Here is a 121,655-nt window from a genome sequence, read left to right on the forward strand (position 1 = left end):
AAAGATTCTGGTTGCAGATGAGGTGTTGAAGTTTTTAATTAGTTGCCAACATTTATGTTTTAAGTGCTCCCACCAAGAATCTACCCACCAGTCCAAATATTTTTTAAAGTCAAGAAATGTCTTGGAAAAGTAGGAACTGGCAGTATTGGCCTGAGTTTCTGCTCAGCAAAACCTGCCAGAGCTGTTTTGTTTACTATAATCAAGTCCACTGCCAATTGTCCCTAAGTCTAGCAGGTGCTAATATTGCTTGATAGGAGAAAGTGACTTTTTGGGGGGAGTGGGGGGACCATTGAGCTGCATCCCCAGCTTTCTTGATTTTTCATTTTAAGACAAAGTCTCAAAGTTGTTGAAGCTGGCCTCAAACTTGGAATCTTCCTGCCTCAGCCTCCCAAGGAGCTGGGATTACAGGCATGTACCACTGCACTCAGCTCTTACTAGATTATCTGTCTAAAACATCTACTTCCTGTGGAAATCCAAGGCCTGGTTTATGTGTTGCTTCTTCAGGACATTTCCAGACTGGCAGAGTGTTTGCCTAGTATGCAGAAGACCCTGAGTTTGATCCCCAGCATTGGTGCAGGGAGGGATTTCCAATACATTTTTCTGGAAGTAATCAGGGATTTGGTTTTAAGAGACAACTGGACTCCAAATCTTTCTGAGCCTAGGTTCCATCTTTATACTATTATACCATGTTGCCTCTCATCTGGTAAATGAAAATCTTAGCCAGGTGTGGTGCATGTCTGTAATGCTAGCCACTTGGAAGGCTTAAGGCAGGAGTATCTCAAGTTCCAGTAGATTCTGGGTAATAGAGAAAGATGCCCTGCCCCCTGCCTTGAGAGGAAAAAAAAATGTATCTTGGTACTGCCTAAAAATTGGAGGTCTGGCAAAACATTGCCCTAAATCTCTCTGGGTCTTTGAAGAAATTTTTTTTTTGGGGGGGGGGCGGTATTGAGGGTTGAACCCAGGGGTGCTCAACCACTGAGCCACATCCCCAATCCTTTTAAAAATAGTTTATAAAAGACAGGGTCCCGCTGAGTTGCTAAGGGTCTCAATAAGTTTCTGAGATTGTCTTTGAATTTGCAATCCTCCTGCCTCAGCCTCCCGAGCTGGGATTACAGGAGAGCGCTACCACACCTGGCCTGAGGAAAATATTTTTGAGTCCTAAAACAATGTTCAATCGTCACAGCTTACAACATACTCTACACCCAGCCTGGTGCTAAGCTCTGGGACTAAAGCCCTTAGCCACAATTCTTGCAAAGTTCACTGACTTGTAAGTAAACAGTGATTCCAACACCACTGCTGATGCTGTAATAGAGCTCTACACAGAGCTCGGGAGCCAAGGAGAGATCGCAGAGCACTGGGAAGGCTCTGCAGTGACCTTGAGCTAGGCCTCAAAAGAGTGTCCCAAAGGCATTTTGGAAGAACATCTGCAAAAACCTGAGACATTCTGGAAACTGTGAAAGTTGGTGCAAAAAGGACAGGGGAGAGAACTGAAGCCAAACCATTTGAATTCAAATTCCAGGTGCAGGACTTTTGGGCTTTACTACTATCTACAGGCAGTGAGAATAAAGAATTGATCTTTCTTGGGAGGAACTTCTGGCCTTTCTCAACTGTAGTCTACAGTGAGCCAAAGAAAAGGCTCATGAATCTACTTGAGGCCAAAATGCCCCTGCAAGGACCCCTTCCTAAGTGACAGACTGCCAAGCCGGTGATGGAGAGACAGGAAAAAAATAGCCTGCTTTTACAAGTTACCTGAACTTTGCTTCAGAGAAAGCCTTCCATGGTGGTCATTTCTTCTGTGTAAAAGGCAGAATAGCGAGTAAAGATGGGTGCCCGACTTCCTGGTTTGAATCCCTGCTTTGGTCACTCAATATTGATGTGGTCTTGGACAAGTCATGTAGCTCTTGTCTTACTGTCGTCCCCACATTACAGAACAAATGTTATTTATCTCAAGTAATTATGAGGATGGAGCTACTGGATACTAGGAGAGCACACTGCTATTCTCGAGCCTCCAACGGAGTAAGGGAAAGAAAAAGAATGCCCACAGCAAATTAGTGGTTTACAGTGGGATACAGATCTGATTCCCAGCGCGCACCTCTCCCTCAAGTTCACAGATTTCCTGGATAGAGTCATAAATACGTGTGGCCAAGGAGGAAGGGTTGGAGGCGTGCAGAAAACAAAGGCCAGGCGAGAGGGTTTGGGGTCCGGATCACAGCATCTGCGTGACAGAGAGGAGGCCGACGTGGGTATCCGCGGAGAATGACTGGCGCCTTTCAGACTTCCAGGGTTATCCGACTCCCGGGACGAAAGCCCCTTCTATTGCATCTTGGGAGCTGTGGCTAGCCCCGATGCATGGAGGGACAGGTAGTCCTTTCCCTCCCCCGCCTCCGCTACTCTCCCGCCTCAAAGGCCGCCTTCATCCATCTTTCCCAGAAAGCTCCGCGCCAGCGCAGGCCGCTGATTGGCTGCGGTGGGGCAGAGCAGACGGCCTGCCGGCAGCGGTTACCCAGGGTTTCCGGTGCTAGGCCAGAGAGGGGGACGCTGTCGGACGTCGGCGGTGAGGTGAGTACAGCCCCGGCCGGTAGGACGAGACTGTCAGAGGGCCTGTGAGCCAGGACACATCGGCGAATGGGGGAATCGCGCCAGTTACGCGCGTGGGCTGTGGCGAGGCGGGCGTTTTGCGCATGTGCGGGCGCGCGGCGCGGCTGGAGGGCGCGCGGGGCGTGGGTGGTTGTACGCGCGCGCGCGCGGGGACCCACGTGGGGCCTTGGGGGCGGGGGAGGGATCTTGACTCAAGCGTCCCGCCACGTCAGTCTGCGGCCCGGAGCCAATCCTGCGCTCGGCTTGCGGTGAGGGGGCCGTGTTCGTGCCGGGAAGTGGCTCTGGGAGAAAAGAGGCCTCTTTCCTCACCCTCTTCAGGAGCAGCGCCCCGACAGCCTGCCAGTGCCCGCTAGGGCCCTCTCGCTGGCCAGAGATCGAGTATCATTGACTCCCTCCGGCGAAGTACGGCCAGTTTGTTTTTTTCGAAGAAGCTTTGTGTGCCTGGTGTTGGAATTTCAGATCCAGGCTACGAAGAATTTCGAAGTCTGGAAAATAGCAATTGTGTGTTTCTAAAGGCTCTGCCTCTAACCTAGCATTACAAATCACAATGAAGAACCAAGACAAAAAGAATGGGGCTGCCAAACAGTCCAACCCCAAAAGCAGCCCGGGGCAACCGGAAACAGGACCAGAGGGAGCCCAGGGACGGCCCGGCCAGTCGGCACCTGCGACAGAAGCTGAAGGTTCCACCAGCCAGGCGCCTGGGAAGACGGAGGGTGTGTTCCAGCTCTGCTTTTCCATGGGCAGGGGGAGGAGTTTATGGTGCCCGCCTCGCTCCAGGAGTTAGAGGTTGAGGCCACTGTTTACCCAGGAAGGAGGAAATTCAGAGTGGGAGGAGATAGTGCCCCTTCTGTGTGAGCCCCACATCTCCTGGGGAGGTAGTAGAGTCTCCACTTTTAAGACCTGGAACAGAATTCTTGGGAGCAGGTTCTGGCAGAATTTAATGGGGTGGCAGCCAAATGAGACACCTGTCAGCAAAGCCGTGATCCCCCTAGAAACATCTGTCACCAGTGGGTAATTGTCCTTCGTATTGGAGGCATTTCTAGAACTATTTGAATAGCAAGACCTGGCTTTTGAAGGGAAGGAGATGTATTAGAAGTTAAAATCCTGCTACCTACATGCTGGATACTTTATGTGTTTGATTTCCTGTGTACTCATAACAAACGTGTTTGGGTAGTGGTAAGAAATAGTTAAATCATTTTGTAAGTTAATAAACTGAGGTTTAAAGAAGTTAGACTGGGTGTGAAAAAATGCCAGAGGGTAGCATAACCATCTTCTCACTCTACCTTGCTTATTTTCTTGCTAAAGGGGCGCAAGCCAAAGCTGTTCAGTCTGGGGCCCTTCGTGATGTCTCAGAGGAACTGAGCCGCCAGTTGGAAGACATATTAAGTACATACTGTGTGGACAACAATCAGGGGGGCCCAGGTGAGGACGGAGCACAGGGTGAGCCAACTGAATCTGAAGATGCAGAGAAGTCCCGGACATATGCAGCAAGGAATGGGGAGCCTGAGCCAGGGACCCCAGTCGTCAATGGCGAGAAGGAAACCTCCAAGGGAGAGCCAGGCACGGAAGAAATCCGGGTGAATGACGAGGTTGGAGACCGGGACCACCGAAGGCCACAGGAGAAGAAGAAAGCCAAGGGTCTGGGTGAGAGAGGGCAGCTTTTTGGAATGCTAGTGAGGGGAGGGAGTTTTGTCCTGTCATTCCAGGGACTAACCTGCTCTGCTAGAATTCAGAGGAAAGTTCACTTCTCAGAGCAACTGGTTTCCATAGTTTAATCAAGGCAGGGGATACAGGGTATTCTCTATTCAAAGCTTCCTGGCCTTGGGAGCAAGTGGGGTTGAAATCCAGCTGGCTTTCTTGCTGAGAAAATAAAGAGCAAGAGCCCTGGATAGACTCTTGAGCTAGCTAGCACCACTTCTAACCTGCTGTGTGACCTTGGGCATGTCCTTTATCTATTTGGATTTTAGTATCTACATCTATAGTAAGAAAATTGGACTAAACCAGGGTTGAAAACCCAGATGTCTGGATAAGCCAGACTAGGCAGGGAGCCTTATGAGAACCAAGAGAGGACCTAATTCATCCAGAGAGTTGACTGTCACCTAGTTAGTGGCATGCTCTTAACTGATTGCATGCACTCAACTGAATGGCTTAACAAAAGGCAACTAAATTGATGGAAACCAAATGAAACCCATCTGTGGGTTGAATTGGGCCTATATCACTGGTTAGCAGTCTTCATGATGATCTCTTTGGGCCTTCCAAGGCTAATACTTCAGGAGCCTGGTCTGTACTGCTTACAGAGGAAGTCCTCAAGGGAGGCAGATGGAAGGCTCCCTACTTCAGGCACAGGCAGTGAGGAAAAAAACAGTGACAGTTCATCAACAGCTGGGTGTGTGTATGTGTTTTAAGAATCTAGGTTAGGTGACATGGCTTAGTCCCTATTCCCCCCATCTCTTACCGGTCCTAATTTTAAAAGGTACTTTTAAAAAAATAAATAAATAAAATAATAACTTTTAGGACCACATATGGAAAGGATATTCATTTTAAAATTCACCACTTGACCACTTCTGTTGGCAAGAGTTAAATTCTCAAGGAGGCCAGGACATTTATTTCTCTCTGTCAGAAAGGCCTTTTTTTTTTTTTTTTTTTTTTTTTTCATTGAAACAGTGGCACTAGGACACCTTTTGTTATTTGGTAGAGGAGGCACTTTTTTCCTCCCACTATCCACTTCAGTCCTTCATTTAATAAGCATGGCTAATGAGCACATTATTTGTGGTGGCACTATGGACAGTACTGGTGCTGCAGTAATTTTGCAGGATTGAGTTGGTCCCAACCTTCTTGAAGCACCTAGACTGTAGAGAATGTGGTCAGTCCACAAGTAAAACAAAGTACGAAAGGAGAGGGTTACCTCAGTGCTCATAAGTGTGAGCCGAGAAGCGGATGTATACCTTTGCTCCTTTTGCTTTACAGGGAAGGAGATCACATTGCTGATGCAGACACTGAACACGCTAAGCACCCCAGAAGAGAAGCTGGCAGCACTGTGCAAGAAGTATGCTGAACTGGTCAGTTTGCCCCTTCCACTGGCATCCTCCCTGCCTTTGGAAAGTCAACAGGCCACCTGGCATAGGACTGGGGGTGTGGGTGAGGGAACTGGCTAAATTCCTGTTCAACCCTTCTCTGAGCCTTCCCCCATCGCTTAAATGGAATCAGTTCCCATCCTCCCACTTTAGTGGTAACAATAAGAGGTAAAATTTTACATTTCTTGAAAGAAATTTCTTTTTTTTTCTCCCCTGGTACTGAGGATTGAACCCAGAGATGCTTAACCACTAAGCCACATCCCCAGCCCTTTTTTATATTTTATTTAGAGACAGGGTCTTCCTAAGTTGCTAAGTGCCTCTGTAAGTTGCTGAGGCTAGCTTTGAACTCGCAATCCTCCTGCCTTAGCCACCTGAGCTGCTGGGATTATAGACCTGCACCACCATGCCTGGCTTGAAAGAAATTTCTTTTTTTCTTTTTCTTTTAATATTTTTTAGTTGTCAGTGGACCTTTATTTTATTTATTTATATGTGGTGCCAAGAATTGAACCCAGTACACATGCCAGGCAAGTACTCTACAACTGAGCCACAACCCCAGCCCCAAAAGAAATTTCTGAAAGAGCAGTTTCCAGGTGGTAGAGCCCTAGCTTGTGGCTTGTCAAATTCCATGTGATCTTGCTTTTGTGTGCTTCTGTATACATCTTCCCAAAACAAGGAGATGCACAGTGCCATCATCACACTTAACAAAATTAATGTTAGTCACTTGCTATTCATTTTCCTTTTCCTTCAGAGCAGTTTTTCATATCACTGCCTCCCTTTTTATTTTCCCCCCATGAAATTAGCTTACTGCAGAACCGATTAGTTGTCCTGTATGAGGCCCTACTTCTACCTTTATTGTCTTTGTATTAGCACTAAACTTGTCCCTTTACCTTCTTAGTTCATCTAAGTAAAATGGAAGTTAACTCTAGGAGCTTGATTCAATTAAGGTTCAACTTTTGCAACAAAAATTATTCTTAGGTAGTACTCTCTGGTTCTTGTTGTGTTGTTGAATCACAAATAACAAGAAGTGTGGTCTTCCCAGGTGTGTTTTTTTTTTTTTTTTTTTTTTTAAGTGTAGATGGACACAATACCTTTATTTTATTTTATTCATTTTATGTGGTGCCGAGGATTGAACCCAGTGCCTCACATGCAAGGCAAGACTCTAACACTGAGCCCTTCCCACTTTTGATATTAAAAGTGTTGAGTGTATTCAAGGGGACCAGCCAGATCCCTCTTTTGTCAGGGTCCTCATCAGAATTTGAATTAACAGAGTCATCTGTTGATAGTCATTAACTGTTTATTTTAGAACTGTTTCATTGCATCCACATTTCTTAGCTGGTATTCTGTTCTTGAAGAAATTATCTGTAAAATGGGGGAAAATCATAACCTGACTAATAGGATTATTTTAAGAACTAAATAAAAGAAAGATATAAAGAAAATCACCTTGGGTTGGGTATGTAGCTCAGTAGTAGAACACTTGGCCTGCCCTGCATGATGCTCTGGGTTCTGTCCCCAGCACCACAGAATAAGAAAAAGATGATGATGATGATAACCTCCATTTTGGAATAATCCGGCCAGGGAAAAAGGTGAAGGACTGTCAGACCCAGGAATCAGGGTTGTCTGTTGATATTGAAATAATCAAGAATGAGACTAGAAATTATGTAGAGAACCAGAGTGAACCAGAACTAAAGTTCGAGAGGAATTAGAGGAGCAGTTGGGTCTGTGAATGTGTCTGAGGTTGGGTAGCAGGTAATTTCATCCTAGGGTGACAGTGTGCCCCAAGTTGGGGCCATGCATTGGTCTGAAGTATCTTGAGAGTTCTGTATCTAGAGTCAGAGCTAGCATAGAAGCTGGGATCTGCTGGTTGTCAGACTAAAGCTTGCTAGTCCTAGTAAATGTTCATTCTCATATTCCTAAGATGAACCCTTGAGTTAATGTGAGGAGTTCATGGGAGGAGCATGTAAATCATCAACATTGTGGGCCTGTGAGAATTATCCTGACCTGAGCTGCTTCAGCTGGTGTCTGGGGATAGGCCAGTGCTCAGCTCAGGAGTGCCTGGAGCCCCGTGATGATCCTCATGAGAAGAACCCCCAGATGTTCACTGTTCTCCCTATCCCCAGCTGGAGGAGCATCGGAACTCACAGAAGCAGATGAAGCTCTTGCAGAAGAAACAGAGCCAGCTGGTGCAAGAGAAGGACCACCTGCGCGGTGAGCATAGCAAGGCTGTCCTGGCCCGCAGCAAGCTTGAGAGCTTGTGCCGTGAGCTGCAGCGGCACAACCGCTCCCTCAAGGTAGGCCAGGGGTGGCTCTGATCACTGGTCTTTGGCTTTCCTCTCAAAAAGTAGTGCAGGTTCACATTGTACAAACACATCATCCAATAATGCCCCACCTTCAAGAGAACTGAAGCCATTGACATGTGCTTGTCTTGAATGAGATAAAGGTTAAGGTGCTAAGAGAACCTCAAATGCAGTGGCCTTAGTATTTCTCAATTAGATGGCAGTCTCATGCTGTGTTAGTCACCTTTCTCATTTTATAGCAGATACCTGAGATAATCAACTTAGGCCTGAGGGGAAGGTGGGGCAGAATAAAACTGCTGAGAAGAGGCCATAGTCCCCTTTAGGAACACACTTCCAGTGACCTAAAGATGTTTCACTGGGTCTCACCTTTTCTTTTATTATGATTATTTTTTTAAATTTTTATTTTGGCAGAACTGGGAATGCACATTAGACAGGCACTCTACCACTGAGCTATATCCGCAGCCCTTTTTTAGTGGCACAGGCCACTAAATTTATGGTGTTGCACACCTATAATCCCAGCTACTGGAGAGCCAGAGGCAAGAGGATTGCAAGTTTGAGGCCAACCTGTGCAACTTGCAAGACCCATCTCAAAAATTAAAAAGGGCTTGGAATGTAGGGCTTGGGATGTAGCTCAGTGTTAGAGTGTACCTGGATCTCCAGTACTGTAGCACAAAATAAAATAATATAAATTTGTTAAAGGTGACAAAAGTAAAGTCTTACAGGGTTTTAAGAGAGAGTATTATACCTACCCTATTTTATATACTATTCTTTTTTGACACTTTATCGAATGCCTTATCTTTCCCTCTTTTAGTTCATGCAAGAATATCATTCTTTTTGACAATTATTGGGTGGATATGTGTTTTGTTTTTCTTTTGGTATTAGGAATTGAACCCAAAGTTGCTTTACTGCCAAGGTACATCCCTAGCCCTGCTTGCCCCACCCCTTTTTTGGGTTTTGATTTTTTTTTTTTTTTTTTTTTTGGTGCTGGGAATCAAACCCAGGGCCTTGTGCTTGCAAGGCAAGCACTCTACGACTGAGCTATCTCCCCAGCCCCGGGTTTTGATTTTTTGAAACAGGGTCTCACTAAGTTTCTTAGGGTATCACAAAGTTGCTGAGGCCTGGCCTTGAATATGGAATTCTTGCCTGAGCCTCCTGAGTCACTGGGATTATAAGTGTATTTTACCTTGCCTGGCAATAGACTATTTTATGTGTCTTAGTTTGGATATTTTAGAGTTGTTTTTTGTTTTATTTTTGTTTGTTTGTACTGGGGATTGAACCCAGGGGCACTTAATCACGGAGCTACATCCACAGTCTTTTTTTTTTTTTTTTTTAATTTAGAAAAAGTTTCACCAAGTTGCTTAAGACCTCACAAAGTTGCTGAGACTTGCCTTGAACTTGAGATTCTCCTGTCTCAGCCTCTGGAGCCACTGGGATTACAAGCTTGTACCATTGTGCCCAGCTTCCAATTTTTTATGGTTGCATAGAGAGCTATAGTAAAAATTCTGTTGTATATATCCATTTGTATATATCCAGTTTGTAGAATTTGTTTGTAGCATAAATTACAGAAGTGAAATGACTGGGTCAAAGAGTATGCACATTTTAAATTTTATTTTTCTAGATTGCCTTCTAATGAGAAGGCAGTGTATCCCCAACCAACAATGTCTAATTGCCTAATTCTACATAACCCTATTAATCCTGGGTATTACTGAATTTTAACAACTTGCTTTCTGGAGTCTTAGGACAAAAGCACATTAAAACAAGAATACTTAATCTGGAGCTAGGTGCAGTGGCACATACCTGTAATCCCAGCTACTCAGGAGCATGAAGCAGGAGGATCACAGGTTCAAGACCATTTGGGGCAACTTAAACTTAGCGAGACCCTATCTCAAAAATTTAAGAAGGTTAGAGGGTGCTGGGGATATAGCTTCGTGGTAGAGGTTTTTTAGCCTTCATGAAGACTGGGTTCAATCCCCAGTACTGCCAACAAAAAGAATACTTTATCTGGAGAATTTAGGAGGTCTAAGCTGCTTCAAAATGCACCTGCATTTTTCAAGGGAATCTCATTGGATATCACCTGATTTACAGAAGGGTACATTAGGAAACAGCACTGCATGACATCCTAGAGCCTGGCTGCTCATCACTTAGTGGCAGACAGGGCTTTGGCAGAGACTCCTGTGGGATAGTTGTGGGAGCCTTGTGTGGCTGGTTAGGGAGCAGAGGATGATGATGCTGGGCTGGCTTCTCTGCCTAGGAAGAAGGTGTGCAGCGGGCCCGAGAGGAAGAGGAAAAGCGCAAGGAAGTGACCTCACATTTCCAAGTGACACTGAATGACATTCAACTGCAGATGGAACAGCATAATGAGCGTAACTCCAAACTGCGCCAGGAGAATATGGAATTGGCTGAGAGGCTTAAGAAACTGATTGAGCAGTATGAGCTGCGAGAAGAGGTGAGGTTGTCATTTATAGCAGTGGTGACCATCAGATTATGAGGCTCTTGTTGTGTTGAGTACTAAAACAATGCTCTTCAGACTTCATCCTATTCTTCCTTCTTACTTGAAAAGGAAGGAATGTCATTCCTCATAGATGATGAACTAAGGTGTAGAGAAGAGTGGCCTACAACACAGTTCACAGTGCTTGTCTCAAAAAACTGGACCAGTTATCTGTTGCAGTTAAAACTATCTAAATTTTAGCCAGGTATGGTAGTACATGCCTGTAATCCCAGTGGCTCAGGAGGCTGAGTCAGGAAGATTTCGAGTTAAAAGCCATCCACAGCAAGGGTGAGATGCTAAGCAACTCAGTGAGACCCTGTCTCTTAAGTAAAATACAAACTAGGGTTGGGGATGTGACTCAGTGGTTGAGTGTCCCTGAGTTCAATCCCCGGCACCCCACAAAAAATTATCCTAATTTTAAAATGGAGGTGTGTGCATGTACCTCTGCTGGAGGTACATGCACACACAGACACATTAATATTTAGGCATTGAAACTTCTAGATACTTTCCTAGACTATAAACAGTCTTAAAGTGTTACATTGTGATATTACAGTTTTCAGACCTTTTTCTTATTTCATTTTTATTTTTTGTGTTAGTGGAGATTGAACCCATGAGCCTCACATGCTGGACAAGAGCTTTACCCCTGAGCTGTATTCTCAATTTTTTTAGAGCTTTTTGGAATTTGGAATTTCAGGGTAGGGGCTGGACCTGTAATAGGTATGGAATCCAGGGGATATGTCCACTGTTCTGCTTGCTGCTTGGCTCCTCTGCCACTTGGAAGGTCAGGGCTACCTTGGTTAACATTGGCTGCTACAGCAGGCACTTGAAACTCTTGATCCCTCATGCCAGTCACGTGGGCTATTCTGGGCCTCTGTTTTCTCATCATGAGAAAGGAGACCTTACAGGGCTGGCCAGGGACCTTCTCTGAACCAGCTCCCTAGGACCACGGTGAGATAGGCAACACCTGCCCTCTTGGGATTATATGTCAGTATTGTGATTGTGTGGGTGTAGAACCTAGAGGAGAATCCTCAACCCACCCTTTATACTTTGTCCCCTGGGAACAAGGCTGCCTGCGGTTTGAGAGGAGTTAGTCTGATTTTGGTCCTGAGCATTGAGAGATATGAAGTCTTTCTGGGCCACTAGAGTGAGGTACCACCTCCAAGAATCTGAGGATCCTCTCTTCTCCTTCCATCCCCCGAAAGCTGAAAGGACTTGGTGTTGCCCATGGAGGAGATGTAGATATATCAGGCCCTGCAGCTTCTAACTGCCCTCCCTAGGTTCAGGTATTCCCACCTCCTTCTGAACTCTGAACTTTAGATCACAGGCAACTAGAACTCATCCTGTCCTCAAGATACCTTCCCTTCTCCATCTGAAAAATAGATTCCCCTACATCCTTTATTTCAGTAAGTCCAGGGGATTTTACCTTCAGAGTAACCTGTGAGTTGATCACCTTCTCCATCCCACTCCCTGAACTGATCTAGGTCCCAAGAACTCCTCCAATAGCCAAGACAACCATTCCTTGATATGCATGTATCTAGTCTTCACCTCCAGATATGGCAGTTCTCTGCCAAATGAGCTAGACTATTTGTTGAATGCTATTTTGCCCTTCCCACTTACAAGGGAGTCAGGGGCTGTAAAAGTGAAGACTGCTGGCTCCATGAGGTGGTCAATCTTGGAGCCAGAGGTTTGAATGTATTTATTGCTTGGCTTCCCCGGAACTGATTCCATTCATAAATCCCTGTGCTTGCCCAAGTCAATCTCAATTGAAGAGAAACCAGGTGAAGTTGGAATTTTTACCAACAGGCCCACATCTTGTGGTACATGTTGAAGTCCAGTGTGTCAGTTCAAGAATGAGGCTGGGCAAGGGTGCCTGGTCTGTGAATGTGAACTCCTTGAGAAAGGGAGTTCCTGGCAAGCAGATCCCTGTCATCATCTTACCTGCAGCATATTGACAAAGTCTTCAAACACAAGGACCTGCAGCAGCAGCTGGTGGATGCCAAGCTCCAGCAGGCTCAGGAGATGCTGAAGGAGGCAGAGGAACGACACCAGCGGGAGAAGGACTTTGTGAGGCTCAGGTCCCAGGCCTGGGGTGGGGGGAGAGTATAAGGAGGTGGGCTGGGTTCTGGTGCAGCTTAAAATCAACTTTGTATGGATGGCAGGTTGTTGCCTGCCAGTCCAGTCAGTTGCCCATACAGCATCTGAAAGCAGGTAGCCTCAGTGGGGCCAGTGATTGTGTTTAAAGAAGGCCAAGTAGCGCCTGGAGCTTCTGACAATGTCTGGGGTTCTGTCTTGGAAATAGCTCCTGAAAGAAGCAGTGGAGTCCCAGAGGATGTGTGAGCTGATGAAGCAGCAGGAGACCCACCTGAAACAGCAGGTGAGACAGTGGACCCCAACCCGGACCTCTTCCCTGGTACCCATCCTGGGGGAGTGAAATGGGACTCTTATTCTGGAACTAGCTCTGCCTCAACTGCTATGTGACCTTGACTAAACCTTCTTGCCACACCTGTATGGTGGTGACCATGTAGCTAGATGAACTCAGAGGACTTCATTCCTAGCTTGAAAGTTGTATTGATTTTGAGGAGATGGGGACAGCAATTTGGTTTTTGTTTTGTTTTGTTTTTTATTGTAAACAAATGGGATACATGTTGTTTCTCTCTTTGTACATGGAGTAAAGGCGTACCATTTGTGTAATCATAAATTTACATAGGGTAATGTTGTTTGATTCATTCTGTTATTTTTTCCCTCTCCCCCCTCCACCCCTCCCTGCAATTTGTTTTTTAAGAGTTGGAGGTAGGGGTGATATGTTGAAGTCACCCCAAATCCTAGTTTCCAAGTTTAGCATTTTTTACTTATCCTTCCAAATACATGTTTTTTGTTTGTTTTACTGGAAAATGGTGTGTCTCAATACAATTATTCAGTCAAGGGCCAGAGAGGCCTGAGTATATTGACCATAGCTACCTTCCAGAGAAGCCCAGTCTTACATGTGGGCTTCTTTCTCACCAGCTTGCCCTGTACACAGAGAAGTTTGAAGAGTTCCAGAACACACTTTCCAAAAGCAGTGAGGTATTCACCACATTCAAACAGGAGATGGAAAAGGTAATGATATTCCAGACCAGGTATGGCTGCTGAATTGAACATGGGATCTGCCTTCAGAAAGCCCCCACCCCATGGTTCCTCCTGGGAAGCTGTTTATAGTTACTGTGATTGATACCTGTAGGGAGCCATCAAGCCTTTTCCCTGTGGAGGAGGGGGAGTCTTGCCTTGTGTGTGTGTATTGTCCTGGGGATGGCACCCAGGGCCTTGCATGTGCTAGGTAAGTCCTCTACCACTGAGCTATATCCCCAGCCCCGGCAGTGGACGTTTTTATCCTGGCATATTAAACATGCACTCTACCATTGAGCTAAACCTATAGCCCCAGTCGTAGACATTTAACTTGAGACTTGCTAGCAGCTAGGTGGCACAGATGTGATGATCATTTCCCACTTTGGAGACAGATTCATAGATAGCCCAGCTCTGACCATTTCCTTCTGTCTATCATGTAACCAAGATGACTAAGAAGATCAAGAAGCTGGAGAAAGAAACTACTATGTACCGGTCCCGATGGGAGAGCAGCAACAAGGCCCTGCTTGAGATGGCTGAGGAGGTAGGTGAGGACAGGGGATGCAGTGTGTCAGGCCCTTTTATGTTCTTCCAGTCACTGACTGCTAAAGTGGAACTGGATTCCTATGTATGTCTCTCCAGCTTCTCCCAAAGGGAGGTGGTGAGCCCCATGGTAGGTCTGCAATGGAACCCCAAGGAGCAGGTAGAAAAACAGGTTGAAGGAGCAGAAAAATTAGGGGTATCAGTGATTCATATGGTTTGCATATAGAGCAGTGCAGATAATTTGACTTTGTAGCTTACGATGTAGAAGAAAAGAGCTAACACTGATGGAACCCTAATTGTGAACCAGACTTGCTGAATGTTTTAGATATGCCAGTTCACTGAACCTTCTCTCAAGACCTAAGGTTGGTGTTGAGTCTGTTTGGGCCTGGAGTTGTGGCTCAGTAGTAGAGTGCTTGCCTCACAGGTGTGAGGCACTGGGTTTGATTCTCAGCACTGCATGTAAATAACTGAATAAAATAAGGTTACATCAGCAACTAAAGTAAGATAGGCTTAAAAAATAAGTATTTTGCCAAGGTCATCTGGTAGAAACTGGAGGAATACGTTGTCTGACCAAGCTATGCCCCTTCTCTGTACCACACTACCCTCAGCCAACAGCCAAACCATAGCATGACCAGGGCTGCTTACTTTAAGAGGCCAGCGTTTGACTCTGGGCTGCTCCCTGTCTTGTTGAGTGTTCCAACTAAGTGGTAGTAAGGTGGGAGATTGCTGGGATGGCACTGAAGGACCCATTTCTCTCCATAGAAAACACTTCGGGACAAAGAGCTGGAGGGCCTGCAGGTGAAAATCCAGCGGCTTGAGAAACTGTGCCGGGCACTGCAAACAGAGCGCAATGACCTGAATAAAAGGGTACAGGACCTGAGTGCTGGTGGCCAGGGCCTCCTCACTGACAGTGGCCCTGAGCGGAGGCCAGAGGCTGTCCCTGTCTCCAAGGAGCAGGCTAGCGAGGGGCCTGGGGTTCAAACACCCACCTCCCCAAGAGCCACAGAAGTTCCTGGCTGCTCAGGAACACCAGCCACAGAAGGATCAGTCCATACAGGGCCCCAGGAGCCCACCTCTGCTACTGCCTAGGGAGCCTGGTGCTTGGGGTGTGCTGGGAAGGGAGCAGCAGCTCAGCCAGGCCTGGTCCATACAAGGCTCCCATGCAAAGCAGCCCAGTGCTGAGGCCAGGGTATTCTGACCTGGCAAGTATCTGACACTTGGCAATTTTGGATTTTGTGGGTCAGTTTTCCATATATATGACATATGTGCAAGACCTCATGCATTTATGTCTGTAAGTGTACATTGGGCTTGCATTGAGGGTGGGGTGTACAGATGAAGTCAGTGGCTTCTCTGTGAGCTGAAGAATCTTACAGAGGAGGTGTCGTCTGTAGCTGCCATCATAGTGAGCTGGCAGGGCAAGTGACTTGAGCGTTTCCCTGCCTAATTTGAGACTCAGACCCCTCCCAGCCCTTCAGAACTCATGACAGGTGATATACCCAGGCCGGACTGCATTCTTTTGTGAGCAAGGCTCAGACAGCTTGGGTTCTCCTAGCTCCCCTGGAGGTTCCATTGCTTTCTGTGGCCTGGGAATAGTATCTGTGCTCAAGAGTCTTGGCAGGGCACTTGGAGTTGGTGGTTGAGCTGCTTTCCTGACTAGGACAAGGCACCTGGAGAATTCCTGTGTGGGATGATATGCTGGTTGGGAGCCCCTTGGGCACTGCTTCCCCTGCCCTCTGATAGTGCCAGGACCAGGCCAACATTGCTTCTCAGTAGCCTTATCATTCACAGGTGCCTCTCTAGCCTGCACAAATGATTGACAAGAGATCGCCCAAAGGATTCTTTCTGAAGGTTTTTTGTTTTGTATGTTGACAGTTCATACTGAGGATCTTCTGAGGAAGGAAGGAGGGTGCTGTAGCAGTGGTACTGGGTGCCTGGCCTCCATTGTCCTACCCCTCACCATCCCACCTGGCTCCCTTGCCATGTTGGTGCTGAGGTTTCCTATTTAGGAAGATCAGATTATTTGTTAAGAGAAAGGAAAGAGCTTCTGATGGCTTTGCCACAAGCTTGCCTATAGGTTTCAATCCTAGGAGGCCACTACTGATACCTACCACCATTGTCTCCATGCAGCAGCAGCTGGGCCCCAGGGTCAGCTGCCCCCCTTGGCTTTACGGGTCTGTTTCTGCTTCTCCCCACCCTTCAACTGTGCAATCCTTGAGATTTTCCCTGGCACCTCCTTGCCCAAAAAATGAGTCCTTAGAATTCCACCTCTTCTGTGTGGGAGCCCCCAGTTGTTGTCTGATAAGTTCAGTAGACAACCCTGGAAATCCACAAAATGGCTGCAGACAGTTGTTTACCGCCACTACCCAGTACACAGTACTGTGTAGCAAGTTTGTATGATGAAATTTCTTATTGTACACCTGCCAGGGTGTTGGCCACTCTTTGTGCAGAGCAGTTTCTTGGGGCAACAGAATGAGTCTTGGAAGTAGGGCTCTGCTGGGTTAGAGCTTCAGTGTACATCTCTAGCTGGGCCTCTCAGCTCTAGTGAGCTAAGAGCCTCAGACCCAAATAGGATGGGTGGGGTTTTGCTTCTTGCTATATTTCTTTGAACTAGTTTATTATCCCACAGGTCCCTTCATCTTCCACTAGCCCTTTAACTTAAATCCCCCCAGATAAATAGGTTCATGAAGAGTGTTATATAGTCCTGAATCATGTTGCAACTTAAGAGATGGCAAATGAATTCCACCCCCATTTCCTCGGGTATCACTGATTCACTTCAGAGTGTGTCCTGCTAACCCATGGTATATTCTTAATTCACTCATGATGCCTCTGCAACAGTATAAGTGTTGAGACCTCTTTGCCATCCTTGGCTCAGATCTGCTCTCCTGTGGAGAAGTATTTTCCCAAGGTCTTTTTTTCCCGTTCTTTGAGGTCCCTGTGTTTGGTGTGTTTCATGCCTCTGCTGGCCCCAGTAAGACCTCCCTTCCCTGGCCCCTGTGTGCCAGGCTGAGGCATAGAACTGTCAACCCCACAGAGGGTGTGCTAGGTTACAGAAGTCAGGGAGGAGTCAGAGCTGCCTGCACCCTTGGAGAAAGTGGAAAGGTCTACAATGGCCTACATAATTGCCTGCCTCACTTCAGCTACCTCTTAAAGCCCATGGTGGGTTGGAGCTGTTGGATCCCAGTGTGGTGGGATGGGAGGCTACAGTGTGTTAGGTGGCCCTGACTGAACTCTCCAGGTTAGGACCAGGTAGAACCTTGGCTCTTAGCTCCATCCATTTCTAGGCACCCAGACCAATCTGTAGATGGGAATTTCGTTTTCTTCCTCTCCATTGACCAAATCTTACCAATCACTACAGCTGCTCTGCTCGCTCTGCTTTCCAAAGTCAGCCTGGGTGCCACTCTTACTGGCCAAGAGTCTAGGCCAGAGGCGGGGGAAGTGGCCTTATCCATAAGTGAGGGCCAGTGCCTTCCTCACCCAGGTGAATCCCATGCACATAACCTCAGTTTTAGGACCAAGAGCTGTGTTGGTTTCTTAGATTGTTAGTTTTCCCTGCAGGGGACCACAGTAGGTGAGACTTGTTGCCTAGCCCTTGGCTGTGTGAACAGTAACTCATGTTCAGGACCTTGTCCAGCTGAGAGCTTCATGCACACAAGATTTTGAGAGGTGTCAGCAGCACTTTTTGTTATTGTTTTTCCATGAGATTTTTGGACCATGGGCTGAGCTCAGGCACTTTGTGTACGAATGTTATTTCTGTAAAGACGGTTATTTAAGCCTCCTCCACCCCCACCATGGTGGCCCTGCCGAGGACTGACTGAGAGGCCAGTGGAGCTGCCCTGTGCAGGGAGACTGAAGCCTGCTGAACTGCTGCTCCAGCCCTCACCTTGCACAGCACAGGGTTGGTCACTTGGGACAGCCAGACACCTGCCCTGCTCTCCTCACTCTTGCCTGGGGAGGGGGCTGCCTGTGTCCCTATAACTGCTTTCCTTTATGGCCCATCCTGGCCACCCAGACTTGTCTGAAGTTGTGCTGACAGCTTTTTTTGTTTTTGTTTTTGTTTTTGGCGGGGGGGTGGTCTCCTTTTAGTATTCACAACAGCCAGGGACTTGATATTGATGAATTTTAAACCACATTAAATAAAGAGTCTGTTGCCTTACTTGTTTTTCTCCTGCCCTGTGGTCATTTGATGTTTTTGGCTCCATCTGGTCCCTACCATCACCACTGACTTATCTGGGGCTACTGCAAGGTAGCCATGTCTATGCCTAGCATTCTTCACCTTCCACCCTTCTGCCTTCTGGCATTCACCACAAACTCGGAACACTAACATTTAACTTGAGCTGCCTTTGCCCTTGGCAAAGTTGGCAAGAGACTCTCTTATAAAAGAGCATTATGAGATGATTTTTTTTTTCCACTTAGAAAATTCCCCGAGCCAGGCACCAGTGGTGCCCACCTGTTAATCCCAACAACTTCAGGAGCCTGAGGCAGGAGGATGACAAGTTGGAGGCTAGTCTCAGCAACTTAGTGAGACCCTGTCTTTAAAAAGGGGGGGGGGGGGGGCTAGGAATGTGACTCAGTGGTTAAACACCCTGAGTTCAATCCCCAGTACATAAATTTAAAAAAGAAATGTCCCTGGCCTCTGGGGCCTCACAGACTAAAGAACAGAGAAGGTCCTTTTAGGTATGGAAAGGCCAGTGGTACTACATGGGAGCAGAGAGGAGGCTCTTGCCTCCTTTGGCAAGGGGGGGGTGGATATTTACAAGAACCTTCTGATCTAAACAGCAGGCACACAGTTGACAACTTCATGTGGTAATTAAGCAATTAACCTGGAAATACAGGTGAACTTACAGGAGGGTGAGGAAAATGATGCTAGGGGCTCAGAGCTTGTGCATTGTGCTAAGGGATTTAGTCTGGATCAAAGGGCAGAGAGGAACCACTGAATGTGTTCAAGTGGAAATTGGCACACACCTGTAATCCCAGTGATTCAGAAGGCTGAGGCAGGAGGATCACAAGATCAAGGCCAGCCTGGGCAACTTAGCGAGACCCTGCCTGAAAAAAATAAAAAGGTTTAGTGATCAAGTACCCCTGAGTTTAGTCCCCAGTACCAGAAAAAAGGGAAATCTGTAGGATACATGAGTGAAGCAAAAGGCAGGGCAGCAGGGCAGCATCCCTGGCAGTGGCCCACCCAAGAGGATGTACAAGAACCTCCAGATTCCTTTGATTTTAAGCATTCCTTGCAAGGTCATACTCTCCATTATTGTTTTCCTGGTCCAGGGGGATTGAGCCCAGAGGCAGTTTACCACTGAGGTACATCCCCCAGCCCTTTTTTAATTTATTTTTATTGTAAACAAATGGGATACATGTTTCTGTTTGTAGATGGAGTAACAGCATACCATTTGCATATATTCATACATTTACATAGAGTAATGATGTTTGATTCATCCTGTTATTTTTTTTCCTTCCCCCCCTTTTTTAATTTTTAGACAGGTTCTATGTTGTCCAGACTAGCCTCAGACTTGTGATGCTTTTTTTTTTTTTTTCCAGTTGTAGATGGACACGATATTTTATCTAATAGTTGTGCTGAGGTTCAAACCCAGTGCCTTACATATATTAGTTAAGCACTCGGCCACTGAGCCAAAAGCCTAGCCCACTTGTGATCCTTTTGTCTCAGCCTCCTAAGTTATAGATTATAAGCATATATCATCATGCCTGGCTCATTCACTTGGTTTCTTGACCCCTGTTTACTCCAATGAAACTGAGACTCCTCAAAGGGAGACAACCATGGTTGGCCTCACCAACACCCTATTATCTCTGGGACCTGGGTTGGTTTTGTACAAAAGGTGGTACCTGGTGTATGACCAACAAATGGCAGGGGCAACTCAAGGGTCCTTTGCTCTGCACCTTTGCAAGTAGACCACCCACTGGCTCTGACAGCCCCAGCTGGAAGGAACAGAACCTCTTTCCCTTCTAACTAAGGTCTTGATAAATGTTCTGTGCTAGCCACATTGGTTCCAGTCCAAGATGCCCTGGAAGGGATGAGGGGATGGTGGAAACTGCAGGGGAGCTCCTGTACCCTCTACCACTTTCCTGAAGGAACCCTGGCACCACTCTCAGCAGCACTGGTAGTGGAGGAAAGGGACTTCCTGTGGTCCTCTTTCCCCCTGACTCCCAATTATTGAAAAATTCCTGAAGTAATGTCTCCCTTTCTAGTGCAGTCTGCAGGGTGGGTATACCTGGGAATGAGCCTTCTGCGGGTGCCGGCAGAAGCAGAGCCTCTCTCCCCAATTCAGCCAGATGCCCAGCCCCAGGCAGCTGCTCTTGCCCTGTGTGAGGGGAAAATGGGCAGGATGGCTGTGTACATTGCCCTGGGCCAGTTAATTTGAGCCTGCTTGGCAGCCTGGCCAAAATGAGCCTCTCCCATGTGGCATCAGATGCGCTGGGGACTTGAGCCAGGATCCTCTGCCAAGACTTTAAATAGCTGCCCCATTGATGCAGCCTCCTCCAGGTGCTCAGGTTTCCCTCCTGAGCGTTGAAGCCAGATGCCAGGGAATGGAGTGGGCTTCTCTCTGACCGGGGGGCTCCCCACACCCATCTCCGAAGCCTGAGGGATGGGGAGGGACCCTGTCGCTTCATCAGTTACCAGAATATAGGCCTCACTGCTCACCACCCAGGAGCATCTGGGTGTGGGGGGAGAGTTCTATTGCTCTGGAATGACTAGTATTTACTTTCCCTACGATGAGGACAATGGCAATGATGCTGCAGGGTTGTTGAGTATTGAGTGCACATAAAATGCCCAACCCTCCCGGCCTCCTCCTCTTTACTTTTCCTCCCCCTTTCTCCTCTCCTAACAAAGCCACCACCATTTTGTAAGAGACTGTACCTTCCCTCCAAAACTGACAAGAATTTATTAAACCTTTATCGCAAGTTCAACAGGGTCGCCTTAATTCAGGCGGGAGGTCAGGTGAGTGACAGGAACAGCTCAGTCAACTTGAGGACGCTCCTCCCGACACGCTCCGCCCGGAGCTCGAGAGGGCCACTTTCTCTTTAAATGCAAATCACCTCCCGCCAGCTTAGCTCCCACCCGCTGGCGTTCCCGGGAGGAGCGCGCGGAGTGCGGAGGGCGCGGGACCACCAGCCGCGCTCAGGACCCCAAGCCTCCAGGTCTGTCGCCCCGAGGGGGTGCGGGCGGGCGGGGCGGGCGCCGCGGACTGGGCCGCCGCTGCGTTCGGAGCGGGCTTCGGAGGCCGAGCGTGGGAAACGGAGCCGGGTTGCCCCGCCGCTCCCGGGTGCGGGGGCTCCGGCTTCCAACCTCTCCGGCCCCTCACAGGGTCACCCGGCGCAGCGAGAGGCGGGCCCTGCGCCCTTCCTCCCTCCACAGCCCCAGGCCCGTTCCGCGCCCGCCGGCCCGCCCCTCGCGGTCCCAGAGAGCGGGAGTCCGGCGGGCGGCAGTGTGGAGGGAGGCTGCCGGGAGAGGACCCCCTGGCGCAGAGGCTCAGGTGGCCGGCTGAACTCGGCCGCTGAGCGGTGCCAGCCACACTCGCGGCCATTGTTGGAGGCTCAGCCTGCCCGCCGCCTGACCACCCACCACAGGGATTCTGAAGAAGGTGGAGCGGCTGGAAGCGTCCCAGGGAACTTCTGGGAGTCCCTGCGCTCGCGGTTGGGCGTGGGGCGGAAGAGGAGGGGTGCCAGTGTAAAGTGGGGTGCAGCGAGCCCCGTCCTGCTGGCCCGGGCATCAATATCCGTCCAGGGTCGCTGCTCTTTGACACTGACTGAGCCTTCCCAGGTGGTCCCGCCCCCACCTCGGTCACCTCTCACACCGACAGCGATGGTCAGCATTTGCCCAGGCAGTTGATAAACAGAATGGGGCCTATGTTAAGACTCTCCTAGTCCCTTAGTGGTGCTCCTGCGGCTCATACCCAGCCTGTCTCCCTACATTCCCTCCAGCCCCACCCTTTAGCCACGGGGACAGGATAGCTGCCTGGTCTAGCCCCTTCAGACAGGGCTCAGGCAGAAAGGGCCAGCAACAGGCACTGGCACCTGGCCCTGCACAGACAAGGGAACAGAGACGGTGACATTTGTGAGAAGACAAGTTTAAAGGTCCCAGGGCCCTTTCTTTCCAGCTCTCAAGGGTTGCTTGGGTGAAGGCATGACTTTGACCCTCACTGTCTCAATGAGGTTGCTTCCTTCCCAGGCCTGAGACCTACCAGCACCCAATGGATGACAAAAAGAAAAAAAGGAGCCCCAAGCCCTGCCTGACTCAGGCAGCCCAGGCCCCAGGCACACTACGCAGGGTCCCTGTGCCAACCAGCCACAGTGGCTCTTTGGCCCTTGGACTCCCTCATCTGCCATCCCCCAAGCAGCGGGCCAAGTTCAAGAGGTGGGTACAGAAGAGATGCAGAGCAAGGAGGGAGGGCTCTCAACTCTGGTTTGAGTCCTGTCAGGGAGAAGACAAAGGGGGCCATCAGTCTTTAGCCACTAAGCAATAACGGATGCCTTCCCTGCCAGCTGGCTCCAGCTGCCCCTGAGCACTCCAGAGATGACTTAGATCCAGTACCTACCCTCAAGTACATAGTAAAAAAGCCAGATGGGTAACTGAGATCACACATTATGAGGCTGTACTTCCTGGGAGGGAGGGAGCAACCTGCAGAAAATGAGAGTCAAAGGAAGTTGCTGGACATACTGAAGAGGGAAGAATGTTCTAGCTGAAAGCTAGAACATAAAAAAGCATTTTTATGCTTGACATAAAAATGAGAGAAAGATATTGCCACAGACTGGGGATTTAGCTCAGTGGTAGAGTGCTCGCCTAAGCATGTGCAAGGCCCTAGGTTCCATTTCCAGTGTTGGGGGGTGGGGAAAAAGATACTGCCTAGAAGGTCCCAAGAACATAGGGGCCTTGGGGTGTCAGGGAACAAAAACTGGTGAGGGGATACCTGGGTGCCCAATTTGAATTCTCTGATGAACTTTAAAAAATTATTGGGAATTTACTTCCTATCTTATAAAGTGTCCACGTTTTTGTTCCTACCAAATACAATGTGTTCTTTCTCCAAAGGGTCAAAGTAAAATCACTGTTCCCCTGTGGCTTTGCATACCTCCTGCTTGAGAGGCATGTTTAGGAAGAGCCACAGTGGACTATGGCTGAAGCTCAAGACTGAGGTGAGAATAGCAGGAAATGCAGCTGGAAAGGAAGGCAGGCCAGGTTGGCAAGGGCATTCAGTGTTATCCTAAGGAAACAGAAAATTCAAAAACAGGTTTACAGCTGGGCGCAGTGACGCCACACCTGTAATCCCAGTGGCTCTGGAGGTTGAAGCAAGAGGCTCTCCAGTTCTAAGCCAGCCTCAGCAACTTAACAAGGTCCTAAGCAACTTAAAAAGACCCTGTCTCAAAATGAAAAATAAAAGGGGGCTGGGACGTGGCTCAGTGGTTAAGTGCCCCTGGGTTCAATCCCTGGTACCAAAAAATTAAAAATTAAAAAAAATTTAAATTTAAAAAAAGTTTATAGAAGAGGGCAAAAAGATGGTGGGTAAGATAGCTTTGGTAGCAATAAAGGAAAAACTATACCCAAATTTACTGAAGGACAAGGGGAACAAGTCACACATCCAGAATCAAAGGAGGGTACGTGAGGCTCTGAGACAGAAACCTAGGAGTCCTTTGTAGGCATGACTTTTAGTAGAAAGACTTCTTTTTGATCTCTTACCTTCTCCCCCATCACTTGCTCCCTTCCTTCCCAGTGCCCAGGCAGGGTCAGAAGAACAAACTTCTATTCATGTTGATGAACGGATGGGCAGATGATTTAGATAGATGGCACAGAAGGCCCAGGAGTGCCTGGCTGTCCCCCATTCATGGTCATGTACACCCCATACAGAGTAGGCAAGGAGAAATGCCGCCCAGTACTGGCCGGAGGTGGGGGCGGCTCTGCTGGCACACCCCTGCAGCACTCCTTCCTGACCGAGGTGACCGATGTCTATGAGATGGAGGGGGGTCTGCTGAACCTGCTCAATGATTTCCACTCTGGCAGGCTGCAAGCCTTTGGTGAGTCCTGGAGGCTGGGCAAAGAGTGGCTGTAGGTGGGGAGGGTGGTCTTGGTCTCTGTGGTAGGGCTGGGACAGGGTCCCAGGCTTGCTCTTAGGGCTCCTGAGAATGAGAGGAATGCTCCCATTCCAGGGAAGGAATGCTCCTTTGAGCAGTTGGAGCATGTTCGAGAGATGCAGGAGAAGCTGGCCCGGCTGCACTTCAGCCTGGATGTATGTGGGGAAGAGGACGATGAGGAAGAGGAAGAGCATGGAGTCACTGAGGGGTTGCCTGAGGAACAGAAGAAGACCATGGCAGACCGCAACCTGGACCAGCTGCTTAGCAATGTGAGTCATGAAGCTGGAGACCTTGGATCCTGGGGACATCAAGAGTGGGAGAGATAATGTGTTCCCAAGGTCCCTCATGAAAAGATGGGGGTGCATGAATCCACATGAATTCAAGAGCAGTGAATCCCTCAGCCTCTACTAGATGAAGATCCCCGGAGCATTCAGACTTTGTTCTGGTCCCATTACTTATAGAAACCTTCTTTTCTCTTTTGACAGCTGGAAGATCTAAGTAATTCTATGTATCCTTTCCAAGACACCGGACAGTGTGCTAGTCCCAAAGATGAGAAAGGGCTGAGGTCAGGTTCCTCCACCCCACGTCCCTCCCAGAATGTTCACACATAAACAACATCCCCACTCCTTTGCAGTCCACTGAATCAGAATTAGCCACAAACCGCCCCTACTCAGGGGCAGTGTAAAAAGAATTTTCCGAATATTAGAAGAAAGGTGGATGCAGGGATTATTTTTTATCTACTGATCAAAATCTTTGCAAGTATTTTAGCTGACCCAATGATGGCAAAGTATGTCTGATGTCCCCCTACCCTTTTGACATTGAATAATTTATTAATTTAGACTAAGTACTCATTTAGACCTGACAGAAACAATGTGCGTGCACACACACTCCAGGTCCTCCAGTTCTTCTGACCTGCATGATCTGGAAGAAAATAGAAGGGGATAAGTGACCTAGCAAGAAGGGCAAGGAGGGTGGGCTGCAAGGATAGTTCAGGGTAGATCACATGCTTGGCATGCCTGAGCTTCTGGGTTCAGTCCCTAGCACCACTCAGAAATAGAAGGGCAGGTGGGGAATGCAAACTCAGACCATCGACAGCCCTTTGCACAGATGGGGAAAGCAGACCAGTGAGGGATGTTTTAGACAAAAGGACTCAAGTCCAAAGCATCACAATCCTTGACTGACACAGACAGAAACTGCACCTGGCGGAGAATGCTGAGCCTGAGGAGCAGTCAGCTGCATAGGTCTAGGATTCAGGCCCACGCTGCCTCTTTCATTCTCTTCAAACTGTGACTTTCGTTCCTGGTGGGGCGCACCTATACTTCAGCTTCACGGGAGACTGAGGCAAGAGGATCTCAAATTCAAGGCCAGCCTGTGCCATTTAGCGAGACACTGGCTTAAAATTAAAATTTTAATAAAGGGATGAGGGTGTGTAGCTCAGTGGCAGAGGGCTTGCCTAGCACATGCAAGGCCCTAGGTTCCAGCCCCAGGACCGGGGGTTGTGGGGGGGACTGACTCTACGAACTCACTGGTGTTCCGCAGCCCCCCAGGTGCTATGAGGTTGGGGAGCGCTGGATGGAATTAAACCAAAAATAAAGACGTGGCTTCGTGTCTTCCTTCCCCTTCTGGCGCCTTTCTTCGCAATAAGACTTCTGCGCAGCACAGAGGGCTTAACAGTCCGCGCTAAGGCGGGAATTGGGACGAAGCTAGTGGCTCCAGGAGAGTCCAGTCTGGAGCCTCTGCTAGAAGAGTCTAAAGAAGACTAAGCGACGGTTGCCGCGGAAACGGCGGGGCATGGCCCCACGTCTTAGACTGCGCACGCTCAGGAGCAGCGCGGCCAGAGGACGCACTGCGCAAGCGCGCAGAGGGGGGCCGTTTGCGTCCGGATGGAGACAGAATTGTTACTTCGGAAGGTGTCGGCTCTGCAGGTTCGGGGCTGGGGGGTGGTCGGGATTGCACCTGGGGACTCTGGGATATTCCAGCAGGGTAAAACCGGCAGGGTCAGTCCCCTACCCAACCTCAGGAGATGTCAGCCCACCTCTGCAACTCCGGAAGAACGCTGAGATCCTTGGACTTATCTAAGCGCCCCCTACTCCCGCCACACGCTATTGCCGGGTCAGGGGAAGATCCGGAAGGACCTGAAGGCGAGAAGAGTAAAGCCTAACATCCTCACTTGAATTCCTAGAGCCCCAGCGCCCACTGTCACCTGTCCTTTCCCCGTGGCCAAGCCCATTCTTGCAGTCCCCGAGATAACCTCTCCAGAGACTCCCCCAAGATATGCTCCCTCTTCTAAAGTGCCAAGGACCTTCTTTCCCCTTCATTCTCCACACCAGGCCTGTGTCAAGGGCTTCTTGGTTCGACGCCAGTTCCAGAGTCTGCGAGATGAGTATGAGGCGGTTGTACAAGAGATAGAAGGTGACTTGGGCATGCTTCAGTGGACGGCCAGCAGAATTCCCAGGCCCCTATTTCTCCCAGAGGTAGTACACACCCCAGTGCGGGGAGGGAGAGTAAGTAGGACCTGGGCAGGGAATTCAAAGGAGTGATAGAACCCACGCTTCCAGCTGACAAGCCTCTGTGTCTGGAAGATAGAGCAGCCTCACCTTCTCATACCCCAGTCCTTAATCCTACAAATTTGTCAGCCAGATCATGGTGCCCAGGTACATGGAGGGGTTTAGCCCTCATGCTATCATACCTCTTTGGTTTCTCAGAAGACAAACTCTCATAGCTCTTGGAAAGGAGGAGAGAGGATACCAAGTCCAGAGCAGAAATTGTGGAGTCACTTTCCACGTAAAGAGTCTCTGAAAGAGGCCCTCTGGGAGGAGATGGTGCTGAAGAAGTCAGGAGAGAGTTCAGCAAACCCAGGAAGTCTTCCCTGCAGAGATGACAACCTCTGGCTTCAGGATGAACAGAGCAGGAAACCCAGCCAAGAGGAAACCAGAAACACATCAAAGATGGAGAACTCAGGTACCTCTGTGCTTAGATCAGGAAAAGTCCCTGACCCTCCCTGGGCCTTAGCCTCCCCATCTAAAAAGTGAAAGGGATGTGCCAGATTGGCTGTAACCCTTTCCTCCCTCCCTCCCCTGCCTAGTTGGGGGAGCAGTGACAGGTTGCCAGGGTCTAGGGCTAGACCAACTTCCAGTGTCTATAGCTCTAGGCATTCTCCTTCCTGTATTTCCTCCTTCAAAGAAGCCACAGGTCCAGGACTGTCCCACAGCCAGCATGAGCTCCAAGAGCTCCAATATCACCGCAGCCATTTGGCCATGGAACTGCTGTGGATACAACAGGCCATCAACAGCCGTAAGGAGGTAGGCAGTAACTTTTGGAACAGGTCAAGGGTGGGGGACTTGGGCCTATCCAAGTAGGCCCGCATGTTACAGTATCTGTTCTCTCCCAACAGTACCTAATTCTCAAGCAAACACTGAAACCCCCAGAAGCAGGCCAGACCAGAGATGAGCCCAGCATGTGCACAGATCATGGGGAACTGGCCTGTGAGAAAGCCTGGTCACAACCAAACCCACTGCTGAAGGACCAGTCCTGCAAAGACAGGACCATTGGAGAGCTGGACCATGTAGATGATTCCTGCCAAAAAGGCAAATCACAACCCCTGAGGTCCTCAGAAAGTTTGGCCACTATAGACAAAATCACTTCTGGGGCTAAGGGCAGGGATCCATGCTATAGGAGGGCTGGACGATCACCATCATACAGCTAGGATGGAAGGGACAGGTTCACCCAAGGATAAGACCATAAAGGATAGACCTTTAAAGAGGCCTGCCTATAGCAGACAAAATTCCTAGAGGACCAGACTCTGAGGAGCCTCAAACCTAGGAGCTACTGTTCTGGGAAGGCCAGAACACAGCTGCCCGCACTGTGATGACTCAAATGTTGAAGACAAGTCTCCCAGAGGTCAAACCACAAAGAACCTGACTACCAAAGAGCAGCCACAAGATTTGGCCTCTCCAAGGATCACATACATCATTTGAGGTGGGACCATGGCAGGTCCAAAGCATGGTGACCTGGATCTCAGGAGGATTCAAATATCCAAGGACCAGGACTCCAATGGCAGAAGTTCCAGAGTTGAAACCTCCAATAAGCCTAGTCATGAAGGCTGGAAAAGCTAGAGGACTGTATTGTGGAGCTCAAGGCCACCTGAGACCCTGTCTTCTACAGGTTTAGACCAGATAGGAGAGGACCAGTGGAAGGGCAGGCCACGGAAAGCAGGACCACCAAGCTAGACCCTGGGGGGCCAGCAGAGGAACAGGTTCCAAAGAGGTATGCTGTGACAAGGCTGTGGTGAAAACAGGCCTTCATCCTGTCCATCCTGCCCATCCTGCCCACCCTGCCCTCATCCCCAGCCATCAGTGGAGCCAAGAGAGACTGGAGGCATAGTATAGAGGACACCTTTTCATCCTCAACCTGTGGCTCAATCCAAATTTCAGGTTAAGGATTAGTTATGCAGGGAAAGACAAGTGGGAGTCCTAGAAGAGAATAAAAGTTTTTCTTGGATTTTGAGCCTGGCTGCTTTCATCCCTCCTGTTTACTTCCTACCAGCATGGGGTGTTAACCCCAGAGCCAACTGGGAGCCTCAGCCCAGGAGCAGATCTGAACTTTTTTTTTTTTTTTTTTGGTACTGGGGAGTGAATACAGGGGCTCTTAACCACTGAGCCATATCCCAGCCCTCTTCAGTTTTCTATTGAGAGAGTGTTTCGCTAAGTTGCTTAGGGTCTTGCTAAATTGCTGAGGCTGGCTTTGAACTTGAGATCCTTCTGCCTTAGCCTCCTGAGCTGCCGGGATTACAGGTGTGTGCCACCATGCCTGGCCCAGGAGCAGATCTGGCCATCCTCCTTGGGGAATAGTTCCCAATCTGATCCCTACTTGAGCTCAACTGTTGGGCTTCAGAATGGCAAAGGCTGTGGAACACTATATTTAAGTGGGATATCTGCTGCTCCCTCTCACTGAACCCCAGGATCTTTCTTCAATATAGTGATCATACCTGTTCTGTTTTTGTGAGGCCCAATTAGTGAGATTGGCTGAGACTGGGAATGCAGAAAAATGCTCCTACCAGAGGCTCTCCCTGAGAGGGCAGGACTCCACCTCTCATTGGCATGGCTCCAGCCCTGCCTTAGTTGCCTGGTAACAGCTTTGTGTCTCTGACTGAGGACAAACTATGGCAGGTGGCAGTTCAGGGGCCAAGAGGATAATGGTATACCGAAATGGGGACCCCCACTTCCCAGGCCGTCAGCTGGTGGTGACCCAACGCCGTTTCCCCACCATGGAGGCCTTCCTTTATGAGGTGACATCAGCCGTGCAGGCCCAGCTGGCTGTACGTGCCCTCTACACACCTTGTCATGGCCACCCTGTCACCAACCTGACAGAACTGCAGAATGGAGGGCAGTATGTGGCTGCTGGCTTCGAAAGATTTCGCAAGCTCCAGTGAGTAAGCTGGACCTGGTCAAAGAGCCTGTGAGGCAGTAGAAGGAATAGCATGATTCTGGTACTTACTATGTAGTTACCATCTTTCTGTATTTTCTTACTTAAACGGGGAGGGATGGCTTTATCTCCACTAGTGAGGGGAGGAACAGTGAAATCTTGCCTAAGAGTACATGAGCAACAAGCAGCTGAGCTGCAATTTAGATTGAATTCTGTCTGGCACTTGGGCCTGTGGCCATCACAGTCAGGACTGTGGGAAGGAGACCATTCTGCAGTTTGAACTTTTTTCTAAAAGCTCTTCTTGATTAGATCCCCTACCACCACCATCACCAACACTAAATCTGCTTATCACTCCCTCCCTGCTATGGTTAGGCATCCCAAAGCTCTCAGGTAGACTAGGATCATCCCTCTCTGCAGGGTGGGGCTACCTTCCAAGGTGGGAGAAAAATTTGAATTATCTGACTTTCCAGTTCAGATCTGGCTTCCACATCGAGCTCTTAGCTGAGCTTGGTTACTATAACGGAGAGAACAAGGGATTGGGAGCTAGACAGAATCTTAGTCACTTCCTGTGTAACTTTGGGCAAGTCACTTAACTTCTCTTAAGTCTCATTGAAAATGTACATTAAACCATCTACCTCATGAATGTGAAAATTCCTGGGATATAGTAGAATAATTAATATTCTCTTTTCTCTCAAACTTTAACCTTATGGTTAATAATCCCAGTCTGAATTTCCAGCCTGACTCAGCAGGTTCAAGTGCAAGCATCTGTTTCTGGGCTAAGAAGACTGAGAAACTGTCCTAGTGGGGAGAGATGCTGGCCCCAACCCATGCTTTGGCAGCTACTAGATTGTCGAAGCCTCAGGCTCCCCAAGATGACCTTCAATTTATGTCCTTTCAGTTATTTACCCCCTGGAGGGAAGGATCCAGGTGGGAAGAACAGCAGACTACAAGTGAGTCCTGGGGTAGGCTGTCCCCCAGCCCCTCTGCCCTCCCACTCCTCCTGGGTGGGGTTTGGGATTGCTCCAAATTGCTCTGGAAAGTCAGAGACCCTGGAAGCAGCAGGAGCTGCAGGGTCCTTGGGGAACACTCCACTCCCACCCTGGAACTTGGGTATGGAATTTCAAGACACTATCCCCTGCTCTTATGCGGTTCCCAAAGTAAAGAGGAAGTTGTGAAACACATGGGGGTAGCGGATCTAAAAGCACCCTTTGGCAAAAAGGTGCCCTCCTTGTCCCCTTCCCTGCCCGAGTCTGGTTCCTGCCTGCTCGTGACATGTTCCTTGGGCTCACCTACCCTAACCAAAGGCCTCTCTCCTGATTTGGGAATCTGACTTGGGTTTCAGGATCCTCTCATGACTGGCCACCTGCGTGATCGGGCCCCTGGACAGTGGCTGCCTGCAGGCATCCCCTTCTATGTCCAGTGAGTCCAGCATCAGGGAGCAGGGGTATAGATAAAACAGGGGTGGGTTTGTTCCAGGAGCTTGTGATCACTGGTGGGAAGATTAAAAGGTTCAACATGTTTGATGGATGGAACTGGAGCAGCACAGTGGTTCTCGAGCCAACTTCTGGCACCTGTGCCACCTTTCTCACATGAACGGAGTCCCAGGGACACTCCCCTTTACAGGGCGGCTCTTTATCCCAGTGTTTTTAGGAATGGGGATCTGCTAAGTCCTCCATTCAGTCTGAAGGTGTCCCAGGCTGCCATCCAGGACTGGAAAACCATGCTGAAGCTTGTGACTGACAAGGCCAAGTTGCAGAATGGGGCTGTACATAAGTGAGTATGGGGTCTGGGGAGGCCAAAGTCTCCAGTCTCTCCTTACTGGGTTGGACTGTTCCTGAGGATGAAAAGACAAAAGGAGCATGTTCCCTCTAGCAGGACTTCCTCCTATACCACAGGAAGTGGCCTCTCTGACCCAGCCCTCAGAACCAAGGCAGAGCCTGGGTTACTGAGGGCCAGAGGCCAGAGGGTACCTGGGTGTAGGTGCACCTGCTCCCTCGCTCCTGCTGACTGTGAAGAGGCAATCTTGTCTACAAGTCCTTATCCTACCCACCTCTCCCCCAGACTCTGCACCCTGGAGGGGCTCACACTGTCAACAGGGGAGGCTCTGATGAATGGCCATTACTATGTGGCTGTTGGAGAGGATGAATTCAAGGCCCTTCCCTATCTGGAGCTGCTGGTGCCCAGTCCCTCCCTGCCCAGGGGCTGCTGGTACGTATGTGGGTTGCAGCAGAGAAAGCCGCCCTCTGGGGAGTGTGCTGACTGTCCTCTGCCCACTACAAGCCTTTCCTTCTTTCATTGTAGGTATCCTCCAGGCCTGAAGTGTAGACCCCCCAGGCAGAGGGTAGGTGATAAACAGGGCATGGGGATGGGGAGAACTCTGTCGACTTGGTCTCTGACCTAATTTCACTGCATCCTCTCAATACTCTTGTGAAACAGAGATTATCACCATTTTCCAGAGGTGGAAACTGAAGTTCAGAGGAGTAAAATGATTTGTTCAGGGTGACACAGTTATTGAGTGGCACAGGACAGACCAGGACTGATCTTCTGTGATCTTCTGGGTGAAGTTGTAGAACCTAATGCCTTCTCTTAATTCTTTTTTTTTTTTTTTTTTTTTTTTTAGTTGTAGATGGACGCGAAACCTTATTTATTTATTTATTCATTTATTTATTTATTTATTTATTTATTTATGTGGTGCTGAGGATTGTGCTAGGTGCCTTGCATGTGCTAGGCAAGTGCTCTATCACTGAGCCACAACCCCAGCCCCCAAATGCCTTCTTGATAGGTTGGATTCTGGGAGAGAAAGCTGGCATTCTTGGCACAGCAGGACCCAAGGGAAACTCAGCTTTCCATCCTATTCCAGGGCTGAACCCTCCTAAGACATGAGCCAGTGAGCATGAAGTGGGAGTCCAGTCTGGTTTTATTGGGCATCTTCATGCCAGGCAACCAGCTGCTCTGTCCCTGGATAGGAAGTCTAGTGGGAAGAAGGGGCAGAAAGAGGATGCAGTCTATGAAGGTAGATGGCACTGCCTCTCCCAAGCTCCCACAGACCTCAAGGCATGACGAAGCCTGAACTGAGGAAGAGGAAAGGTGAGACCTGCCAGCAACCAGGGTCTGAGCAACCAGGGTCCTTTCTGTAGGCCCAGGGCCTCAAGACACAGGTCACTCAGCCCTTTCCAAAGGAACCAGCACAAATTAAGCCACTTGCTTTCTATGCCAGACCCAGCAAGACATTCAGCCTAGAAGCAAGCTCCCCACTCTCTTGTTTCCATCAGGTGAGGGGCCCCCAGGGACCAGGCCCTTCTCAGCCAACCACCCCCATCTTTTTCCTCAGTGTTGGGGATTGATGTTGTGGTTTTTGTTTTGGTACCAGGGATTAACCACTGAGCGACATCCCCAGCCCTCTTTTTATTTTTTTGAGACAGGGTCCTGGGCCTACAGTTGCTTAGGGCCTCACTAAGTTGCTGAGGCCAGCCTTGAACTTGCAATCCTCATGCTTCAGCCTCCAAAGTCTCTGGGATTACAGGCTTGTGCCACTGTGCTCAGGCAGTGCTGGGGATTGAAACTATTCAATAACCTCAAACATTCTAGGTAGACACTTCAGCTACACTTTGACAGTAATACAGAATGGTACCTGCTATTGTTGGTGATACATGTTGGGGCAGAACTCCCAGGAATAGAGCTGGCTTTGACCTCAGCATAACTGTCTTCTACTTTCCCACTTACATGTCCAGTCCCTTGCTTTTTCATAGAGACTTTGTATGAAAAGATACACATGGAAAGCGCAATGCTTATCTCAAAAATCAAGAGGCTTCAGGGGTGGGATTTACAAGGGCTGGGGATGGGATTGAGGCCTGCCTCTCAACTTCCCTCCATCCTCTGAAGTAGTGGGGAATGTGGAACAAGCAGGGGAAGGGACGGAGCTACAGAAGTCAAGGGAAAGAAGGCTGAGGGCTCTGTGAACATCAGCCAATTGTGTGTCCCACATTAGGAGTTAAGGGAGTGTACAGGGCTCCTCACCCAAGGAGGGAGACAACAGGGGCCCGGGAAGTAGCGGATGATGAAGACACCTGGACAGAGCAGCCCTTGGACCAGGTAAGCTACAGGATCAGAAAGCCATACTTGGAGCTAGAAACTGGCAGTCCTGAGTCCCAGGAACAGTTCCTCCCCTTGTGATTGACTGAAAGATCTCCTAACATCTTGAAGCCTGACTTTCTACCTCATTAAATGAAGGAGAAGCTGGGCACGGTGGCACAGGAGGCAGGAGGATCGCCAAGTTCAAAGCCAGCCTCAGCACCTTAGCAAGACCCAAGGAACTTGTCGAGAACCTGACTCTAAATAAAATACAGAAAAGGGCTAGGGATGTGGCTCAGTGGTTGAATGACCCCAGGTTCAATCATTGGTACAAAAAAAAAAGAAGTTTTTTTTTTTTTGCCACCAGGGATTGAACCCAGGGGTACTTACCCAACCCTTTTTATTTTTTATTTCGACACAAGGTCTCACTAAGTTGCTTGAGGCTGGCTTTGTATTTGGAAATCTCCTGCCTCAGCCTCCAAGCCACTAGGATTACAGACTTGTGCCACCATGCCCAGCAGGAGTTCTTAATTTCTAGTCTTCTTTACTGGGGAGGGGGGCCTCCTGCAGGGGGCTAGAGGCTGGATACATGCCTGGCTCCATTCTGTACTCATCTCCTCCAGAGGGCTGCACAAATGGAGGAGGCCCTGTCCTTGGAACACAGGCCTGAGGCTGGGACTGCATCCTCAGCCTTAACCACTGCTGTACCATCTTGAGAGCCAGAAGCTCCAAAGAGAAACGGGAAACAGTTGGGTAGACACCTTTTTGTCCTCAGCCTCCAGCAGCCTATTCCTGAGAAGCAATGCCTCCCCTGTGCTCACGGGGAATATGTTTTCCTTAGCCCCTCCCCATTCTTCTAAGCCTACAGCCCAGTCTCACCTTCCTCTTCAGCAGAGCAGCCCTACCTGTGGAGGCTGTTTTCTGTCCAGAGAAAGGGGTGGCTGGCCAGGCATGGTGGCGCACACCTGAAATCCCAGCTTGGGAGGCTGAAGCAGAAGGATCAAAAGTTCAAAGCCAGCCTCAGCAAAACCAAGGCGCTAAGCAACTCAGTGAGACCCTGTCTCTAAATAAAATACAAAATAGGGCTGGGGCTGGGGCTCAGTGATTGAGTGCCCTGAGTTCAATCCCTGGTAACCCCCGCCAAAAAAAAAGGGAAGCAGGAGCTGACTGAGCTTGGGAGGGAGGCCAAAAATGTGAGAACAGGTTTGTCACAATAAAATAATACTTAACTAACACGTTTACCATAGATTTATTGAAGGCTGCTACAGGCCAGGTGTTATACTGGATACTAGTTAGGTGATACTGGGGCTCAGTTGTCCAGGGCTGGCAAGCAAGCATTTCTGCCCACATCATGGGTGGGAGAAGCAGGGCTAACAGAGTTCATCACTCCTGTATCTGCCCTTTGTGTGTGTGTGTGTGTGTGTGTGTGTGTGTGTGTGTGTGTGGTGCTGGGGATTGAACCCAGGGCCTTGTGCATGTGAGGCAAGCACTCTACCAACTGAGCTATATCCCCAGCCCTGTATCTGCCATTTTGATGCACCCTCTACTCCTCAGTTGCTCCCCTTAGTCACCAAGGCAGTGAGCACTGGAGGCCTCCCAGTCACATTTCTGGCTTAGAGACTGCAGTATTGCAGCTGGTCCTTTTGATGTAGCTGGGGCTCTGAAGTTCATGTAACCTGCCACCATGATGGTCCAGAGCAGGCCAGGGTAACAGTGGTTGGGTAATAGTCACCTGAGATTTTAGCAGAAGAGCTGCTGGGGCAGAGAGGCTGCTGCGGGTGAGTGTGAGGTCTCCTGTGCTAAATCCCAATAGCTGAACACCACATGGAGGTTACAAAACCCTTTCACTGCTGTTCTCTTATTGTGATCCATGAGGTAGCTAATATCCCCATAAGAGATGAGGAAGCTGAGACTCAGAGGGCAAGTTCTTGGTCCATCTGCTCATTGCCTGCACCTTGGCCCAGGGGATTCCTGGAGACAGCAAAGCTGGAAATCGGGTTTGGCCCACTCAGAAGGTAGACGGTGGCCTCTGGGTCTTGCTCAGTGAGCTTGTGATACAAAGTGCAATTCCTGTCATGGTGAGCACCATGCCAACGACTGCTCCTAGGATGGTGGGCAGAAAGCGAGAGGCTCTGAGTCCAGCCATGCCAGCAGGAAGGAGCTGGTACAGGGCTGAGGAAAGGGTTCATATGGAGCCCAATTCCAATTGCCACCCCCAGCCTCTATCTCCAGACTACTCAGGATTAGGAAACTGATGGCCACAAGGAAGCAGGAAAGCTGCAGAAGAAAGGGCAGGATGGGAGAAAGCCTTCTCCTCTCCCACCCATGGAAGATGGACTGGGAAAGAACTGTTATGTCAAAGCCCAGGCAGCTGCTCCCTACACTCCCAGCAGACTAACTTACGTTTTCCACCAATATCTTCTCCAAGGACCTTCCCAACAATCAGCGTGAAGACAATGGCCAGAGAGTTACAGATGGGCACAGCTAGGGTCAGATCTGAGTAGTCAGAATGAGAATTGCTGATATGCAAAATATGTCTCTCTAGGCATGAAATATTGTCATTTTTTCTTCATCATCATCATCATCATCACTTCATACCTCTAAAAAAGGCACTATGACCCCATTTTCCAGAAGTGACAACAAAGCTCAGGGTTGAAACCCAGGTCTCCTGACTCCAAGTTTAGTGCTTCCTCATGATTCTAGTATGAACACTTAAACTCTGAGACGAGACTGGTTTGATAGTAAGAGTGAGCTCCTTGCCACCAGAGAACTCCTGACATTTCAAGCACATCTGAACAATCAGGCAGGCACCCGAAGTCCAAAGGGTGTGACAGAACGAATGAAATAGCATCAAGCACAGCCACCATTTTTTAAGCACATACCATTTTCACAACAGCACTGCATGGGCAGTATTGTCATTTGACATAAAGGAAAAAAGGTTTAAAAAAGTCAAATAACTTGAGGCAAACTGAGGGTTTAAACCAAGGTCTGCCTGACTCCAAAGCCTATTCTCTTCCTGAACTAAAGAGATATGAACAAAGCAAAACATCAGGTGAAGCACATTCTGTTTGTGTCAGCTCAGGCTCAGGCCTTAGGTAAAGAGGAAAAAAGTGTCAAGCAAGAAGCCACATATCTGTTCAGGACACAGGACTGGGCCTCAGGTAGTCACCATGGCCCAGGATTTGTTTCCTAGTTTTGAAGCTCTAAGGGACGGACTTCCAGTAAGCAAACTAAAAGAAACAGACTAATAGCCTTAACAACATGATATTGCATACTTAAAATTTATTAAGAGGGCAGCTTTCCTGTTGTCTTATCACATTAAAAAAAAAGTGAAGGGGGAGCAAAGAGCTTGGTGCAATGGAAGAGCAAGGGTGTGTTAGAGGGAGGTGGACTTTGGTTCCCTGTATAATCTTGGTTAAATCAGTTGAACCCTGTGAGCCTATTTCCCCACATGTAAAACAGTGATAGTAAGATACCACTGTTAGTATCTTGTTGCAGGGCTGTTGTAAGATAAACTATCATAATGCATGTATACTCCCTGGCTGAAGTGGAGGTTAATAAAAATAGTGACTACTGTGTTGATTATTAGAATAGGTGGATATTAAAGAATGGAGGCAGAGTAGGTGAGGAGATAACAAGATTCTAAAATTACGATTTGCTCAAATCTTGGTACACTGCATGCCAGGTGGCAGAAGGTTCAAAATTCTTCTGCAGCAATTAATGCATTAGGCCAGAGGCTTAAAAAAAAAGTCTCATGAGTAGCCATTCCTAAATGTAAAACAGATCAAAGTGGAGCGACTAGTTGAAACTGAGTGGCAGGTATCATGGCTGTCTTGTCTGTCACCTTCCCATGGCCCCCTGAGGGGTTCCCCAGAACTAAATTTGGGGCTTAAACTTCTCTGGAGTCCCTTGGGGGTCTTGACTCCAGGGGAGGAAAACCATAGTATGGGGACTTTCATAGTAAAATTCAAAAGCATAAACTTTAATGTATAGCTTCAAATGCTTTTGCAGATTGCCCAAAGTTTTGTAATTTCATCTATATGACAAGAATCATGTCTGCTTCACAGGGTCATGATGGGAATTAAATATAATATGCAACACCAGTACAGTACCTTATGCAATAGAGGGCAGTCAACAAACGCTGGGAGAAAGGAAATTTATATTTATTGAGCTCCTATTGTGTGCCAGGCACTCTGCTGCTTCTCATATATTGAACTTAATCATCACAATGCTATGAAGCCAACTGTATAAAACCAAGGTTAAAATAAGGGACTTGCTCTAGGTCAGGCAGGTAGCACACAGTGGAAACAAAAGTCAGCATTTGGCACAGCAAAATGAACCTTCTGTCTTCCTCTGCTGCTGCACAAGACTGCCAGACTCCAGACCCACCTTAGTGCCTAGCCATATCTCCACTGTGCCTCTACCTCCAGAGGAGGCTACCAAGAGGGAAACAGTAACATGTGCTTTCCCTCACTGAAGGGGAACAAGGTGTTTTAGGCTCCCTCCTCAAAACAACTTTCCCAGATGGCCTCCACCAGTAAGCAGAGCAGCTGCACACCAGAGACCCACCTGTTGATGCCAGGGTGAAGTAGTAGAGAAGGGAGCCACACTGGTTGAGGAGAAAGGGCACCAGGTACTAGAAACAGGAGAAAACTGACGTCAGTGCAATAGCCTACTGAGCAGTATTGCCTTGAGCTTCTAGAAATGCCCAAGGAACACCAAGCACTCTGAGAAGGACCCTTCCAGGGCAAAGACAGAAACTGAACTCCACACCTTTGCCCTAAATGTCCTCTCCCTTAGCTTAACTACTTCCCATCCTGTAAGGTCTTGAGTGTCAATGTCACACCCTTCAGGAAGCCTACCCCAAGACCCCAGCTCCAGTCTCCCTCCTCCGAACTTTCACAACACTTTTATCTGTATACTTCTCCTGGCCCTTAACCCTGAGAAGTGGTGGTGTTCATGTGTTCTTTCCCACTAGCCTTGACTGGCAGACTTGGGGTCGGAGGCAGTTCTTCATAGCCCTTGTCCCCCCACCACCACCCCCAAGCCAATTTGATCCCCAAGCTCTACCTTTGTGAAGACTTACAAGTTACTTTATATAATTGAAGGGTACACAATAATAAAATACTAATAGCAATCATGGATGGAGCACTTACGATGTACTACGCCCAATGGTCAGTGCTTTATGTCTTACCTCAATCCACGCAACCGCCCTATGATTATTATTATAATTTCCATTTTACAGATGATTAAATTGAGGCTCACAGAGGACAAGTGACTCCTCCAAGAGCTTCTTGAGAGTAAATGATGGGGTTGGGATTCTCACCCAGACCTGTTTGACTCCAGAGACCAAATGTTTAGCGGCCATTCCTCCGAGAGAGGGGCCATTCAGAGACGCACCTCAAAGTTCAAGAAAAGGGTCTTCATCTCCTGCAGCAACTGCCGGACCCAGGTCCGCTCATGAACCTGCTGAAGGCCGGCGGAGGCCCTCTTCAGCAGCGGCTGCGTGCCGCCCCACAGAGCGGCCACCAGCACCAGAGCCAGCACCTGCCCTGAATGCAGATGGACCGAGACTCGAGTCACCCTGAACGCCAGCCCCACAGGCCGCCCGCCGGGCCTCGCCCTCCTCTGGCTCCTCGCCCCAGCTCGCCCCCCGCACCGCCCCTCCGCCCTCCAAAGCCCTGGGCTGCGCTTGACCGGGAGGACAGGCCACTGGAGGCGGGGTAGCTGGGTCCAGGAGCCGAAGGACTGGGGTCGTAGCAGGGGTCGGGGTTCGGGAGTGGAGGGGAGCAGGAAATGAACTCGGGTTAGGGATGTGGAAGTGAGTGGAAGGGCGGAGCCCACTACCCACCCAGAGACGCCGCCATGGCAACACTGCTCTCATCTACTTCCGGGAGCGAGGGGGCGGAGGCCCGCGAGCGGAAGTGGCTCCAAGCCTCTTCCGGTCCTGCTCACGCCTTACTCTCCTCGCGTTGCCGCCGGGATGGTGAGTTGCAGAGTTGGGGGTGTTGCGGTGGGGGGTCCCGGGCCCGGAGGAGGTCCGGTCCCGGGCGCTGACACTCCTGTCCTGTCCCACAGAAGCCGATCCTGCTGCAGGGCCATGAGCGGTCCATTACGCAGATTAAGTATAACCGCGAGGGAGACCTCCTCTTCACCGTGGCCAAGGACCCCGTGAGAGCCGGCGTAGGGCGGGCGGGACAGGCCGAGAGGGCCGGGGAAGGGCGAGTTCTTTCTGCCGGGACGCTGGGTGGATGAGCCAGTTTTGCCGCCAGAGGGGAACCTAAGAACACCCCATTCTAAAAAAGTAGGGAGATGCAGTTCCCAGGGTAGGTTGATGCGAGCATTCTATCTAGGAAGGTGGGAAAGAACTCGACTCTTGGTAGGGGGCAGTAATTGGGGAGAAGAAAAACAAGAGACCACTGCGGGTGGGGAACAGGGACAAGGATCAGCTCGTTCAGGTGACCCAGACGATTCCTGAGAATAACTAAACTGTCCTACCAGGATAGAAGAACAAACCACGTCCAGTAGGACAAAGCTGATCTGTGGATTGCAAGCTGTATCATGGAGTGTTAACAAGGCCCTGGCTTCAATCCCCAGTGTCAGGAAAAGAAGAAGAAAAAGAGAAAAAAAAACCACGAGGCTTAATGAGGGTGCCCCTCGTCTCAGTTCAGTCAGTCCCACCTGCTACTCAGAGCACAACCTAGCAGTACGGCCTCCTGAGGCACCTGCATACGGAGGCAGTTAACAGTGGGGATCTGGAGTCAAACTGATTTAATTTGAATCCTAACTACTAGCAATGTTACTTTGTGCATGTCAGTTAACATTCTAAACAAGTTTCCCTTCTTATAAAGAAAGGAACTTTTAGGGCTGGGATGTAGCTCAGCAGCAAATACTTGTCCCCCAAAGGAGAAGACCTGGGTTAGATCCCCAGTTCCAAAAAAAAGAAAAGTGGAAAAAAAAAAAAAAAAATTATATATATATATATGAACTTATAGTAAGTACCTCCTTAACCACATGAGATCATGCTTATAAAGAGCTTGGCACAGTTTCTGATGCATATGAGTACCTAATTAATATTAATCACTTATATTTAAGTTCCTTAGACATCATTTCATTGGAGCCTCACAGCTCCCCTTTGAAGAAAGCATTATTGTTCTGGCCATTTTAAAGATGGAAAAACTGAAATTAAGAGGGGTGAAGTACCATACTTGAGATCACACCATGAGATACTGATAGAGCAGGTACTGGAACCCAGACTTCCCTAGCACAAATTCCTCCCAAAGCTAGTGTTGTTCTGGACTGGAGTACAACCTGACCTTTTAATCTTGAGAGATTCTGAGTCCAGGAGAGGGCAGACCCAGCAAATGAGGATGCTTTTGCAAACCTGACTACCCTGCTGTTTACATTCAGAAAGGGATGAGAACCTATGAGTTTTACCAGCTCTCTTGCCCAAGAAATCAGCAGGAGAGGGCAGAAATCGCCTGGGGAGAGACTGAGGAGGGTTTCTGGGGCAAAATAGGAAGCCATTGCTCTTCCTGGGATGTGAACCATCCTGTCATTTGGCTCCTCCAGATTGTCAATGTATGGTACTCTGTGAATGGCGAGAGGCTGGGCACCTATATGGGCCATACTGGTGCTGTGTGGTGCGTAGATGCTGACTGTATCCTTGTTTTGCTCTGAAGCTGTGCTCTAGGATCTGCCAGCAGCGGGGTTGCTGACCTGGAGGTGGGAGTTTGGGATGCTGGTGTGGGTCTATAGAATAATACCTCCTACTCCCAGTCTCTTCACTGGTTGGGGAAACATTCAGGACAAGTTCCAGTTCTGGATTAGGAGGTTAGAATGCTCTGAATTGAAAGGAAGAAAGGCTCTTTGGGACTGAACTGGGAGGTGATTTGGTTGACCTTCGAAGAGGACAAGGGCTCAAGTGAACTTAGTCAAGTTTCTTAACACCCTCTTCAGGGGACACCAAGCATGTCCTCACTGGCTCAGCTGACAACAGCTGTCGTCTCTGGGACTGCGAAACAGGTAAACTTCAGTCATTTACTCGTTCAGCAAAAAGTGACCATCTAGAGGGTACCTCTCTAAGTAAACAGGTTTGAGGAGAATACAAGATAAATCCAGAGATGGTTCCCAGTCTAGAGAATAGGCAATAAGTAAGGTAGAGGAGAAAGAAGTATTACAGTAAGATAATAAGCCGTGATAGAGGAGACAGTGCTGTGGAAGGCCAGAGGGGAGCAACGGACTGCCTAGAGTGAGGGTGGGGGCAGCCCTGCAAGGTTTCCCAAGGTAAATGTCACATGAGCTGGGGCTTAAGGGAAGAACACGACATCATTACTTTGGCACATGCACGAAGACTGTCGTGTCCAAGTCATCTGATCTGGTTGGAGTCCGGCTTTTTGAGAAGTGGAATAGACAGCCAGGGGAGAAGATGAGGCTAGGCCAGAAGAGTCCTTGGATCCCAAACTCAGAAGCTTGGCTCTGTTCTGAGGGGCTTGGCAGGAATTAAGCATGCTGTGGAGGTCCCTGAGGAGGGAAGAGTGGCAATCTACTAAGCTTTAGCAGGGTCCTGGAGCAGTGGAAGAGCTAACTCTGAAGACGGGGAGCCTAGTAAGCTAATCTTAGTACATATTTAAGGTATCCAAGCCAGGCTGGACCTTGGGCTGGGGTTCAGGTGAAGGGTCCAGCTTCAGTATATATTTACTGGCATCCAGTTCTATGCTGGGCACTAGGGACATCCAGAGAATCAGACCAGGTCCATTCTATGGAGTAGCAAAGTCTGTGGGAGAGACAGATAGACTGTCATCCATTATGAGCAGTGCCATATTAGCAGGGTGTGTCACAGGGGACTTTGGGGAAGAATTGAAAAAATTTGAACCAAAGCACAGCAGAGAAGAAGAGTGGTGGGCACCAGAGGCAGGAGCACCAGTGAGGTGAGACGAGAGGCAGGTCCTCCTTGCAGTGATTATGGGTAAGTTGTACCAGACCCCGCCTTTCAGGGAAGCAGCTGGCCCTACTCAAGACTAATTCAGCAGTCCGTACCTGTGGTTTTGACTTTGGGGGCAACATCATCATGTTCTCCACGGACAAGCAGATGGGCTATCAGTGTTTTGTGAGCTTCTTTGACCTGCGGGATCCAAGCCAGATTGGTGAGGGCCAGGGAAGGGGCTGGGATGGGGCCCGGATGGGGCCAGGGCCTGTGTTGGGGTTGAGGTGAAGGGCCAGCTCCAGAGGCCTGATATCAGCTGGGCCCTGATATCTGCTGACCCCTACAGACAACAATGAGCCCTACATGAAGATCCCTTGCAATGACTCCAAGATCACCAGTGCAGTTTGGGGACCTCTGGGAGAGTGCATCATTGCAGGCCATGAAAGTGGAGAGCTCAACCAGTATAGTGCCAAGGTAAGGGACCAAGTGGGGCCTGAGCCCACCACAAAGATTTCCTACAAGAGGAGGCTAGCACAGTGGTTAAGAGCGAGGGCTGGATACAGACATAGAAGTCACCACTTTCTATTTGGGTGGCCTTGAGCAAGTTACATAACTTCCCTAAGTCTGTATATCTGTAAAATGTCTCAAGGATCAAATTACATAAGGTGTTTGAAAAAGTTGTCACAAAGTACTCAGGATACATTAACAATGATGACAAATATTTTCCTGCCACCACAAAGCTAGGTCCTATGCTAGGCTCTTAGGCTAAGAAGTGAATCAGACATTGTCTGTACTCCAGGGGGACAGAAACTTGCAAACATTTGGCCTGTGGGTGAGATTGTGAATTGTGCCACCATAAAGGTCTCAACCAAGTATGGAAGGTGAACCGTGTCACAGAGAAGGTGGCACATACACTGCCTTGTGAAGAAGAACTTCAAACAGGAAGAGTAGACTATTCCAAAGACAAAGGGAATGGCAAAAACAAGGCCCACAGTTAAGGAAGTACATGGATTCTTAGGTAATCACTGGTGTAGGAGAACTGGAGAGGCCCTATATTTTCAAGGTCCTTAGTATCTAAAGGCAAGGAGTTGATTTCCCTTTAGGCAGTAGGGAATCTTTAAAGGGTTATTGTTACTAGGTGCAGTATTGTATATCTGTAATCCCAGTGACTCAGGGTACTGAGGTAAGAGGATTCCCAAATTCAAGGCCAGCCTGGGCAATAAAAAATAAAGGTCTGGGGTTGTAGCTCAGGGATAGAGTGCCCCTGGGTTCAATGCCCTGTACCAAAAAAATTTTAAAAAGCAGCACCTGGGCACTCTGTTGCATGCGTATAATCTCAGCAATTTGGGAGGCTAAGGCAGGAGGACTGCAATTTTGAGGCCAGTCTTAGCAACTTTGTGAGACCCTGTTACAAAATAAAAAGTGCTGGGGACGTAGTTCAGTGGTCCCTGGTATAGAAAGATTTAGAAATTTAGGGGTAACTGATTAGATTGAAGGAATGAACCAAACAGGGAGTCCGGGTTATCTCGGTTTCTGGGGAACAGTGGGCTAATAGGAATTGGAGCTGGTCAGAGTCTCACAATTCCTCCTTCCTCAGTCGGGGGATGTATTGGTGAATGTCAAGGAGCACTCCCGGCAGATAAATGACATCCAGTTATCCAGGGACATGACCATGTTTGTCACAGCATCCAAAGACAACACAGCCAAGGTAAGCCTGGGCAAGAGGTCTGGTGGGGCTGTACCAACCCTTTAGCTGCCCCCAAGAAGGCACCTTTTATAGATTTCTCCCTGTCTTCTCTCTCCAGCTCTTTGACTCCACAACCCTTGAACATCAGAAGACTTTCAGGACAGAACGCCCTGTCAACTCAGCTGCCTTGTCTCCCAACTATGACCATGTAAGGGAACCCAACTCAGGCCAAGCCTCAGAAAGCTTCTTGGATCAAGATGTTTGTTTAGCAGCTACGCTACAAACATTGTGGGGAAATGGTGTCAAGCAGAAGGGGGAGCAGTAGCAAAGCTGAACAATTATGTAGCCACAGGGGACTGGGCAGGAAGTAGCTGAAGTGTCTATTCATCCCTGCCCCTGGCATCCCCCTGTTGTGATGTGAGAGATGTTAAGATTTACAGGGCAGAAGAAAAACAAAAAATAGACTTATCTGCCCTTTGGGCTTATCTGGACTTTCTTCCCTTCAGGTGGTGCTGGGTGGTGGTCAGGAAGCCATGGATGTAACTACAACCTCCACCAGGATTGGCAAGTTTGAGGCCAGGTAAAAGGGAAGGGCGGTCTTCCAAATGGTATCCATGTGGAGTGTGTCTTTTATGATAAATACCATTAGACACCAGGAAGTGCAGCCAGTGTGATAAGTGTGTCATGATAGCAATTAAGATTGTGAATTCTGGCCAGGCATTGTGGTCCCAACAGCTCAGGAGACTGAGGCAGGAGAATGACAAGTTCAAAGCCAGCTTCAGCAACTTAGCAAGACTCTAAGCAACTTAGTGAGACCCTGTCTTAAAATAAAAAGGGCTGGGTATGTAACTCAGTGGTTAAGTGCCCTGCCATTCAATCCCTAGTACCCAAAAAAAAAAAAAAAAAAAAAAGGAAATTTAATTTTGTCACATACCATTAAATATACCATTATATTTCTCTGTGCCCATGCTTTTTTTTTTTTTAAACCAGGTTACTTAACCACTGAGCCACTCCCCCCACCTCCCACCATAACAGGCATTGAACCTAGCAGTGCTTAACCATGGAGCCACATCCCCAGCCCATTTTTAATTTTTTTTATTTTGAGACAGGGTCTCACTAAGTTGCTTAGGGCCTTGCTAAGTTGCTCAGTCTGGCTGGCTTTGAACTCGTGATCCTCCTCCCTCAGCCTTACGTGCCATTGTGATTACAAGCATGCACTATCAAGCATGGCGGGTGGTCTTGAACTTGAGGTCCTCTTACCTCAGCCTCCCAAGTCTCTGGGATCATAGGCATGCACCACTGCACCTGGCCATACTTCTTGACTGTATAATGGGACAGTAATAGTATACTTCGTGAAATTTTGCTGATTAAATAAATGGACCAATATTTGTTAGAACATCGTGCAGCACATAATAAGCACTCATTAAGTATTAGCTATGTTCAGGCAGACATTTGGGGCCCTTCTTCCCCTGGCTTATCTTACTTTGTTCATTCATTTTCACTTACTGTAATCTCCCTGCTTTATTAACTTTTTATATAGTTTGCATTTTGGGGAATGCTACCTTAGATGGGTTTTGAAGAAGATGGAGAATGATTAATGGGATCTCTCCTCTCCCCTTTTCTCTCCTCCAGGTTCTTCCATTTGGCCTTTGAAGAAGAGTTTGGAAGAGTCAAGGGCCACTTTGGACCTATCAACAGTGTTGCCTTCCATCCTGATGGCAAGAGGTAGGACCTCAGTGAAGGGAGTGAACTTAGCCACTCACTTTCCATGCCAGGCCCCACAGGCCTGCCTCTGCCACAGCCATCTGACTTGACCTTGCCCATCTTTTTCCAGCTACAGCAGCGGTGGTGAAGACGGTTATGTCCGCATTCACTACTTTGACCCACAGTACTTCGAGTTTGAGTTTGAAGCTTAAGAAGCTGGATCTCCATCCAGGCCAGGAAGACTACTCATAGAAAGTTTTGGACTCTGAGAAATAAATTAGTTTGATAATAAATGGTTTTTAGTTATACATTTTGTGAGGTCTGCTCATCGTTATCCCTCCTCACTAATACCTCAGCAAGCCAATACCAGTCATGTATACCTTTATTATTTAGGCCTTCTCCCTATACTTTAGACACTTGCAAATTAGAACTTCAGTATTCTGGGCTGGCCTAGGTCATAGGCATGCTCATCAAAGGTCAGAGGTCCTGAGGGGCCTGGAACGGTTTCAAGGAGTCATTGCTTAGGTTGGGAACTCAAGCAGAAGCTGTGGGCTGAGTCTCCAGTCTTCTCCCTTTCTGTCACTATTTGCCACACCTTCTCCCATGCTACTTCCGAAGGCTCAGGTGGGCGAGTCCAGCGCAGAAACAGGCCTGCGGAAAAGGAAGACAAGTGAGGAAGCTGAACAGAGAAGATAACTACCCAGGGGAGGTGGGTGGTCACCTTGCCATAGCCGCAGGCTCTGGGGCTCCACAGAAGGCCAAATGGCCAAGGGATTGGGCACATAGAGTGGGTTCCGGAGTTTTCGTTGTTCCTTTGGCTGGTTGAGCCCAGACCACAGAGAATGTGTTCTAGTCCTCACTTCACAGAGGCATCTGTAGAGAACAAGGGAGTGAGTTCCAGCTGTGCCCTTGGGGATTCTGGGGGTGCAGCCCTGGTTAGTATGGGGACAGCCACTCTGGGGCAATGATAGCCTCTCTTTTTTCTGCAAAGGATAGTAACAGTCAAATCTATTGGGACTCTAGAATAAAACGGGAACAAGACAAAACCCTATGGAGTTGTTTAGAGGGAGAAACAAATTAAGTTTTGCCTAAGTGTCAGGGAAGGCTAATTAAGAATGTGCTACTTGAGCTGGGTCTAACACTAGAAGTTCACCACATCTACAAAGGTGTGCTATAATTTGGATCTGGAATTTCCCTTAAAAGTCCCTTATGCTAAAGTTTTAAGTTTCCATCTTAATGTTCTTAGAAAGTGATAGAAACTGAAGAAGTGGGCCCTCATGGGAGGTCGTCAGGCCATTGTGGGCATGCCTTTAAAGGGGATATTGGGACTTCAGAACTCATTGTACTTGGACACAATACCTTTATTTTATTTATTTATTTATTTATTTAATTTATTTATTTCTTTTTGCCGTGCTGGGGACTGAACTCAGGGCCTTGTGCTTGCAAGGCAAGCAAGCACTCTACCAACTGAGCCATATCCCCAGCCCTTTATTTATTTTTATGTGATGCTGAGGACTGAACCCAATGCCTCACACATGCTAGGCAAGCACTCTGTCACTGAGCTACAATCCCAGCACCCCCCACTTTGTTCTGGCCACGAGGTGAGACGAGAAGAGTGGTTTTATTCTGCCACATATTCATGCCCAAAAGCAACCAAGCCAACCAATCATGGACCAAGACCTCCAAAACTGAGCCAAAATAATTTTATATTATATATTATATAATATATAATTATATATAATATGTATGTATTTATAGCCAAAATATTAAATATAAAATATTTTATATATATATATAAATTTTTTTTTAGTTGTGGAGGGACACAATACCTTTATTTATTTTTATGTAGTGTTGAGGATTGAACCCAGTGCCTCACACGTACTAGGCAAGCGCTCAACCACTGAGCCACAGGCCCAGCCCAAAACTTCTCTCTCTATAAGTTGATTATCTCAGGTATTTTGTTACAGTAATGGAAAGCTGACTAATAACATGTAAAAACTTGAGGGGTGGGGGGACTGCATGAACCAAAGGAAGAAAGTGAACAATGACCCAATGAAAATACTTGTAGATCTCGCCCGGCGCAGTGTTGCACACCTGTAATCCCAGTGGCTCAAGAGTCCAAAGCTAGCCTCAGCAATGGCACAGTGCTAAGCAACTCAGAGAGACCCTGTCTCTAAATAAAAATAAAAAAATAAATAAATAGGGCTGGGGATGTGGCTCAGTCAAGTGTCCCTGAGTTCAATCCCCAGTACCAAAGGAAAAACAAAAAACAACTTGTAGGTCTAGACCAATGAGTTATTTTTAAAAACTGATGAAAGTGGAGGCAGGGCAACCATAGGAAGGCTGCTGAACATTCCAGATGGAAAGAAATGAGTCTGGATAAGGGGAGTGGGAAGGACCTCTGGCAAGAGAGAAACAAGCTAAGTTTTTAGGAGAAAGGCTAAAGATAAGAGATGGGGAGAGGGAGACAAAGATAACAGTTTCTAACCTGGATGAACCATGAGTGGAGTTGGTAAAACAAGACAAGGTGTGGGTGAAGACAGGCAACAGAAGTGACTAAATATTTTCTCCACCTTGAGACACTCCCTCCTCCATCTCTCACTGATGAGACAAAAGCTTATGGAGCTGATTGGGAGCATATGCAACAAGCCAACCAAATGATAAAAAGTTACCACTTTTATGTGCCTACTATTTGCCAGGTACCTGCTAACCACTCTATTCTTCAACTCAGTTAATCCTCATAGTCCCCCTATGGATTATGGCTACTATTGTCCTCTCTGTGAGGAAACAAAGATTGAAAGAGGTTTATTACACAAATGGTATGCCTTTACGCCATGTACAAACAGAGAAACAACATGTATCCCATTTGTTTACAATAAAAAAAAAAAAAAAAGAAAGAGGTTTGCTTATGATTGATCACTTAGCAGGTGAGTGGTGGAGTTGAAGAGTCCAGATAATTTAACTCCACTTTCAACCTCTATTCCATGGCTCCACTAGAATCCACTTTGCAAAGTTATAGAGAGCCCAGGAAGCATTTATTTATGCAGAAATCTTTTTGCTGGGTGCAGTGATGCATGCTTGTAATCCTAGCAACTCAGGTAGCTGAGGCAAGAGGATCACAAATTTGAGGTCAGATTCAGCAACTTAGCAAGAATCTGTCTCAAAATAAAAAATCAAAAAGCTCAGTGGCAGCCCACGCACCTGGAGGAGGGAGCAGCAGCAACGATGGGAGATCCTGGTGGTTTACCTGGTGGTTTACCGAGCACAAAGCCCATGATCATCTTCTCTAGGCTCCCCACCAGGGAAAGAAGGGTTGCCTGCGCCCAGAAGGACTACGTCTATTCATCCCCCACTACCTGGCATACCGTGACCATCAAGAGGGCACCCGAGAGCCCTTATGACAGCTCACAGTGTCGCTGGGCACCGTACTCTGCCCGAAGGAGAGCGCAGCTCCTCAGACGGCCCTGGTCCTGGACAATGGAAGACCTGTTCAAGTATGAACTGAGCGAGACGGACCAGGTCTACCTGGACCTCGAGGCAGTGGGCATCATAGGTACCACCCCTCTGCACGTCCCCCCAGAGGACCAGCCCGGCTTCTCCAGTCAGGACCAGGCCTGGGAGCACCCCCCAGGCAGCGCCCAGCCCCCGGGCCCCGGCACCTCTGACCCCTCAGAGGCCGAGGCCCAGGCCCTGGATGCCTTCAAGAGACTCTCAGTCTCTGCCTCCACCTCTGCGGACTCAGAGGAAGGTGACCTTGAGGACTCGGACAGACCAGGTCCAGGAGATCACTGAATGTGTGGGTCCTGGCTCTGGCTACTTTCGCATCTGATTACTGCCCCTACCTGTCATCTGGGTCACTGGGTCGCATGTCTGGGTTTCCGGTCTAGGGGTGGAAGGGGTGTTCCTGGGCGCACTTCCTTCCACTGCTGCTGCCCACAAGCTCTCTAAGGGGCTGTGCCCATCACCCGCAGGACACTGGGTATTGAGTGTCATGTTTCTCCTGCAGGCTTGTGTCCCACCTGCAGTTTTAATCTGTTCCCTGATGACTATTAAAATATTTTTGCAAGTTAATTGATTTTTTTTTTTTTTTGTGGGGGGTAGTATGGGGATTGAAGAAAGGGTTGCTCAACTCCTGAGCCACATCCCCAACCCTTTTTAATATTTTATTTAGAGACAGAGTCTGGTTGAATTGCTGAGGCTGACGTACTTGCGATCCTCCTACCTCAGCCTCCGGAGCACCTAGGATTACAGGCGAGGCCCTGTGTGTTCTCATGGATTTTCTTCACTCATTTCTGTTTATTCTGTGCTCCTGACGATTACAGCTTCTCCAGTTTTTCCCCATTTGTGATTGTTTTCTTTAGTAGGATTTGGTTTTCATTGTTAATTTTTAGTACTTTTCAAATTACTTGTCGGGATCCTGTTTAGTCTTTTCATTTCTATCAGTGAAAGACTGATGTGTTGTAAAATAGAATAAATTACAATTTAAATATCAAAAAAAAAAAAAAAAAAAAAGCTCAGTGGTAAAGCATCCCTGGGTTCAATCCCCAGTACCTAAACAAAAATGCTTTCCCCTTCAATCTTTTTATGCTGGGGGCAGGGGGCCAGGGGATTGAACCCAGGGGCACTTAAACATTGAGCCACATCCCCAATTCTTTTTATTTCGTTAAATTAATTAGGGTCTCACGAAATTGTATAAACTGGCTTTGAATTTGTGATCCTCCCGTCTCTGCCTCCGGAGCCACTGGGATTATAGATGTGTGCCACTGCTCTGTGCTCCTTGTTTTCTTTTTTTAATATATTTTTATTAAATTTATTTTTAACTGATACATACAAACAAAAGTTGTACATGTTAGTGGGGAAATGTGATATTTCAATACATATGAACATTGTGTAATATTTAAATCAAGTTTAATATCTGCTCCCTCAAACACCAATTTTTTCTTTTTTTTATTTTTTTTTCTGGTACTGGGGATTGAACCTACAGGTGCCAGACCACTGAGCCACATCTGCAGCCCTATTTTTCTTTTGAGAGTCTCACTAAGTTGCTTAGGGCCTTTGTAAGTTGCTGAAGCTGGCCTCGAACTTGCGATCCTCCTGCCTCAGCATCCTGAGTCGCTGGGATTACAGGCCTGCGCCACTATGCCCAGCCACCATGCTCAGTCACTTATCATTTCTTTATGGTGAAAACTTTCAAAATACTTTTTTTCCTGTTCTGGCTTTTATTTATTTTTTTAAATTATTATTATTATTATTTGCAGTCCTGGGTCTCAAACACAGGGCCTTGTGTGTACTAGGCAAGCACTCTACCACTGAGCTACCTCCCCAGCCCTCCTCTGGCTTTCCTTAATCTACAATTCATTGTTGTTATCTATAGTCATCCTACTGTGCGATAGTACCCCAGAACTTCTGTTTGTATCCAACTGTAACTTAGTACAGTCCTTACTTCAAGGTAGGGGTGCACTTGTTCTTGGCAATGAACAGAATGGGTAGACGTGAAGGATTGGTTTTAGACTCATCTCTCTTTGGGTTTGCAGATGTTAGAGGGAAATGTGAGATTGGGAGGAAAAGGAGGGAAGGCCACAAGAGTTTTCCTAAAAGAGACATTCATCGACGGGGAAAGATGGCCTCGAAGGAAGCAGCAGGCATCTGCCCCGACCTACCTTAACACACGATTAGCTCACCTCTCCTTTTCACTGTTGCAGAGGAAGGTGCCAAAAGGCGAGGCATAGGCGTGTTCAAATAGTGCCAACAGCAGCCCCTCCCCAAACTCCAGCGACAGCGGGAACTGGCGGCCCAGCTGCCACACGCAGTCCAGGAAGAGGAGAAAGGTGGGTGCCTCGTGCTTGGGGCGGGTGTGAGAGAAGGCCGAGTGGGCACAGCGCAGCTGGAAGGGGTGGCCAGCCTGGGGAGGGGGCAGAGGCATGGGCAAGGGAGGCAGGGTTTCTGGACGGAGGGATAGGGCTTGGACTGGGTGGCCACTTACCTGGATCCACTCCCGCTCCACCAGTTCCTGGAATCCAGTAATGGTCCGGCTCAAGGGGTCCAGGATAAGTTGGGTCAACGAAGTCACAAGCAAGGTGCTATCTGTGCCTTCGGCCCCATGCACCAGGATGCAGGCTCCTTCCCTACCATGGGAAGGGTCCAGGGCTCATCAATAGTGGCAACTTCTTCCCTGCCTGGGGTGGCCAGGCCAGGAGTAGAATGTGCTCAGTTCTGCACCATATTTGCTTATGAATCATGGTTTTGAGAGCTCTGCCCATCCCACCATACCCATTCTGTCTCATAGGGTAGGAATTTTACCTTTCCATGCCTTGGGCTGCCAGGCAGGCGGTGCTCAGTGCCTCCTTCACATGTGCCAGCCAGCGGCAGCCCTCTAGCCGACTAAGCCAGCGGTCCATGCTCTGCTCCGTGTCCCCACAAGCCTCCACTAGGCGCACAAAGCTCTCCTGGAGAGCCCGTCCCCTAAGCGAAAGGGAATCTGGTCATTCTTTCCCCAGCCCAAGCTCTGGGTGAGCAAGTGGAAGCAAGAGCTCCATCCCAATGAGGCAGGGAAACAGAACTTTCTGAGGAGCCCATCTGATAAGAGGGACATAGGACCCTTTGGGGAGCCAGTCTCATGGGGAACAAAACCCATGGAAGAGCCCTAATCTGATGAAAATCATGTCATGTCTTTGAGAAACCCTCAATCTTATGGGGCAAACAAAGACTCTTAGGGGAGCCCTAGTCTGTTGGAAGGAAGCATTGCATTACCTGAGGGGTCACAATACCTGGAAGTACCCCAGTACTTTTGGGATTCTGCATCTGCTCCTACCTCTCAGACACCACTCTGCTCAAGACTACCAATGACCCCTCTTCCAGAAAAGCTAATGCCACCAGTGAGTCCCTACCAGAAAATTCAACAGATTTTTCCACCCTGTTCAACATTTTCAGCAACTGCCCACTGGCTTTTGGATAAAGTCTAAACTCATAACCATGGTTTTCAAGACCTTTGCTCTGGACCCCATTCTGCCCCTTAGCTGCATCTCTCCCACTTCCTATCCTATGCTTCTACCACCCCAAAGTGCTTGCAGTTCCCCAAACAGGACAAATGACCAGGCTCTCTCTGCAGTTCCCCCTACCTGAAATGGCTTTCTCCCTCCTAGCTAACTCCTCTTTCTCTCTCAGGTCTCACCAAATCACCCTATTTTCAGGGAAACCTCCTTCAAATTACTGAGACAGGGTGCCTCCACTTACTGCTACTTATTTCATTGAGTTCTAATTGCCCATTTGCTACTAAACTCTGCATGTCAAGGCTGCCCACCGTGGCAGCCTCTATGATCAATGTTGGGTGAATAAATTAATAAGAGTTTTGTATATTGATAGGGAAGCAGTCTACTCTCCCCAAAGCAACAGATACATCTGTATCTGTGCATGTGGGGTGTGTGTGTGTGTGTGTGTGTGTGTGTGTGTGTGTGTAGGGAGGTTGTTCTAGGAATACCAATTTCAACTTATGTAAAGAGGTATTTTTTCTTTCCAGGCAGAATTGGGGTATATAGTGATGAACTCCCTCATTTGTGGGTGTGCAAGTGGGGATGGCCAGCTGGCAGGATGGCTGCCAGGAAAGGCCTAATCGTCTTCCAGGGCCCTGACCCTCCTTTTCCTCCCACACACACATTCATGAAGAAAATCTAACTCCATCAGAGACCCCCACCAGAAAATCTAACGGATTTTTCAGCCCTGTTCAAAGTTTTCAGTGGCTCCCATAGCTTTTAGGATAAAGTCCAAGCTCATAACCATGGTTATGCAGCAAAGCATCTCCAGCAGCAAAGCCTGAGAGAAGATGGGGGGGAGGGGGGCGCCCTACCTCTCCAGGGGTCGGTGCAGTCGTTTCCAGCCAGGGTAGGCGGCCTTGGCCTCTGTGCCCCCTCCAGTCATGCGGGCCTGTTTAGCGGCCTGGGAGGATCGTGTGTCCACTATGAAGCCCTGAGCCCCAGGGCGAGCCCCTGTCAGTACAGCTCGCAGCAAGTCCTCATCCTCAGCACAGCGTCTCTTCTGAGGACCAGTCAGCGGCTGACTGGAGCGTAGCAGAACCTACGGACAGGGACCCAGCCCAGGTTCAGGAATTGGGCTCTGAGCTTGGGGAGCCCCTGGGCCAGGCCTATACGCAAGAGCCGCCTACACCAGGAAAGGGTGGACTGTGGCGCTGGGGGCTTAGGGACGGAATTCACAAGGCTTCAGATGGGTTCTTGGAGGGTCCTAGCTGTGGCCAGAGGTGGGAGGGTCCCTGTGAGCAGACACCAGCCCTGGGTTAACAAAGACTAAGCTTCAAGGGGCTGGGGGCGGGACCCGAGAAAGGTGAGATCCTGAAAGGCGGGAGGGGCGGGGCCAGCGTCAGGACCCGGGGATTGCCCGGAGGAGGCGGGGCTTGTTGGAGGCAGAGCGCGGCGGGTCCTGAATGGGGCAAGAGTCCCCGGCTGCAGCCAGGCGTAAACCGGCCCTGCCAGGCCACAAAAGGGCTCGTAGGTCTCAGGGCGGAGCCTGGGGAGGGGCTGGCTCACGGTTCCGCTGGGAGCGTGGTGGTAGCAGAGCACTGGGAAGCGGCCTCCTTGACGGAAGCGGGCGCACTGCGCCAGGGCATCGTCGTCCACCGCTCGAGGCACTATTACCGCACGAGGGTAACTGGAGCACAAACTAAAGTCCTGGTTCACCTCGCTCAGCCGCCACGCGTTGGTCTGCAGCACAGAGAGGCCGAAGGCCAGGTCTAAGACACCCAATGAGTGCCCAGTCGGCGTGCCCCTTCTGGACCCGGTGCTTCCTCATTCCCAGGTCCTTATGACCGCTCCCACCTCGCGAGCTACTCGCTTGTAGTAGCGTTCGGGTGGGTGGAAGTGCCAGGCGTCGCCCAGTCTCAGGCCCTTGGGACGGTAGAAGAACGGAAAGGAGGTGATGACCGATTCCAGGGAGGACAGCGCCTGGGGACGGAAGTCCGGGGCTCTAGGATTTGTTTCGATAGAGTACACTCCAGCCCCTCTCTTCAGCTCCCACCTCTCCGTGTACCCTCGGCCATCCTGCATGCCCTGCCATTTAGCTGAGCCTCGGGATAACACCGGTACGGAGCCCCTTTGCACAGTAGCCCCTTTTTGCTTCCCTCCGTACTAGATAGGGGTAGCTTAAGGACCTCGGGTACGCCCCTACATACCTCGATGGAACGGGCGATGTCCAGCGTCGCTTCCACGCCCTCTATGTCCAGCTGCAGCACCCTCAGGTCCTTACAGCGCAGCGTGATGGTGCCGGAGTCACCCGCCACCCTGGAGATGGACAGACTCAGGCTCCGTATTCCCCGCCCTCCACCAGGACAAGAGAAAGAGTTTCATACAATTGGACGTTTTGTAGGAGGGCGCCCTCTCCAAGTGCTCTGGCCCTTCCCCCTCTCCGCGGCGAGTCGCGCGCTCCCCAACTTGGGGGACGTCCCAGCCACGTCTCACCGCTTCTCAATGGAGTCGACACTGCGCAACAGCAGCAACCACAGGTCCGGAGTCGATGGGGGCCCTGGAGACAGCAGCAGGTGGTGACCGGTGACGCACAGCGTGCCGCGCAGCGGGGCCTCCTCCGGACCCGGGAGGAGCTCGGCTTGGGCCCGACCCGTGCGGATCAGCTCTGAGAACTCCATTCTACCAGCGGGGACCCTGGGGCCCAGCGGGACAGGCTTCGGTAGCGTCGGGCGGGGCGAACGCGGACTCGGAAAGGGACAGGAACTGGCTGGGCAGCTGGCGACGCCGGCAGGACAGCTGTTAAGGAGGCCCCTCTGAGGAAGGGATCGTACAGTTTCACAGGCATTTTTCTCCTGTTGCCAATACCAGTGAGGACCCTGGCCAAAGTCTACTAAGGAAACCTCAATTTCATCATCTGGGAAATGGGGAGAATAATCTTTCCTGAAGTCCGTGCCTGGGTCTCAAGAGGCACTCAATATTTTGAGCTTTTTATTTTTGGGGTGCTGTCACTCCTGCTGCCTTAAAAAGAAAGATCAATAACCATCTCTTCCTCTGTACCATGGTGGATGGGTCAGAAAGTGTGAAACTGCGAACTGCCTACTTCCTCCCATACATCTGAAGCTTGAGTGGGGGAAATCCCTTGGTCCACCTTAAATGCAAGCAGCTGTGTAGCTGGCGCCCCTCCCGCTCCACAGCTGGAAGTCCCTGCCTGAGGGCGCCCTCGACCGGGGCCAATTCTAGCTGTTGCTTATCCTCAATAACCCATCCCTTATGCAGCATCCCCAGGTTCCTACTGCCCAGACAATGAGCTGGACCAAGTGTGTGGTGCTGAGAGGCAGGAGTGACTGAGGAAGGTTCTGTTCACAGGATTTTCAGTCTGGCAAGAGATAAGCTTAAGCTAGTAAAATTACAAACGGAAACTAAACTGATTTGCTGAAGGACTCATTCATCATCTATCCATCCATCTATCCAGCAGAATTTTTATTTCTTATCAATGTCTGCATTATGTTGAATCTGATTAAGAGTAATTAATTCACTAGGTAATTCTTCTTTTAAATGAAAAAAAGTGAAATTATAGGTGGGCTCCTATAATGAAACCATAAGATTGGAATTGTTCTTCCATCAAAGAACCAGACATGAAAGAGTTCAAATTATAAAATTTCAGTCCAACAGCAGCAGTTATAGTGGGAATTTGAGAGACATGCGAATTCTCAAGTCCTACTCCAGACATACTAAATCTGAAACTTTGTGGATGAAGCTTTCCAGGTAATGCTGATGCATGCTCAACTTTGAGAATCACTGAAATGTATACAAACAGGCAAAAGTAATTTTGCTGTCAGAAGTTAGGGTAAGGCTGGGACTGTAACTCGCTGGTAGAGCACTTGCCTAGTGCACACAAAGCCCTGGGTTAAATCCCCAACACCACCCATGAAAAAAAGAAGAAAAAAGAAATACAACAGTCTAGGAGGAGTACTGTATTTGTAATATATAATACTCTTGCTTGATCTGGGTGCTGGTTACACAATTGTATCCAGGTTGGAAGAATTCATCAAGTTATGGATTTTACAATATGTACATTGCTCTTTATGTATGTTTTATTTCAATACAAGGTTTAAAGAAGGGAAATACTATGGTTGAAATTCTGGGTGAGGGAGAAGGAAAGCAGACTAGGAGCCCATTCACATCCTTAGCTTTGCCCTCCCTTAAAGAGACAGTCCTGGAGGGACATGCCAGAGAACTTAAGGGCCCTTAGAGAAAAGCTTAAAATCATTGATCTGTCTCAGCAGAAGCTCATAGAGGGACAGGGACTTGCCCAAAGTCTCATTGAATCAGAACTGGAACCTGGGTCCTCTTACTGCCAGTTGGGGCCTCTGGACCCTATTCCTTGGCTGATGGGCTACTGCCGTGAATGAGGGTGGGGCAGCTAATCAACCTCCTCCCCCTCTCAGCTTCTGGTCTTGGGTCTTGGGAGCAGAGCCAAGACTGGTGTGAATGATGCTTTTCTTATCCTGGAGCAATTTCCTTTCTGGGAACTGGGAGTCTCCTTCTGGGCAAAGACAATAAAAAATCATCTAAAGAAGTAGAAAAGCAGGGTGCCTCCTGCCCCCACCGGATGGGCATCACGTGGCTGCTGGTTAGGATTCCAGGAAAATTCCAGTCCTTGCACACTTAGCCTCACACACTCATCTGCTCATCCAGCCTGGCACACTCAGCCTCTCTATCCCACCTTGAACATTACCATCACCCACTCTCTGGCACACTCTTTTCACACTCAGTTGGCACCACCTCTCCTGGGCCATATTGCAGGCCTTTCCCTCATCTAGAGCAGCCCTGCCCTGTCACTCACTGCGAACCCACCATGTCCCTGGGGCCACCACAGGCAGTGGATGAGGAGGAAGAAGAGGAGGAGGAAGAGAGCTTGGACTCTGTGAAGGCCCTGACAGCCAAGCTGCAGCTGCAGACTCGGCGGCCCTCGTATCTGGAGTGGACTGCCAGGGTCCAGAGCCAGGCCTGGCGCAGGGCCCAAGCCAGACCTGGGACCGATGGACCTGGTGCCATCTGCGGCTTTGACTCCATGGACTCTGCACTTGAGTGGCTCCGACGGGAGCTGGTGAGTCTGGTGGGTTAGATAGCCTTACATGGGGTCTTCAGGCTAATCGTCCTTAGGGCCCAAGACTGTGGGTGTGGGGAGAGGATGAGAACAGATTCCCCCCACTCCAGCAATTGTCAGCTCCTGTGTCTCTGGGCCCCAGGAGCCAGAAATACCTTTGTTTACTATTTTATGTGGAAAGTCTTGCTGAAGAAGGATTACATCAATCTACTGAGCTTGTGATCCTGTGGCTTAGGGAACAGAGCCCTGCCCTTGGGGGACCATCAGTTGTAGGCAGGGAAAGACGTGGCCTCCCCTACTCTGGGAACAGCTATACAGTGCAGTACACAAAAGGAGGTACTGATCATGTTGTAGGCAAAATCTGAAGAGGAGAGTGTTGACTATTAGCTGTCAAGCCAACATGTGCACATATAAAGATGTCCAGGCTCCAACTTGGAGATTTGCTTAGTTGATTTGAGATGGGGTCCCAGGCATCTGTATTTGCTAAGGATAATGGCTCCTTAGCTTTGTTTGAGAACTCCCAGAGTGGAGCAAGATCTGAGAGATCAGGAAGGATGAAGCTAGTGTGAGAGGGAGCTGGGGGCACAACCGGTGCAAAGGCCCAGGGGGTTGACCGGGACGAATGGCAGGTGATACTGGGGCAGGCCCGGCAGGCTCACGCCCCCTCTCGGCCGCAGCGGGAAATGCAGGCTCAGGACCGGCAGCTGGCAGGGCAGCTGCTGAGGCTACGGGCCCAGCTGCACCGGCTGAAGGTGGACCAAGCTTGTCACCTGCACCAGGAGCTGCTGGACGAGGCCGAGCTGGAGCTGGAGCTGGAGTCCGGAGTCGGCCTGGCGCTAGCCCCGTCGCTACGGCACTTAGGCCTCACTCGCATGAACATCAGCACCCGGCGCTTCACCCTCTGCTGAGGGGCACCTGCAGGCCTCCTTCTCTCTGAGAAGAAAGATGGGCGCGGTGTCCCAGAAGGGCCAGTACCTGGAGGGGTTGGGGGCACACTCAGGTCTCTTAGACCCTCCAAGCTCCTCAATAAACATCTTCTGCCTCCCATCAAGGTCTCTGCAGTTTTTCATTGAGGCTCAAGGCCTCTGTCAGTCTCTGGGACCAGGGATTCCGTGGGAGAAGAGAAGCATTGTTGAGGGTGGAGAGGACTGTTGTAGCCCCATCTCCCCATAGCTAAGGTCAGAAGTGGTAAAGAACTTGAAATCCCAAGTCACCCCCATAAGAGGTGATTTAGGTAAATTGGGTGGCTGAGGAATGTCGAATCTATGTTGGTGATGTAGTTCTGTGGTAGAGCACCTGTCTAGCATGCAGAGGGCCCTGGGTTTGATTCCTAGTACTGAAAAAAAAAAAAAAAAAAATGCAGAATCTGTTAGTCCTGAGTTCAAAGCCAGCTCCCCCATTTATTTGTGAGACATTTAGGAGGTCCCTAATTACTCTCTGAATCTGTCTTCTCCCTCTAAAATGAAGATGCTATTTGTCATTTGACAGGTAGCTGAATATGGCTTAACAGAGGGAGTACACAGTAAACACCCAGTGAATGTATTACTTATTATTACCATCACATTATTACTCTCGCACTGAGGCCCAGAGATAGACTATGAAGTGCTCAGGTTTACCTGGCAAGGCAGCTGGGCCTTGCACCAGGCCTGGGGCTCTGTACCACTCTGGTTTTTTGCTTTGTGTTTCTCAGCCTTTGTTTCTGTTCTACCCTCTTTGACTTTCCAACTCAGGCTTCCTCCTCCCCCCACCCATTTCCTGTCCCCCTTCCCTCCACAGCTGAGGTGCACACAGACAGCATCAGCTTCCACCTCACAAACCCCAACAATGCTCTGTGGGCTCCCTGTCTCCCCACCCCCACTGCTTGCTCAGTGGAGCTCAGGAGGCAATGAACTTATGCTTTCTTCTCAGTGGGATCCAGGCCCAGTTCTTGGGCCTGATAGGGGCCTCCAGAGCTCCCCATGTATCACGGGTGACCTGGCCCTCAGCTTATGATGGGCGCTATTTCCAGCCGGGACCCAGGAAATGAATTGGCCCGCCCGCTGCTTGTGGCAAGGTTCTTGCCTCCCGCAGATAACAGAAAGTGCTGACAGTCTGCCCAATGCCCCGTGTGCCTGGAGCAGTGCATTTGCTTGGCCTTCCAGCAGCTCAGGAGATGGTGCCAGGCCCTGCTCTTCTGCCAGGGCTGTGGCCTTGCCTCTGCCTGCTTTAGCAGTGCTGCCCCACTTGTCAGCCATCATTAATGAGCTTTCTCCTGCCCTCTGTCTACAGCAGGGCTGTCCCCCTGACCTCTTGAAGGTTGTTCTGCCTGCCTCCCAACACAGGCTATTGTCGGCGTTCTGTCTGTAAGAGGGCCGCTGCCCACCCCCAGCCTATGCTGTGGTTCTAGTAAAGTTATAGTCCAAGCCTTGCAATGATATGGGTGTTGTTCTGTCCTAACTGTAGCAGCTGTTTCAGCCTCAAGTGTGACTGTAACACATGTGGTCTTCCCTCCAACTATTCAACGGATATTGTTCTATCCTCTGACTGTCAATAGACACTTTTTTTTTTTCTTTTTTCTTTTGTATTGGGGATTGAACCCAAGGACACTATAGCACTGAGCTACATCTCCAGTCCTTTTTAATTTTTATTTTGAGACAAAGTCTCACCAAGTTGCCTAGGCTGGTCTTGAACTTGCTATCCTCCTGCCTGTCTCACAAGTAGCTGGGAATATAGGTGTGTGTCACCAAACATGGCAAATGATGTTACCTCTGCCGTCAGACTAAAACAAGAGGGCCACTCACCAATCGCACTGTAACAGTGGTGCCACTTGCCTTCCACTGTCAGCTGAGCAGGTGTGTGCTCACCTGTGCTTGTTGGGGTCAAGGGCTGCCCATGAATCGCTTGCCCCATGTATTCTGGAAGGCAGGCAGGAGGGTGTGTCAAACATCTTCCCCTTAACTTCAAACTTCCAAATACCACCCTCAGAGTGAGTCGGGCCTAGCCTGGAGATGTCCGGGACCCCCTAGGGGCTGAGGGGTGGGGGGCTATAGTGACAGGAAGCTTGGGGTGCTACAGGCTTGTGGTTGGGCTGCTGGGGCCTGGTTGGCTGCGGAGCCCTCAGGAGGAGGCAGGAAGTCAGGGTGGAACGTGGGCGCAGGGAGACAGGTGGTGACTGCGACGGTGAGGGGAGCTGAGACTGTGTCTGGGCAGCCAAGCCAGGCCAGAAGGACCATGTGAAGGGCCAGAGGGCTCCTGGGCTGGACAGGTAAGGAGTATTGGAAATGGCCGGGGGAGTCTAAAGACTGTGGTAGGAAGTCCAGCAGCAGAGGGCTGCAGTTATGTGTAGGGCCACATCTCAGGGCTCCCAGGGCACGCAGCAACCCTTCAGACTAGGAGACAGAAACACCTTGCTGGAGGTCAGCTGGGTCTCCCCTTTCCTGTGATATTGGTGGCTCTTGCCTCTGCCACCATCTCACTAGGAGATTGCTTCTTGGAGATCTGGCACATGGACAACAGGTATTAAAAAGGCCTTCAGAAATCACCAAGTCCAGGCCCTCATCTTAGGAGAATGAGGCATTTAAGACCCACCAGTAAAGTGGTGGCAGAGCTGGGTCCTGCAAGAGAGTTGTAGTCTAGGCTGGGACACCCTCTTGCTCCTCAGTAGAAAGGGTGATATGATAATCTTGAGTCGGGAAACCCAGGAATAAATGCTTCTGGTTCCTAGACCAGACAATAATCTCTCAAAAGAGACAGAGTTGCGCAGAGCATCCAGATGGACGCGTGAGAAGTGACTTTAGCCTCGGTGACCAGCATTGTTTGCGAGAGGGAGGAGTCTATCAAAGGGAGCGGATGGATTTGTGAGGGGATATTTATCATCAGGAATGGAGTCCCCCGGCGGACACATCTGCTCTGGCTCTGGGAAGTCTGAGAAAGAGAATGATGAGAGAGGAAGGAGGAAGAGCTATTTTTATCCCTAACAGGAGTACAGCTGGCCCTAAGCAAGGAACTTCTGAACTTCCATCTGGAAATTTGTCTTTCCTGCCCTGCCAAATGTCACGGCAGGATGTCCTCCCCTCTGCCTTTGTCCCCTCCTGCTCAGCCCCAACTGCATGTATAGGTCGGTTTGTCCCGACAATTTCTGCTTCAGACCCAGGGCTGGGGTGGGGTCTAGGTAGCTACCTCCCGCCTCCCGAGAGGCTCGCTCTGAGGTTTCAGCTTTGGGGGGCAGTCCCCACCTCGGCCACACTTTCCAGGTTTCCCCTGCCTCACTGGAGTTTTTCTTGTCACATACTTTCCACCTAGTCAGCATGTCCCAGTCTTTCTCCTATCTCCTGCCCCAAGGACTGGCACCTCTTGTGGGGGCTGGGGAACATGATGGAGCTCTCCCTGTGCCTCAGCAGGGCTCATCTGCCCCTGGACAAGCACGATCAGTTCCCACCACTAAGCCCTGAGCTGGCAGATCAGTCGGACAGTGTTCCTAGCTTTGGGGGCTCGGGGACAGTGACTCTTCTCAAAGGAGAAAGGGCCAAGTGGACAGAGGCAGAGAATGGGCTGAGGGTTCAGAGGATGGAGATGACCTCCCTCAAGGGGATCCGGAAAGCTTCCTGAAGAGTCAAGCCAGGGGCTGGGGATATAGCTCAGAGGGTAGAGTACTTGCCTGTCAGGCACAAGGCCCTGGGTTCAATTCAGTCAAGGCAGTTGTAGAACAGAGGCCTATTTTGGAGAGTAAAGTCAAGGTCATTATTTCTGAATTCTCTTCCTCGGGACCATAAGGACAAAGTCCTCAGAGTAAAGTCAAAAGCTAGAGACCTAGAGGTGTGGTTAGTGTGAAGAATGTGCATTTCGGGGTCAGGAAGGCCCAAGTACAATTCCGGTTTTGCCGTTTCCTTGCGTAGCTTCACAGCTCCGAACTTTAGTTTACTTATCTGTAAAGGGCAATAATAAATCTTTCCCTTACAGGGTACTTGCTGGGGACCAAAGAGAAAAGAACGCTCTGTGATGTGCCCTGGGTAGTACCTGACCCATAGTAGGTGCTTAAGGGAAGCTAGGCACTTCCTCCCTCTGCAAATAATGCACCAAGGGTTGGAGGGGCTGTCCATACCCGGAATCACACCTTCTCAGCACTGGGCCTCCACAAGGCAATGAACCACCCATTCCCTCACACTTGTGGTGTGTCTTTGCAAACCAGTTTGTTTCCTGTATGTAGTGGGGGGTCAACTGGATTTTGAGCTGGGCTGTAGGGTCTGCCTTACAAGAGGGCCCCTTACACAGACACACTCTCTCTCTCTCTCTCTCTCTCTCTCTCTCTCTCTCTGTAAAACACAACAAATAATATCATCATAGGAAAATTTAAGTGTGCAGGTCTGTCCTGAGGTAGGGGCTATGCATACAACACAGGCGGGATCCTACAAATCCACAGACACCCCCAAACTAGTGCTTAAAGGCCAGTCTCAGTGTAGTGAAAGCAGTTCTGAGGGGAGGTGGGGTGAGAACAGGCAGGACAAAGATACCCTCCAAGAGTATATTCTGTTTTTCCCTTTTGTCCTTTTTCTCGTGCTGGGGATCAAAGCCCCTGCTCGGGCATGCTCAATACATGCTCTGCACTGAGCCATATCCCCACCTCAGGAATGTGGCCTTCATTTTTGTTTTTTGTTTGTTTTGTTTTGTTTGAAGTACAGGGGGATTTAACCCAGGACCACTGAGCTACATCCCCAGCCCTTTTTATTTTTTGTTTTGAGACAGGGTCTCACAAAGCTGCTGAGGCTGACCTTGAAGTTGTGATCTCCCTGCTTCATTCTTCTGAGTCACTGGGATTACAGGTGTGGGCCACCATGCCTGCCTGGAATGTGGTCTTTAAAAACGCAACTCAGTGCGTTTAAATTGTCTGGAGTTGTATCTCCGACACTTGTACTAAAGAACACTAGTTCCATGAGGCACCTGGCAAGAAAAGGGCTCTGGGCCCAATCAACATGGCCTCATCTATGAGCTCTGTTCCCCCAAGAGCTTCACACTCAGTGCTGGCTCTTTAAAGCTCTGCAAGTCTCCCCAGAGAAGACGCCTGATTCATTTTGTCTGATCCAGTGTCTCCCAACCTTCCTGGGCACACAACCTCTTTTTCCTGTGCTGCCTGCCTGTTCCATGTCTACCCCTCTTGAGGTAAGGACAGAGGTGGAAGGGTAGGACTCTGTAGCTGATGATCCTCAAAGGATTGTGCCTCTTTTTTTGAGGTGTTGGGGATTGAACCCAGGGCCTTGTGCTTGCGGCAAACACTATACCAACTGAGCTCTATCTCCAGCCCCGATTGGGCCTCTTGACAGAGTTTTTGTGTAGGTGGTGGTTTTGTTGTTTTCGTTTTTTGATTATAAAATTAGCACGTACTTGTTTTTAAAAAATTTAAACAGAACAGAGTCATATAAAGAAATGCCAGAAATTCAGTCCCCCTCCAATTCCACTTCAGGGATGTATTCACTGGGAATATATTGGTGTGTGTCCCTCCAGATTTTTTCATATATAACTGATGCAAAGCATAATGATTAAGATCCTAGTCTCCAGAGGCAGGCAGGCCAGGGTTCAACTTGAAACTCCACCACTCATTTGTTTGTTATGTGGCCTCAGACAAATGCTTTACCAGTTTAGGCCTCAGTTTTTGCATCTGTAAAATGGATATAAAAATAGCAATTACATCATGGGATTATAAGAATCACATGAAATAATGCAAATAAAGGCTTAGCATAGAACCTGGCTTGAAAGAATCCCCCACATACATATATTTAAATGCGAATTGGCTTATACTCCACATTTTGTTTGGCAGCTTGCTTGCCTGGTTGAATCTGGGACCTTTTCCTAGTCGTAGAGGTCCACCACACCCTTCTTGGCTTTAGCTAAATGGTAGTTTGGTAAAAGAGTAATGGTGGCAATTTTGAGATGTTATTTCCTGGCCAGTTTTGCTGTCTTGTGTTGCCATGTTGTCAGGCATCAAAGATATTGCCATTCAGCCAGCTAACGACAGGCCTTACAGCCTCCTGTGAAAACAAAGTGACCTATCAGAGGGACACCCTCTCTGTCACAGATGGCAGGGCCAAGTGATAGCAATCTCTCTGCTTGCTCACCTCTGTGTCCCCAGCACTAGACCAGAGCCTGACACATAGGAGGTGCCTGTTAGGTTTTTGTCAATAGGTTGACCAGTTAAGGAAGATGTGACTGGGGATGTCGTTCAGTAGTAGGGCGCTTGCCTACCAAGCACGAGGCCCTGAGTTCCCTGCATCACACACACACAAAAAGGTTATAGCTCCTTTAAGCCACTGACAGAGGCCTAACCCTAAGGTCTCTCCCACAGAACAGCATTCCCCACAGTACATCACGGATGTGTGTGAGCAATATTAGGATATGATGGATGAATATTTACAAATGTTAATTTGTGTGTTTATTTCATTGTGCACTAATGTGTAACTTCTATTTACATATGGCTGGTGATACAGGCTTTTCATTTAAGGTGGTAAAGTTTTCATTTTGGGAAACATTAAAGGTGAAGAGGTGGTACATGGAAGAGCCAAAAATCATGAAGGAAAATTAAAATGGTAGATCGTTTTAGTCTGGAAGACATTTAAGCCTGGTATCATAGAGTGCCCATGGTAGCCTCGAATGGTCCTCATCTTTAAATTAGCTAATTAATTATTTTGTGGTGTAGGGATTGAACCCAGAACCTTGTACACGCCAGGTGAGCATTCTACAGCTGAGCCACACCCCCAGCCCTGTTCTTATTTTTTAGTCCTTATTAGGTATCAATCACCATGGGAAGCATTTGATTATATGGGATTCTCTACGCACCACATAAAATGCTCATAACAGTCCCAGATGCAGGTTCTATTTTTATTCCCATTTTGCAGATGAAGGAACTGAGAGAGGCTTAAAAGGTTTAGTAATCTATCCAAAGGCCCTTTGCCAGTGAGTAATTGAGAGATGGTGAGATTGGACTTGAGTCACTATGAAATGGACATAGTGAGCTAGGCCTCCATAACCTAGAAACTTTCATAAAACATTATGGATTGCCACACAGGAAGTGAGGCTTCATCCTAATAAAAATTCCATGATGCAAATGCACACAGATTCCCCAGGGCAGGGACTCACAAAAGGGTTGATTTACTGGTTAGGGGGCCTCTACTAAAATACCAATTAGAATAATTGCTTTATAGCCCTTATTGATGACAATAATTAACTAGCAGAATAAGTGTTATATTTAAACCACTCCTAATTTGTGAAAATGAATGCATCTGTAGTTGGAGGTGTAGCTCAGCAGTATAGCACAAGCTCAGCATGTATGAGGCTATCCGTCCAACTCCAACACCAAAAAAGAAAAGAAAGAAAAAGGAAATAAAAAAAGAAAATGATACTATATAAAAATGGAACAAGTGAAAATGAAGCAGTCCTGGGCATTTGCTGATTTACCCACTAGAAATTATTTACCATGCCTGCAATCCTGATTTTTTTTTTTTTTTTTTTCTATCAGGGATTGAACCCAAGGGCATGTAACCACTGAGCAACATCCCCAGCACTTTTTTGTATTTTATTTAGAGACAGGGTCTCACTGAGTTGCTTAGAGCTTCACTAAATTGCTGAGGCTGTCTTTGCAATTCTCCTGCCTCAGCCTCCTGAGCTGTTGGGATTAGAGGTGTGTGCCACCGTGCCCAGTCCCAGTCCTTTTTATTTTTTGTTTTGAGACAGGGTCTCACTAGGCTGCTTACTAACTTGCTGAAGCTGGTTTCGAAACTTCGATCACTACTGCCTCAGTCTCCTGAGCCTCTGGGATTATAGGTGTGTGCCACCACGCCTAGTTTGCAATCCTGATTTTTGAGCATCATGATGAGGTTTGTGTGAGTACACAGAGCCAAGACCCTTCATGGAACATATACAACTTTGCCAATAACCAAATATTGGTCAGACATAGAGATCAAGTATTTAAAATATATTAAATGATTTCTAACAGATTTTGCCACGAAGTGGCCTGTGTACACTAATGGTCTGGAGTAGAATAGCCTACCTGGTCTTCATGTGAAGCATTGGCCCATGTAACTCAGGCAAGAAGCTGGCACACATTTTAGACAACGTGTTTAAAAAAATCAATAGGTCTGGTTGGGGAGTGGGGAGAATGTCATCTTTTTGGGGGGTGGGGGTGCTAGGCAAGGGCTATACCACTGAGCTACATCCCCAGCCCTTTGTTGTTGATGTTGTTGTTTTGAGACGGGGTGTTCCTAGGTTGCCCAGGTTCTGCCTGAACTTCAGTTATTCCTATCTCAGCCTCCCAAATAGTTGGGATTAATAACAAACACAATCAAGCCTGGTTCATTCACTTTTTTGAGCTTTACAGACTTTACCTCAAAACACATTATCTAGAGTGTGTTTTGTCTACTTAATAAAATAAAATGAAATAAGCCAACAATTTAGCCAGGTGTGATGGCAAACACCTATAACCCCAGCTACTTGGTAGGAGGATTACAAATTCAAGGTCAGCCTGGGCAACTTAGTGAGGCCCTGAAACTTAAAAAAAAAAAAAAAAAAAACCTGCTGGGTGTGGTGGCGCATGCCTGTAATCCCAGCCGCTTAGGAGTCTGATGCAGGAGGGTCACAACTTCAAAGTCAGCCTCTGCAATTTATCGAGGCCCCAAGCCACTCAGTGAGACCCTGTCTCTAAATAAAATACAAAAAAGGACTGGGGATTGTGGGTCAGTGGTCAAGTGCTCCTGGGTTCAATCCCTTGTACTTAAAAAAAAGTTAAAATTAAAAATTAAAAAATTTTAATAAAAAAAGAGTTGGGAATGCAGGTCATAGGTGGAATGCTCCTGGATTTAACTTCCCATGCTGCAAAAACTAAAAAAGGAAGTAAAATAAAAAGGAAGTATGGGACGGGCAAGTAGCTTAGTGGTCAAGTGCTTGCCCAGCATGTATGAGGCCCTATGTTCAGACCCCAGTACTGAAAGAAAAAAAAAAAGTGAATGAATTTGCAAGAATCAGAAATCCTCATGATACAATTCCTCAACGCTGGGACCAGAAAACCTAGTCCAGAAGATTCACACGGCCTGAATTTTTTATTTTTTGGTGTCACACATTGAACCCAGGAGTGCTTAAGCACAGACTGGCATCCCCAAGCCTTTTCATTTTTGATCTTGAGACAGGGTCTCACTAAATTGCTTAGGGTCTTGCTAAATTGCTAAGGCTGGCCTTGAATTTATGATCCTCCCGCCTTAGCCTCCGAATTACTGGGATGGCAGGTGTGCACCACTGTCCTTGGCACACCACCCGAGATTTTCAGAATTGGTTAACATACCATGCATACAGGGCTAATGTGTGTCTTGGGCAGTGTGAGCACCTTACTGAGGGCGAGAATGGGCAGGGACTGAAATCCAGCTTCTATTCTACTTTTCCAGATTGAAACTCCAAGGTTCCGTGACCCTGTAATAATGGGCATAAAGTACCCTGTGCGTGATGGGCAGTCAGGGACATTATAGGGCCTAGTCAGAGAGAGTCTACAATCTACAAAATTCTCACTCTTGACCTTGAATTCCTGAGTTGGGAGAAGAGAATGTCCTCCTTCATTCACCCCAGAGTCTGTCCTCATTGCTGGCTCTGGGAGCCCTGGGGATTCCTTAGATTTGTTTCTTCTTCTTCTTTCTTTCAGACAATGAGAAATTTGTATTAAGGTTTAATTTTGACTTCTTTTTACTGACCTCATTATTAACCTGGTTAGATCACTTTGGCTACCCAGCAATCTTTGTCAAACTCAGACCAGAAGGAAGAGACCTACATTCTATAAACAGATGTATGTATCTATGGCCTCACAGCGACACAGACAGGCACTGCGTACCTACCTCCAAATGTTATACATCCTCCGTACACAGACTCATGCGCAGCATGGATTTACACGCAGAAGCCCGACACTCACTGATTCATGTACAGGTTTGCATTCCCTAGCCAGGTAAATGTAGATCCTAAAATGTGGGTTCTAGGTAGAGGACAAATTGTCCAAGAAAAAGCCTTTGTTAGCACAATGGTCAGGTCCTGAATAGGGAGTGGTCCACACTTTCAGGCCTGCCTCCCTTTCTCTCTGACCTGTCAGGACACCTCCTCTCTTTAGACTGCCATGGGATGAAGAGTAGAGAATATCTTGATAAAGAACATGGGACCTAATTTGAATCCTTAGTGTGTTATTGGGGAAATCACCTAACCTCTCTGATCCCCCAACTTCTCCATCTTTATTTTTCTTTTTATGAATTATTATTATCATTTCCTCTCTTCATCTTGTTGTTGTTTTGTTTGAGGTACTGGGAATTGAACCCAGGGAACTCTACCACTGAACTCTATCACCAGTCCCCACCTGCCCCCACCGCTGCCCACCTTTTTTTTTTTTTTGAGACAGGATCTTTTGCTAAATTGCTGAGACTGGCCTTGAACTTGCAATCCTCCTACTGAGTCACTGGGATTTCAGGGGTGCATCATGGCACCCGGCACCTGACTCCCTCTCTTCTTTTTTTTTTTTTAATATATGTATATGTACATTAGTTGTAGATGAACACAATATCTTTATTTATTTTTATGTGGTGTAGTGCCTTACTTGACCCCATGTGAGGGGTCAAGTACTCTATCACTGAGCTACAGCCCCAGCCCTCCCTCTCTTCTTTAAAACAAGATTGGCAAATTACAGGAGTGCTTCCTAAACTCTTCCTTCCCAAGGACTATTGCCACTCCCTGTCCTCTCTCCCTGACCCCATGATTCTCATGGTTTTGAAGTTTTTGCCTACTAACCTACCTCACTTAGCTACCAATGTTTTTGTTTTCTAGTTTAAAAACTTTTTGTGTGTGTGCTGAGATTGAACCCAGGGCCTTGTCCATGCTAAGCATGTGTGTAGTTCAAATTTTAATCAGAAACTTAACTCAGTATGCACTGAAAAGATAATAATACAATTAGTCAAACTAAGAATTAGTTTCCCTATATATTCTCTTCTCTTCCTGTGGTGCTGGGGATTCAAACCAGGGTTTTACACATACTAAGCAGTTGTTTGCCACTGAGCCACACCCCCAACCCCTGTCCCCAGTCTTAAAGGACGTTAGATACATTCTAGTGAGCCTAGATACAGTCCAAGATATAGATCCTGCCTGCATGCTTTTTTGGACTCTACCTGAAGCTTTGTGGCTCCTTTTCTCTCCCCACCTAACCTTAGCCTAGGTCAGGACCAGGTGTGATGTCCAACCTAGGTTCCCTCTGCCCCTTCCACTGGCCTCTCCTCATTGCTGTACCCCAGTTCATCCCCTCTTCTTAACCCCAAACTTTTTCCCTACCTTTTTCCAAAGTCTCCCAAACTGTCAAGCTAATAAGGGACCTTACTGATGGAGGCCTGCAGCCCATATGACATTGGTATTCTTTCCCCAAGATAACCAACCTGTGCTTTTCTGAGGCATGCTGAATCACAAATAATACATCTAGTCTACCTTACTAGACAGCTCAGCTATTGGTCTGTCCAGGTTTCTATCAATCCTTTTTTGGGAGCTTTTACTGCTAATCACTTCTTGGTCATGATCAAATGAGCATCCAGAAAGTAATTTACAGCCACATGTGAGTGAACTCTGACCCAGCAGGATTTCTCAAATGTCCACCTGCTCCAAGGACTCCTGACAGTGGGGAGTGACTCTGCTACGCTTTTTCTGAAAGTCTCTTGGTTTGACTTAATATTCCATGGACATTTTGTGTTTTCCTGCACAACAGGTCCTTGTTGTTTATCTTATATGAATAAGATCGAGCGACATTCATGTTACAGGAAGATTCACACACCAGGACTTCCGGTACCTGTGGGAGGCTCTGAGTATCTCAGTTGAAGAAACATTAGCCTGAAGCAAAAACTCCCGCTTTCCCAGCCTGCAGAACAGAGGCTGGTGGGGCAGAATGGGCCCTGGTAGAAGTCTTTCCAAGGTCTGTACTAAGATAACAATAAAGGAATGACGATCCCCACAGGACAGAGGAGGAAAAGTCAGGCTTCGAAGAATGATTTCAGGAAGTCACAGTGTCACAACCAGTTTTTGAACATAGGTCTCTTGACTCCAGGGCCTGTCTTCTGAGTTTTGCTAACCAGAAATCTCCACGACTTCCACCTCCACTTCCACCTGGCATAGATCAGCAGCTCTAGCTTTGCTTCACCCCAAATAGGTTGTGTGACATTTGGCAGGCTTCCTTGGGCCTTTATTTGCTTATCTCAAATCAGAGGTTAAATCCAGGTCTATTGGCTCTGACCTGTAATCCCAGCTACTTGGGAGACTGAGGCAGGGTTGTTTGAGCCCAGGAGTTTGAGGCCTACCTGGGCAACATATCAAGACTTTCTCTCCAATAAATGAATAAATAAATAAAATCAGAGGCTAGTCTTGATGGTTTTTAAGACCTTTACAGATGGGAAAATCTGTGCACTGACATTCTGCATATCGGTTGATACTTATTAATAATAACTAGCTCTAGGTACTGGGGGGCTTTCAGGCAAATAAAGCACAATTCATCAAGGGGGTGGAAGAGGCAGTAGGACTGATGTATAAATCAGTAATCATGGAACGCAATGCCTGAGCAGATGACTGTGGTCTGAGTATAATGAGCCAGGGTCCTGGGGGGATAGGAGAGCAAAGAACAATGAGAGGGCTCCGAAGAGTAGATGACATTTGAATTGAGCTTCAAAGGTGAAGTTGGAATTTAGCAGGTGGGCAGGCCGTGTGTGTGTGTGTGTGTGTGTGTGTGTGTGTGTGTGAAGCTGAACAGACTGAGAAGGTAGAGCTGATCTTGATAGTAAGGGGTCTTGAATGCATGGCAAATTATATTTATCTGAGGACTAGTGTTTTCCAATCAGTTCTGAGGAGCAGCCCCCCGGGAAGGAGGTGCCTCAGGGACTCCTAAGGGCTTCATAGAGAGGTCCCCACTCTGCCTTGGGCAGACAGCTCTTCTTTTACCTGCTGTGCCAATGGAGTTCTGCTTGATTTCAATGACAAAAAGTTTCCGCTGCTAAAACAGGCAAACAAACAAAAAAAGTTCTGGCTGACAGGGCCAGGGAAGGGTTCTCTGCTGGTGAGAAGAAAACCCGTTAGAAGGAACCCTCTGAAGGAGACTGAGTGAATGTGGGTATGGGGGAGGGCAGAGGCTCGAGGGTGACTTTTGGAAACTGGGGTCTCTCACCAGCTCCCTTAGCTGAGCAGGGAAATTGTGATTAGGACAAGGGCATCACCTTCTCGTAGGAGGAAATCTGATTAAAAACACTTAGGTCTCCCTCAGGGTTTGGCAAAGTGTGTGACCTCTGGGAGGTAGTCCTCCGACATGGGGACTGGCAGAGGGTGGGGAGGCAGGAAGTGGGTAACTAGACTGACAAAGGTGCTTGTGGCGGTTTGCCCATCCCAGGTGGGGGGTGGAGCATATGCTAGGCACAGGCCTGGTGTCAATGTACTTGTGGCCTGAGAGCTCTGAGGGGACACCAGTCAGGAACCCCCATTTCAGCTCTTCTGTGGCTGGTGAATGGGGGTCCAGCAGCCAACAATCTCAGGTACTTTTGGAAACTCCCAGGGCAACACCCTAAGACGCCCGATGTGGGGGGAACAGACCTAGGGGGAACTCCTTCAGCCTCTTCTCCATTTCTCAGGGATCATGGGCTGTAGCTGCAGCTCAAACCCTGAAGATGACTGGATGGAAAACATCGATGTGTGTGAGAATTGCCATTATCCCATAGTTCCACTGGACGGCAAGGGCACGGTAAGAGACAAGATGGGGGCTTGGTGAAGAAGCCAGGCGGGCGAGCAGTCCAGGAGAAAGAAAGGGATCACAGCTACAGGCCCTTGAAATAACAGAGCAGACCCTAGAACACAGAAGGAAAAAGAGGCCCAGAGACCGGAAGGGACCCTCCCGAGGTGACATAGTAAATACATAGTCAGCTAATTCAGGTTGGAGAAATGAAGGAGGGCAGGCAGAAAGCAGAGGAGCCAGGATCTGATCCCGTCTTCTTTCTCTCACCCCTCATTTCCCACCCCACAGTTGCTCATGAGGAATGGCTCTGAAGTACGGGACCCACTTGTCACCTACGAGGGCTCCAACCCCCCAGCTTCCCCACTGCAAGGTAACCCCAACCAACAGGGCTGGGAAGATAAAGCCTGTGGATCCTTGGCCTTTGGCCTCCTTCTCCTCCCACATACCTCTTACCCTGTCCTTTCTTGGTCCAAGTCTTGTCCCAGCCTTGTGACTCCAGAACTCCGTTCTCCTAGGCCAGTTCTCCCTGATGCCCCCTGTCTTTACAGATAACCTGGTTATCGCCCTGCACAGCTATGAGCCCTCTCACGACGGAGACCTGGGCTTCGAGAAGGGTGAACAGCTCCGCATCCTGGAACAGTGAGTGTCCCCCCACCCCACCAACCTGCACGGGTGGATTCTGTGAGGAAGCAGTATTCAGGTACTGCCGCCCTTGACTGGCTGGGGGCGGGCTCCTTTGGGACAAAATGCGAGGCTCCAGGGGTCGCGGTGGCCTGAGTTATCGGGTCCCTGAGCGAGGGTCTTCAACTGAGTCCATGGCAGAACAGACAATACTGAGTGCCCCCGTGGCGCAGGAGCGGCGAGTGGTGGAAGGCACAATCCCTGACCACAGGCCTGGAAGGCTTCATCCCTTTCAACTTCGTGGCCAAAGCGAACAGCCTGGAACCGGAACCGTGAGTGGGGACCCGTCGTGGGAGTGGGTGGGAACAGATCTAGGGATCTCCGAGCAGGGAATGGTCCTGGAGGTGGTGGTGAATGCTTGAGTTTGATGGAGTAAGAAAGGACCAACAGCCGACGGCCTTTGCTTTTCCCGTGAGCAGCTGGTTCTTCAAGAACCTGAGCCGCAAGGACGCTGAGCGGCAGCTCCTGGCGCCCGGGAACACGCACGGTTCCTTCCTGATCCGAGAAAGCGAGAGCACAGCGGGTGAGCGACTGGGCGGGGCCTGGAGGGCAGGGCCGCGGAAAGTGGGCGGGGCCGCGGGCTGAGTTGGCGCCGGCGGACCGCAGGCTGAGCCCGAGCCCAGGGGTGCAATGACAACGCGGCTCGCAGGAGTCCACCCCCTCTCTTTTGCGCTCTTCGGTTTGTTCATTCATTCAGGATCGTTTTCACTGTCGGTCCGGGACTTCGACCAGAACCAGGGAGAGGTGGTGAAACATTACAAGATCCGTAACCTAGACAACGGCGGGTTCTACATCTCCCCTCGCATCACTTTTCCCGGACTGCATGAACTGGTCCGCCATTACACCAGTGAGCCCCGGCAGGACCCCCTCACCTGTACCCTTTCAGCCTGTCTCCCCCTAGTCCTTCTCAGAGATATCCTTTAACCATCTTTCAGAGTACTTCTTCAATCCCCAGTGGTGAGGTGCGGTACCTCACCCTACAGCCCCCGATGCAGGGTGACAGACCTTCACCCCGCTCCAGTGCATTCCCCTAGAAGGGAACTCGGAGGGCTGGGGGTTGGGCAAAGCACCCAAGGCCTCCCATATTGACCGCCCTCTCCCTCTCCCTTGCCCTTGTCCTCTCAGATACTTCTGATGGGCTGTGCACGAGGTTGAGCCGCCCCTGCCAGACACAGAAGCCCCAGAAGCCGTGGTGGGAGGACGAGTGGGAGGTTCCCAGGGAGACGCTGAAGCTGGTGGAGCGACTGGGGGCCGGCCAGTTCGGGGAGGTGTGGATGGGTGAGTACGGCTTCCAAGACGACAGGGAAAGAGGAGAGGAGGAGGTCTCCGCCGAGATCGCGAGAGTCTCGGGACAGCGACTTATTTCAGGGCAGCTGCCTGGCTCCAGGACCACGAGTTCCACAACTCCTCCAATCCCTCCCGTTCCCTACCCAGGGTACTACAACGGGCACACGAAGGTGGCGGTGAAGAGCCTGAAGCAGGGCAGCATGTCCCCTGACGCCTTCCTGGCTGAGGCCAACCTCATGAAGCAGCTGCAGCACCCGCGGCTGGTCCGGCTCTACGCGGTGGTCACCCAGGAGCCAATCTACATCATCACCGAATACATGGAGAATGGTGGGTGCCACAGCCATACCTGGAGGCTGGAGGACACTGCCGTCTCTGGCCCTTTCCTCCCTCTACTCTACCCCTCCCCTACTGCAGTGGGGGGATACCCCTTTTGCTCTGACCCAGCACTGAGGGTTTTCTTGGGCCTCTAGACTCACCTACAGGGGTGAGAAGAAGCTGTACCATCTGAGCCTGTGTAAGGGTCCAGCCTAAGGTGGCAGGCTTTGGAAGAATAGTCATTTCCATCTTTCTTGACCTGCAGTCAGTCCCTTTTGCCTTTTTCAAAGTCAGAGCATCTCAGGATGCTTGATCTCAGAAAATAAGTGGGACCCTAGTTCTGTTTCTCTCCTTTCTGCCCATGAACGTTGGGAGGATGGATTTGCTCCAAAACCTCCTTTTCAGTTCTGGGTCTGCTATTGGACAGAGTGAGAATCCTCCCAAGAGGGATACAAGTTTCTCTGTTCAGCTTTGAAGCCACTGATTTGCCATGTGTGGTATATGCCAACTTCCTGTATTGTCTGTGGTGTTCAGCTTCCCCAAGTTCAATAGCAGAAATCTAAAAGGGCTCATCCAAAAATGATATACAATGTCCATGAATGGTCTAGAGTCTGACTGTCTGGGTTAGTCTTGGCTTCATGACTATGTGTCTTTGGGCCAATCACATCAATTATTTCTGCCATGGTTTCCTCAACTGTAAAATAGTGGTACTAATGCAACAGTCACTCCCTCATAAGGTCTTTGTGAGGATGAGAGTTAGAACAGTTCCTGCCATAACTTTGTTGCTGTTATCTGGCTCTGATTGTTTGGGACTACCAGACCTGTCTCGCTTTTAGGGAGAGAAACAAACTGTTAATTGGCTACTGGGTTCTGGAAATAGCAAAGAGGTTTTGTCCTATGTGCTAACTTTGATAGTTGCTTGGAGTGCTGAGTTGAGAAGGATTCTAAGGCTCATTGGAAATGAATACTGGAATTGATGCATCTACCCCTAATACAGGGATGTCAGTGCATGTTCACACATTTGCTGTGTCTGGGTGAGGCTTTTATCTTTGGTGACTAATTCAGCACTTGTAGTGGGGACAGGTTGTTGTTATTCTCACGTGAGGTTTTAATCTTCTGGGTTGGGCAAGTGGTCACTAACTCCATTCCAACAACTCACATCCATGGTGTCCTCCCAGAAGCCCTCCAGTACCAGAGAAGTGGTCCCTCACGCCCCCACGTACCACTTTCCCTACTCCTCATTCAAAACATTCAGCCCTGGGCACTGAAAACATGGATGAGTCAAACAAGGTTTCTACTAAAGGGAAACCTGATTTTAGTTATGGGCACTGGGAAAGCCAAAGTTTATGCCGTAGGGGATGTTCCAGCATGCCAGAGGAATGTAGATGCTGATATAACTTATTAAACCTGGTAGGATCTAGAAAGGCTTTCCAGAAGAATAATCTAGTGGACCACGAAAGAAGAGTTGAATTTTTTAGCAGGCAGAGATGAAACAAAGAAATGCTGAGATGAGAATCTAGTGGTCTGTGTGAAGAATCTGAAAACTGTCTATGTTGGGGCAGTGAGAGAAGCAGCCTGTGGGGGGAGCAGCTACAAATGTGGAGCAGGCAAGGTTTGGGATGCTCAGCTGAGGAGTTTGGGCCTACCCTATTCTGAAACGGAGTTTATAGACCCCTCCGACCACACCCCATATTCTGAGCATCCTCACCGTGAACACACACACTCCTCCATTCTGGTTCTTCCTTTCCACATGTCATGCACTGCCTCTAGACTAGTTAGGGGAGAAGAGTCTGGGTCCTTCGTCTGGACCACTTGGTCAGCACCTCTTGCTTCTGCCCACAGGGAGCCTGGTGGATTTTCTCAAGACTCCCTCAGGCATCAAATTGACCATCAACAAACTCTTAGACATGGCAGCCCAAGTAAGGAGCCTGGGGAGCAGCTTGGCATGGGTACAGACCGGGTGAGGATGTCTAGCCCAGGGCTGATGACCCGTACCACCTGGCCAACAGATTGCAGAGGGCATGGCATTCATCGAGGAGCGGAATTACATCCACCGTGACCTGAGAGCTGCAAACATCCTGGTGTCTGACTCTCTGAGTTGCAAGATTGCAGACTTTGGCCTAGCACGTCTCATCGAGGATAATGAGTACACAGCCAGGGAGGGTAGGTGTGGGATATGAGGGAGGCCTGGGGTCAGCAGGGTCTGACCAGAGAGATACTGGTGAACTTCCTCTCTCTCCACTTCCCTGCAGGGGCCAAATTTCCCATTAAGTGGACAGCACCAGAGGCCATTAACTACGGGACATTCACCATCAAGTCAGATGTGTGGTCTTTTGGAATTCTATTGACGGAGATTGTCACCCATGGCCGTATCCCTTACCCAGGTCAGTGCCAAGGGCGGGAACCAAAAGGATCATAGAAAAAGGCAGAAGATATTTGTCTTCTTACTCACTGCTTTCTAGGTTTGGAATCTGAAACTTCTAGTTGCTTCTTCTGTATCTTCTGAGGAGTGTGACTCCAACAATCCTAAGCAGATCCCAGCACTGGCTTCCATAACTGTCTCTGAATCTTGTTCTTCCTTTCCAACCCTTTCTTTAATTCTGGCATGAGCAGCCTAGTACAGTAGAAGTGGATCTAGTGTGGTAGAGCAACTGCAAGCATGTGCCAGGCCCTGGGTTTGATCTCCTGCACTGAAAAAAATCCCACCCCTGTCTTGGCTGGGTTTAGGGTTAAGAATGTTGTTCAAGACATGTAGGGTGTGGGGGTAGTATCTGTCTCTCCCTCTTTGGATGGAAAGCTTTGGAGAGAAGGGAAACAAGTATTCAGTGAGCATCTACTATGAGTCAGGCTTTTTCACTAAGTCTCTTCTTTCTCATACCAGGAAATCGAGACTCAGAGAAGTGACAATACTTTCCAAAAGTGATGATTAATAATAGCTTAGTATAAGCTAAGCACTATTCTAAACTTTTCTTCTTTCTTTCTTTTTCTTTTCTTTGTGTGTGTGGTGTGTGTGTGTGTGTGTGTGTGTGTGTTGGAGACTGAATTCAGGGATGGCTTTACTACTGAGCTATATCCCAAACCCTTTTTATTTTTTATTATTTTGAGAGCAGGTCTTGCTAAGTAGCTGAGTCTGGTCTCGAACTTGAAATCCTCCTGCCTCAGCCTCCCTTGCACAGAGACCAGCCTATTTTGATCTTATATTTAATAGATAGGGGAAAGAGGGAATGATCAGATCAAAGCCAAACAGAAAGTTAGCATCAGAGACCAATCTGGTAAAAAAAAAAAAAAAAAAAAAAAGGATCTTCTGTCTCCCACACTAGACTCATTAAGAAACTCTAGGGAAAGGAAATGGGAACAGGAAGATGGGAGCAGGGAGGTTATGGAACACAGTGACTGGATTTGCAGAGGCTTCCCACATTCCTAGTACGTTGTGAACAGAACTTTGCTCGTAGGAAGGTAAAGGCACCTTGTATTCAGAGGAGAGGTGGGCTCCCTTCCCCAGGATTTCTCCTCACACAGTCCAGGGCCACTGCTGGACCTAGACTACACTCCAGAGGTTCTGCCAAGAGTCCTTCCCATCCTCTACTGTGCCCATGGAGGCAAACCCATAGAGAATGTCTCCATCAGAAGAAAAGGTGGTGAAAGCATGATGACAGGGCCTGGGGAAGTAGTGCAGTGGTAGCACTTGCCTAGCAAGCTTGAGGTCCCGGGTCTAATCACCAGCACCACAGAAAAGAGAATGATGATGAATGGCAACTGACACAAGGCATCAGGGTCAGGAAGAAAATGGGAAGTAACAGGGACCTTGGTGACTTGCATCTGCTCCAATGGATGGTCCCCATTAAGACATAGAGGAGATCTTTTTTCTTTTTTTAAAACAGTCTGGGGACGGAACCCAAGGGTACTCCATCACTGAGCCACATCCCGACCTGTTTTATTTTCTATTTTGAGACTGGATCTTGCTAAATTGCTCAAGTTGGCTTCAAACTTAGAATTCTCCTGCCTCAGCCTCACAAGTCACTGGGATTTTAGGCATAGGCAACTGAGCCTGGAAATCTTTTTTTTTTTTTTTTCCTTTTTCTTTTCAAGAGAAGCCAAAACTTGGAGTTTTAGGAAAACTTGCTTATTTCCAAATATAGGTGATTGATTCAAATTATTTTAAAACACCATATGGGACAAACCAAAGTGGGTCTGTAAGCTGTATTTGAGCTGACTTTAGTCTGTAGGTTTGTGCCCTCTACTCTCCATGGGTGACTGGCTTCCTGGTCTGCATCTTCCTGTGTCCTAATTTTAAAATGCGAGGGACCAAAAAGTAGAGGACTTTCAGGGCAAGGCCTGGGCAAAACTTTTTTTCTCTATTGACCAGCCCCAAACTCTGCAGGAGCAAAAGTTCTATTTTGCTGAACATGACAGTGCATGCCTGTAGTCCAATCTACTCAGAAGGCTGAGGCAGGAGGATTGCTTGGGCCAGTCTGGGCAACATAGCGGGACTCCATCTCAAAAACAAAAACAAAACTTCTATTTTTCTAGAAGGATTTGGTCTTTAGGGATTGATTGTCTTCTCTCAAGAGACGGAAGAAAATAGAGGCTGCGTGGGTACTGTAGAAATAGGGAGCTGTGTTATTGGTGTGACCATGCAGTTCTCCAGAGCAGCTCCTCTTGAGGTTTACATGCCAGAGGCTACCATGGGGGCCAAGACAGCACAAAAGAAGGTTACCATCCCAAAGACTTTTGTATGGGTCATGGAGAGGCCTGGTGAGCCATCCAGTCTGGGGCAGATCTGCTTTGCTGGGGTCTGGAGTCCATCTGCTGTCCTTATGTGGCATCTCATGTGCCTGGTCCCAAAGCTAGTGATGCCTCACCACTGCCCTGGCAGTGGGCTTCCATCCTGCCTGGGCCCTGGCCACCCCATCATTCCCACCAAATCATAACAACCTCAGGTGCCCCTTATGAAGCATCTCCTGTGCAAGTACTGTGCTTGGTGCTTTATATGCACTATCTCATTGAGTCCCCTCAAGAACTCCGTGAGGTAGGAACAGCTATTTACTTCATTTTCCAGGAGAGGAAACTCAGGTTCAAAGAGGGGTCTTACTCAAAGTTCCATAGCTAATGTGTGTGTCATTGAGTGTGTAATCTGTAATAGGCACTCCAAGTGGTCTTACTGATATTCAGCAGGTACCATTAGTGTGACCCACCGTTGATGATAACCAGTATCTTTTTGGATTAGTACTCACACCACACCAGTTAGATATTCTGAACATCACCGGTATTAGTTAGTTTTCTGCTACTGTAAGGAAATACTTCATGGAGACCAGGAAGCAAAGAGACGAAGAGGAAGGGTTGGGGTCCCAATACCCCTTCAAAGACGTGCCTCTAACAACCTCACTTCCTCGCTAGGCCCATCTCCTAAAAGTTCAAGCTCCTCTCACAAGTGTCACAGGCTGAGGCCCAAGCCTTAACCACATGGGCCCTGCCTGTGGCCTTTCAAAGTCTGGAGGTTTGATGTCCTTTTTCCCATCGATCTCCAGGGATGACCAATCCTGAGGTGATTCAGAATCTAGAGCGAGGCTACCGCATGGTAAAGCCTGACAACTGTCCAGAGGAGCTGTACCAACTCATGATGCTGTGCTGGAAGGAGCGTCCAGAGGACCGGCCCACCTTTGACTACCTGCGCAGTGTACTGGAGGACTTCTTCACGGCCACGGAGGGCCAGTACCAGCCCCAACCTTGACAGGCCTAGCTGGCCTGAGGCTTTCCCCCATCTGGCCACCCTGGCTTGGAAAGATGGGGTTCTTATGTCATACCCACATGGCATATGCACTTATGGACCACACACATGAATCTCATCCACATGCGACACATGCATATTGTGTCTCATATGCATATCCCATAGTCGTGTGTGCTCTACATGTGTTTTGTACATGTCTAACCTGTGCACATATGTTTTGGATACCATCTAAAGTGTCTCTTTCTGGACACTGCCATTTTCTGAGACTACAGAGGGGGAGCGAGGCCTATGATCAACACCTGCTTCTGTCCACCTCTTTTCTTTCTCTGGTCTAGAAGCTCCTTGCAATCTGGAACCTTATCTAATACTTTTTGTACTTCTCCTCAGTGCCTAGCACACAATAGGAGTTCAATAAATCTCAGCTGATGAAGACCGTATATCTCTCTGCTATGCACCACCTCCTTTCCTTGTCGGGAGATACTAGGGATTTAGAAGATGGAAACTAAGTCACCCTGAGTTGGGTTAAGAGATGGGATGAGGAGATGCTTAAACTTTTTCCAGTCTTGGTAATGTTGAGGGCCAAGGGAGGACCCCACAATTGTGCTCTATGGGCCTCTACAAATCTCTTCAAATGGAACAGTGTTCCTCACGTTCTCCCCAAGGGAGGAGAACCTCCTAGGGAGTAGGTATGCCACAGGACTCCTCTGCTTTATATAAGAACAATAGCATTTTTTTTCTTATAGCTACTTATATAAGAGTTATTTGACTTTAGATATATTTTGATTCACCTTCAGGATCTGTGTGTGTGTGTGTGTGTGTGTGAGAGAGAGAGAGAGAGAGAGAGAGAGAGAGAGAGAGAGAGAGAGAGAGAGAGAGAGAGAGATCGAGAAATCAGGACTGAACTCAAGGCTCCACACATACTAGGCAAGCGCTTTGCCACATCCCCAACCCTTTCCTAAACTTATCTTGAGACAAGATCTCACTAAGTTGCCCAGGCTGGACTTAGACTTGTGATTCTCCTGTCTCAGCCTCCAGTATTGATGGGATTACAGTTGAGTGCCACCATGTCCAGCACAGGGTGTTCTAAAATATTGAATTAGCCAGGCCCGGTAGCACACGCCTGTATTCCCAGTGACCCAGGAGGCTGAGGTAGGAGGATGACCAGTTCAAAGCCAGTTTCAGCAAGTTAGTGAGACCCTAAGCAACTCAGTGAGACCCTGTCTATAAATAAAATATGAAATAGGGCTGGGGATGTGGCTCAGGGTTGAGTGCCCCTGAGTTCAATCCCTGGTACCTCCCCACAAAATACTGAATTAATTCACTCATTGAATAAATATTTATTGAACATCCACCATGTGCCAGGCGCTACTTGAGGCTCATAGGATATGCAGTAGGTAATACATACAAACCTCTGTCTTGTGGTGCTTACATTCTAGCAAGGGAAAACATAATAAGCATTACAAAGAAGTAAAATTATATAGAATGCTATTGATGATGAGCGCTAAGGCACAATTAGGGCAGGGCAAGGGGAGTTAGGAATGTCATATTTTGGGAATGTTTGCAATGTTCAAGGTTGTCAGGCCTCACTGTAAAGGCAAATTTTTTTGTCGTTTTGGGTGCTGGGGATCAAACCCATACCCTTGTACATGCGAGGCAAATGCTCTACCACTGTAACCCTAGTTGAAGAAAGTGACTTAAGCAAAGCTTTGAAGGTGAGGGAATGAACCTCAGGAAATGGAGGGGTCAGTCAGAGGGACTAGTCTGAGGCTGGAGCTTAGCTGGTTCTGGGACGTAATGCTGGCCTGAGAGGGTATAGATCCTAAGGGCTAGGGACCTGTGTCCTTTGTGGAAGTCATTTTGAGGAGACTCAACAGGGATCTTTGCAAATCCTTGACATGGTCTGACTCTATTTATTTATTTGCCATGCTGGGAATTGAAGCCAAGGGTGCTGTACCACTAAGCTACATCCTCAGCCCTTTTTATTTTTTATTTTGAGACAGTTTCTTGTTTCTTCTTCTTTTTTTTTTAATCAGGGATTAATTCTAGGGGTGCTTTACTGCTGAGCCACATCCCCAGCCCTTTTTTGTGTTTTATTTAGAGATAGGGTCTCGATGAGTTGCCTAGGGCTAAGTTACTGAGGCTGGTTTTGAACTTGAGATCCTCCTGCCTCAGCCTCCTGAGCCACTGGAATTACAGGCATTCACCACTATGCTTTGTTCTTGACTTACATTTTATTTTTACCTTTATTGTTTGGTACTGGGAATTGAACCCAAGGGAGCTTTACCACTGAGCTACATCCCCAGCCCTTTTTATTTTTTGAGATAGGGTCTTACTAAGTTACTGAGGGCCTTGCTAATTTACTGAGGCTGGCTTTGAACTCATGTTCCTCCTGTTGCAGCCTTGGAGTTGCTGGGATTACAGGCATGAGCCACCACAACATGCCCAGCTTGACTTACATTTAAAAGGAAGGTTCCTGGGGATGGGGATGTAGCTCAATGGTAGAGGGTTAGTGTAGCATGTAGGAGGCGTTGGATTCAATTCTCTGCACCAACCAACCAACAAACAAAAAGACCCCCCACACACCAAAACAAAAACAAAAACAAAAACAAAACAAAACTGGAAGGATGGTGCTTAGTGCTATCTTAAAAAAAGACTGGATTAACCAATTTATAAAACTGGGGAAATTTTTGTACAGAAGTGTAGATTTCTGCCTTCTCTTGAAAAATGGAAGACTTGGCTACACTGGACTTACTTGTTCTCATGGAGTGGAGTAGTGACCATCCCTGTTCAGGTGAGTCATGAACTCTCCCTTTGCCAGACCCTCATCCAAACAGTGAAACAGAGTGTTAGTATTTATTTACCATAAATCTTGCACTGTTATTCTTACAATAAGAGAGAAAATTAACTACTTTTTTTTTTTTCAGATGCATTTCCACAAAGAAGGAAAAAAATTAAAGGTATCTCAACATGGCAGAGTATTTTTGATGAAAGATGGGAAGATGAAGAAAAAGACACATTTCTCTCTTTTTTTAAATTTGTCTGTGTGTGTGTGTGTGTGTGTGTGTGTGATACTGAGGATAGAACCCAAGGATGCTTGACCATTGAGCTCCATGCCCAGCTTTTAAAATTATTTATTCTGAGACAGAGTCTTGCTAAATTGCCCAGGCCGGCCTCAAATTTGTGATCCTCCTGCCTTGTTCTCCTAAATGACTGGAATTGCCGGAGCGCACCACCACACTCGGCTGCATGAAAGTGAAAAATCCAATTTTTAAAATATCCAAAGAACATGAGTCATAGTAACATAAACTCCTTCACTTATATCACCTGCTTGACCACTGTAGGCCTCTGAGTTTATGATGCCTGTTCTGTTTCATGAAGTGCTACCACACCCATGAGCTCATGGGATCTCACCCCTCCTCTTGTGGATACTGTGTATGGCCACAGAGTCATTGAACTTTGTTTTCTTATCCTCCCTGTTTTGCAGAGAGGGAAATGAAGACCTAGAAAGGTTAAGTAAACCCATTCAAGGCCAGCTGGGAAGCAGTGACAGAATGGGAAACAGGGTTTATTCCAGGCCAATTTACTGTTTCTATGATAAAACTAATGGATCTTAGATTTTCTGTTACCTTATAACTAAAGGCCCACATGCAGTTCCCAGCAGAAGCCCCCGAGCACTATTTAAAGAGGCATAAGCCAGATGGGGATGGGGATGTAGCTCCTGTAATGCCAGCTACTCTGGAGGCTGAAGCAGGAGGATTCCAAGTTCAAGGCCACCTGGGCAATTTAGTGAGACACTGTCTCAAAAAATAAATAAATAGAACTAGAGATGGAGGTCACTGGTAGAGGGTCCCTAGGTTCAATCCTCAGTACTGAAGAAAGAAAGAAAGAAAGAAAGGAAGGAAGGAAGGAAGGAAGGAAGGAAGGAAGGAAGGAAGGAAGGAAGGAAGGAAGGAAGGAAGAGAATAAATGTGTATCTTACTGAGAGCAGGACCAAAGATAAGTAACTTAGTACAATGTTTGGCACATTGGGACATATGAAGGCTGTGGTAGCTATTATTTTAATAGCCCAGCACAGTGCTTTTTGGTCTTCAGCTTTCAGTAATGAGCAGTTAATGATTGAGCAATCTAGGATCTAGTGTGTGGTTCTGTGGGGAATGATTCTACACCCCATCTTGTCTTCCCCTCCCCAGATATTTGGTAATGTCTGGAGACAATTTTGGTTGTCACAGTGTGTGTGAGGGGTGCCAGTGGCCTCTAATGGTTGGAGGGCAGCATGCTGATATGCATCCACAATGCATAGGACAGCCCTTATTATAAGAATTATCCAATGATCTGACTCTGTTCCCACCCTCCGCAACCCTCACTCTTTCTGCAGTTCCCCAATAGTCCCTGTTGTCCCCTTCTGGTCTTAGACCCCTGCTATCTCCAGAGCTCTCCTTATTCGTGGCCATCTCAGTGCCCTAACAGTCCTCACAGACCCTAACTGGTAATTTTTATTGTTCCAGTTCTGTCACTGACCCAGGAGCTCACATTTTATCGCTATTCCTTGACATCTCCTCTTAGGGCGCTCCATTAAAAAATAATAATTATTATTATCCAGCTCCAAATGTCAATAGCATCAAGGCTGAGAAACCCTGCTTTCCTAATAACGGGACACCCAAATTTCTTCCTTTTTTTGATGCCAGGGATTGAACCCAGGGCTGCATAACCACTGAGTCACATCCCCAGCCCTTTTTTATTTTGAGACAGTCTAAGTTGCTGAGATTGACCTCGAACTTGCAATCCTCCTGCCTCGACCTCCCTGGTCACTAGTTTTGTAGGCGTGTACCACCAGCCCAGCTCCAAATTTCTTCTAAGATTCCTCAGTCATTTGGGGATGACTGTATCAGAGTGGGTAAACTTTGGAATTTGAAAGGCTGGGTTCTGCCACTTTGTTACAGAGCTTCCCATGCATAGTAGGCAATTTAAAAAAAATCCCGTACAATTTACCTTGGGTGGCGGCACATGTTTGTAATCTCAGCTACTTGGACAGGTACACCTTTAATCCCAGCTACTTGAGAGGCTGAGGCAGGAGTATTGCAAATTCAAGACCTGCCTGGGCAATTTAGGGAAACTCTCAGCTCCAAACAAAATTAAAAGAGGGCCGGGGTGTAGCTCAGTGATAAAGGGCTTGCCTAGCAAGGGCGAGACTTTGGGTTTCAATTCCTAGAACCGAAAATCAACTAATCAATCAATCAATCAATAAAATGAGGATAAGAAGCCCTTCACCGGAGCGGTTGAGAAGAATAACTGAGGACATTAGTAAAGTTATTACACAGTTCTTGGCCCACAGAGGGCCCTTGAGAAATACTAGTTTCCTTTTCTTGTCATTTTTTCCCCTTCCCTTCTCCAAACCCTCATTCTAATCCGGGTTCAGCCTATTCATTAGCGGAGTGACCTTGTACCAGTCACTTTTCTTCTGTGGGTCTTGATTTATTCTCTGTAAAACTAGAAAGTTGGTCTCTGCTCTCCAAGCGCGCTTCCAGCGACGAAACGGGACTGTGCACTTCAGGGAGCTGCCTCCTCCCCCGGGACTGATGGTACGGTCCCCGGGCAGCTCCCCCACCCCTCCGTCTCGGACCTTGGTACAGGCCCAGGGGGCCCGAGGCTGCCTCTCTGGGCTGCCCTTGCCCCCTGCAGAGTTCCGGGCCCGACCCTGCGCTAGCTGATTGGCTGGAGCGATGCCCGGGCTGCGCGGCTATAGGTGAGCCCGGGAGGGGACGGGCGGGGCGGGCTGGAGAACCGCCCCTCCTCCTGGTCGGACGCCGTGCGGAGCCGCGGGCGGGAGGGCGGACGGACCGATTGACGGGAGGGACGGGAGGCAGCAAGATGGCGCAGACTCAGGGCACCAGGAGGAAAGTCTGTTACTACTACGACGGTGAGTACCGTCCTGGCGGCGGAGGCGGGGCCGGGCCGGCGGGATCGGGGATCGCAAGGCTGAGGAGACTGGGGAAAGGCTGGGCGTTGGGGAAAGGCTGAGGGAGGAGGCTGAGAAGAAAGGAGGTCGAGGCTGAGGGAGGAGGCTGAGAAGAAGATCGAGGCTGAGGGAGGAGGCTGAGGCCGAGGGGGGCGGTGCGGGGGAAGCCGGAGGTAACTTGGTGGGAGATTCCAAAGGAGTTTGATGTGGAGAGTTCGGGCGGGAGTCCGGGAGGGAAAGCTGAGGCTGAGGAGGGGAGGCAGAGTCTGATGGAGACGGTTGCAAGGGTGTATTTGCCTGCCGAGAATACAAAGGTCTGTCGCCGTCCCGATCCTTGCTAGTGGTTTTTTGGTGAGAGTTCTGCAGGTCTGGTCACCCGCTTCCCCTCCCCCAGCCTCTGAGCAGGGCCTGCAGTCGCTGCTGGGAAGTGGGGCCCCAGGGGTTGGAAGAAGGATGCACCCTGTTAAAACAGACTTCTCATTGAACAAAAATCCATGGAGTAACTTACTCTGCTGTAGTTAGTGCTTGGGCGCTGGGGCCACGAGGGTCACCCAGTTCCACTTCCCATCTTCAGCTCAGTCTAAAGGGGGAGCTAGGTAGTGTCAGAAGTGCCCTCCCATTATGGTACTGGGTGAGGGAGGTCTCAGTGTTGGGGAGCAGAGAAGAGGCACCCCCAACCAACCTGAGTGGTCAGGGAAACAGGTGGAATCTCACTTAGGACCTGAAGGATAGGAGTTCTTAGCCAGGTGCGGGGAAGGCAGGTAAGAGGCAAACCTTTGAAAAACAGCATATATTTGTACAGTACGGCTGATGTACAGATTTGGGGGGTGGGGAGCTGGACAGAGAGAGGAAGTGTAAGTGATGGGGCTTGAGAAATGAATAGGGACCAGATTGTAAAGGGCTGGGCATGCAGTCCTGAGAAAGTTGGACTTTATTCTGAGGGCACTTGTGAATCATTAAAGTTGTATGTAGATTGATGTCATCATCAGGGTTACACCTTAGAAATATCTCTGGGTCAGAAATTAGTGAATGTAAGGGTAAGAAGAAGTCTTGGATCACACGTTTCTGGTAGGGAAAGTTTGATGATAGGTTTTTGTTTTTTTTTTGCCAAGAACCATATCAGTTAATAACTTTGGATTTTATTTTTAGTTTTTAGAAGCGAACATGTGCTGTAATCCCAGCACTTTGGGAGGTTGAGGCAGGAGGATTGCAAATTGGGACCAGCCTGGGAGTCATAGTGAGACCCTGACTCAAAATAAAATAAAAAGGATAGGGATATAGCTCAGTGGAGAGCACTTGCCTACCATGTGCAAGGAACTGGTTCCAGTCTAGTGCTGCAAAACAACAACAAAAACTATTGCGATATTTACGGGACATCCAACTGGAGGCTATCCAGTAGGTAGTTGACCATTTACACCTGCAATTTAAAAGACAGAAATAAGATAGATTTTTGGTAATTGTTAGTATTCAGATAGTAATCTTAGTTATTTAGAAGAGGATGTAATCACTCAAGAAATTGGATAGGATGAAAAAGATTCAGGGTGAAATTCTAATGAACTGGACTGAGGAAAGTCTAGTGGTCCTCATGGTCTGTATGCTGTCAGCACTTATTACTGTGTATTGGTACTGCCCATTTGTCCAGTGACTTGGGAGGCTGAGTCAGGCGGATCATAAGTTTGAGACCAGCCTCAGCAACTTAGATCCTGTATTAAAAGAGGCTGGGGGTGAAGTTCAGTGGTAGAGCCCCTGGGTTCAATCCTCATACTACCAAAAAAAAGAAAAAGAAATTGCCCATTTGCTTGGTCACATTTCTTTTCTCTCTTTCTTTCTCTCTTTCTCTCTTTCTCTCTCTCTTTCTTTCTTTCTCTCCTTTCTTTCTTTCTTTCTTTCTTTCTTTCTTTCTTTCTTTCTTTCTTTCTTTCTTTCTTTCTTTCTTTCTCTCCTTTTTCTCTCTCTCTCTCTCTCTCTCTTTTTCTCTCTCTCTCTCTCTCTCTTTCTTTCTTTCTTTCTTTTTTTTTTTTTTTTTCTCAGTACTGGGGATTGAACCCAGGGTCTTGTGCTTGTGAGGCACTCTACCAACTGAGTTACATCCCTAGCCCTTGGTCACATTTCTTGGAGTGAGTAAGCTCCCTTAGGAAAGGGATTGTGCCTTGTCTACTGAATCCCTAGCCCCCAGAACAGTGTGTAGCTCATAGTGGACTCAAAAAATACTTGTTGATTAAATGAAGAAAGGATACAGAAGTACAGATTTTAGTAGATTCAGGAACAAATGGATAGGTAAAAAAGAAACATTAGATTGAGAAAATTCTTTTTTTCCTCTTTTCCTGTACTGGGTTAAATCAGGGTCTTCCACAGGCTAGGCCAGTTTTTTTTTTTTTTTTAAGGCATGTGTTCTAAACTTTCTTTTCATACTGTGGATAGGATATCCAGGGGCATTCTACCACTGAGTTAACATCCCCAGTCCTTTTTATATCATTTTATTTTAAGACTGACTCAAAATACTATTGCCCAGGTTGGCCTCAAACTTGAAGCCTCCTGCTTCAACCTTCTGGGTCACTGGGGTTTCAGGTGTGTACCACCACTCCTGACCGAGGCTGACAACTTTTAAGGGAAGCTTGTGTGAGGCAAGGAGAGGGTTGTTGATAAAGGGAGAAGCAGTAACTAAGAGTTGAACATATTCAGATTCTTATAGAAAACAACCAGAAGAGAGGGAGAAGTTGAAGATACAGGAAAGGGACTGGTAGTGACAGGTGACATGGAAACTAGAGCCCAGGTAGGGACACTAGCCTTTAAGAAGTCCCTTTGTGATAAGAGGGTGAGTGGCAAGGAAAAGTTCAAATGTAGGTAAGTTTGAAGGAGAGAAGATGAAGAGAAAGTTGAGGGGTTCTCAAGATGGAGTCAGAGAGTATTCTCTGAGAGTGGGGGAGGGCAGTTGCTGCCGTAGGAATCTTGAAGAGAGGAGATTTAATTAGCTATTATGAAAGAAAGAACCAGGGAATAAATTTGGAAGGATTGCTGAGCAGTGGAGGGCCCATTTGAGCTCGGAACCTGTGATTTTGTAGCTATATCATTTTGCATAGTTTTATGGTCTTGACATTCCCAGTTTAAAAGAAGAAAAGTAGAAAGGAGTCAGTCTTCAGAAAAGGGACTAAACTTCTTGACAAACTCTTGTGTTTTGCAATGTGGTCTCTTGGTTGGGACTCAGATTTCTTTGACTCTGCCTTGCAGAAGTTTTGCAATGTTGGACAAGTCACTTACCTTTCAGGTTACTTTTCCATAAAACTGAAATGATAGTTCCATGATAGGAAAGAACAGTGATGGCAGAGCTGGAGGGTATAGTATGGTAGTATGGTGGTAGAGCACTAACTTACCTAGTTAGCATGCAAGAGGTCTTGGCTTCCATCCCTAGTACAGTGTCCCCCACCTCCAAAAAAAATTTAAAGTAGTGTGTAAATAAATTTAGTTATTTCTTTAAAAGTGTCAGAAACATGTGCTGGGGATATAACTCAGTTGGTAGAGTGCTTGCCTCACAAGCACAAGGCCCTGGGTTCAATCCCCTGCACCACAAAAAAAGGTCTCAGAAACTTGATTAAAAACTGTTAAAAAAGGATGGTGTCTCTGGGCCCCACCCGCAGGTACTCCTTTAGCCTTTTAGATAGGGTATCTTAGTTCTCCAGGTCTGACTCTTGGCTGGATCCAGGCTTGATAGGCAAAAGAGTTGCTAGGAACCAAGGCCCATGCCTTTTTTTCCACTGGGCACTGAAGGCTCTGCCTCATCCCCAAAACCATCTAAGTAAAGATCTTTGGGTGTGTAGTTCACTCAATTTTGGAGAATTGTTCAAGGAACTTTCTACCAAGTAGACCTATAGAACCCTTTAGATTATATGCAAGCTGAATTAGGTACCTGGGAATCCCAACGTAGCTTTTTTTTGGGGGGGGGGCAGGGATTGAACTCAAGGGCACTCGACCACTGAACCACATCCCCAGACATATTTTGTATTTTATTATAGACAGGTTCTCACCAAGTTGCTTAGTGCCTCACTTTTTGCTGAGGCTGGCTTTGAACTCTCCATCCTCCTGCCTCAGCCTCTTGAGCTACTGGGATTACAGGAGTGTGCCCCCCATGCCCAGCTCCAGTGTAGCTTTTTGCACACTGAATTTGGAAGCAGAAGAGTTGACTTCCAGATCACTCATTACCTGTGTGTTTTGGGGCAGGCACTTAATTTCTTTGAGTCTCAATTAAGTTCCTTTAATTTTTTTTTTGTGGTACTAGGGATTGAGTCCTGGGGTGCTCTACCACTGACCCATACCCCCTAATCCTTTTTATTTTGAGACAGGGTCCCACAAAGTTGCCTAGGCTGGCCTCTAACTCATGATCCCTCCTGGCTCCCTAGTAGCTGGGATTACAGCTATGTGCCATCATCCCTCGCTTTACCATTTATCCTGTAGGGGATGGGGAGCCATTAAGGATTTTGAGTAGAAGAGTGATGTCATTACAACTGTGGATTAGGAAAATATCGCCGGTGATAGTGTGGTAGAGTTTGGACTGAAGGTGGAGGGACCAATTGGAAGGATATTACTATAGATGAAGCAAGTGGCAATAAGGGTTTTATCTATAAAGTGGGAAGAATACTCCCCATCTGACTTATTTTGCAGTGTTAATGTAAGGATCCAAAAGTAAAATGAATATGCTTTGAAACCATAAAGTGTCACAATATAAGAGGTGAATTGTGGCTTCTAATAATCTGAGTAGTGATGGCTAATTTTCTGTAATAGGAGGGAGTTCCTTAGAGGTTTCGTGAAGTGAGTTGCCTCACTGTTTTCTGTTCCCCAGTAGCTTTAGAGTGAACCGGTCATACCGTCTAGAGCTAATGGGTTCCAGAAGAAGAAAGTGGGCCAGATTCATCTTTAAGTGCTGACCTTATCAGGGTCCCCTGCTTTGTTTTGTTTCTTTTGCAATTCCCCTACAAGGTGGGAGAGAATCTTGGAAACTAGAAATGAACCAGAAAAAGAGTTTGGGAGTTTGTTGTAAAAATTCCTGGCTTCTCCTCCTGGAAGTGTATGTCTGTTTTACTGAAGTTGTCACTCTTCTTCAGGGGATGTTGGAAATTACTATTATGGACAAGGCCATCCAATGAAGCCTCACCGAATCCGCATGACTCACAATTTGCTGCTCAACTATGGCCTCTATCGAAAAATGGAAATTTATGTGAGTTCCTGGGAGCACTATCCCTGCCTAACCTCCTTGACTCTGATTCCCCATATGTCATTGATTATTTAATTTTCTCAACTACTCAATCATTTATTAATAACTGTGTTGAGTAGCGATTATGTGGCAGGTATTGTACATGATAGAGATTCTGTTTTTTAAGAAGTTCACTCTAGTTCTGAGATCTACCTGTAAACAAATAAACTATGTATATGTAGAACAATTAAAGAATATAGAAAATGCAGAGATAATGAGGAGTGAAGGAAGAGGGGAGTCATGGAATGTTTCCTAGAGGTGATAGATAAGCAGGGTTTTATTTTATTTTTGTCTGTCTGTCTATCTTTTGGGCACTGGAGATTGAACCCAGGGATGCTTTACCACTGAGCTATATCCCAGTCTTTTTTTTTTTTTTTTTTTTTGAGAGAGGGTCTTACTAAGTTGCTAAGGCTGGCCTTGAACTTGCACTTGCAATCCTCTTGTCTCAACCTCCCAAGTTACTAGGATTATAGCTGTGCCTCACCGTACCTGGCTTAAGCAGGGTTTTAACAAATTGAATAGAGTTTAACCTACAAGGGGCTGTCATTTCTGGCCAAGGGCAAAACAAAGACAGGCAAGCAAAAGTAAGGAAAATACAATGTTTGGGGAAAATATAAGTAGTTCAATAAGCAGGTACACAGTGTAGTTCATAGTGTGAGTAATGGGAGACAGAGATGGAGAGGTCAGCAAGGGTTGGATGTGCTGTACTAAGAAACTGGTGAGTCAGGGCCAAAATATTTGATGCTTTTTTGTTGTACTGAGGATTAAATTGGGGAACATTCTACCACTGAGCTCCATTAAGTTCTTTATATTTTATTTTAAGACAGGTCTCATTAAGTTGTGCAGGCTGGCATCCACTTGCGATCCCACCTCAGTGTCCCAAGTTGCTGGAGTTATAAGCATGTGTTACTGGGCCAAGCTCCAAAGAAAAGATTAAGACTATAGAACTAGATGCCAGGTCTCTAGTTGCTAGAGAGTGTAGACTCTTACCAACTTCTAGACTCAACTTCAACTCATTTTTGCTTGATTTTCCAGTTTTTAAAGAGAATCCAGAAACCTTGCTCACATAAAATCTGCCAGATTTAAAATGGTGAACAAAGGTTTTCGTTTTTAACAGGTGTGTGACAAAACGTAACAGTACATTTGTGGACCAAATTAAACAGTTCCCAGTTTAACCTCTTCTGGAGGCAAATAGGAACAAGTGAAGTGTTTTAGATAAAAGAGAAATCGGAACATGCATGCCTTTTAGAAGCAGTGAGGCCACTTAGCAGACGGTTGCGGGAGTTCAAATGATAAAATGAAGAGGGGCTGGGGATCCATGTTGCCTTATGGAATAAGAGTGTGTTGTAAAAATCTGTGCCAGTAGCTCCAGTAACCTAGCAACAGCAGCATCCTTCTTAGCATTCCAGAGACTGAAAGGAGATGAATCTTCTGCCCCAGAGGGCCCTGTCATATCTCTGGAGTCAGCAGAGTCACCTGGGGAAGCAAGGAGGAAAATAGAGGAGCCAATAGACCTTGGGACGAGAGTTCTTTTTTAGGCTTGAAGGGCAGCTGGGAATGAAAAGCATGAGATTTGCAGGGATATCCCATCCATTTTTACTAAAGAAAACCCTTCCCAGAAGTTTCCCAGTAGACTTCAGCTTAAATATATTGGATCATTTGCCAGCTTCAGACAATCACCAGTATAAATGTATAGGATTACTAGAACTGGCTTAGACTAATTATGATTTGATCTCTGTGTCCGGGTACATCAACACCCAACCAAATTGGGGTTGGTTTTCGGGGAGGCAACCAAGAGTGGCTACTGTTGGAGTTAATACCTTCCTGGAGATGACTTCATCTATGTGGTATTCTTATTGTTAACTCATAAAACAAAACCCCATCATATTCTCTCCTCAAATCTCTAGACCTTGTTTTACTTAATGTGACCTTTTTCCTCCTCTGGTGCTGCTTCATTAAGTGTGAATTCTCTCCATCCCTCCTATCCTTTCTCTGTAATGTGACCTTTGCATCCCTTTCTCAAAGCACAGGTATCCATTTTATTACCAATCCTGAGATTGATGACTTTTGGGAATCATTCCTGAAAGAAACTCCTTAGATTTCTCATAGAAGTTGCTGTAGTAGCCAGCACTGTGATGTGTACGCAGTAACCCCAGCAATTTGGGAGGTTGAGGCAGGAGGATCTCAAGTTCAAGACCAGCCTCAGCAACTTAGTGAGCCCTTTAGCAATTTAACAAGACCCTGACTCAAAATAAAAAGCAAAAAAAGGGCTGGATATGTAACTCAGTGGTAAAGTGCCCCCCGTTTCAATCCTTAGTACCAAAACAAAAAGAAAGAAAGAAATGGATGAAGTACTTCTGTTCTGTACCCGAAGGAGTCATGTTGAAGCCTTTTTCATATAATTTTACGCTTTCTGGTGCCTTCCTTTATTCTGTCTTCACACTTGTAATTAATTTTTCCTGGGATCTCCATCCTTACCTAACAAAACCACCTACCTTCCTGTTTACATAATCAAGAATTCTGCTCTTTTTCTTGTGTTGGATGCTGATTTTGAATATCTCCAGGTTTCTTATTCATTGACCTCTGTTCCTTGTGTGTGATGTTGGGATCAAACCCAAGGCGTCTCATATAAAGGGCTTCTCAAATGCTAAGCAAGCATTACCATTGAGCTATATCCCCAATATCCCTTGTTATTTTTTTATTTTTAATTAATTAGTTTATTTTTATTTTTTATTTTTGGTACTGGAGATTGAACCCAGGGGCATGTTACCACTGAGTTACATCCCAAGACCTTTTTATTTTCTATTTTGAGACAAGGTCTTACTAAGTTGCTTTAGGGCCTCCCTAAATTGCTGAAGCTTCCTTGAACCTGAAATCCTCCTGCCTCAGCTTCCAGAATTGCTGGGATTACAGGTGCCTGACTTCCTTGTTCTTTTTTTAAAAAGTGTTTTCAGCTGAGCATGGTGATGCATGCCTGTAATTCCAGTGACGTGGGAGGCTGAGGCAGAAAATCAAAAGTTTGAGACCAGCCTGGGCAACTTAGCGAGACCCTGTCCCAAAATAAAAAATAAAGGGTTTGGGGTGTAGTTCTGTGATAAAAGTTCTTGGATTTCATCTGCTGTACCCACCCACTACAAAAAAAAAAAGTGTTTTCATTAAATATTTAGTGGCTTTTAAAGAATTTTTGTGAAATAGATGTAAAGTATAAAGAATCACAATTAATATCACCTAGCATAAGAAAAAGAACATTTTTTTACTGCTGAAACCCTTTATATGCCCTTTGCTGACCTTTTCTTTCTTCTCTCGGAGTCATGAATTTGGGGTTATTATTTCCTTTCTTTTCTTTATATTATCAGTATGTGTTCTTAAACAATGCATGTTTTAAGTATACATATTTATTATGTAAATGGAGCCATGTAGTATGTGTGTATGGCCTTGTGCATGCTAGGCAAGTTGTACTACTGAACTATGTCCCCAGCTCTTCTTTTTTTTATTTTGAGAGAAGGTCTTGCTAAATTGCTCTATTGGCCTTTAGCTTGGTGATCCTCCTGCCTCATTCCGAGTAGCTAAGGTTGTAGGTATATGCCACTGTGTCCAGTGCCATACAGTATGTATTATATGACTTGCTTTTTTTCTCAACACATTCCCAGGAGTCATATGTGTTGATGCATGTAGCTGTATTTGATTTTACTGTAGTCTATTGAAGTAATGTACTATAATTTGTCTGTTTTATTACTAGTAAGCATTCGATTTGTTTCTGGTTTTTGACTACTATAGATACTGTTGTTTGTGAACATTTTGAACATCTTCTTAGAGCATATATGCACGTTTCACCGGAGGATACACTAGGAGTTGCTGGATTAGGATGTATGTACATGTTCACCTGTATTAGAAAAAGCCAAAATGATTTCCAGTTGCTCACAGAAGCCTTTTTTTTTTTTATTTTTTAGATAGGGTCTTACTGTGTTGCCCAGGTTGGCCTTGAACATTATCCTCCTGCTTCAGCCTCTCAAGAAGCTGGATTATGGACTGGGGAGATAGCTTAGTCGGTAGAGTGCTTGCCCTGCAAGCCCAAAGCCCTGGGTTCCATCCCCAGCACCGCAAAAAAAAAAAAAAAAAAGAAGAAGAAGCTGGATTACAGATTCTACACTACTACACTCTGGGGTACATCCCTAGTGCCTGGCATTTTTTTTTTTAATTTTAATTATCTTATTACTTATTCATTTATTTATTTAAACCTTTGTTTGTTATTTCCACAGTCCAACAGTGCTGGGGACTCCAACCCGGGCCTCCAGCATGCGAGTCAGGCACTCTATGTGATGGGCTATATCATTACTTAAACTTTTTAATAATGCAGTGAACATTTATATTCCTGTAACCTAATCAGTCTTTTGAATTTTATCATTCTTTTGCTTTTTAAAAACAATTAGTGTGCATGAGCGTGTGTAAATGCGCCTAAGCAATATATAGTATTTGTTTTTTTTTATTTTTTAAATTTTTTTAGTTGTCAGTGGACCTTGATTTTATTTATTTATTTATTTATTTATTTATTTATTTATTTATTTATTTATTTATTTATTTATATGTGGTGCTGAGGATCGAACCCAGGGCCTCACACATGCCAGGCAAGCACTCTGTCACTGAGCCACAACCCCAGCCCATTCATTTGTTTTTGAACTTCACAAAAAAGATATCTGTGTGTAGCCTCCTGGGATTTGTTTTTCTCATACAATATATAGGTAAAATCTATTCATCTTGTTGCATGTAGCTACAGTTCTTTAGTTTTTCTTTGCTCAATAATATTCTATCATGTCAGCATATGGTAATTTGTCCATTTTCCTACAATCTTAATTTGAATTTAATTTTTTATTGTTAGAAACAGTACTTCTATGAACATTTTGTACATGTTTTCTAGTACATATGTATGAGAATTTTTTTGGCTATATCTTTATGAACAGAATTGCTGGATTATAGGTTTTGAATATAAAATGCTAAGTTGTTTTTCATTGTCGTTGGATGGATTTATACTTCCACTGGTAATGTATCAGAGATTTTTAAGTCATACCCTCTCCCACACTTGAATTAGATTTTTAGAACATTTCCAGTTAAGCAGGTATAAAACAATTTTTGTGATTTTTGATTAGCATTTTGCTTATGACCAATGAAATTGAGCAACTATTCTACTATAGAGAAAGGTCTTTTAATTGTTTTCATCATTTTTCTCTTGGGATGTTTGTTTTTTTCTTACCAATACGTAGTAGTTCTTTATATATTCTGGTTTATATAATCCATTGTCAGAATGTTGCTTTTGCTATAAATATCTTCTATTTTGCTTTTGTCTTTTCACTTTAATGTATCTTTAATGAGCAAAAGTTCCTAATTTTAATGTAGTCTTATTGTTTCCATTTTAAGTCTTTTGTGTCTGAAAAAATCCTTCTCAACTTTTAAGATATTCTTCTATATTATTGATATTTTATTCTTCTATATTATGTGGTAACCTGGGGCCACACACATGCTAGGCTAGGCAAGGTTTCATATATAGGTCTTTACAACATCTAGAATTGATTTTAAACTTTATGTTTTTTTTTTTTTGTGGTACTGGGGATTGAACCCAGGATGCTCTTGCTACTGAGCTGTATCCCCAGACCTTTTTTTTTTTTTTGACACAGGTTCTCCCTGAGGTGCCCAGGCTGGCCTGGAACTTGGCAATCCTCCTGTTTTAGCCTCCCAAGTGGCTGGGATTATGGATGTGTGTACCTCTGCATATGGCTCGATACTTTTTTTTGTGTGGGGGTGGGTTCTGGGAATTGACCTCAGGGGAACTCAGCCACTGAGCCACATTCCCAGACCTATTTCGTGTTTTATTTAGAGACAGGGTCTCACTGAGTTGCTTAGTGCCTTGCTTTTGCTGAGGCTGGCTTTGAACTCACTATCCTTCTGCCTCAGCCTCCCAAGCCACTAGGATTATAGGCATGCGCCACTGCGCCCAGCCAATACTTTTTATTTATTTACTTTTAAATTTAATTTTGGTGGGTTTTTTCCCCCTGTTTTTGCTCCTTCTCTCTCTCTCTCTTTCAGTGCTAGGGGTCAAACCCAGGACTTGCATATGCTAGGCAAATGCTGCAGCCTCCATGATACCTTTTTTTTTTTTAAATATTTCTTTAGACGTTGATGGACCTTCATTTTATTCATTTATTTATATGTGGTGCTGAGAATTTAACCCAGTGCCTCTCACCTGCTAGACGAGTGCTCTACCACTGAGCCACAACCCCTATCTTTTAAAGGCTTACTTACTTTTCACATATACGTCTTTACTACATCTAGAATTGATTTTAAGTTTTATTCATTTATTTTTGGTACCAGGGCACTCTACCACTGAACTGTATCCCCTTTTTATTTTGAGGCTCTCACTAAATTTCCCAGGTTGATTCTAGGCTTGGAATCTTCCTGCCTCAGTTTCTCAAGCAGCTGGGATTATAGCTGCGTGCCACCCAGGCTGCCTGTTTTTTGTTTTGTTTTGTTTTTTTGACTATGAGTTCATCTGTTTTGTAACTTTGAGGCTTGGGGTAAAGATAGGTCTTTAGATTTGCTTTTATTTTCTAAAAGAGGCATGTGAGATGGGCTGTGTGTGTCCTCAGAGATTTGGAAAAAAGGATGAATTTCAAATAGGGAGAATTCAAGCCCTGTTCCTGTGGTGGGAAGTAGTATAGGTCTTGTTGAGGAAAAGTTGTTTGTTTGAAGTATAATAGTTATCAAGAAGGCAGAGGACATTAGGCTGGGAAAGGAATTTTGTGAAGTTCCTTAATTGCCATGTCCAAGAGTTTAGAATCTTTTGTAACCTGGGAATCATGGAATGTTAGAGAATTGAGAATTGACTTTAAGATTTTTGTGATACTAACATATTAGATGGAAGAGGAAGAGGTTCAATATAAATGGGACCATTTAGGATGCCAGAAATAATCCAAGTGAGTTAATTTATTAGGTCAACAGATATTTACTGGGTTATATGCCAGGGACCATGCATGTTGCTTAAAGTTTGACCTGCTCCTTTCTCCCAGAGTAGATCCAGCACACATCCAATTTCTATAGTTTGACAGTGTGATAAAGGAAGTCTAGGATTCTCGGGGGAGCACTTCAAAGAGTTTCTTAAATGAGACTGTGGGTCAAGGATAGCATTGTGGGGGAATTGACTTTCCAGTTGCGATGTAAAAGTTGAATAGAGGGTGTGAGGAGAACAGTGTTCTATTTTAGGTCATAGCATGTGCAGAGGCCTAAAGGTGCAAGATATTCCCCTTGGGGAATTGCAAATGAGACAATGCTTGGCAGATTGGTACAGCACGAGATAAATTCAGTTTCTCAAACATGTTGTGTTTAACCCACAAAGTTTGGGTTTTTTTTTTTTTCCCTCTGTGTGTGGTGTTGGGATTAAACCCAGGGACACTCTACTACCAAGCCACATCCCTAAGCCCTTTTTAAAAATTTTAATTTTGAAACCGGGTCTCACTAAATGGCAGAGGCTGGCCTCAAACTTGGGATTCTCCTGCCTTGACCTCCTCAGTTGCTGGGATTATGCACAAAGTATTTTTAATAACTTTTGTAAGTGGACAACCTTTGAAAAACATAAAATTTGACTTGAAAAAATCTGGTGATTGTGGGGGAGGTTACGCATACTGTAATCCCAGCTACTCAGGAGGCTGAGGTAGGAAGATACCAATTTTGAGGCAGCCTTAGCAATTTAGCAAGATTAAATATAAAAAGGGCCAGGAATGTAGCTCAGGAATAAAGTGTCCTTGGGTTCGATCCCTAGTACTTAAAAAAAAAAAAAAAAAAGAATCTAACAATTGGGTCCAATATCAGGTAGGAGAGTGCAGCCAGAATTCAAGCCAAGCTCAAAAGGTGACGGCCTGAGGATGGAAGTGGACAGACTTGACAGATACATTCGTAGTAGTTTAAGAGAAGTCTAATGTAGTGGATGTGGAAAGAGAGGAATCAAAGGTGATACTCTGGCTCTGTCTTAAACAACTGGGTGAAAGGTGAGAACAGGACACCTGGGAAAGAGCAACAGAAGAAATAGGATAGTGGATGCAGTCAAGATTATGGAAGTATTGGGGTTGGGGATGTAGCTCAGTTATAGAATACATGTTTAGCAAGTGCAGAGCCCTGGGTTCAATCCCCTGCATTTCCCCTCCCCCCAAATAAAAAAAATATTAAAAGATTTTGGGAGCCAGGTGCAGTGGTGCACACCAGTAATCTCAGCTGGCTCAGGAGGCTGAGGTAGGAGGATTTCAAATTCAAAGCCAGCCTCAGCAAAAGCGAGGTGCTAAATAAAATATAAAATAGTCTCTAAATAAAATATAAAATAGGACTGGGGATGTGGCTCAGTTGTTGAGTACCTTGAGTTCAATCCCTGGTACCCCCCACCTCCCCGCCAAAAAAGAAAAGATTATGGGAGGTATAATGAGAAGGACTGGCAATGGTTTGAAATGGGAAAGCAAAAAAGGGTGGAGTTTAAAATGATATTTAGGTTTTCAGCTTGAGTATATGTTGGGCTTTTTTTTTTTTTTTTTTTTTTTTAGCAGAAATTGTAAAAGTTCTGGAAGTTAAATTGAATATGAGTGCTTGTACATCATCAATCACAAATTGAGTCCAGCTGAATTTAAAGGCCTACTTGGAGCTTATTGGGAATCTACTAGAATTTTGAATCTGGAGCACAGAACATAGACCAAGGTGGAATTAGAGTTAGGGTAGCATTTGTCAAGGGGTGACAGCCAGACTGGGGAGATAGCTCAGTTGGTAAAGTGCTTGCCTTACGAGCACAGGGCCCTGAGTTCGATCCCCAGCACTGCAAAAAACAAAAAACAAAAAAAAACAAAAAAAACCAAAAAGGAGTGACAGCCAAAGCAGAACTTTGATGACATTGCTGAGGGTAAAGGGCTTAGTGTAGTACAAACCACTTGGTATTTAGAGCAACTCTTACTGCTTTCCCTGTGGATGTTTTTAAATAATCACTAAGGGATGGGAGGAAGAGAAGAGAATTTTTAAAAAGAGGGAAGGAGGAGTCAGAATGTTAGGATGACCAGGAAATTATCATGTCAAGGAAGTTTTAGTGGGTGGCTGTGATGAGAATTGTTGGTGTGATATTTATAAAGGATTGCTCATCCATTTCAGTTGTCACTAGTCATCCTTTTTTCTTGAAAATTTGGAACCATTTGGCCCATAATTATATATTGTTGTATCTAATAACAAGAAATACTAATTTATAAAGCACTTTATAGTTTACAAAGAGGTTTAACAATCTCATCTGATTCTCACAACTTCCCTGTGAGGTAGTTGTCCCTACTTAGTACATGAGGAAATTGTGGCTTCTGAGATAATGACCTGCCTAAGCAGCAGAACTTGAGCTGCAGTCCTGGTCTTTGATAATCTTGTTTGCCTAATTAATTATAAGTTTCTTAAAGTCCGAGTCTAATCAGTTATTTCTTTTTGTTCAGCACCTAACTCAGTGCTGGGCAGCGATACAGGTATTCAGCTAGATTAAGTGAAGCCTAGCAATGGTCAAAAAGAGAAAAAAAATTGAAAAATCTGAGAAAGTAAATAAATTGGTTGGGGGGAAAAATAACTTGCTCTTTCTCCCTTCTGTCCTCTAGCGCCCTCACAAAGCCAATGCTGAGGAGATGACCAAGTACCACAGTGATGACTACATTAAATTCTTGCGCTCCATCCGCCCAGATAACATGTCTGAGTATAGCAAGCAGATGCAGAGATGTAAGTCCATTCTGCCCCCAGATGGATCTTGCTTTCCATTAGAGGCCTGCCCGTCCTTCCTTGCACCTCCATTCCACCGACGTCTGACTTCCCTTACCCTCAAGGGTGCCCAAGTATTTCTTTTTTCTCAGGTCTGGTTTTCCTTGTTTCCTGATTGTAAATAACAGATGTTGGACTTTTCCCAGTTAGGTTTATGACACTCTGTCCCAAGAGTACTGTAATTGTAATGGGAAAAGCATTGAGCTGGGAAGTGGACAATAGACACAGGACCCAGGTCTAACTCTTAACTGACCGGACAAGTCACTTCCCCTTAGATTTTTCTTTTATAAAATGGACCAAGCCATGTGATCTCTGATTTCCATCTGACTGTACATGCTCTGACTTTGTGAGTATTAGTTGAGAATTTAGGGGCCATTCAGGACAGACTCTTAACGATGTCATCTGGGAGATGAGGTGATTCTATTCTATGCTCTGGGACTTGAAACTCCAGAACAGGTCCCATCTCAGAAACCATGCCTAGTTTGGAGGAATTGTGGGGATTACATAAGCTGTGGGGGAAAAACTGTTGAAATTTGGGACTAAACTGTCACATCTGACCCTTGTGTTATTTACTTATTTGCTTGTGTTTTTATCTAGTTTTTGTTGTTGTTGCTTTTTGCAGTTCAGGGATTGAACCTAGGGCCTCGCATGTGCTAATAAGCAAGTGCTCTACCACTAAGCTAAATACCCAAAACCTCCCTTCTGATATTTTAGAAATTATCATTTTAGCACCTAAGGCCTCATACAATATAGTATAACAGTATCACAGTATTATCCAGAAACTTTTACCAGTTTATGACAGTTTACATTGTAATATCAGGAAATCTGTGGTATTTGTTTATTACTACTGGCCACAAGGTAGTCTGATTCCAGAAGAATGCTACTTATTAGTTATAATAACTGCACAGTGGTAATGATGACAGAATACAGTGACCTTTCCTGAAGTATTAAATTTCTTTGCTAATCACAACCCCAGAAGCTTTTGCCACTCTGAGTGAGGTGTTTTGCTTTCATGGAGAGACAAATGCATTCCTTTGTTGCAAATGGCTTTAGAATTCTATAACTCTTTTAGGCCAAGGGTCAGCAGAATAGACTCTTATTGGAGAAGCAAGTTGATATTGAAGCACAAAAATTAACTTTTCATGCTTAGTTTGAATGCTCAGTTCTCCCACTTAACTATGTGTTTTTAAGTACATCTTGTAGTCTCTCTGAGTGTCATTCTCCATCTTTAAGAGGAAGACAATAGCCAGGTGCATTTGGGCATGCCAGTAATCTCAGTGACTCAGGGAGCTGAGGCAGGAGGATTACAAGTTCGAGGCCAGCTTGTGTAATTTACCAAGACCTTATTTTTAAATAAAAAATTTAGGGGCTGGGGAGATAGCTCAGTCGGTAGAGTGCTTGCCTTGTAAGCTCAAGGCCCTGGGTTCGATCTCCAGCACCCAAAAAAAATTTTTTTTTAAAAAAGGGCTGAGAATATAACAGAGTGGTAGAGCACTCCTTGGTTCAACCCCTAGTAGTATCTCCTGCTCCCCACAAAAATTAGATGTGGGCTGGGTGCAGTGGTGTGTGCTTATAATCCCAGCTACTTGTAAGACTGAGGCAGGAGGATGGTGAGGCCAGCCTGGGCAACATAGACGCCCATCTCAAAAAAAAATTAGGTTGGGATTTTTTTCTCATTGGAAATAGGGGTGGAAAGAATAAGTGGTGCCTTACTGACTTGAATTATAGCATTGTAGAGGATCAAAATAGGCAAAGTCTCGGCATCACTTAGTACAGTGCTTTATAATCAAGACGATAATAGGAATATAAAAGCTATGTTTAAAAATATTTATTAATACCTAATCTATCTAATGTTTATTAATTCCTAATCTCCATCTCTCACAGATTTGACTCCTTTGGTATTTATAATTTTGATAAGATTAAATAAGACTGGTTTCCTTGCTCTTGGCTGGACCATTATAAACTATAGTCACTTTGAGACTTTGAAAGCCTTGATCATAAGTTCTGACCTAATATTTAATTAGTAAAAATGAGAACATGAGTAAATGCAATTTTTAGAGCAGATAATTAGAACATGGGGCTCATGATGAAAACATGATAGAAGGGATTTGTGGTGGTAAAATACTGAATGACATTCTTATTCATTCTGTAGAGATAAACTGAGACCCGGGGAGTTGAAATGATTGAGAGTCACATAGCAAGGTGTTGGTAGACTAGAGAATGGAACCCTACACATTCTGGAGTACAGTCAGCCCTCCATATCCTTAGGTTCTGCATCAGTGGATTTAGCCAACTGTAGATCAGGAAAAAAAAAAAAAAAAGTACAGACTTTATTCTTGTTATTTCCTAAATAACACATTATAAACTGACATTGTATCAGGTATTCTAAATGATCTAGAGATTATTTTAAAGTGTATGGGAGGAGCTGAACACAGTGCACACCTGTAGCCCCTTCTACTTGTCAGAAGGATTGCTTGAGTCCAGCTTTGGCAATTTAGCAAGATCCTGTTTTTAAAAAAAGAAAAAAAGTATATGGGAGGATATGCATAGATTATTTGTGAACAGGATGCCTTTTTATATGAGACTTGACTATCCAACCGATTTTGGTATCTGAGGAGGATCCTGAAACCAATCCCTCCTAGAGACTGAAGGATAACTGTTCTTCTAAATATCAGCATATAAAATATTTCGGACATACAAAAAACATGAAAAATCATGAACAGGGGGCTGGGGTTGTGGCTCAGTGGCGGAGTGCTTGCCTAGCATGTGGGAGGCACTGGGTTTGATTCTCAGCATCTCAAATAAATAAATAATATGAAGGTCCATCAACAACCAAAAAAATATTAAAAAAAAAAATCACAAAGCAGGATTCCAACTAGAATACAGCTGTTGAGTGCTGTGCTGACATTCCCCCTGCTCAAAATAAAGTTGTGGGTTCTTACCTATATCTGTCTGCTATACCCCTGTAGCACCCAGGGCACTTGGTCTCATACATGTTGGTAGGAAAAAAAAAATAATAATAATAATGAACATCCAGGTACTCAGTGCCCAGGTTAAGAAAATATGATTGATCAGTTGAAGTCTCCTCGACCCCTCTTCTTGCTCACTTACCCGTTGTCTTCCACTGGCCCCATTCCATGACTATCATTGTCAAGTTATAAACTCTATCCTGAAATCAGTGTTTAATCGTATGCATCTCTTAAAAAGCATATGCCTTCTCTGACTACCTCTCCTTCCCCATCTCTCACAGTATTGACTCCTTTAGTATAAAACCAACTTAAGAATGAGAAAAGTGTTTATAGTGGGTAGAGGGAAATCCTACAGAAATAACTCAAGTGAAGGTCTGCTCTTCCACTTCCCTCCTTTCCATCTTTAATCCAAGAGCTCCCTTGAGCTGGGCATAAATGAGCTGGCTGTTTGAGCCACATTTTAGATGGAGGGCCCTGAAGGGAAATATTTTTTTCTCATGTCTGAAACATTCGTGCTGTCCTCTGAGGACTTCAGATCCCGAATGAGAGTATAAACAAGACTTGGGAAGCTCAAGAGGCAGAACCTACTGCAGAGGAGAAAAACAGGTGCCAGTGGATAAACAGCCTGTCCGCGGACCAAAGTTCTTATTGACGCAGCCTCTCAGTATTTACCCGGGAATCGAGGAAGAGCTACCCACTGCTGGCTTCCTTACATAGCCGCTGTTCCTCCGAGCACCAGATCTTGGGCACCCTCCAAGTTAGGGCAGTGCCAGAGTTGGTAACTCCTGTGGTTATTGGAAATCCACAGCTTTGGCTGTGCTTGAGATGTTACCACAATCCTAGCTGGCCCCTCCTACCCTCCTCAGCACTCCTCCTTGCTCTACTTCAGGAACCTCAGTAGGTAACAGCAGATGCTATAAAAAGGCTGGGTCTAGAGAATAAGGATCTAGCCCACTCCTCTAACTTCCTGTGTGTGTATCTTGAGGTCTCAGCAGTTTCCTTTTATGTTAGACTTGGAGCCCCAGGGTTCGTCTCTAGCTCTGGGAGTCTACAGCCTCCAGGTGTGCTTTCCTGCCTGACTTTTTCACTTCATTTGCATCAGTGTTTGCATGTTTTCCACATTATGTACAAGTTTGTACTTTTACCTCTGTAGGCCTGAAATAATTTTACTCACTTGTGGGTGTAGTAAAAAAGAGCACTGGACTGTGGGAGACAAGACACCTGGACGCTGATTCTGGTTCTGCCACTACCTGGTTTTATAACCTTGGGCAAGTCACTCAACTTTTCTTCATTCCTCTGCACAGTGGGGTCGATGTCTGTCTTATCCAGCTCATAGGGTTGTTGTGAAGATCAAATGAAATTGTATACGTGAAAGCACTTGGAGAAAGGCCAAGTTATATCTTCACAGACTTTTAGGACAGACAAACCAAAGCTTGAGGCTTGAATACTGCCTCTGCCATTTGCTAGCAGTTCATCTCTCTCAGACTATTCCTCCGTTTAGAAGATAGGACCAAATCCTTCCTCAGAAAATTGTGTGAGGATAAATGCATCAGGCATTTAAAGCATTTAACAGTGTCTGGCACATTGTAGCATTCAGTGAATGATAGTTATGCAGGTCTGTGTTCTTCACTTCCTTGTTGGTCAGCTGGAGTGAGGTCTAGGAGGAAACTCAGACTAGAGGAAGATAAATTTTTATTCTTCAAGCAATGAACTGGTATTTTCCAAGTTGCTAAATGCTTCTCCATGTAAGATTTCTCATGCTGAGCATGTGACACATGCCTGTAGTCCTAACTCCTTGGGAGGCTGAGCAGAAGGATTACTTGAGCCCAGTTTTTGAAGTTCAGTCTGGGCAACATAGTGAGACACACACCCCCGGCCAATCTCAAAATAAAAAGAAGGAAAAGAAAAAGATTTTTATTAATTATCTCAACAGTTGGGTGAGGTGGTTATCATTAGTGTTTATTATAGGAAATGGTCTAAAGTTCAAAGAATTGAAACAAATTGACCTATTCACATAGTCAGTAAGTAGTAGAACTAGAACGCAGACCTTTTGAATCCAAATTCTATGATTCCCCCCCACATCAGCTCATAAATGTCTAAATAAAACCTGAAGGAAATTATGGAAACTAACCTTTTGCTTCTTTCTTTCAAGTCAATGTTGGTGAGGACTGTCCGGTATTTGATGGCCTGTTTGAGTTCTGTCAGTTGTCTACTGGTGGCTCTGTTGGTAAGGAATATATATCCCCTCCCCAAGGGTTGTGCTGGGCTCTTCTAGTGAGGTCTACTTTTGAGGCCATAATCCTGGTAGGGCTGGGCACGGTGGCACACACCTGGAAGCCCAGCCACCCGGGAGGCTGAGGCAGGAGGATCATGAGTTCAAAGCCAGCCTCAGCACTTAGTTAGGCCCTAAGCAACTTGGTGAGACCCTGTCTAAAGATAAAAAATAAAAAGGGCTGAGAATATGGCTCAGTGGTGAGGCACCCCAGGTTCAATCCCTGGTACCAAAAACAATCCTGGTAGGGCTGATCTGTAGCCATGGAGAATTGTCCTGTGGGTTTTTGCTTTATCTCTAAATTTTCCTGTGGTTTGTTCCCAACTCACATTCATTCTCTGTCGTGTTGCTAACATGTCCTTCACTGTCCTCTCCTACCGACATCTTATATACAGCTTATATACAGAAATTCCCTGCACACCTCATGGGGTTGTTGAAACTGCAAAGTGCTATAAAAATGGAAGTGTCGTCATTGGTATCTTATGAGAGTATGGTAATTACCTTCAGAGGTCATAAATAGTCCTCATGTGTCTCCCCTTTCTACTTGTCATTTGGGTTACCTGTAGGATTCCTCTAAACCCTTTCTTAATAGTCATGTGTTGCTTAGTGATGGGCACACATTCTGAGAAGTGTGTCGTCGGGGCGGTTTTGTTATGTGAACATCATAGAGTGTGTTTAGACACACCTAAATGGCATAGTCTACTGCGTACCTAGGCTGTACAGGACGTGTATGGTATAGCCTGTTGCTCCTAGGGCATGGCGTGCAGAACAATGTGAGGTTAAATCAAGCACATAGGAAATGATGTGACTAAGAAATGCAGTAACCATGAAGCTGCTGCTGATATAGCACAGCATACTATTTCACAGTGAACTTTTTATTATAAGTAGGAGTACTTTCTAAAATAACTAGTATGTAAATACATAAACCAGTAACATGGTCACTTATTATTCATTAGCAAGTATTACATATTGTACATAATTGTATGTACTATACTTGTATATGCCTGGCAGTGCCGTGGGTTTGTTTACCTCAGCATTACCACAGACGTGCGAGTAATGAGCTGTACTCTGATGTTAAGAAGGCCACAACTTGCTGGGTGTGGCAGTGCATGCCCGTAATCTCAGGTACTCAAGAGGCTAAGACAGAAGGATTACAAGTTTGAGGCCAGCCTCAGCAACTTAGTAAGACCCTGTGTCAGAATAAAAAAGGGCTGGGGATTAGCTCAGTGGTAGAGCACTTGCCTAGCATGTGTGAGACCCTGGGTTTGATTCCCAGTATTTTTTAAAAAGCCAAAAACAAGTCTACAATTTCATTTAGGTAGGAGTATTTCAATTGTTATAATCTTTCAGAACCACTGTTGTCTCTGTGGTCTGTTGTTGAGCCAAATGTTATGTACTGCATGACTGTATTTATTTTTCTATGTTCATTGTTTCTAACCCCCCTCACACTGTCCATGGTAACCACTTTCTATTTTGGTATTTATGTGTCTATTCTTTTTTTTTTTTTTTTTCCTGTGGTGCTGGGGTTTGAACCCAGGGCCTTGTGCTTGCAAGGCATGCACTCTACCAACTGAGCTATATCCCCAGCCCTCCATCCTTTTTTTCTGTGTGAATATATCTGAACATAAAATATACATCTGTATTTTACAAAAATATATTTTATATAGTTGTATGCCTATGTTTTTTACCTAGGAAATCTTTAAAATTTCTTTTTCTAAAATTTATTCTTCTACAGTGTTCTTCTATAGTGGCTGCATGATTATGGAACTACTTTATTTGATATGTTCTGTCCCCTCTTGTTAGATTATTTGGATTGTTCCATGCTTTAATTGTTGTTCAGAAGTCAACACTACCGGGCTGGGGAGATAGCTCAGTTGGTAGAGTGCTCGCCTCGCAAGCACTAAGACCCTGAGTTCAATCCCCAGCCCCACAAAAAAAAAAAAAAAAAAAGAAGTCAACACTACTACAGATACACGTGGGTGTGTTTCTTGTTCTTGGATCTATTTCTACTTTGGACTAGCACTATTTTTCAAATTTTTTCCAAATTTTTTGACTATGAACCATAGTAAGAAATACTTTTACATGTGCAATCTGGGATACACATGAGTGAGTGTACATTTACACACACTTATACATTCACTCTAACATCAAAGTTTTCACAGAAGAGCAGTTACCCTTTGTTACTCTGATATTTTTATTCTACTCTCTCTCATTAAGAATATCTAAAAAAAAAAAAAAAAAAAGAATATCTAGAGTGCAGTGGCATATGCCTATAATCCAGAGACTCAGGAGGCAGAGGCAGGAGGATTGCAGGTTTGAGGCCAACCTCAACAATTTAGCAAGGTCCTAAGGAACTTGTCGAGACCCTGTCTCAAAAAATAAAAAGGAATGGGAAAGTGGCTCAATAAGAAAGTACCTCTGGGTTCAATTCCTAGTACCAAATACACACACACACACACACACACACACACACACACACTAATCGTGACCCTTTAGATTAGTTCTAAGGCCTACCAATAGGTTACCATCTTTGGTTTGGAAGATAGTTTTTTAAAAGTAGCCAGTATCACTGCGAACTGTGGCATTTGCCTGTAATCCCAGTGACTTAGACTGAGGCAGGAAGATTGCAAGTTCAAGGTTGGCTTTGGCAACTCAGTGAGATCGTCTCAATCTTTTTTTTTTTTTTTAATACTGGGGATTGAACCCAGGAGTGCTTAACCACTGAGCCACACCCCTAGCCCTTTTGTGTTTTGTTTAGAGACAGGTTCTTGCTTAGGACCTTGCTAAATTGCTGAGGCTGGCTTTGAACTCATGATTCTCCTGCCTCAGCCTCCTGAGCCTCTGGGATTATAGACATGGCCACCGTGCCTGACTCCCATCTTGAATTTTAAAAAAATTTTTTTTTTTAAAGGCTGGGGATGTAGTTCAGGGATAAAGTGCCTCTGAGTTTGGTCCCAGTACCAAAGTGGAGGGTGGGGGGTAAAGAGTAGCTAGTGTCATGTTTATTCCCTGTTGAAATATGGTAGGAGAGAGGGAGCCAGGTTGTGAGTTGTACACCACAGCTGCTGAATAGGCAAGTCCTATCTCTCACTGGGTTCTTCAGGCTTCTTGGGGTAGGGAATGTGGCTTAGTAACAAGCTTATGTTCTCTCTTCTTACATCCAGCAAGTGCTGTGAAACTTAATAAGCAGCAGACGGACATCGCTGTGAATTGGGCTGGGGGCCTGCACCATGCAAAGAAGTCCGAGGCTTCAGGCTTCTGTTACGTCAATGATATCGTCTTGGCCATCCTGGAACTGCTAAAGTATGCCTGCCTGGCCTTGTCTTGGAGGAGCACCTTAGGCCAGGTTCCCACTTCCCTCTCCCCTTGGGCTTGCCTCCCTAGTTTGCTTTTCCTATGGTGTGCTGGCTAGGATGTGTTCGGTGTCTCTGGCCATCTTCTCCCTGACGGGGTCTTGGTTTGATCTGAGCCCACGGCAAGATCAGGGGCAGGCGCTGCTCAGATCCTGCCTCCAGAGTTTCCCTGTGTGGCTGGAGTTGACCCTGGCTGTAGAGTAGGAAGATCGGACTTGGTCGGCTTGGTCAGGCCTCTGGAGACACCCGGCCGCTCTTCCACCTTCCTTCAGCCAGTTTCCACGTCTCTGGTGCTTAGAGATACCTGAGGGAGGCAGCCAGCCCGGTAAGCTGGGACCTGGCGCCCTTGGCGCGTCCCATCCCCAAAGAGCCCCCAGATCCCTGACCCACTTCTGATCCTAGGTATCACCAGAGGGTGCTGTATATTGACATTGATATTCATCATGGCGATGGCGTGGAAGAGGCCTTCTATACCACAGACCGGGTCATGACTGTGTCCTTTCATAAATATGGAGAGTACTTCCCAGGAACTGGGGACCTACGGGTGAGAACTCCCTTTAGGGGCCAACCAGCTCACCCTCAGCTACCAGCTTTAACTCTCCTATTCTGTGCCACTAAAAACCATTCCTTCCTCTTCTGCCATTTACAACACTGCACTCCAGTCTGGGCTGCCTGTCATAGTCTCTTTTCCTCCCTCTTCTGAAGGAAGGGAATGATGAGACAGAAGGGGTCAGAGAAGGACTGGGGTCTCCTGACTCACCGTACTTCCCTCCTGGCCACAGCTGGTTGCATCACGTTGTTCTTATGTACCGTAAGGCTTGAGTTTGGGGTTAGGAATTAGGACTGTTATGGATCACCTCAAGGGTTCTTAATGGTTTAACATCACCTTCCTCCTTTGATAATCTGACTAAAAGCCAATGACTATCTACCCAGAAACGTATGTGCGACTTTGCATCTGATGTGAAATAGTTAATAGACCTGGCCCCTTCTGAAGCTACTCCATGGAACTGTTCTATCTGCTTCTCTTCACCTACAATGGTTGAGCCACTTTCCATGCTAGTAGTCCTTGGGTAAAAAGTGGCACTAATTGTTTGGGATGGCAAGCTTAGAATAAGTGAGCATTTACTATTTTGAAACTAACTGAAAAAACTTTTCTCCACTCTTTGTGCACACCTTCCTAGAGATCTAGGAGAGAACGAGGGTAGAGGAGTGTGCAGTAAAACTGGAGGAGAAAGGACTATTTGGGGTGGGTGTTATTTCTGTGACCCAACTGCTGGCCAGCCTAACCCAATTTGAAGGTAGAAATCTTGTGCTGTGGGGTAGGATATTCAATCCCTGACGCCATAATCAGCTCCCAGCCTTGGTACAGGCTCAGTGGTGTGTCTAGAGATGTGAGCTGGGCTTGCCAGTGCAGGAAAGGACACTACCCAAGGTACTCTGCTCTGTCCTGGCCACCTCATGGCCCAGCTTGACTCTCCAAGAACTGTCACCTCTTTCCTTAGCCTTCTAGCCCCATCCTTGAACTCCTTCCTAGCTTCATCTTTCAGTTTTACTTTAATGTCCCTCTTGATTAGGATATTGGGGCTGGCAAAGGCAAGTATTATGCTGTTAACTACCCACTCCGAGATGGGATTGATGACGAGTCCTATGAGGCCATTTTCAAGCCGGTAAGTGACTTTATCCACCCCTTGGGATACAGATGGGGTTGGTCTAGGGGAAGGGTAGCAAAGCACCCCACCCTATCTCAGGGTTCCCTTCCCACAGCTAATTGGGAAATGAGAGGTGTTTCAACCCATTGTAGTGTGGCCAGTTAGGGGAACAGAAGTCATCCAAATATTTGTTGAAGTCTTCTAGGGGTCAGGCCCTCTGCTGTATACAAGAACAGCTAAGGCGTGATCTTTGCCCTCACAGTCTGTGGTTGGGGAGGCAGGCACTAACACAACAGCATGTGGTCAGTACTGTTTTATATCTCCATTTCTATGGGATCAGCTCCTGGGAAATTATTATTTTAATTTTTTGGTGGTGCTGTTTCCTGGATTTTTCATGTTTCTCATTGATGACTGCATGTTTGAAGTAGAGATTTATCCAGTCCTTGCAGACTGGCTTTGTCTGAGAAAGCCCATCCAGGATTCTGGAAAGGCTGTCTGGCATGTTCTGGGGCTGGAGTCCTCAGGCAGTCTGGCCTAGTGCCTGTGTTTCTGAGGGGTGAGCAGAGGAGTGAGATAAACTGCTGCCTGGGCTGGACGGAGGTAGTCAAGGAGGAGTCCACAGAGGAGGTGACATTTAAGCCGCACTTCTCCATGTGAGGGAGGAGGTTGGGGCTGAAGGAATGGCATTTGGTAGAAGGAACAGCACCTGCCTAAGTGCAGAGGTGCCAGTATAGAGCAGCACGTAGAGCAATGTGATGTGAGGGCGGAGGGTTGAAGGAGGTAGAAGGAAAAGGATGTTTTTCAAGTACATGGAGTCTGTACTTGAAAGGGAGCCTTGAGTGCCACGCAGAGAAGTTCAGTCTTTACCTACAAGGAACAGGAAGCTGTTGAGTACTGACCTAATGAAGGACTAGTAGTAGGCGTGACTGAAGTCTGAGTTATGGTTTCAGTCCTCACTAACATTAGACTCTAGTGAGAACAAGATACACGGAAGTGAAGTGCCTCCTTGCCACGCGAGGCTCAAAGTCTATGGGACCAAATGAGCAAAGCAGATGGAGGTAATGGTTGGGAAGCTTCCTAAAGGAAGTGGCACCGGAGCTTGGGCAGTGACATGAAGATTAGGGAGTTCACAGGGAGGCCATTCAAGGTTCAGAGTTATTAGAACTAGAAGTGTCTTGGAAATCCTTTCAAATGAGAAAATTCCCACTCTGCACCCCGCAGCAAGAGGGAGAGCAGAAAGGTGGGAGTGGGTGATAAGAAGCAAGTGCTTTACCCTCCCTTCCTACCCCTGAACCTCACGTAGATTTTCCTGAGGTTGACGGTGACCAGGATGTGTCCTTTTAGGTCATGTCCAAAGTAATGGAGATGTTCCAGCCTAGTGCGGTGGTCTTACAGTGTGGTTCAGACTCCCTGTCTGGGGATCGGTTAGGTTGCTTCAATCTGACCATCAAAGGTGAGAGCAGGTAGTACAAGCATGGGTGGGCAGGGTCCTGCTGGGTGCTCCTGTAACCCAGAACCCTTTTTCCCCCAAAGGGCACGCCAAGTGTGTGGAGTTTGTCAAGAGCTTCAACCTGCCTATGCTGATGCTGGGAGGAGGTGGTTACACCATTCGTAATGTGGCCCGGTGCTGGACATACGAAACAGCTGTGGCCCTGGACACAGAGATCCCCAATGGTACTAACTCCAGGGCCAGGTCATGCTGGGCAGGAGCTGGTGCTCATGTGTCCTCGAGTTCACAAACATATGCCCATTGGTCACAGGACCTCTCCTCTCATACTAATTGTTGAGTCTCCTGTCTGTCCTCTTGTGACAGAACATAGCCATCAGTTTTTCTCACTAGTCCTTTTTGATGGTCCCCCTCCTGCTTTGAGTCTGGGCAAAATTATCAGTGATTATTTACAGCTTTAGAATTTCTACTCAGTAGGCTAACCCGGTTAATGAACGAAAGGAATGCTCATAATGAGTGTTACTTAAAGTGTCCTAAACCAGGGGTTTGGGCCTTCCTTTCCTAGTGACACATATACCACAGTGTGTACACTGGAGAATGGTATTACAAAAATTAAAATCCCAGAGGCACCCAAGTTTCGTCCTATCTCAAAAGCATCCTTCTCTCTTTTATAGATGGGTGAACAGACCCAGAGAAACCTGTAGATGATTTTCTCAGGGTCCTGTGGCAGCTAGGCCTGACTGTCTTCTCCCTTGCCCCAACCAGAGCTTCCATACAATGACTACTTTGAGTACTTCGGACCCGATTTCAAGCTTCACATTAGTCCTTCCAATATGACTAATCAGAACACGAACGAGTACCTGGAGAAGATAAAGTGAGTCTATCCCCTGACTGCCTTTTGATTGAACATTCTAGGCTCTGGTTTGTCCCTAACCAGAGCCCAGCTACCCTTTCTCCCATTGGCCATAGACAGCGGCTCTTTGAGAACCTGAGGATGCTGCCCCACGCACCTGGGGTCCAAATGCAGGCCATTCCTGAGGATGCCATCCCAGAGGAGAGTGGTGATGAGGATGAAGACGACCCTGACAAGCGCATCTCAAGTAAGACCCAGACCCTCTCCACTTAGTAGGAAGCTGACTTCCCTCCACTCATTTCCCGAGGCCACCTGCCTGTGGAGACACCTATTTCAAGTTCCTGTAGGTACAGGTTAGGGAATCCAAGGCCCCCCTTTTCCTTCTCTTGGAGGACACACAGGAGAGTACTGAGCACAGATCCTAAGATAAACAGCCCCCTGCCCCCTTACCCATTCTTTCCATCCACTGTCTCCCAGTCTGTTCCTCTGACAAACGAATTGCCTGTGAGGAAGAATTCTCTGACTCTGATGAGGAAGGAGAGGGTGGCCGAAAAAATTCTTCCAACTTCAAAAAAGCCAAGAGAGTCAAAACAGAGGATGAAAAAGAGAAAGAACCAGAGGAGAAGAAAGGTGAGTTTGGGTTAGGCTGGGACTTGGGTCTTGAGCCCTGGGCCCTGGAGGAGGATCAATATATGTAGGGCACCAGGAGGAGGGAGATGACTCAGGCCCTGCCAGCTCCGAAGGGGCACTAGCTCCTTGGCCTTTCAGTGGCTCCCAGAAGTGGTAGAGCCCACAAAACAATGAAAAACTCCGTCATCTCTGCTGGCTGACTGAGCCAGGCTTTCACATACCACCGGGGCCCTTTTCTCAGCACTTCACCCCAGTTTCCCAGGGGGCTGCCTCCACCCACTGGGTTCTGACTCTATCAGGCTGGGAAACCAGTCCAACCGGTTTGTTTTCAACAGGGCTCACTGGAAGGATCTGGGATGGGCTTTTTTCTTATTCTATGCCCGATAAGCTATTGGTATTGGGGAAGGGGTGTTAGGGGTAAGTGAAGACCCCCTAGTCTTTCCAGAGGGGCTACCCTTGTCCATCTCTGCACTCTTATGTTCTAGAAGTCACAGAAGAGGAGAAAACCAAGGAGGAGAAGCCAGAAGCCAAAGGGTGAGGAAGGAGCTGTCAGCCATCTCCCTGGCATTGGAGCATCAGCCCGTTTGTCCCACCACTCTGAGGGAAGGCACAGGGACAGCTGGTCTTGCTTACAAAGGCCTCTTTCAGGGACCAGTCTGTCTGTCTCTGCAGTTCTAGGCAGAGCTAGGAAGTCCCAGCCCCCAGCAGTCACCTGGGCAGCCAGGGTCCTGTGGAAGTGCATTGTGTCCACACTTTTGTCTCTGGGCTTCCCGGGTGGTTTATCTCATGCCAGTCTCTGCTTTCTCCACAGGGTCAAAGAGGAGGTCAAGTTGGCCTGAACAGACTTCTCCAGCTTTGGCTTTTGGCCAAGTTCCCCACCTTTCTCCTCTAATCCCTCAGATTTTTATATTTTCTATTTCTCTGTGTATTTATATAAAATATATAAAATATAAATGTCCCCAGGGACTAGATAGGAACCAGGGCCCTGATCCCAAGGCAGCTGTGCTGAGGAAACTTCCAGCTGCCTTGTTCCCCATCCCTCCCCAAGTCTTTTGAACCATAAAGGGTGCAGATCAAAATCCCAAATGACAAGGGCCTGTTTAGTAGCTTAGGAAAAGTGCCCTTACCAAGTGTTCTAAAAGGGACAGGTGGGTCGTCAGGGACCCCCTATACTTTTCAGACTCCTAACATCAGCCATTTTTAGATTGGTTCTGTTCTCAGACCTTCCCACTGGCCTTAAGAGCCAAGAAACTCACACTGTTCTGTCTTCCCCCAGTTCTGCAGGTGAAGGTCAGTAGTCTAGCTTCCTTTCTAAGATACTATTTTCATTTTTGTGAGACTATTTGTAATAAAATGGTACATTTCTACACCCTCCTGAGCTTTTGTTTCCTGGCAGTGTCCCTGAGTGGATTTCAGCTCTACTTTCCTGCTGGTTGGTGTGCCTTCTGGACAGCTTGTCCACAAAAAACCCCATGAACCTACCTTTTTAAAACCCTTTAAGATATCTACCAGTCTCCTCACCTTACCCCCAGAAGACCACTCATTAAAGCACCACTAAAGGGATGACATTTATTCCTTTTCCAAATGTTACAGTAAAACCAGGTGGAAGAGAATGGTTTTAGCAATTAAAAAAAAAAAAAAAAAAAAAGTACAAATCTGGGGTTTGGCCATTAAAAGTTATTTACAACAATGGGAGAAAAAAAGACAACAAGAAGTTGTTTCACATTACAGACCTCCCTCCCACCCCAAAGCCTAATACTTGCTTACCAAGTCAAAAAAGAGACACAGTTGATTCACAAGCCGGAGGTTTGAACTTGAGTAAGACATTTATAAAAACCTAGACGGGGGTAGTGTCCTCCCCAGCCCAGGTGCCACTAGGCACAGCACAAAAGACTAAAAACTCAACAGGGGAAAGGCTGGACACTCAGGGTTTGGGAGTACAAGCACCCCACTTCTGGCTCAGGGATTTAGGGAGTAGGATAAACAAAACCTACTTGGAAAAGAATTGGGAGAGAAAACCAGCAATTGCCTTCTGCAGGGGTGGGGCCAGGGAAGGAGGAAGGGCCAGGGACAGGAGCATTTCACATCACTAACCTAACTTGGGAAATTGTAAGGGACCATCTTCAACTGGCCTTAAGAGAAAAACCAGATGGCTGATGGGAGAATCCACAGGAGGGAGAGGAGGAAAGGGAACTTGGCTGGGAGGGGGCAACAAGCCCCTTCCTTTCTGGGCACAGGAAGGCAGCCAGGGCACCAGGTCCAGGCAGTGACCTCACAAGGACAGCACAGTTTTTGCAGCTTAGAGATCACCCACCTGTCCCCACCCAGCTACTCATTCTGCTCAACGCTGGCTGATGCAGGGCCACTTTCCAGCCCCAAAGGAGTGGACGGCTCTGCAGCCTGGGGCCCTGCCTCTTCTTCTGTGTCTCCTCCCTTGGAGGCAGCACTAGCCTCTGCCCCTTTGGCCTGGGGCTCCTGGCTCTCGGGGGTGGCAGCAGCCTTCCCTTCCTGGGCAGTGCCCTCCTCGCTGCAGGCACCGATATCCCCCTGCTCCTGCTCTTCCTCTGTGGGTGAAGAGGCAGAAGAATCACCCCCACCCTCCTTCCGATTTCTCTTGAAGGACAGGCCACTCAATTTGAAAGGCTTCTTGAAAGAGAATTTCTTCTTCTTCTTAGGGGTCTCCTTGGGGGCGGTCTCCCCCTTGGCCTCAGCGCCCTGGCCAGGGGGTGCTGGTTCGATGGCATCGCCAGTGGCCCCAGCTGCCTCATCTGTTCCGTTCACCGGGGGCGACTCCCCTTCACCCTTGGGGGTTAAGTCTCCATTGCTTTTCACGTGGCCATTCTCCTGCAGGGCAGAGACAGCAGTAAGGGCTGGAGTTCGTCTCCCCCTCCCCCAGCCCGCTTCTGGCCCCTTCCAGGCCACAGGGAGCACCACTCGGATCCACTGCGACCCGAGTCTGGCTTTAGCCTCACTCCACTCCCGCAATCCCGTCAAACATCGCCCCAGCCTCTCGCAGGCGCGCCGGGACAGCCGCGGAGGCCACCGCCGGCAGGAGGCGCTGGTCCCGGGGCCCCCACTCCCCTCCCCCGGGGCGCGCTCTCTATTCTGCGCGGAACCGCTGCGGGCCGCGGATCCCCGGCAAGGGGGTGAGCGGTGCCAGGCGATATTGGGCGGGAAGCCGCCCCGGGGCGCTGCCTCTCTACACCTGGACGGCCTATTTTCCCAGCCTCCTGCTTTGTGTAATCGGCCCCCACCCACCTCACGCTCTCCCCACCTCTCAGCTCCCCCCTTCAAAAAAGACCGCGGGCCACCGAGGTCGTGTGTGCGGGTGCAGTGCCCTCCCCTCCAGGCACCCGCCCCGCGGCCCCTGGGCGCCCCCATGGCGCGGCCCAGCAGCGCCTTTGTTCCCCGCGCGGCACTCGGGGCGGCCGGGGGACAGCGCCGGGGGCCGGGACCGCGAACAAAGAAGGCAGCGGGGCCCGGCCGGCGCCCCCTCCCCGCCCCTCCCCTTGCTTCGCCCGCGGGGGCTGCGGCGCCGAGAACAAAGGGACCGGGCGGGGGAGGGGGCGCCGCGTGTCCCGGGCCGGACAAAGCGCGCGGCCCCGGCCCAGGGCCCTAGAGGGGGCGAGGCGCGAGAGGAGGGGGCTGGGGCCGGCCGTGCGGAGCGCACCCACCTGTCCGTTGGCCTTCGCTGGGGAAGCGCCTGCTGCCTCCTCGGCGGTCACGTCGCCCCGGGGAGCCTTGGAGCTCTGGCTGCCCATAATGGGGGGGGTCTGCTGGGGGGCGCCCGGAGCCGCCCCGGGCTCGCGCCGCAGGGGATAGTCCGGCGGGGTCGGCCCGGCGGGCGGAGGGGTGGGGCTGGCGCCTGATGGGGAGGGGTGTCGGGGGTAAACCGAGCTGCACCCCCGCTCCGCAGCCGACCCGCTAGCTGCGCCCGCCGCCGCCGCGCTCCGCGCCAGAATGCCGCCCGCCGCCCGCCGAGCCGCCTATATATATGCGCCCAGAGCTCGGGGCGGGGCCGGACATTTAAATGAGCACCCAATCGAGGGGCGGAGGCGGGATCGGGTCGCGGGCCCCACTTGCGCAGTGGGCTACACTGGCGGTCCGGTCTCTCCCAATCCCTCCCGACTATCAGGAGCAGGTAGGGACGGCCGTGGGAAGAAGAGGCGCCGGTCCTTCGGCGAGCTGAACGCAAAGGGCATCCTCGAGGAGAGAAGCGCGTAGTCTTTCCCCCTTCTCATCGCCTCCTTCTGGGCGTCCGCGCACGGTGGAGCGGCCCCCATCTTCTTGGTCCTGCATTGGCTGCCCCTGTCAGTCTCCCCTTGAACTCTTCGAAGGGCTCACATGCCCAGACTCGTCAGACGGCTGGTCCTGAGTTATGCTCCAGAAAGTGTGGTCATAGCAGCCTCGGGGCCCCGCGCTGGGTTCAGCGCCCGAAGGTCTGGAGACCTGTCAGAGGTTCCATCCACTTTCCTACCTGCCCGCCGCTACCAGCCTGGGAGTGGGAGGGGAGATCTGATCTAACGCGGGGTCACTCGGGTCAGACTGGCGAGGCTCTCGTCCATCAGTCCATTGTCCCTCCTCTTAGTTCGTCAGCCAGGACAGAGAAATTCACCTCCAATCCCTCCTGCCCTCAACCTGAACCCATTATAAAGTCCCTTTGCGGGGGCGTGTCTGTGACCTTAACGGGCATCTTCCTCCCACTTTAAGGCGGATGGGCCTGAGGCTCAGAGACGTTGATATAACCTGTCTTGAGTTTGGTGTCCCCACTTCCTAGCTCTGCTCCCATCCCTCATACAGGCAACCCAACCCCAGTGAGGGATGCAACAGGTCTTAAATATTCCAGCTTGAAGGGGAGGGATGGGATGCCACCAAGGTCCCTCAGCACCTTTGAGAGTCCCTTGGAGACAGTCCCCAAGGCTGCCCAGCCCAACCTCCCACCCTGCCTGAGAGTGGGGAGCCTGGAGGCAGGAGCAGGGTGGAGGTGGCTGGAGACCTAGGTTCTCTTCACTTCTTCCCCAGAGTCCTCACTAGTCCCGGATGTGTGTTTCTGTGTCTGTCTGGCCTCCTACGCTCAGTCCCTAGGAGGAAAGGGACTGGGCTGGAGGAAGCAAAGTGGTGCAACAGCTCAGTGGGTCCCTCCCTCCCTCTTAGGCATAAGACCTCCTGGGAGGCCCGAGGCTGTGAGGTGTGGAGACACCCCAGGGCCTGAGAAATTGGGAACTCCCCAAAGATCCGGCCACAGAGGGGTGAGGAAGGCTGAGGTGGCTTATACATTCTGAATTCACTCCTGTATCCTCATCCCCACCCCAATTCTGAGATTATAGAATACTCTCAGCTTCATTAACACTGCCCCCTCATTTTACAGACCAGAACACTGAAGTTCAGAATGGGAAAGTGACATGCTCAAGGACACAGAGTAGAGATCTAGACTAGAGGCTAAAAATCCTTGGAGGAATTTCCTGTTGAGATCTGGCGCTCTCTGGTTAAAGTGGAGGCAAAAAGAGCTAGTTTGGGGACAGAGCCCCATGCCCCTACTGCAGCTCACTGACAGTACAGTGACTCCTCCATCCGCTACCACTCAGGGATGGACATCGTGACCTGCTCTCTGTCTTCACCACAATAGGGAACCCACAATGCTGCCAGGCGCTGCTCGCACCAGCTGGCGGGCTCAGATGGAGGAAGGATGTGTGAGTCTTGGAGGGGTTGGGGAGGGTCAGAGGTTAAGATCGGATCCCAAGGTTCCTGGTCTCCAGGTGTGGCCAGGTGAGAGGCACATCTCCCAGAGGATCCCAGAAGCAAAGAGTGGCAGCAGGGCTAAAAGATCTTGTGTGGCCAGACAGCCCCAAAGAAAGCCTGGTCCACAGGGAAGAGGGGCTGCATCCAACCAGACATTCCAGGAGGCTGAGGAGGGGAGCCTGGAAGCTCAATTCCTTACAAAATCCAGGTCCCAGCAGAATCCGACTTCTAGAAGAGGGAGGAGGCTTAGTATGCTTGGGGGTGGGTGGCCTACAGCAGCCCTATGGCCTCCTCCGGTCCACACTGTGGCTCCTTCCTTCCCAGCTGCTGCCAATCCAGACAATGCGCCCATTGTTCTGCGTCTCCGGGAGCCTGTGTGCAACTGTGTGTATCTGTTTCTCTCTGTGTGCCTATGTATCACTTTGTGTCTGTGTTGAGACTTTGTGGCTGTGTGTGTGTGACCAGGTGTGTATGTTTGCGAGTCCGTATCTTTCTTTGGCTCTGTGTATTCAAGGGGACGGGGAGCCGTGGTGACACTGGTAACTCTGAGGCTTTCTGGGTGTGTGCCTCTTTCCTTGAGACTGTGTGTTGGTGCCTGTGTCTTAGTGTGATTGGGTGTGTAACTGAGTGTGTGTGGCTGGATGAGAGACCTGTGAGTGTGGGGGTGAAAGAGTGGCTGAGAGTGTTCCCAAGGGAGTCAGAGGTGCCTCCCTGGGTCACTGAGGCTGCGGTGGTCAAAACCTCTGCCAGGATGGAGTGACAGAGAAAGGAGGAATTAAAAGAACAGGGTGCCTGGGATGGATGGGGAAAGGGAAGCTGCAGGGACCAGAGACCCCAGGTTCACACATCCCCCATCTGCTCCAGATCTCCCGGTAAGGGCTCAGATCCTGGCCCTGCATGCATAAAGGCCTCTGAAACATCAGA

The 121,655-nt window shown here is 47.6% G+C and overlaps 11 protein-coding genes across 17 annotated transcripts; 8 read left to right on the forward strand and 3 right to left on the reverse strand.

Moving 5' to 3' along the window:
* The first annotated feature begins 2,435 nt into the window (after positions 1 to 2,435).
* On the forward strand, positions 2,436 to 18,635 carry TXLNA (taxilin alpha). Of its 2 annotated transcripts, none has more exons than XM_079108914.1 (11): positions 2,436 to 2,559; positions 2,917 to 3,311; positions 3,904 to 4,242; positions 5,566 to 5,657; positions 7,790 to 7,960; positions 10,218 to 10,412; positions 12,399 to 12,518; positions 12,754 to 12,828; positions 13,458 to 13,550; positions 14,002 to 14,097; positions 14,859 to 18,635. In XM_079108914.1, the coding sequence occupies exons 2-11, from the start codon at positions 3,146 to 3,148 to the stop codon at positions 15,183 to 15,185; spliced, it is 1,674 nt and encodes a 557-aa protein (XP_078965040.1). In that variant the 5' UTR covers positions 2,436 to 2,559; positions 2,917 to 3,145; the 3' UTR covers positions 15,186 to 18,635. The 2 variants fall into 2 exon arrangements, with proteins under 2 accessions (XP_078965040.1, XP_078965041.1); XM_079108915.1 differs by having other exon boundaries at positions 2,452 to 2,559; positions 3,132 to 3,311.
* A 2,466-nt stretch (positions 18,636 to 21,101) lies between these two features.
* CCDC28B (coiled-coil domain containing 28B) lies at positions 21,102 to 25,672 on the forward strand. Of its 2 annotated transcripts, none has more exons than XM_079109045.1 (6): positions 21,102 to 21,251; positions 22,282 to 22,467; positions 23,953 to 24,119; positions 24,252 to 24,445; positions 24,662 to 24,684; positions 25,363 to 25,672. In XM_079109045.1, the coding sequence occupies exons 1-6, from the start codon at positions 21,139 to 21,141 to the stop codon at positions 25,415 to 25,417; spliced, it is 738 nt and encodes a 245-aa protein (XP_078965171.1). In that variant the 5' UTR covers positions 21,102 to 21,138; the 3' UTR covers positions 25,418 to 25,672. The 2 variants fall into 2 exon arrangements, with proteins under 2 accessions (XP_078965171.1, XP_078965172.1); XM_079109046.1 differs by lacking the exon at positions 21,102 to 21,251 and adding an exon at positions 21,534 to 21,694.
* Positions 25,673 to 25,808: 136 nt separating this feature from the next.
* IQCC (IQ motif containing C) lies at positions 25,809 to 28,676 on the forward strand. Of its 2 annotated transcripts, XM_079109041.1 has the most exons (6): positions 25,809 to 26,101; positions 26,507 to 26,650; positions 26,882 to 27,137; positions 27,360 to 27,478; positions 27,571 to 27,763; positions 28,341 to 28,676. In XM_079109041.1, exons 1-6 carry the CDS (start codon positions 26,060 to 26,062, stop codon positions 28,403 to 28,405), a joined length of 819 nt encoding a protein of 272 aa, XP_078965167.1. In that variant the 5' UTR covers positions 25,809 to 26,059; the 3' UTR covers positions 28,406 to 28,676. The 2 variants fall into 2 exon arrangements, with proteins under 2 accessions (XP_078965167.1, XP_078965166.1); XM_079109040.1 differs by having other exon boundaries at positions 27,571 to 28,676.
* A 149-nt stretch (positions 28,677 to 28,825) lies between these two features.
* On the forward strand, positions 28,826 to 34,904 carry DCDC2B (doublecortin domain containing 2B). The gene is given in 11 exon segments (XM_079109037.1): positions 28,826 to 29,603; positions 30,499 to 30,550; positions 30,943 to 31,019; positions 31,224 to 31,373; positions 31,662 to 31,808; positions 31,902 to 31,941; positions 32,738 to 32,819; positions 32,822 to 32,872; positions 33,589 to 33,692; positions 34,295 to 34,345; positions 34,347 to 34,904. Coding segments are annotated over 11 exon segments (1,041 nt in total). The 5' UTR covers positions 28,826 to 29,337; the 3' UTR covers positions 34,368 to 34,904.
* A 212-nt stretch (positions 34,905 to 35,116) lies between these two features.
* TMEM234 (transmembrane protein 234) lies at positions 35,117 to 39,624 on the reverse strand. 3 transcript variants are annotated; one of them, XM_079109110.1, is made up of 5 exons: positions 39,523 to 39,580; positions 39,072 to 39,223; positions 38,241 to 38,307; positions 36,075 to 36,167; positions 35,117 to 35,774 (listed from the first exon to the last, which is right to left on the reverse strand). In XM_079109110.1, the coding sequence occupies exons 1-5, from the start codon at positions 39,536 to 39,538 to the stop codon at positions 35,680 to 35,682; spliced, it is 423 nt and encodes a 140-aa protein (XP_078965236.1). In that variant the 5' UTR covers positions 39,539 to 39,580; the 3' UTR covers positions 35,117 to 35,679. The 3 variants fall into 3 exon arrangements, with proteins under 3 accessions (XP_078965236.1, XP_078965235.1, XP_078965237.1); XM_079109109.1 differs by having other exon boundaries at positions 36,075 to 36,212; XM_079109111.1 differs by lacking the exon at positions 39,072 to 39,223 and having other exon boundaries at positions 39,523 to 39,624.
* On the forward strand, positions 39,537 to 46,296 carry EIF3I (eukaryotic translation initiation factor 3 subunit I; the record flags this gene model as incomplete). Its single annotated transcript, XM_079109028.1, is given in 13 exon segments — positions 39,537 to 39,588; positions 39,591 to 39,629; positions 39,632 to 39,657; positions 39,750 to 39,842; positions 41,244 to 41,331; positions 41,631 to 41,696; positions 42,668 to 42,817; positions 42,944 to 43,071; positions 44,195 to 44,305; positions 44,403 to 44,492; positions 44,791 to 44,864; positions 45,917 to 46,009; positions 46,119 to 46,296. Coding segments are annotated over 13 exon segments (1,092 nt in total). The 3' UTR covers positions 46,201 to 46,296.
* A 62-nt stretch (positions 46,297 to 46,358) lies between these two features.
* On the reverse strand, positions 46,359 to 55,740 carry LOC306643044 (myotubularin-related protein 9-like). Its single transcript, XM_079108959.1, is given in 11 exon segments — positions 46,359 to 46,550; positions 46,552 to 46,639; positions 46,710 to 46,861; positions 51,670 to 51,890; positions 51,972 to 52,113; positions 52,289 to 52,450; positions 53,832 to 54,058; positions 54,526 to 54,699; positions 54,814 to 54,939; positions 55,167 to 55,275; positions 55,453 to 55,740. Coding segments are annotated over 11 exon segments (1,614 nt in total). The 5' UTR covers positions 55,638 to 55,740; the 3' UTR covers positions 46,359 to 46,522.
* A 42-nt stretch (positions 55,741 to 55,782) lies between these two features.
* Positions 55,783 to 59,116, forward strand: FAM167B (family with sequence similarity 167 member B). Its single transcript, XM_079109093.1, has 2 exons — positions 55,783 to 58,069; positions 58,747 to 59,116. The coding sequence occupies exons 1-2, from the start codon at positions 57,818 to 57,820 to the stop codon at positions 58,975 to 58,977; spliced, it is 483 nt and encodes a 160-aa protein (XP_078965219.1). The 5' UTR covers positions 55,783 to 57,817; the 3' UTR covers positions 58,978 to 59,116.
* A 2,065-nt stretch (positions 59,117 to 61,181) lies between these two features.
* Positions 61,182 to 81,239, forward strand: LCK (LCK proto-oncogene, Src family tyrosine kinase). 2 transcript variants are annotated; one of them, XM_079134412.1, is made up of 13 exons: positions 61,182 to 61,313; positions 72,703 to 72,812; positions 73,092 to 73,173; positions 73,352 to 73,442; positions 73,658 to 73,756; positions 73,904 to 74,007; positions 74,182 to 74,331; positions 74,610 to 74,762; positions 74,919 to 75,098; positions 76,929 to 77,005; positions 77,096 to 77,249; positions 77,339 to 77,470; positions 80,615 to 81,239. In XM_079134412.1, exons 2-13 carry the CDS (start codon positions 72,708 to 72,710, stop codon positions 80,815 to 80,817), a joined length of 1,530 nt encoding a protein of 509 aa, XP_078990538.1. In that variant the 5' UTR covers positions 61,182 to 61,313; positions 72,703 to 72,707; the 3' UTR covers positions 80,818 to 81,239. The 2 variants fall into 2 exon arrangements, with proteins under 2 accessions (XP_078990538.1, XP_078990537.1); XM_079134411.1 differs by lacking the exon at positions 61,182 to 61,313 and adding an exon at positions 72,494 to 72,606.
* Positions 81,240 to 86,574: 5,335 nt separating this feature from the next.
* Positions 86,575 to 116,361, forward strand: HDAC1 (histone deacetylase 1). Its single transcript, XM_079109020.1, has 14 exons — positions 86,575 to 86,731; positions 91,867 to 91,979; positions 101,663 to 101,780; positions 106,941 to 107,015; positions 110,225 to 110,363; positions 110,816 to 110,957; positions 111,988 to 112,080; positions 113,407 to 113,515; positions 113,596 to 113,736; positions 114,275 to 114,383; positions 114,479 to 114,609; positions 114,840 to 114,992; positions 115,478 to 115,526; positions 115,804 to 116,361. The coding sequence occupies exons 1-14, from the start codon at positions 86,683 to 86,685 to the stop codon at positions 115,829 to 115,831; spliced, it is 1,449 nt and encodes a 482-aa protein (XP_078965146.1). The 5' UTR covers positions 86,575 to 86,682; the 3' UTR covers positions 115,832 to 116,361.
* A 179-nt stretch (positions 116,362 to 116,540) lies between these two features.
* MARCKSL1 (MARCKS like 1) lies at positions 116,541 to 118,954 on the reverse strand. The gene is made up of 2 exons (XM_079109132.1): positions 118,667 to 118,954; positions 116,541 to 117,836 (listed from the first exon to the last, which is right to left on the reverse strand). Exons 1-2 carry the CDS (start codon positions 118,751 to 118,753, stop codon positions 117,321 to 117,323), a joined length of 603 nt encoding a protein of 200 aa, XP_078965258.1. The 5' UTR covers positions 118,754 to 118,954; the 3' UTR covers positions 116,541 to 117,320.
* Between the last annotated feature and the right edge of the window lie 2,701 nt (positions 118,955 to 121,655).

Source organism: Sciurus vulgaris, assembly GCF_902686455.1.
Source record: "Sciurus vulgaris genome assembly, chromosome: 1".
NCBI lineage: Eukaryota > Metazoa > Chordata > Mammalia > Rodentia > Sciuridae > Sciurus > Sciurus vulgaris.

Excerpts from the sequence above, each read along its gene's own strand:
- IQCC (XM_079109040.1), top strand. The coding sequence starts at position 26,060 with ATGGAGACAGAATTGTTACTTCGGAAGGTGTCGGCTCTGCAG. Across the intron at positions 26,651-26,881 it reads GGCCCCTATTTCTCCCAGAG|AAGACAAACTCTCATAGCTC; the intron begins GTAGTACACACC and ends TTGGTTTCTCAG. Across the intron at positions 27,138-27,359 it reads ATCAAAGATGGAGAACTCAG|AAGCCACAGGTCCAGGACTG; the intron begins GTACCTCTGTGC and ends CCTCCTTCAAAG.
- FAM167B (XM_079109093.1), top strand. The coding sequence starts at position 57,818 with ATGTCCCTGGGGCCACCACAGGCAGTGGATGAGGAGGAAGAAGAGGAG. Across the intron at positions 58,070-58,746 it reads AGTGGCTCCGACGGGAGCTG|CGGGAAATGCAGGCTCAGGA; the intron begins GTGAGTCTGGTG and ends TCTCGGCCGCAG.
- CCDC28B (XM_079109045.1), top strand. The coding sequence starts at position 21,139 with ATGCAAATCACCTCCCGCCAGCTTAGCTCCCACCCGCTGGCGTTCCCG. Across the intron at positions 22,468-23,952 it reads CAGCGGGCCAAGTTCAAGAG|AGTAGGCAAGGAGAAATGCC; the intron begins GTGGGTACAGAA and ends CACCCCATACAG. Across the intron at positions 24,446-24,661 it reads TGGACCAGCTGCTTAGCAAT|CTGGAAGATCTAAGTAATTC; the intron begins GTGAGTCATGAA and ends CTCTTTTGACAG.
- TMEM234 (XM_079109109.1), bottom strand. Across the intron at positions 38,308-39,071 it reads CCCTTTTCTTGAACTTTGAG|TACCTGGTGCCCTTTCTCCT; the intron begins GTGCGTCTCTGA and ends TCCTGTTTCTAG. Across the intron at positions 36,213-38,240 it reads CTTCACCCTGGCATCAACAG|AGAGACATATTTTGCATATC; the intron begins GTGGGTCTCTGG and ends TTTCATGCCTAG.
- LCK (XM_079134411.1), top strand. The coding sequence starts at position 72,579 with ATGGGGGTCCAGCAGCCAACAATCTCAG. Across the intron at positions 72,607-72,702 it reads CCAGCAGCCAACAATCTCAG|GGATCATGGGCTGTAGCTGC; the intron begins GTACTTTTGGAA and ends TCCATTTCTCAG. Across the intron at positions 74,763-74,918 it reads GTTCGGGGAGGTGTGGATGG|GGTACTACAACGGGCACACG; the intron begins GTGAGTACGGCT and ends TTCCCTACCCAG.
- MARCKSL1 (XM_079109132.1), bottom strand. The coding sequence starts at position 118,753 with ATGGGCAGCCAGAGCTCCAAGGCTCCCCGGGGCGACGTGACCGCCGAG. Across the intron at positions 117,837-118,666 it reads CAGCGAAGGCCAACGGACAG|GAGAATGGCCACGTGAAAAG; the intron begins GTGGGTGCGCTC and ends TCTGCCCTGCAG.
- TXLNA (XM_079108914.1), top strand. The coding sequence starts at position 3,146 with ATGAAGAACCAAGACAAAAAGAATGGGGCTGCCAAACAGTCCAACCCC. Across the intron at positions 7,961-10,217 it reads GGCACAACCGCTCCCTCAAG|GAAGAAGGTGTGCAGCGGGC; the intron begins GTAGGCCAGGGG and ends TTCTCTGCCTAG. Across the intron at positions 12,519-12,753 it reads ACCAGCGGGAGAAGGACTTT|CTCCTGAAAGAAGCAGTGGA; the intron begins GTGAGGCTCAGG and ends TCTTGGAAATAG.
- HDAC1 (XM_079109020.1), top strand. The coding sequence starts at position 86,683 with ATGGCGCAGACTCAGGGCACCAGGAGGAAAGTCTGTTACTACTACGAC. Across the intron at positions 113,737-114,274 it reads GGACACAGAGATCCCCAATG|AGCTTCCATACAATGACTAC; the intron begins GTACTAACTCCA and ends TGCCCCAACCAG. Across the intron at positions 115,527-115,803 it reads GAGAAGCCAGAAGCCAAAGG|GGTCAAAGAGGAGGTCAAGT; the intron begins GTGAGGAAGGAG and ends CTTTCTCCACAG.